This window comes from Phaethon aethereus, assembly GCF_964289735.1.
Source record: "Phaethon aethereus genome assembly, chromosome: 7".
Classification (NCBI taxonomy): domain Eukaryota; kingdom Metazoa; phylum Chordata; class Aves; order Phaethontiformes; family Phaethontidae; genus Phaethon; species Phaethon aethereus.
In genome coordinates, this window is record NC_138583.1 from 30,056,101 (window position 1) to 30,200,279 (window position 144,179).

The 144,179-nt window shown below is 42.5% G+C and overlaps 2 protein-coding genes across 2 annotated transcripts in view; both read left to right on the top strand.

The window, feature by feature from the left end:
* Positions 1-8,103: 8,103 nt before the first annotated feature.
* Positions 8,104-113,483, top strand: RBM20 (RNA binding motif protein 20; the record flags this gene model as incomplete). The annotated part of the gene is made up of 14 exons (XM_082002262.1): positions 8,104-8,246; positions 88,713-89,895; positions 91,550-91,611; positions 91,768-91,859; positions 92,206-92,297; positions 96,538-96,681; positions 98,086-98,217; positions 100,076-100,155; positions 100,987-101,674; positions 103,314-103,412; positions 104,856-105,525; positions 107,958-108,077; positions 108,831-108,952; positions 112,926-113,483. 14 exons carry the CDS (start codon positions 8,104-8,106, stop codon positions 113,034-113,036), a joined length of 3,738 nt encoding a protein of 1,245 aa, XP_081858388.1. The 3' UTR covers positions 113,037-113,483.
* Positions 113,484-133,641: 20,158 nt separating this feature from the next.
* PDCD4 (programmed cell death 4) overlaps positions 133,642-144,179 on the top strand; it is a gene marked incomplete at both ends in the record, with an annotated part of 13,700 nt that continues 3,162 nt past the window's right edge. The window contains 8 exons of the mRNA XM_082002418.1: positions 133,642-133,681; positions 137,025-137,324; positions 137,873-137,967; positions 139,708-139,821; positions 140,101-140,322; positions 140,595-140,692; positions 142,199-142,313; positions 143,135-143,242. Coding sequence (XP_081858544.1) covers positions 133,642-133,681; positions 137,025-137,324; positions 137,873-137,967; positions 139,708-139,821; positions 140,101-140,322; positions 140,595-140,692; positions 142,199-142,313; positions 143,135-143,242 — 1,092 coding nt within the window. The remainder of the gene's footprint in view (positions 133,682-137,024; positions 137,325-137,872; positions 137,968-139,707; positions 139,822-140,100; positions 140,323-140,594; positions 140,693-142,198; positions 142,314-143,134; positions 143,243-144,179) is intronic.

Sequence of the window (144,179 nt, forward strand, 5' to 3'; positions counted from 1 at the left end):
CCCAGACTGTCGAATAACAATATAGGAGAAGAACTTAACCCTTATAGATTTCCAGATTATATGCCTTTCTAGTTTGACAGCAAAATACTCATACCAGCTGTGAGTGAAGTTTTCCAAGAAGCTGTACATGCATCTTCTTGTAGCTTCATCTACAGTGTGTCACTACTTTTCTTTTACGAATATTTTCTGAGATGGTGAAGCTTTTGCTGTGTTTACCTGTGACCACGAGTTATTGCTCTTCGATTCATGTTTCTTTTTATCCCAGTATTTGTTCTTGCTGTTCCTTTTCTATGCCCTTTCTCACAAGATGCTGATAAAGAAAGAGGTAAACTTGCTCCTAAAGTGGGAAGTAAAAAAGGAGAAGCCCTCTAGAGTTGAAGTAAAGCTTTTTTTTATTCTTATTATTTCATTATCCTAGATGTCAGATGTTTCAATAAACTAATCTGTTGTCACAGATAATAGTGGTTACTTTTTTCCTCTGTGGTTACAATAATGTTTTTTTTCCCCCCTCCATATTTGTCTCTCTCTCAAGACTGCTTTGTCATTTTTCAGTCCTTATAATAACTTTTTCCAAAATCTATTTCTGCAATCTGATGGAGATTATTCAGATTCCCAGTAGGAGTATGACTTTAGAAGCCTTTTTAACTTTTCTAAAGGGGAAGGACCTGGCAAAAAAGGCTAGAAGCTGTGGTAGTTCAGTGAAACACAGAAGAACTGTAGGTTCTGAACTGAAAGGCTAATTTTAGAAAATTACCTCAACAGGTGAGCAGATCATTTCAGGTAACTTCAGAGTCCTTTGCTTCTCTGCATTAAATGTCAATGTGAATTTGTCTGTTGACTCTTACTCCGAATATATAGGTTGCAGAAGCTGAGTTAGATTCCAGGTCAGCAAGATCATGTTTTCCACTGGAAGCATTCCAGATGATGATAAACATCATCAAATAACTTCAGGCTCACCACAAATGCTAGTGAAAGCATACCTCAGACTTCAGGGACATACAGTCTCACCTATATTATCTAAATGCCATGCGAGTTGCTTGAAATCAGTGTAGTATCTATGCAGCAAGTGCTGCATGGATTTAGCACGTTTTTGCAAGACATCTTCCCTTTCAACTGTAGAGCTGGCCTCCTTGCAGTAGGCTGCCTCTCGTTACATGGCTGCGGGTCAGAACGTCAGTGGATTCCCCAGTCGTCTTGTTCACTCAGGGCCCACGGTTCCCTCAAGAAGGTTGTCTCAATGTAATGGCTCAGCGCCACTGTCTGGCATGCAGAACATTCCTGGTTTGTCTCTGGAGATCCGCAATGCAAGTGCTGACATGTAACACCACAGCTGTGCAATTTGTCAGCAGGCAAGGGGGAAGGAGCTTTCCCTCAGTGCGTTGGGAGGTAGTGCGGCTCTGGCGCTCGCGCTGCATGAGCTTTGCACCTTCCCTGAGTCAGAGCACCTCGGCAGGTCACGCCAGCAGACGGGCCTCAGACAAGTGGCCTGTCAAAAACTCAGTCCTGCAGAACATCTTTCACAAGTGAGAGGTCCCAGGAATAGATCCGTTTGCCACAGACAAGATCAGTGTGTGTCAGTCATTTTAGTCCAGACTAGCCTTCCTGACAGGGATAGGTCTCCCATCCCTAGCTACTCTCAGTGATATTTATCTTTTCCTATTGCCCGTTCTATTGCTATTTCCTACTGCTGGGCTTTGAGGACCCCAAAGCAGAACTTGGGTATGCTAACTCCATCAGTCGCCAGATGTTTCCAATATGTGGTTCTGAGAAAATTTTCATCAGAAAAATAATAATAAAAAAATGAATCTGATTTTGTGTTGGAGACAGCATGCCAAGCCCCAGACTCCCATGGACTGTACTTCTAAAGGAAATACAAAGTTTTCTTGATGGCTACCCACTCTTCTTTCTTGTTTTAAAACCCAGGTGCTTTAAATGCTCAGCTTAGTGTCTGCTGGTGTTCAGCATCAGCAGCAGTGTACAAGAACTATCAATAAAGAAGTGCATCTTTAAGTGAAGAGGGGTTTGGTTTGATACTAAAATGACTTGCAGTGAAATTCATGCGGGACTTTTACGATGTCATTGATATTTTTCTTCGTTAATAAGGGCCTAACTCTTCAAGATGATAAAATCACCACGGCCAAGTATCAGTTACAGGCGCATAAGATGTGCGGTGCTTGGTACTGAGCTACTTAGGCATACTTTTAGAAATCAGTTGTCTTCATACAAAATTTAAAAATGCCCTACTTTGCATTCCAAATTATGTTCAGTTTGTCCTTCCACATCAAAAGTAGTCATCCCTATCAAATAGTACTCAGCAGTTTTGCAAAAATCAGTGGTTTTCCATGGGGAAAGAAAATATTAAGGTTTAGACTTTGCCTCCAGCTATACATATATCCATAGAACTTGCATGCACATAAGTATTTAAAGGTTTGCCAAATTAAGATGTTTAAGGGCTGGATATTATTTCTAACCTAATATGCTTAAAAATTAAAAATGACTGAAGTAAAATCTGTGCTAAATATATTATTTAGGGCGATATTCACTAATGGTAAAGCGGTACTAGGTGTCACCCACAACTTTGGGGATGAGAGGAAAAAGTCCCCGATACAAGAAAACGTGCATTAGAAAGGGGTGGGCTAAACAAATAAATAAGCAATTATTGTAAATTCTCTTGTGCTTCTGGGGTCATGAAGGATGAGAACCAGAAGTGAGGATGACTGGAAACAGACCAGTTATGCCACGATATGAATTGAAGTATGTAATAGTGAAGGCATGGAAAGATAAGTTGGGTTATTAACATGCATGGTTTGGTTATCTCAAGAGCCAAAAGTAACATCAAGGATTTTTTTAAAAGCACAGTTGTTCCTCAGAGTAATTTAACATTCACTTTTTACTGTGCCATTATGCTTTCTTTGATTCCTTTCTGCTTTTCGTTAAGCAGTTGGCTAATGTAGTTAAAATGGTAAACATTTGCCATTTCTGAAGCTAGAAAGGAGCGTGACACAAGCCATTAATGACATAAGCCAGTATTTTGGGATCAAACAGCATGTGTAAACATCCTAGGTATGATCAGTTGCACATTCCAATCTTTTCTAAATTTACAATATGTGAATTGAGGATTATACTGTCACCGGCTTGAAGTGCTGAGGGGGTGTACAGCTTTTCACAGTAAATGCAAAAGGACAACATTAATTTATTCCACATTGTTCTGCATCAGGACTAAAATTCTGCAGTATTTGCCTTTCGTTAGCTGGCAGTCCTGGCATATTTGAAAGTCTCAACTATCCATGGTTGAGTGTCTGCTAGCTTGTCTCCAAAGGTCACCCTTTTGCATCTTAATCTGCTTGAATCTTGAAGGTACGTGACCAACACTGCAGCGGTCATCCAGCTCCTGAGTTTTGTCTTTCTCATTTCGCAAATCTGGAACAAGGTTGTCTTTCTCGGTGTGTCATTCATAAGCTTCGTTTTCTGATTGTTCGTGGGGTGATTATTCTGCTTCCAATCTGTTTAGTCAAATCCTTCAGGTGATGCTGTTCCCCTAATAAAAACATCAGCTCTGTAGCCAAATACTTTTAAAGCACCAGATCTCCCCTGTATTTTCCTTTCAAACCATTAGGAAACTTTCTGGTCCTTTCAAATGTCAGACAATCTTTTTTGTTGGCTCATAAAGCAACCTGCGGCCCTGAGCTAAATTTTACCTGGTCCTTTGTAAATGTACCCAGAGTGTTTGTGAACATCACCACTCCACTGACATGCGGTCATGGGCAGCAGAGCCCATGCAGGTGCAGGAAAAAGCAAAGCAAGAGTAACTGCAAAAGAACCTACCAGTTGTGGCCACCAGTTTCCATTCACATCCAGTGAAAAGAAAATCACCAAAAAGGGAACAAGTGAAAAGTGGTGCTGACTGAAATATTTTCCATGAGAAGCTGACAGCAAAAGTTCAAAGAAGCAAATAGAGACTTACCCAGAAGGCAGCTTTCATATACCCAGGCACTGGAAATTTCTGCTTCAGTCTTCAGCTTCTCTATCCAAATGATCGGAGAGAACAACAAGCAAGCATGCTTAGCAAGCTTCAGAAACAGGGTTCAGCGTAACGTGGGAAAACCTAATGTGTTTTTAATGATAATCTGCCAGGATTGAAGTGTTTTTCTTCCTTTTTTTCTGGAATTTGTAAGTATTTTTCTTCTTTCCTTTCGGAAGACTGGTAAGAAAGTGCTTTCCTGCCTGCCTCCACAGTGTATTAAGGAGTACGATGTTGCCATTCTTCCTAGATGAAGTCTTTTATTCCTGCAACTGGATACTTATGTTACTTCAATCCTATTTAAGAGCTGACATCTTATTCTTCATGAAATAATTTTTGTATTTTAATGACTATTTTATTGCTGCTTGCCGAACCACCACAACACTGTCTAGATCACTATCTGGATCACACTTTATAAATATGAATTAAAATTCTTGTGCCCTATAGTAACAGTAAAAAACAGAGTTTATTCTCCATTATTTCTGGGTGCCTTACCCAGTTTTAGAATAAGCCATGTTACACATGCAGTGGTACCTAAACTGGTTCTGCACTCTGCAGTTTAACCGAGCAGGACATTTACGCTGGGGCACAATGCTTATGAACCCAGGCCCAGAAGTACTTGTATTATCTAGGTTTTCTGTCTTTCAGCTTTTTCAACCCCCTGTTTCCCCTGATGATGGAAGGTTGATTATATATTAATTTCACAGAGGATTACATTTAGGGTATTGAATTCACAAAAGATTAAATTTCAGGTCACAGAGAAACAGACAAGTTCAGGCACGAACCAAAGAAAGGTCTTAGTCGGACTAATAAGCATACTGACTTGATAGAATCTTTTATTCTTAGATGCGTTTCCTTGCTACTGTGTAGCTCTATGGTTAATTGAGCTCTTAAAGCAATGAAGTTACAGCTATTTTTGTTATTTGACACTGAACTATTTGGGGACACAGTATCCTGTGTGTGCCTGGCTCCATCACTTTTCTGCTTTAGGGTCCCTTTCTTTTTCCTGGGTTCTGCCTGTGCCTTTGTTAATCTACCCTCCTAAAAATTAAATACTCCGGCTGTGAGTTCATGTACACTAGGGAGCTGGTTCTGATTTATACTCATGCAAGTTAGAACAGCAGTTAGATCAGGATTTCAGTTTTAGCACACAACTGGAAAACCAAAAAAGGCATTGTAAAAGGTGGGGTTTGTTTTTAATTGTATTTGGAGATGCAGTAAGCATATTAATCTCAGCTGAAATTATTAGCTAGAAGTGTTTTTTTGCATGAGTGCTCATTAACACTCATGGCATGAATACTCTGAAAAAATTAACAGTTTATATGTAAAATTATAGATATTTTATAAATTTGACATCAGCAACAAGAAAGTCCATGTTTTGCCAAGTTCATTGCCAAAATCATCATTTGCTGACAGTTACACTAACACAGAATGTGACTCTAGCCAAGGGAAAAAACCTACAGATACAATTTCTCCACATACATAAATACCCATGTTGCATAGTGGGAGAGTAGGAATCCCTTGAACAGTAGTTTGCACTTGTTCAGTTCCACTGTAAAATCCAGACCCTAAAACTATGTTGTTTGGCCAAGCTACTGTTCTTCCTCTCTCTTATGGCAGCGCTCCAGAAATACTGTAAGGCTTGGACAGAAATCTGTCTATGTTGATTTCTTTAATAAGAGAGTCCATGAGCCTTACTCAGCCTGTGCTTGTTCAGAAGCAGTAATACACCCCCCCCCCCTTTATTTCCCTGTAAGAAAACCGGTAAAACACCTCGGCACCCGAGCCAGCCGTGTGCTAGTGCGTTCTGGTAAGGCAGGGACCAGCTCGAGGTGGGGGCAAGGGAGCAGCGCTCCTGCCAAGCCAAACACTGTGGTAGGACAGAAAAAGAGAGAACACCTTGATCAAAAGCAGACATGGGGGTGAGGACTGTGGCTTTAAAGAGAGTGAACGGAAAAAATCTTCGCAGAGTTTTAAGACCCCGTGCTCAGTCTGAGTGCCGAGTTGTACACCCGATGTATTAAATGCAGAAATAGTAATGCCTAGTAAAACACACTTCATCCATTTTTACAAGTGATGTAATATAACTGTCTGTGAAGTAACACATTCTTGTGACTATCCACCTTCTAATCCGGGGCCATGCCTTAGTGTCATAGCTGTGCCCTAGCTGCCCTCTGAGCCATGAGTCACCATCTTTCACTTCCTCAAATAATTACAGGCAGCAGAAAGCGGCTGTCGCTCCATCTCCCAAGGGCTTTCTCTGCTGCTGTAACAAGAAGGAAATTCACGCAAAGCCAGTTTTTCTGTGGATGATCAGTGGATGCCTGAGACTTGCTTTAAACCTCAGGCAAAGACAGCGCTGTGTACTGAACTTTTTGTTTCCGTGCGTTGCCTCACCTGTCTGCCAGATCTTACCTTTCTTTTGCTGGAAGATCAGCCATCTATTAGCTACGCAGCGCTGACCACCCCTTGGCCCTCGCTGAACCAGATACCAAGTGATACTGCAAAATTTTATTCCTTGGGGGAGAGGATGTGAAGCTTTTTTCTTTGCATTTCTCAGAATACTGTGTGTGTAAGTCAACGTGTATAAACAAGTACTGATTGCCATTCATTTTATAGAAGGTGCATTTGGTGTTATGTTACTACTAAGAAACTGTGCAACTAAAATATGGCCTGATTCTCTGCTGCCCTGCACCTGGTCCGTGCTCTCCATCTGCAAAGTGCGTGATAAATGCAAATAACTTAAAATTTTCCAGTCACTGGTGGTAGTCTTTTGTACCCATTTACAAGGCTACATACTTGTAAATGACTATGCCAGGTGCAGAAGGGAGGAGAACCTGACCCCTTCCAAAATTAATCTTTCCCCTGAATTAGGATTAATTTTTCAAAGCAGCAAGGATGTTTCTGCTTTCCTCGGTGCGTAAGTGCGTGTGTGTGCATGCTGGGGGAGGGTGCATGGCATACAGAGGCATCACGGGGGCAAGTGGTGAAATGGGCTTTGACTCAGCCCTCTCTACTAGACAGAGCACGTTACAAAGGATGCAAGAACACCTGGAAGGAATGTTTTCAGTGCTACTTGTGTGGTAGGAGCAGTGCAATTTCTGCTCCACCGGTCATCTGAAATGTCCTTCCCAAAATACGTGCACGTAAAACCTTTTTGTCACACCGCATCATCGTGCTGCAGTTCCAGTCCTTAATCCTGTGTTATTCCAGCAGTGGGTAAAGCCTTGCCGGGTAGGTCTTGATCCCGGTAACGCGTGTATTTGAAAGGGGAGAGCCCAAGACTGACGATCCTTTATTAAAAGCAGGTTCTCTGGTTGGGCTCAGAGCGGGGATTTGCGTTAGGGATGACTCGGTTACTCGGGAAGGTTTACATTGCCGGCTGGGGCACACTCTCCTCTCCTGTTCCGTGTCAGCTGCAGAGCCTGTGTCTGATAAATAAATGACTAAAAATATTTCTGCAGCGGTGTTGCTTGGTGAGGGATTAAAACAATATGCACACTTTTCCCCCCTGCCCTTGGGAGGGGGAAAGATTTGGTGTTTGTAAACCGCTGCCGGAGCGTCAACAGGCCGGCGGTGCCGCTTGCTCCCTACCCTACCGCCCTCTCTTTCCCGGGCGAGCCCCCGGCACGGCCAGGTACGCCCCGGCCCCCCTGCCCGCCCGGGACACCGGGAAAAATGGCGTGTCGCAGCCGCCGCTGGGGTCCCTCCCGCCGGGCAGGTGCCGGCGGAGGGCGGGCGCAGGCCCGGCGCCCAGGTGGGGCTGGCGGGAGCGGTCGGGGGCCGGGCCGGGCCGCCCGCCCCTCCGGCCCCGCCAGCGCGGCTGAGGCTCTCGGGCGGCAGCCGCAGCCCTCGGCGGGGCTGTGCCCTCCGCAGGGCGGGCTCAGCCGCAGGCGCTGCCTGTCCCGGCGTCGCCAGCCCGGCCGCAGCCCGGCGCGGGGGGGCGGCGGGGGAGCGCGGTTGCCTCCAGGGCCGGTCCTCTGCCCCCTCCCTCCCGCCTTCCCTCCCTCCCTCCCGCCGGCCGGCCGCCGCGGCGGAGGGCTGCGCGCCACCCGCGCTTGCCGCCGCAGGGGCCTCCCCGCATGGTCCCCGCCGCTGCCATGAGCCAGGCCCCGGCCCCCCGAGGCGCTGACCCGCCGGAGAGCGATGCCCGCAGCGGGGCCCCCAGCCGGGGCCCCGGCCGAGGGATGCCGCCGCCGCCCAGCCTGCCCCAGCTCCTCCACAAGTAAGAGCCGCCCCGCGTTCCGCCGGGCCGGGAGGGCGGGCGGGCGGGCTCGGGTCTCTCTCCCGCCCCGGCGGCGGTGCCCCCCTTCCTCCCCCGCGCCCAGACTGACAGCCGGGCGGGCGGGGGCTCAGCCCGGCCCCGGCCGAGCGGTGCCCCGCGGGGCTGAGCCTCGCCGCCGCCCGGGGCACGCATCTCCCTAAAGACCGGCACCGGTCCCGCTTCCCAGCGGAAGTTTTCTGCCCGAAAAGCCGCTCGTGTCGGTTTTCCGAGGGCTCGGCCCGGCACCGCGTCCACGAAGTTTTTCTTCGCCTTTGCGCGGCCGCTGCCCCGTGCCCTGTGCCGTGGCCTGCGCCGTGCCCTGCAGCCGGCCCTCTGCTTGCGGGCTGAGGCGTCCCCTCGTCAGGCCTGGAGCGAGGGGCTCGTCTTGTGGCAGCAGCGATCGCATCTCTGCAAAACTGTCACAGAAAAAGTAGCCCGTACACGCGTGGAAGGCTGATGAATGAGGGCAACGACGTGAAGGGCGTTTTGCTGTTTCGTTTGCCATTCGGAAAGAGAGGGAAAAAGTACTTTTGCCGTGCAGATGCGGTGGTGTGAGCAATACTCTTTTGGCTGAATGAGAAGCTTGAAGACAAACTGAACGCTCCGTTAGTTAGTACGCGAGGCATGAGTAACGCATAAGTTGGTCCGTGCTGATTCAAGACAGTTGCATGCGCTGTATCTGACATTTCCCAAGTTGTAACGTGTTAAAAAGAGGTGGGGGCTTTTAACAGAGCAGTAAATCTACTAACGAATTAGATTTACGGCCCAGTTGTGGAGCCGTTAGAATTGCCTTCTATTACTTTAAGATTTGCTGCTGGAGTGGGCGAGCGGGACGCTGGGCGCAGCGCTGTAGGTTGAGAAGCGCTTCTGGCAGTATGTCCCAGGCCACCAACCGGACGGAGCCTGTGTTCGGCTGTCAAGCAAAGCGCCGGTATGACAAAGCACTGTCGAGCGGCGGCGGCCTCGCCGCTGGCCTTGCGCCGCTTCCCCGCAGCAACCCCTTTACGAACGGCGCTGGCTAAGGCTTCTCCTGTACCCGGTTGTCAACAAAAGCCAACAATGTAACTCGCGGAGGAAACAATTTCCATCCTCTCGCTTGTTTTTACAACATACATATGTAAATGTACACATATATAAATATATATGGGCATGTGTGCTTTCACGTTACAGCAAACTTAAGAGTATGAACGTTATTTTAAGTTGAGAATCGTTATCTTTTAAGATATGTATGAAACTGGACTTCTGAAGTTGCTGTGGAGTTGTGGCCTGTGAATTTCTTGATGCTTGGTTTCCCTTTCATCTGTTTGCTTTTAAATGATGTTTTGTAACTCAGTCGTGAAAACGTAAATGGTTCTTGTTACCCACATTTTTATTCCTAATTGGAAATATAGACTTGGGAGTTTGGGTTGAAACTGAAATGTTAATGGTTGCTTCCTAAGCCTGCTGGGGCAGAGCTACATATGAATTATGGTGCAACCAGAAGGTGATTTACACCTACTCAAAATCAGTTTTAAATTTTAAAGTATGGCCTTTAAAGATGGCCCTTATTTTTTTGCGTTTATCAAACTTTATGTGGATGCATATTGCAAGTCAGCTAGGTGAAGCTGTTGAGACTGCTTCATGAGTAAGGCATCACATTTTTGCTGGTCGTGCCTGCTAGCAAATTATAGGTAGGAAAACTTGAAATTTTGAGCTTATCTTTAATGGAAAGATTTGAGAGAGGTGCCATGTTCTGACTGTTCTTTGTCATGGTAACGTGACACAGAATGGCAAATGTCAAACGTCTCCATCTAAGGTCCTGCAACATGATCACACAGTTCTGTAACCGTGCGGCATAATTTGGTGTGCGCCTCTGTGTTTACCTGATAATTAGTATATCTCCACCCTGCATTTAATTGGAAGTGCAGGCAAATTATATTTTGCTTTAGTGATAAAAACTAGGTGTTTTATAACCTGAATTCAATATTCAGTGATGTTAGGAAGGGAGATGTTAGGAAATATCTTAAATTGCTCTTCTGAATTTATTTCTAATATGGTAGAACAGGTATTAGGGCTGGCAAAATCGGATGAAAAGGAAAGCAGTGATTCTTCTACAAAATGAAGTCGTGGTTTCATTACTAGGAAAACATTGACCTCTTTTCCTGAGAATTTGGATTTTCTTGACTGGGTTTGTTTGGTTTTTTTTTTTTACCAATTGTCCCCTTTTTGCTTTGTGAGCTGCAGTAAACAAGTGCAGTCACAGAATGCTAATTCAGAGCCGTGTAGGTCAGGATATTGCATGGTGTTTAACTGGATCTCCCTGTTTTAACACTTCTGTTTTTCATTATACCATTTAAACTTAAAAATCTCTCTGGATTCCTTCTTTCTTCCCCCCAGTACTTTTATTAGAAGTTTTTACAGATGTTAGGTGAAGACTAATGTAATTTAAAAAAAATTACTTCCTACATGGGCAGCTGGTAAACTTTCACTGTGAACACTGAGCACTGAACAAGGATTAAAAATCAGTGAAATTGGAGATCTGAAATGTTTTTGGTAGCAGCTACATCGGCTGAGCTTGTACAACGCAGGTAGCATGTACCGTATTCTTTAAATGCCTCTCTGCTTTAGTATTTGTAATGTAATTTTAATATTAAAATGTAACAGAATTCCTAGTTTGAAATTCCTTGCTGATAGCACCTGAACACAGCAAGATATAAATCGAAGTATGCGGTCTACATGTTGTGTTTTTCGCCCTAGTGACAGCGTCATTTCAGTTGATAATAAAGGTCCAATCATAAGATTTACAGAGCAGTTAAAGCTTTCTATCTATGCAGGTTGCTGTGATGTTTGATGGGAAAGTACTTCTTATTTTCCAAAAGTATAATGCCTTATTGCAGTCAAAGCCCTGAAGTTGCAGAGCTGAGAATGAAAAGCCGGTGGGGAAGGGAAGCCTGAATTTACACACTACGGAGGATGACTTACAAAAACATACGCTTGCATGTGAGATAAGTGGAAGACTGAGAAGAAGGAGAGGGACAGTTGTAATGGTGTTGCTTAGTGTTCATAACCAGTTTCCACTGCACTTGCGTGGAAGGAGTGGAAATGCAGGGTAGGGTCTGTAGTACCACCAGGTGAAACACGTGTGGGAAATCCTGAAAAAACTTCAAATACCTGTTCTGCACAGAAAGGCTTTAATGCGTTTGTGGAACTGTTCATTCAGGGTTTTTTCTCCCCCTCTTTCGGTAAGTCTGCTCTTAGGAGAAAATTTTTGTTTATAATTTGGAGGTTTTGTTTATAATGTGCAATTCCATTGCAAAATGTAATTTTTAGATGACAGCTCAGTGTGTGACAAATTTTAGCACCTGCTGTTAGATTGACTGGAGTGCCTAAGCAACATGAGAGAGTGGAGACTCCTATTAATAATTCCAGGTGTGTGATTCATTGCAGTCTGATGGAGCAAGTAGCTGGAAATAACTGAGAGAAAGGATCGAGGGGTGGCTGTAGGCTAACTATAAAGATGTTGCATGAGGAGTGCTTTCTGTGAAAGTTCTTGTTTAAAATACGCCGCAAGTAAACTCCATAATTGTAGGAGACCTAATTGTATTGAAATGCAATCTCTTTGTATGTTTTAATGGCTGGTTACATGCTTTCAGTTCTAATGATTTGTCATGGGTAATACCTGTCCAGTGGAAATGGAGCAGTTTGTAACTCCCTGTTTTGATACAGGAGTATACGTTTGTTTTACAAACTGAATGAAGATGTCTTGAAACAATGGGGGAAAAACCAAAGTTAATATTTTTTTTCCTAAGGGTTTGTGCCCTGGAGATTTTGAGCTCCTTTGGAAGGAAGATGGAATTTCCAACATCTGTGCCCGAGTCGTCATCAGTTTGTGCCAGTTCTGGGGGCAGACAGGAGTAAGCAGGCTGGTGCTGAATGCTTCAAGTCCTTTATTTCCTATAGTGGCGAGGAGGAAATTTGTTGGGAAAAATAACCTCCAACTTAGTTTTTTTTTGTAAACTTAAACCTGTTATGTTAAGCATGTGCTTTTTGATTTGCTTCCTTGTGTGTTTATTTGTGTAAAGTGTGGGATTTTCTTTTTCTTTTTTCTTTCTTTTTTTTTTCCCAACTCAAGGTCTCTCAGGAGAGATAAAATATGAAATGTACTCCCATTATATACATTAGTCATGGCAAATAGTTTGGCATAAATGGCAAAGGCTAAACTGATACTTAACAAGGGGATATTAGGAAAAACAGTGGTTTTACTGTTTCTCTTCTTACTGTTACTGATCCAGGCTTTCCATATTTATTTGCCTTTTAAAGTACATCTCCAAAATATGGGTTGCTTCCCTACCCGACAGAGCCTTGAAAACTGATGGAGTTTGTGTTGTAACAACTGTAGCAGCCCTGAATGGAGATGAGAACAAAGCAGAAAGCGCTGTAGCTGTCTTAGCTGAGAAGCTTTACAAAAACAAGGGCCAGGAGCTGAAAAAGCAGACTGCGTGGGGTGGGACTCACCAGAGAACGTGGGAACTAAACCTGTGTTATTAAACTCTCTCCTTGTGTTTGCCATTCGTCGTCTCTGGAACGAATGACAGAGGGACATTCGTATGGAACACAGAGTGAGGGAACCTCAGTTTTCTCGGAATTGTCTGGCTTCTTGCTGTGTAATTACTGAGACTCTTCTTAGACCTCACCAAACATTAAAATCGGGACTTAAAATGTGTGTACCAAATGTGTCTGTGCAGCGAGGGGAGCAGGGACACCTGTGGGTGCGTCACTTTTAAGTTTAGTTGCTTACAAAAAGTAGCATCAGTGATGATAACTGCCTTCGAGTCAGGTAACTAAAATTTCTCTTTTCTGTTAGTGTTTCCTTTTCTTAACATTTCTCATTTAAAATACTTCTAAAAAATTTCATTTTCTTTTTTGATGGAAACCAACGAGCCCTCCAGGATATCAGGTGTGACCCGAAGCTTAAAGATTAATTAATCATTTTAAACAAAAATGACTGGAAGTGTGGGTTTCTTTGTCTTGAAATCTTTTGTGTTTGTTTGGGTTTTTTCTGGGTTTGGTTTGGTTTTTTTACTCTCATTTAAAAGCTTATTGGGAGAAAAGCACAATAAAATTGAATTTAAGGCTTGAAGAGAGAACACAGAGGTACAAAGTGGAAAGTGGTCAGAAAAAGAATTTAGAAGAAATGCCTTGCATGCAAACATCTCCACGTAATCTGGCTTGTATTATCAGTTATCAGTCAATTCTTAGTTGCCCAGAAATGCCAAAATTCTTTGACATATTTTAGTGGAGAGGTAACAGCAGTGGTACCGACTTCCAGTAAAAAGTTAAATAATACATACTTTATAAGAAGCAATGTAATAAGTGGGTTTTGGATCAGAACACATGGCAGTGGAGTCCTCTTTGCTGTAACTATATTGCCTGGATGTTGCTGTTTTATTGGAAATTTAATACTACTGTTCCCATCAATGGGAAGACTGGGAAATGCATTCTTTTGGTTTTCCTCTTAATTCAGCCCTTGTCCATTCAAAACTGCCTGCACCTAACAGTGAGTAGTTACGTGTGACCTGCTGAGCTACTGCTGCGCTGTGGTGATGATGCTAAAATATTTCTGACCCCACTTGAAAGGAAGGAGAATGAAGATGGGTAAAAACCTCAGTACCTTTTAGTTCTGATACTCTCCGGGAATTGTCAAAACGGGAGGAACTAGATCTTCAAGGTTGTATTTATACTTCATAGAGGACTGCATAAATTTATTTAGGAGGGTAAAAAATTGATTGCATAAAATAATTTTAGTCACTTTAAAATACTCCTTCAAATAGAATCTGCTTTTTCTGAAGAGTAAGCTGTCTTGAATATGTTTTTTATTTAAATGAACTCCTTTGATCTGATTTGCAGCTAGATACTTCATCAGACTGACTTTATTCTCCCGAATATACTCCCCTCTTTTCTCCCCCTCTTCACCCTCTTCATCCTCTGTAAGATTTTATAGTTGATTTAAGGATGTAATCACTCTGTTAGCCTCTGCCCCTCTATGTCAGCTGCTTTCTCTTTGTCACACTAATGACCCGTCACAGTGAAGCTGTCACTTGATGCAGCGGGTAAAAACAGAAAACCTGCCCCTTTGGGTTTTAGAAACGTTTAATATCTGTCCTGTTCTGACAACTCAAGCCTGGTCTGTTTTACAAATGCCTCTTGCCTATTTAGAAAATATGCCAAATAAAAGCATTGGGTGTTCTGTTGCAGGAAGGGGGCAAAGGCTTGTTTTCTTAAAGGATCAGTATTTATGAGTGCACAGGCGGTTATTTTGTTGCAGGCTTACTGCATTTTTTCTGTGTATGTAAACTCGTGAAATGTGAGTTTAACTGATATTAATTGTACCACAAGCCACATATTTATCTCGTACATCTGAGGGACTACAAAGAAGATGGATTTGTTGTTAGTGTTCTGCATGTCCGTGCTGGGGGATGAGTTGAAGGGGCAGTGAGCGGGACCAGGGTGGAGTTGCGCCGTGTGGCTGTTGCGCTAAATGATGCTGTTGGGATTTGTCCTCCATCATCTCCGTAGTTGAAATACATGCAGGTGTCTCGCCAGCCTTTGCAGAACGTTCCAAAGATGCCATGAGCCCTGCTTGACTCTGGGGGTGATACGGGGTAGCTATACTGGTTGCGAAGTGTAGTCCATCTCTTGCACGTCTAAAGCCTGTGTTACGTGAAATGTTAGTGATGGTGACTGCTTTAAGAGGGATAGGTATACTCTGCTTCATCACTTCTGGATAACTTCTTTCTAGGAAAAGACAGCGACAGGATGAGGAAGTGTTTAACTCCTGGTCCCTTGAGTAATGTCTTCTGCCGGCCAGGATGGATAGGGAAAATGGTTTTGTGGGCAGGTTATGAGCAAGCTTCCCGGCTGACTTCTGATCACCTGGCCCCTTCTCTGCCTTACTGGCTTAACATACCAAACGCATCTGATGTTATCTAGTCTTAGCTTTCCTCAACTTGCCATAAATCTTGTGATTTTCTGTACAGTAGGCTGCAGAGTATTAGAATTCAGGCAATGTAAAACGTCTGAATTTGGTAGTGTCAAAAGGTACAGTTTTACACGTTGTGGGTTTTTCCCTGGAGAGGGGAAGATGTGTGTGTCGATCATGTCTGTGAGCTAGGCCACTTCTTTGGAAATGTGCAGGAGCTGCTCTTGCATTTTCACTTGCATTTGAGTTTTTGTTTTAAGAAGTAGACTTTAAGTACCTCTGCAACAACTGACTTGATGGCTGACGTTTCCTTTACCGAGGTAACAAATACTCTCCTGTGGGCTTTTGCATATTGTGTACAGAAAAGCTGCAGTAAACTGACCACAGTCTGTTTCTCCAGTAGAAATACTATTTCTGTCTCTACTGATTAACATGGTCTCTTAGGGGAAGATGTGCTAAGTATTTTTCTTAGGTTGATGACACACACAGTTCATTACACTGACCAAGTTTTACTCTACTCTTTTTGGCCTCAGTTTTTAAAACAACTGTAAAATAAAATTGCAAAATACTTATTGAGAACAAAATGCTGTATAAATCTTTAATAAAGTCTTTTTCACCCTGCTTTCTGCTCTGCCTGGAACTAGAGTGGGAGCAGATTAACTTCTAGTACAGAGAAGTTTGCTCCAGTCCCTGCAGAGCTGCGCACAGCGATGTGTGTTTGCGCAGTTTGCAGTCTGGATGCCACTCCGGAGACTGTCAGAGATTTCCTCTGCTCCCCCCTGGACGATTCTTTGACAGAGGTTATGCACAATTCAGACGGAGGATGGGATTTGGAGAAAAGATGACTCTTGTCTCCTAAAACCGTAGAGAGAAATTTTAGCAAACTAGGGTGAGATGTTTTTTTCAGCCCTACATTCCTCTTATCTTGCAAACTCTTCCATTAACACATCTTAACATTCACACCCTTGCTATCCATGTGCTCTGCGCCATCCATTTGTGCCCCACTCATGGCACATTCTTGTAAGGTCACCTACAGCTTTCCACCATCCTGCCAACCAACAACCAAACATTGGGCTCTTTTCTGTATTTGCTGCTTCATTCAAGGTCACTGTTCTATCCTGTAGCAACACCCGTCTCCTCACTGCACAGGCAGGGCTTACCCTTTTGCTGGCATCTTTCTGTTGACTCTTTGAGATGGCCCAAGAGGTTTGCCTCAGGTTACTCTGCGCTACACTTAGGCAAGTGTCATTGATGTGCCTAGAGGTGAACATATTCGTAAGTAATGCAGAAGAATAGCTGTTGACAGGGATGGTGTTTACAGACTGCTGTTGGCAGCACAGGCAAACAGGTTCGTAGGTAAAGTGGCACCAACAAAAGTTCTGTATAACTTGAAGCCAAGTCAGCTTTTCTATTTTCTGCCCTGTTTTGGGTATTATTTGAACATGCCTTTGTTTTCCAGCTGCTGGAGAAGTAAAAAGTGCTAACTAACTACTTCAAATTTGACAAAATTTAGGTGAGTCATGTATCAGTATATCTTTGGTAGATTTCTAAAAGACAAGAGATCATTACTGTTCAACCTAGGTTTTGTAGTTTTTTTGCATTGCAGATTATTAAAGGATTGAATTTCCTTCAAAAAAAAAAGTAAAATGGAAATTTGCAAGGGCTAGAAGTGACTTAGTAATTTTGTTTGGGTGGTTAATGTATATCTACGCAAAGTAAAGCAACACACCTTATATATTACATAAATTTGTTAGGTGGCCAAGCCAACTTGCTTGTCAGTGGTAAATAACACTTGAATTCCTCTTTGCATATAGTGTATATATTGTAAGACTGATCTTGCAAAGCCTTATTCATACACGTGAGGATTATTTATGTGTGTGAGACTTTAGAGGATCAGATCCTATCACCTAAGTCTGCAAGGCTTCTTGACTACTTACTACCTTTTTTTTTTTTTTTTTTTTGGCCAGGTCACCAGGAATCCTGCACAGAAATGTTAAGAAAAGTAATTGCTGATAGGAGAGCCCTAATACAGTAGAAGCCAAAAAAAATAATAGAAAGTTATCTTGTGTTCCAGCATTGAAACTTCTTTGTTAAAAAAGAGCATGGAGCTGTGAAGGGAGTAGTATGGTTCCATGCTCCTTTGTACTTCTTAATAGCATATTAATGGTCTGACATGTTTTAAAACCAATGATCTGGCGTGTTAAAGCCTCACTAGCTATAGGGATTTGTAGAGTTGGAGGTGGAGAGGGTACAAAGAGCCCGTCAGCTTCTCTGCAGAGCGCTGCACTTACAGGTGGCTGTCACCGCTGTCTTCCAAGTTGTGCTGAGCATTGGGGAGAAAAAAGGCACTGTCTTGTATCTCTCATCTAAGTTGGCTACTTGCTTTGTTTTCTGTGTAAATTCTCAGGATATTTTTTTTTTGTTACCTTTGCTGCAGTTTTTTTTATGTAATAACATGAAAATGACAGATAAAATTTTGTGGTGTTTCCCCCTATATATTCAAAGGAGCTTTTATAAATTTTATGAAGATCCAATTTTATCCTCATCTGTATGGCAAGGACATAAAATACCAGCAACTAAGATTACTTTCTGGATTGCTGGCATAATTTACAGGGCGGAATCTGCTCTAAACTGCCAGACAGCCGTTTGTAGCCTTTTCTGTACAACATTTACTGTGCATTTTAGCAGTACTTGGCACTTGTCTGTTTGTAATCTCTTCCCGCTCTGTAGACTATAAGACCCTTTTACACAAAGATACAAACACACAGAGGAGAGACTCCCCACACATTTCTGACTGATCTGTTTAGTATGGTAGATTTTTCTTTTGTGTCCTTCTTTGAAGCACTAAAACCTACTGTCTTGCTTTGGCACTTCTATAATTTCAAGCTGTGTTATATGAAGGTTGGTAGCCGTGTTCCAAAGCCGAGGACGTGATTGGCAAGTTTTAGCTGTGAGTAAATTTTCACAGCTGATCCATAAATCCCCGACAGACCATTAGGAGCTTCAGAGTGGCTCTGGCAAGCTCCCCTACAATAATTGTAGTTTTGAGTTTGTTATATTTAGTTTTCTCACCTCTTAGCTGGATGCCGGGGGGGACCTCACTAGAAGCAAACCAGCTCTGTATCTACTTTTTCCTCCAAGTTGGCAGTTTGTACAAATAGCACAGCATGGGAGGAGGGCTTGCTGGTTGACTCCCAGCAGAGGAGGCAGAGACCATTGAAGGATGTCACTTATGACAAATGGACCCCAGATCTGCGGTTAGACATTTCAGGAATTTGAGGAGACTTGGAGTGCATCATTTCTTGCCCCCCACCCCCAGCCTCTGCTCTTAAGAAATAACAGAATCATCAAGGGAGGCAGAAAAAATGCTTCTTCAGACTGAAACATGACAGAGTCGTCTGTAACTCTGTGAAACAGAGAGAGGGCTCTTAAATTAAATTCCCTGAGGTAATTGTACTTATTTATCTGTAGCGAAGCTGGCAGTGACCAGCTTTTAGGATTGACCACTACTCTAAGAACAGAACTGCATGGGTGGCAGCAGAAAGAACAGCAGGCGTTTCTTTCGGGTGACGGGGTTTGATGGTAGCGATGTTGCTGGTGCCGCTGGAGCCTGGCTTCAAGACCACATCCCCTTTAGGCTCGTTGCTCTATAAACATGCAGTAAAACCAGTGCTATAGCGACTATATTGCATCTTTGATAAGCCCTGAAGAATGCTTCTTATATACTAGGGCCCTACCTGGCACCCTAATAAAGGCAGAGGAGAGGTTCCCTTTGTTTTCCTGGATTTGGATCCTGCTGGGTGGGCTCTGACAGCAAACTCAGACTTGGCTGCTTGTTTGAGCAATCAATGAGTATTTTGTATGTTTCCTTTTGAAATCTGAACTGCTTTGCCAAGGATGTACTTGCCACTTGGTGGAGTCTGTTGCATTACCTTGCTGAAGGGACAAGGGTAGAAGGAAGGGGTGTGTCTGCATGCTAAACTCTTCCAAAAGGCTATTTTTTCCCTTTCCAGAAGAGGCAAAGATAAATTGAATCTCTATATCCTCTTTTACATAAAACCAGCCTCTCATACCTATAACCCATGAATGATTTCTTCTCACAGGAGAGTGATAGAGAAGTTTTATCTGAACTATTTATGAAAGGAAAAGAAGAATTGGTGGTGGTCTTTTAATTGAATTTTCAATTTTTTTTTTTCAAGCAAGAAAAGCAGAAATTTCATTCACATTAAAAGCTACTTCAAAGAAAAATTCCTTCATGTTAAAATTTTAATTTAGGAGGACCGGAACCTTTGTTGATTAGGGTCTTGTTAGGATAAGGATAGAGTAAGTCACTATAAATAGCGATACAGTGAGTGATGATCTCGCTCTACAAACTTTGTGTTGAATGTAAGCAGGAGAAGGTAAAAATATCAGCTGACAACCTTCTTGCAAGGAGGCATCTCTGATTAAAATAGAGGGATCTTCAGTAAAAGACACGGAATTGGTCATCTCTTTAATCCTTAGTTTCAAGAGTTTTAACTGCATTTGATGCAAGAAGTCAAGTGGAAGATGTCATTCCTGTGGTGGGGACAGAGTGTGGTTGATGCCTGGGCCAGTTTTGGTATCGGACACTTAAACTAGAAATGCTAGGAGTGATAAGAGTAAATGAGCTAATTGCATGTATACAAATTAAATACAGAGCATGCTTCAGCTGTAAGAAAAGATGATGCCCTTCATCTGTATATCATAATGGAAAAAAGTTTTCAGAACAATATGGAATTTCTAACGTGAATTGGGGTTGGGGTAAGATTGTGGAAAAAATACAGTAATTAAAAATGCAAAACAGTTTTAAGATTAAAACCAAAATATATCAGATACGTAAGTGTAAGCAAACCACATACATCTTCCTAGGTTCACCTGCATAAGTGTTGTGCTTTGTTTTATTTCCTCAAGAGCTGAATGGATGGGAAGCAGGCCACTAAGAGGACAGCATGGACCTCCTAACTAGATAGTGGGCTACAGATAAGAATGGCTGGGCATCCTCACCTGGTAATTGTTGACCAGCAGGATATTAATGCAAAGTTGCACTAACTCACATCTCATCTCCCTGGCAAATAAAATTTGCAAATGCTCATTCACAGAAGTAGCTGAGTGAATCAGTGACCAGTATTTACATGTGTAAGAAGTTTACAGGTGGAGCCTGAGATGAATCCATAATTAAAGGCTAAATGGGATGGATGAATCTGGAGTATTACTGGTGACTGTTGCTCTAAAATACAAGCAAGGGAATGCAACTGTGGAAGACGAGGGGAGTTTAGCAAGCGAGTTTTCACTGCAGGGTTAAGTCCGTCTCCTGCCTAGGTTTTAACCGCTACCATCTATCAAGCAAAATTAATCTCAGTTAAAAAGGTGTTTTTGAGGTGAGGATTTTGGGGACAATCTGATCCTCACTTGGGTAGCTGTCACTTTGGGAAGAATATGTTGGAAAAACATTCTGCATGCTTGAAGGATAGAAAAGTTCTCCATGGGATACTGTTGACCAGGAAGGGTTTCAGCCCTGTCTCGCTGCAAGAATTTGCCAGACTGAGGCAGTGTTGGGTGGGCTGGGACCTGCTATGGGGAAGCTTGTGTTTGGGCTAGGTTAACCAGAGGTGTATCAGGAAGGTGAAGTGTGTGAGGGAGGCGTACCCAGAAGAAAAACCAATCTTTCTTTATGCGGGGGCGAAAGCCTACGTACTTCTCCCCACCTTCTTCGGGAGAGCCTAGGCAGGATGCCAGCTTTACATCAAACAACTTTTCTTTTTATTTTTTTTTTCCCCTTTCTGCAATGTAGTCTTGGTGTAGCTGGTACCAACATGTTCTTTTCCAGCTATGAATTAAAATGAGAATGAAGTTAAACTTAAGGTGCAAACCGAGTCGTTTGCTTTTTCCTCTTAACGAGAGGAAAAAGTTGCATACTTACAGCTTCTGTAGTTGCGAGAGGTGACCGATGGGAAAACTGAGTAAGTGTCTTTACCTGCGTGGATGTTATTTACCTGTGAAGTGGCCGGGGCAGTCGGGACGTTCTCCAGCGTGTGTGTATGTCTTTGAGAGTACAAGTGATTTGAAGAAACAAACCAGCGCTTTTTCCTGATTGAAAGGGTGCCTAGACTTATCTAGGGCTATAGCAGGATATTAATAGAACCTACTGCATTTCCTTCACATAAAAATACGAAGGGCACTTTGCTGAGAAAAAATCCTGCTGTGCCTTTCTGTCTTTGGGACCAGCTCATCACACAGCTAAAATTAAAAGGTGAAGTCAGGCAGTTCTTGCTCTCTATTTTTAAACTGCTTCGGCATATGAATGTGAGTGTGAAATCTTTCTTTAGGCTTCTCTTAATTTAATTACCTACTTATTCAAAATATTCTCTTCTCAGATTGCTGAGCTATAGTTATATTCATCTTTTCTGTGGACACACTTTAGCTACTTGATGTTTATTTAATTAGTTTTATGCTTAATTTTTAGTTCTATAGTTATTTACAGTGATGGAAGCCTTGTGATAAGTGTTTAAAATCTATTTTGATCTGTTAAAAAATTAGCAAGTAGACAATGTTTTTGTACATCTGTTCCATGTTTTCCTTCTAGAAAATATTGCAAAGAACCACAGTTTAAAAAAAAAACAATAAAGAGGAGTCAAATAAATAATTTTCATTTGACCTTAGTAACAGAAAATTGTGTAATAACTGAAAAAGTTTTGTTACGCTTTTTTTCATCAGATCTTTTGTTCTCTGCAAGCTTATTCCTATTTTATTTTGTTTGTAAGTCTTTTCTTTTGTTTGGGTGGAAGGGATGATGTGGCCCCAGCACAGGAGGTGCAGTGGAACTGCTTATAAACCATAGATACGTCCTTTTCTACTGATTTGGATATACTGAATTCTTCTTCCTGCATCTCAGTGAGTCTATGAAAAATCCCTGTTTAACCACCTTTGAAATTACGTTGAATCCTCTTTGCTTGCATAGCAAAATAATGTTCTCCAGTCTATTAGTTACAGCCTGCAGAGGGTGTGCTTCCCTCTTTCAAACCACCATCTCCCAGCGCAGAGCCCATAACACACCGTCCCGTTAGCACCGTTCTGAGAATCCGGCGTTGCACCCAGAGGCCCGGAGGGAAAAGGGCGTCTGTCCGTCTGTGTCCCCTGTGACATCTGTCCCTTCATTTCTTTGACTATCAGCTGTTTGAGGCACAGGCTGTGGGACCTCTCCCCAGCTGACCCCTTTCACAGTGAAAAGGACACTCCTGAGAGCACACGGTGTTTCTCTGCATCCTCTCGTGGGACTGGCTATGGATCGTAAACATAGCACGAAATGGAGATGCGTGTCCTTTTCTTCTCAGTGTTCTCCTGGTTCCTTTGCTATTGTCGGTGGGAGCAGCCGTGCTGTTGGAGCCCTTGGGAGAGTCTTCCCTGCAGTTTCCCATGTCTGGTCAAGCAGTGATCAGGCTCCGCTGTGCTGGGTCGTTTGTGTCTTGTCAGGTGCCTGAAGCTGGGTGAGGTGATAAGTTTGAAAGGCATCTCCTTCAGCCTCCACATACTCCTGGAGCATGCGTATCGGAGTCTGTATGTAGTCCTACCTTTGGCAGCCAAATGAGTAAAACGCCTGCTGCAAACTTTCTTTAGGGTGGCTGGTACCTGGGGATGGCAGTAAGTGTGGTCACACCTCCCCAGGCAAATCCCACATGCTGTTGATCTGACTGGTATACTTCCACATACGTCCCTCTCCCGCTTACCAGAAATACCGGATATTTCATAGGCTTGGGTGCTAGGTGACAGCGCATATGTATTGCTGGTGAGAAACGTGTTGCTATTCAGAGTGTTTAGTGGCTGTATAGTTGGGTAGCTAGGCGGTAATGTTAAGTAACACAAACCTGGAGCCGTAGTCTTTTGGACACATCTTCCCATGCCAATCTTGGTGCTAGGAACAGTTTGCCCATTAATTTGTTCCAAGCTTCCACCCCCTCCCCTCCTTCTCCAGAAAACCCTTGGCAAACCATCTCTTCTGTAAATCCTCCTGCCTCGGCTGGCCACTGCCTCTGTTCATGCGGTCCTGTCCTGTTGCCCATTTTTGACTTCAGATTGAAAATTTGTCAGCACAGAGATTTATGTGAGCGTTTTACGTCATGTAAAGAAATACACAGACCCCTTATTCTTTCAGAAATGAAAAGCTGCGCTTTAAGACTGAAATATGGGCACGATGTTCACCTAGACAATGGGCTTTTTATAAGGCTAGTTATATTCATAGATTTTCTTTTCTCCAACTGGGGACTGTAGTCCAATATTAGAAATGTTACACTAACAGTACCTGCAGAACTTCTGCTGCTGTCATCTTTGCATCTTCTGCTGCTGTTTAGCTTTCAAAACTGATTTTTTTTTTGGTGTTTGTTTTTGTAAATGTACATAGCTATTCTGCATTAGTGAAACGTGCGCTTGAAAAAAGCATCTAGACAAAATCAGTGGGTTTTAATGGTGTTCACATACTTGAAATGGAGCCTGAAGAATTTGTCCGCTGGAATCTTACATTATGTTTTGGCCATTGGAAATGAAGCACCTGACAGCATTAAGCTATCAGAAGGATTTCTAGTCATGGGCAAGCAGCCATTATGTGTATGTTAGTCCACAGTATGAGATTTGGACAGCTTTTGATTTACTAGCGCTCATCTGTTCAATATAAGCTGGAGATCAGCACAGCAGTTACCTTTAAAATTGATTGAGCAGTACTGAAAGGGAAAGGAGAATTTTATGGGTATGATGCAAATCTGGTGGAATTGCTAGAATCTAGAAGTACAATTTACTTCTAGATAATCTTAAAAGTGCACTTCACAAGGTGGCCAAAGGAACTATTTTGTAATAGCTATGCCTGTTTAAAAATATCTTACCAGCTTTGTCTCATTTTGAAGCAGACACTTTAAATTCTCTAATGTTCTTTTCAATAGATTGGACTAAATAACTAGAGAACTAGAAACTGTATCTGTTTTTTAGCAGCTTGAGCATTTATACACTTGTTTGAATGCTGCAGAGTTTACATGAACACATTTATTAACTGAGCTAAATATAGGGTTTTAAAACTAGACTACAAAAATTTCCATGTTTTCTTCATATTGTGGCTTTAAATAGTTTTAATAGTAGACTTCATTTGAAGGATTTGAAGCAGCCTTGTTTTTCTTTCAAAAAATGGTACATGAAACGTATTTATTTAAGTGGGTAATAAAACTAAAGAGCCAGGTCATAAAGCGATGTTCACTAAAATGTACAAAAATAATACAAAGATTCCTGTCATGAGGTCTGGTATTGAAACTAGAGGAAATAACTTTGCTGTGAATAAAAAATATCTATCACAACATTAGTAATAAGAATGTGTGTAATATATCAACATTTTTATGTGCACTTGTGTTTTTTGGTATGCGTGTGTTTGTGCACTTACATTTTTATTTATTTAAGGAACTCCTATTTTAGAGATCATTCACAATTTTAGCTATTAATATTGCTAGCCTTTCCCAGCATATAAATACTCCGTTGTGGTCTCCTGCGCAACTGTTGTGTCCTCCAAAAAGACCTGTGCTCCTTTAACCAGGGAATTGTGTAAAAGTGGTGTTAGAACGACGTTTGTGATAAACCGTATTGTCCAAAAGGTCCATTCATTTCTTGCCATGTTTCTGGGGCAGTCTGGGTCAAAGCATTGATATGATGGAAACTGTCTTTGTATTTTCAGGGCATGATTTTAAAAACAAACAGACCTGAACTGTTCCAAATCCCCCACAATGCTTTGGCTTTTCTGCCAGTTGAGATTTCATATTACTGCCATGGCCCATGCCACTACCTAACTTTTACAGCGACTTCTATAAGGTACTTCTCCTGTAGGTTTTAACACATTTATAATAAATTGTGAAACTAAACTGTTGCATGTTGTTGACCCTTGTTGGCTTTCAGCCATGGAGCAAGTTTCACAGAAGTGGATCTAAGCGCTAACTTTGCTTTGCATGTCAGAAGGGGTGCGTGGCCGGCTTCTCCTGCGGCGAGAGCAAGCCCTGCAGCATGCGCATCACGGGCCAGGGCTTCCTGAGGGGAAAAGTGGGTGATACTAAAGGCGACTGTGACTATAGAAAACACAATGTTTGGCTGCTGAGTTGCTCTATGGTGCATTCTTCGGGCAGCGTTACTCTTTAGCAGCTGACCATGAGCGTTTTTTTCTGCCCCTACCAGCACAGGAGTAACGTATAGCACAGGAATAACCTATAGCCCCCGTGACTGCAGTGGCTCTGTCCCCTGCCGGCTTGTCCCACCCACTCACTGAGCCGTGTGGGGCAGTGACCTTAAATTGCAGTGCTGCTATCAAATGCCATCACACTTTGGACTCTCACTGCACGCCCAACAGAAGTCGCTCACCAGTCACTGGGGAATCTTCAAATCACCTAGCTGGTCCTGGAGAGCTGTCCCAGTACGGTTCCCCTGAGCTAACTAATCCACCGCAAGAATGGATTTAGCAAGACAATTTATCAGTGGACATTTGTATTGGTATATAATTGGTTAAGGATATAAGCTGAAATTCAAATTTGTACTTAGACATGGTTTTTATTTAAAACAATATCCTACTTAGGATTTCAGTAACATATTTTGCAAATCACTCTTCAGATGCTCTTTCTGGAGCTCAAACAGTTACGTTATAAATGAAGAACGGATTCAGGAGGCTTCACAGTATTAGTGATTACCTTGTAATGTTTTCCAGATGGCAGAACATGATGTAATCCATACTGCCCAGTTTGTTTCACTGCACTGTATACTCTCTCATACCCAGTAAGTAACCAAGAGAGTTTAAGAAGCTCATCAGGCTGTTATGACGATTGCTGGTTAATCCAAATGTTCTTTATTACGTTATGAAAACTGCAGATTAACAAATCACTTGTTGGTGAATGCAGGAAGATTGATTGCTACTCAAAGCTCTGCGAGAACTAGATACGCAACTCGGATTAGCTTAGCTCAAGCTACACTTCGGTGAATGAATTCCATTTTCCTCAGGACTATGAAGTAGTTTACATCTGTTCAATTGGCAATTTCTCTTGCAGCAATGGGTAGTTTCAATTCCTCTTCTTTGGACAAGTGATGAGAATGTTTATTGTTGTCTGCATTGATCTGAGAGAAAGCCACAGCACTTGCATCACTGGTCGTGTGGGCATGGTGGCTAAGGTCCAATGAATTGCAGCTTCCATATTGCTCATAATTCTGCCAGTGTTCGTGCAATAATGTTGTTTACTAACTGGTGCTTTTATTAGGCTGACAGACCATCATTTGAATGGCAAACCCATCAAATCTAAGTAGGCACTTAGCTCAGGATTTTCTCAGCATTAATTGAAGGCACCGGGGTGCTGCGTTGGGACAGGTGCAGTCTTGCTGCACAAGGGCAGGATTTGAGGAATACACGGGGAATGAAAGCTCCCTGTGCATCCTGACATAGAGCTGTGTAGGGCTTCTCACTTGAACCCACATCCAAGAAGTCTTCAAGGGAGATTAGGGCTGGGGTAGGAGGTTTCAATCTACTGGCAGTTATCCTGTAGAGTGGCTTTTGCAGGCACTTTAGGCTATCCGACCCTTTGGTTAATCCCAGAAAAATGGGATGGAGAGAAGAGTAACACAAAAGACCTAAATACATGGTATTAACTAGCTTCTGGAAAGGAGGAGGAAATTTCCTGAAGTGGGTTTAGAATCTTGTGATTGTCTCACCATCCATGGAGCAGGTGCCTGTAGGTTGCCATTGGTAGGACACAGATCGCTGGGCTGCTTGATCTGACCTGGCATGGCACTCTCTACCCCGTCTGTATGCGTTGGCAAGGAGGACTAGAAGAGGAGCTGAGGAACGCTGGAAAGAAGAGCAGTTTCTAACACAATCCTAGTTTTGATGGTTATGCCGTGTTTACTTGTCTTACTGTTTTACACAGTGACTTCCTCATCTGGTTTTTATCATGCATGGCATTGCTTGGCTGGTGGCTGTTTTTATTTTTCCTTTCTCATGTCTCTGGGGAATTCCATAGTTCAGTGTCAAAACATCCCCTCGGAGGAGGGAAAGAGGAGAGGTTTACAATGATGCACATGTCTCATTTTACAGTTTCCTGATGATCTTCAGTTTGGCTGCTTGTAATTTGTTGTTCATAGTCACTCAGTCCAGGCTTGTTTATTGACTCAAGCTGTCTTTGCGGTATTGCTGGTGATTAATGTGCTTTGCTGTTCTGATTTCTATGGCTCGTCCTGTGAAACAAAATTAACGATAATGGCTTTTGTAAATTGCAGAGTAGCAGAGAGCTAATTACATTTTTCATTAAATATTCCTCCGAGTCAAGAGGAAGGGCTGCGATGCTCAGTTTTACGCAGCCTCTTTGCCTCTTTCTCTGCGTCTTTTGAAAGAGTATGTGGAAAATGGGCTCACCAGTGAAATGAGAGCTAGGGGAGGGGAAAGAGACCCGAAAGGATGGCATTTTAATGCCCTTCTTCCTTTCCTCCCCTACTCCTCAGCACCTTTTCCTTCAGATTTTCTCCCATGCAAAAATCTTTCAAGTCTTCCTGATGCCCCTTCATGTCCTGATCTGCCAGGTCTTTCTCTACCAAACTTCCTTTGGCTTTAACTTTTTTATGTAAGAATTGGCTGCTTCTTCCTCAACAGTTAGACCTTTTGTATAAAGCACAAAGAAGAAATACCCGTCGTTTTTTCCCGTTGCAAGAAATGCCATGGAGAATCACAGCAGATTTGACACCCGGAGAGGTTTCTGCTCAGAAATCCAGCCCACTGACTTGGTTTAAGGTAGTGGGAGTGGAAATTCAGCATTTGTTTGTCTGAGAGAGGCCAGAGGTTTTCAGAGTTGATAGAAAGAGAAAATTTTATGTTCTGGAAATGCAACATTTACCAAAGGCCTGAAAATGCTCTGTTAACAGCGGCTTTATTGCACTACATGCTCTCTACTCCAAAAAAATTTGACTTAGTTGATGAAGGAGGGAGCGACTGTAAGCGACATTACCTCACTGAGGAGGAGTAGGGAGCCTTTTCCTGTATTGTAAAGAGATTGTATAAAACAAGTTGAAATCCTGCCTTGAAGGATTTTTGGCGTGCAGAGCACTGCTGTAAGCGTAGATTTTGTGTTGGCTCGGTGCACAGACTGCAGGTCTCGTAGCCGTAAGCGCAGAAGGTCAGGATTGCATTTAGCCTATAACTGTCAAGTCTGTGACACACTATTAGTCACAAAAACTTGAGTAATTTGTTAAGATATTCTGAGTTTGATTTTGATATATTGGGATAGCTTTTAAAATTCCATCACAGTTTAAAGTGGCACTGCCAGTAGGAAAGTCAGTTGATCGAAATACAGGTTTTTTAAAAGATTTTACTCCTCTTATGCCTTTTGTGATTTTACAGTCACTTTCTAATTTTACGAGAAAAAGGTTATCTTTAAGTGTAAAAGCTGTCTGTTTAGAAGTAAATTCTATATGCATAATATGGTTAAAATACTTTAATGTAACTTCTCAGTTGCCGGAGTAGTACAAGATCATTTTAGCAACAATAGGTTAAAAAATGATTCAGATACAAGTAAGATTTTTTTAATGTTGCAAATGTACCTTTAAAATTCATAATTACATTTTTCGTCCCACCTCAGCCCCCAATTTCTAATTAATCCCAATTAAGCCATTTTTGTGTAATCAGTAGTGCAGTACCGTATTTTGCTGTTGTTTTCTAGGAGCTGTGTTTATCTAAATTAGCAATGTCAAACTGTAACTTTTATAGGAAAGCTACAGAGCAAACCATAAACCACTTCTGCATAGATCACTTATTTTAGTCTTTAAATGTCAGGTTGTCTGTATTAACCTTGCCCTTTTTCTGCTTAAAGGTGGAGGGTTTTATGAAGCTGTCATGTGACACGGTCTGTTCAGTCTTTTGTTCTCCTTACAGAAAAAAGAACAATTTTTGCAGAAATCATAGAAAAGGTTCTCAAACTGTATTGCTCGTTTTTTCCCCATTGATAAGAGATAAGATCAAACTGATAAGCATACAGAAGTCGTGTTCTATGCAGAGACCCTTTTGAGTAGGTTGGGGGGAGCGATGGGACACTGCAACATGGATGGGACAAGCAACATGGATAATCACTTGTATTTATCCATCGGTCAACAGTAACGTGCTGTGGCATGTCTTGACAAATTTACTGCAATTACATATTTTCTATTTAGATACATCAAACAAAATAGTGTCTCACATTCGTTCATATTATAGCTCCTTCTTGCTTACCATATCAGTGTATTTCTGCTCTGGAAGGCAATTGCAAAAATGTCCCGTTTTTTGTGTTTATTCTCTAGATATGTTAAGCACAGAAATTTAAACCGTTAGCTGAAGAAGCTATTACTTTCCGAGAGATACTGGCTTATTCTTATTTTAAATTGTTTCACATTCATGTATATATATGTAGTGCAGAAGGAAAATACGTGTTTTCATCTGTATCCCATCAAGAGGATTGTGTGTCATTGAAAAAACACTCTTCCAAAAGCAGGAGTTTATTTTTCTGGCAAAGGAAGCCCCTTTGGGGTTAGAATCCCAGATTGGAGACTGGCAGGTCAAATTCTTTATCACTTCTAAACCAAACATACACAATGTGAAAGCTATTTAGGCATGTCTGAATCTCCATGGTGCTATTGTGAATTATTTTTCAGAGCACATACTGTAAAAACATTGAACATTTTTTTACATTCCATGATTTTTGGTTTTTTAATTAATCAGGCTTGGAAATAAGTCATTTATTTAAATTTGTGAATACAAATCTCTTAAATAAGAGGGATTGCACATTCAGGACCAAATTTAATGGAATAATGCTAACCTCATCTTATTTAGTGGGGATTTTTGTCCTGTTCTGTATGCTGATACTTTGTCAAATGTGACTAGTTCAGTGCTACCAAATAATACTTGTCCTTTCAGTTACTGTATACAGATGATTTTCCCCCTTGATTTAACGAAATTTTTGTTCTCTCTGCAACTGTTCAATACCTTAGAATCAATACCCGAAGCTTTTGAAAGCCAAATATTAATTATTTTCTAAAGCTTTCTGTTAAATATTAAGGTTGTTGGTAGAATTTTCTTTTAGTAAAAATTTGGAGTAAAATGCAAATGGAAGATTTTTTCTTGTACAATTTTAAAAATCATCCTTCAATACTTCTTATAGTGAAAATGTCTTTATGCAACAATGTGATCTAGTCACGATGCAGAATTCCTAAACTATTACAACTTCGGAAGGTGTTTTTAAAACTTGGTTTCTGAACCTAAATTTAAAAAACATTATAGAAATTTATGTTATTGTATAGTCTTGAAAAGATCTATCAGTACTCAGTTTATAGAATCTAGAATACACTATTTTTAAATAAAAGCAAAGATTTTCCTTAAAAAAAAAAAGAAAAAGATTTCTCAGGCAAGAGAGCCTTGCAATGGAAAAAGCTTTGTTCTGCTGTTTGGCAAAGAAATCTGCACGTCTCAGCTAAAAAGCACACCACCTTTTTATTAATTCAATTGTGTACCTCAGAAACTGGTTTATTTAATTTTGTTATGAAATTATAAAACTCTGCGGTGGAGAAAGTGTGGGTCCAATACCTGCCTATTCAAAACAGATCAAAGGGATTCATTAGTAATTGGTAGCATTTAGTGGAACCTGGCAGATGATCTTCTTGTCGATGCATTTACTTGATTGTTAATCTACAAGCTATAAGATAACATTAATTTACAGACTGTGCTGGCCTCAGATTCACTTTCAAGCACCCTGTTCCCTTTCAGAAGATAAAATTTCCATAGGCCAGTGCTTATCTGCCTGGCTTCCCGGCTGACTGAGATTTAAGCTATACTGGCTTGGACGACACATGCAGTTGAACCTTTGCTAACTTATGTGAGTGCTCAGCAAGAACATGGGGAATTACTGAATTTTTTATCAGTTAAGAGGAAAAGCTCAAAAGCAAAGATAATGAATCAGAAAAGGTAGTGTATTCATTTAACTTTATATTGGTTTGTTATAATTACTTAGAAAAACATTTAATAGGTAATGATATTTCTTTCCTAGGTCCATAAAGAGGAGGAGAACATAGGGTATCTTACTGCTGTGTGAGGTTATTTGATCTTTTCTTAGAAGCATTTGTGCCTCCAATGTGTTGATTAGCAAAGGCAGATGAGGTCTATGTGGTTTGGGTTTAATTCTTATCGTGAATGGGATGGCGGTAGTGTTTGTAAAGACATCTACTTCTATTGAAAGCATAATGCACAGGCACAAGAGAAGGGACTTCAAGGTAGGATTTATTTTTCTTAATTGTTCCTAATTGCCCTTGACAAACATCCTTCTTCTCAAACGTGACTCGGGGTTGTCATTCCCAGATGGTTACAGCAGGTACGGATGCCATTATACGAAGTGCTTAATGTGGTTTGCAAAACAACTAACGATGAGATAACTGTGGAAATATTCTCTGCTGCTGTCCGATGCAGGCAGTCTATTTTTGACCTGGAGACCCATATCAAGCCCTAGATTTTGTCAGGTCAGGGGTTGGGCACCGAAGACCTTATCTCTTTTTTTCCTTTGTTGACAACATATCCTTATCCTTCCTGGGTCCTGGGCTGACTGCTTGATACTGCTGGTATTTAAAAAACCTAGATAGGAGAAGTCACGAACTTCTTTTTTCTATTTTTAAGGATGCACATTGAAGTTGCTAGCAAGGCTCGGTGAGCCACAGGGGCGCGGGACGAGACTGGGGGAGAACACTGCTAGGGAGGCCAGGAAGCCATGGAAAAGCATGCCTGGTGCTTTTCCATGTTAACCATTTTAACTGGTGCTTTGTTAAACAGAGATGTATTAAAAGCATAAATTAGTGTTACATAAGCATAAACAATTTGCAAATATTAAATATTTTATACACTATTTATTGATTTTATTTAATGGGGTACTTTCAGGAAAAATATTTTTTCTGGTGCCTTTGGGAAATTTTAAATTAAGCAGTTAATTTTTTTGTTTGTCTGTAAGGAGGACCACTGCAATCACGTAGTGTTTTATTTAAGGAAGAGTTATTTATGTGCTTTTTTTTAAGATTTACTGTTAGATAAGCACTATGTAGTGGTAAGAAATTGAAGGAGGCTTCAAAATAGTGGATAGAAGGAGCACATCAAATTCTGTGCAAACTGTTAGAATGCGTAAATGAGTGCTTGGTCTGTGTTGGAGCCTGGTAGTAGCCTGAATCACTCACGTTATGTTAAATTAATTTTTTTGTTTAACCATTTAGTGTCTTGGCTCGACATTGCCCCCCCCCCCAGATTCTTGGACCTTGCAGTGTTGAAAGAGCAAAGCAGTTTAACCGCAGAGTTACTACCCTGTCTCTGTTCGGTGGTTAATGATAAAGAGTGACATAACTAACAAACTATAAGTTTTAATTGGCTTTATTTATATTGGGATTTAAAGCTAGAGCAAAATAATGTAAACAAACTGTAACTCTGAAAATGTAAGAAATCTGCAGCTATAAATAATGCACAAATTTCCAGAAGAAATGATGACTATCGACTCAAATGAAAAAAATCTCGTAAGAAGTTGTGTGTAGCTTTTTATTGTTACAATATCACTATGGATAAATATTGGTGATTTTGGCAAAATGGTAGTTTTTCCTCTGTTTTCAGTCTCTTTCATACCTAGCAACTCTTCCTTTACTAGAGGAGAAGAGGCAAAGGGAACGAGAAGAAACAAGTTATTCGATATAGGCATTTAACTGATACATGGTTCCCTATCTAAAAACACATTTGCAAAATTTAAGCAGGACTTTGAAGGAGTTAACTGTGTTAACAGGACTGTGTATTAACAGTGTTAACAGAAAAATGAATGCTCTTTAGTGTATTCAGGCTGTATAAAATATAATTATTAATAATCGTTTAGTTGCCTCTGTCTCTTCAACTTAATCATGTCATAGAAAATCTACTACAGGAATGTTTTCCTCATGTAGCAACATCTTATGTCATTTGTTGGCATGCCTACCAACATGAACAATCATTGTGTAATCAGCAATAGTGGTGAATTAAACCTGAAAAACAAAGTTAAGGTGAAAAATAATATGTATTTGAACTGGCGTTCGTGAAGCCTGGCAGAAGCTAGTATTTAACACCTACATCTATATAATCTTATTAGGCAATGGATGCAAATCTCTGTATGAGGGGGAAGTACCGCTTTGAACAAAGGAAAACTGAAATTTTTGTCTTTCAAAATAAATTCCTAATCAGAGAAAGCATGGTCATCACAGTGGCAGTTCACACAGTCGAGTAGCTCATTTATGAGGTCTTTCCTGGACGTCTTCAGTGTGTTCACTGCTATACGTCTAAATTTTTGTTATCTGCAGTATTAGTCTCATGGAGGTTTGTGTGAACTGGTTTAAAATGGTTGGAAAGGGTTTTATGAAATCTGACTACGATAATCTGACTCAGAGTATTTCTGTAGTGAATGAAAACAAGTGGTACATGTTGGTATTGAGTAAGATTAAAAAGTAGTTAGAAGAGCTGAACAGAAATTCCTTGATACTGTACTGCTTATTTGTATACATATAGGTAATTCCTCAGTTACAGTCTCAGGTGAAAAACAGCAACTAAGTTAAAACCACAGAATACATCATAGTTTAATTATGCCCCTGTTCTTTCTGCAGTGACAAAGTTCTCCATATCCTTTAGGAAAATGTTGACAGTGTATCTGATTAATTACTATTATGATAAATTGTCCGTGTTGCAGCCATCCCCATGAGTGCCACTCCTGTATTAAGTACATGCAGTCCTAATTGTTGTGTTAACTAAGAAATTAAAATCACACAACTCAGTCACTCCTTGTCCTGGGAGTTTGTAATTCTGGCTACATAAGTTTGTTAAATGCTCTTACAAAAATAATAAATTTAGCAGCATAGACTGCTCTGAAGCACCCTTTAATTCTATGGATTTTAAGTGTAGATTAATCCCCAGTGACTCCTAGGACTAGATAAGTGCATACAAAAACACTTACCTGTTAAAAAGTGTACAATCTGTTATTCAGTGGATTGTATGTGGTTTCTGATTAGAGATCTGTACAGTTGCCATATGGAAATGTTTATCTTTTCTTAGTGTCATTCACCTGTTTTGAAACTGTCAGAAAAAAAGGAAAAAATCTTAGAGGGGAAAAAGAGAAGAAAAAACCCCAGTATTAAAGAATGAGCTGCTTTGGTCCCAGCCAGATGCTCTCCACCTCTGCAGTTAGACAGTTGGGATTTCTTCTTTAAGCCACCTACCTTCAAGGATTTAAGCAGCCAAAATGTTCTATCTGGGTAGTAGAAATGGCTTACCATCTGCACCATATTGGTGTTTTCTGTGTTAATATTTGTCATGGTGACTTTTTAAATTTCCCAAACCCCAGCTTTCAGGCTCTTCATGTATCATACAGGTAATACAAGCCAGCAGAGTATTAGAACTGCGCTGAACATAACAGATTCCGTCAGTGGTATTTTGCTGTCCTTTCGCTTGGAGTTTGTTTTCTAAAGCAATGACCTGTGTTTTTCTCCTTTTATTTTTAGCTGGAGTGAAAGCTATAGAAGTTTCTTTTTAGCGGATTTTACCGCTGATTTTCAATATGGTTTGAGTATAATGTTTCCAAGTAAATGGAGTGGCAAAGAAAATCTGATAATCTCGTTGCTGATGCAGCGTTGTATGTCCGAAGACTGGAGTTGCTAAACCATGAGGTAAACTTCTCAGTGCTGGCAGCGACCTGCTGCATACCGCACTGCAAGCAAACCTGCGACAGAGTCTAAGCTGCAAATTAATAATTTGCACAATGTATCAAATATCACCGTGATGGGACATGAGGTTTATTTCTCTGAAGCCATTGATAAGGTACACTAATAAAATCAGGAAGGAATTCTATTCCTTAGGAATAGTTAGCTCTGGAACAGTTCTTTACGTGTACCTTTTTACTCAGTGTGTGTATTTTGTAGGCATATAACTAAGAAAATTATGCAGTTTTACAAATCCTATTATAGCAGTAAATATATTCCATCTTATTACCCACAAAGAGCAGCAGGGTGCATGAACTCTTCCTTTCCAGGAACATGTGAATACATACTCCTTTCTGTCTCTTTATCATATATCACAGTGAGCTTATACCAAAAATTAATATTTTGGAGACTCCTGTTCAACTCTCAGAATTGTACTTGCATGCAGAGTTGCCAAGGCAGTTGGTTTGGGGTTTTTGTTCGTTATTCGTTAGTCCTGCTGGACCTTAAAAATGTCCTTTTTAGAATTAGCGGTTCTTTTTCTGAATCTTCGCTTGAGGAAACAAGCCAGGGAATCCTCCACACACTCTCTGGTATCTAAGCAAAATACATGTTAATGTCCAGTATTAAGCTTTGTTAAGCAGCCCACAGAATGAATAAACACTGGATTTCTCAATAAAATGACTAAAGAAAGAATGGGAATCTTGGCTTTGTTCATCAGGAAAATAGTCTCATTGCGTTCAGTTAGCGATTTCAAATACTCCTTTATGACTAACTGACGTGGGACAATTTGAAGCCCAAGCCCAGTTAATTCCCATTGATGGATCTTAAATCTTAGAGCCGTTACATTAATGGAAATTTGTTCACTTGTATTTTTGGGCTTGAGAGAAAAACAAAACAAAAATGACCTTAAAATAAACCAACCAACAAGCCAGTGGAGGTGTTGGTAACCTTGGCCACTCTCATCGAAAACTGCCCCCTAAAGAGCCCGTGGAAATAGTGATTTCCCCCCCCCCCCCCCTTGTAGCACAACTGGGACACAGAAACCCCATTTTCTTTAGTGAGAATACTTGGACGCCCTCCAATCAAGTTCCCTCCAAGGGAACAAAGAGTTGTCTGTCAGGGTCTCAGGAGCCCCCACATCTGCTTTTAAAACAGGATATGGGGAAGGGTAAAAATCCTCTCCATCTGTGACGCTAACAGGGCTTTGAGAACACCTGGAATTAGTACACCCGGCATTTGAAGCTTATCGCTGGAGCTCATTTCTGATAGACTAAATGCCTTTAGGGGCTGAGTTTCTGTGTTGTGTGGGAGCTTAGTGCTAGGGCAGACTTTCCACTGGAGGGTCTGGACCCTAAAATCTGAAGCCAGTCGTCCTTTGGAAAACTGTAAAATAATTTCAACAAATAACTTCTGGGATTCTGTTTAGCCTGTTTTCAGCTTTTACTTGAAAGTAAAAATCCTTTGAGTGATTTTTAGTGCATTTCACTATCCACTCAGAATTTTGTAAGCAAACACATCAAATTTATGCCTTTATTTTTGTTAATTGCATTCTGTTTAAGTTGGTTTCACTTGTGTGAATGTCCAACAAAGCAGAGAACATTAAGCGCACAACCAAGTTGTTAAGGGGAGTTCCTTCTGTGCTCGAAAGAGTATTAAGGAATACCTGTGTATTTTCAGTAGAGCCTGAAAGTGTTTCCTCTGATCAGTGTGCAGTGAAAATGGCCCAAGTACGTCATATTATCAGTCAGCTTTTAACAGAATTTAATTGAACAGTTACTCAGATCATTGGCTAGCTAACAAAAAGAAGAAGAAATATTTTGGTGGACAGTTTGTGAAAGGAAAATTGTTTCTAGACTTCTTCATATTAATTACTCATCTGTCTCCATTTTCAACTAAGGATGCTGTTGGTGAATTCTGTCAACAATTTCAAATAAGTAGAGATGCTTAATTTGATTAAAACTTAGGTCTCTCTGTATCATGTCACAATGATTTGTTGGGTTTCTATTATTTTGTTTGTTTCATTTGCAATGGGGAAACAATAATGGGCTACCATGTCCTGGCTCTTGCACGGCTAGATTTCAGGAATAGCAATAATAAAACTTGTCTGGGCAACTTATAAAAGCTCTGCTTCAATTTCAAAGACTGTACATGTAAATCAGTGGCCTAATTAGCTGCATATTCATAAGTGTAGAACTTCTTAATATAAAAATAAAGAATCTGGTTCAGAATACATGTTACAATATATTTTAGAAAGTAGTCATAATAAAAAATACTGTTACAGTCATTTTTATTTCTGGAATTTTAAAGCTTGCAGGAAAACTCTGAAATGGAAAGGTTGACAGCCATAATTGTAATTATGTGTTCTTGAAACTAGGAGGTGAGTGTGTTAATGACTGCTTATTGTATTCACTAATCATCATTTATGATAGCACATAATCTTAAAAGTTCATCAACTTGTGTTTGATGTTTTTAATATTGAAAAAACCTGCCTATTAAGGAGGATATGCAGTAGGAATTGAGAGGTGACTGACTGTGTTAGTTCTTGTTGTTTCATTTTTATAGTAAATCCCAAATGTTAAGGATGCTCACGGCTTTTTTGGTCAGCTGAGTTTCTGCTGTTTTTCTCGAGTACAAGTCTGAATGATGTGCTCATGCTTTTAAAATGTTATCACTTTGGAAGTCAGCTTTGGTTACTAAGAATGAACATTCAATTTAATCTCTTGTATAATTGTCATCTTTCTTAAAAGAAAATCTTTAAATTGCCACAAACTACAATAGAGTTAATGTGTCAGCTGGGTTGGTTACATCCTTCTTAACAGAGAAGTCTGAGAAATACTGAAACTGTAGCACTGGACATATCTATTTCACAAGTTCAATAAAGATAACAATAAGATTGTTTGAAAGATTAATTTTAAATTTAAGAAATACAGAGTATTTTAAATGGAAAAAAACTGTGAAAGTAGGTGGTGGGAGGAAAAACCTGGTGACAGAGCATTTGTGTTAATCTGGCTCACAGTTTGCCTTCACTCTTTCTTCTGACAGTCTTAACGCTGTGTAATCCTCCATAATCTAAAACTGGGTATGCACTGCTTTTTCTGTGAAATAAAATATCAGCCAGGGGAGGAAAAAAAAAGAAAGAGTAACAGTTAAAAACAAAAAACACTGTATATAACAGAGGTTTTTCTAATTACTTGGGAGACAGTATCACAGTTGCTGTAACTTTTTAGAAGAATTTTCCATTACTTTACTGCTGGCAATCTATCCAACATGTAAGAAACTTGTGTTTCTGTACTGCTCTTCTGAGAGGTTTGAGTTGCACATACAGCTAGAAGCTGCCGCGCTGTTGGCTTGTTAGAAAAAAGTACAACGAAAATTTTCCTAGACATTGGCTGTTATATGAGAAAGATCTTATTTAAAAGCGCTCTCATTCTTTGTGAGTGCTCTAAAAGTAAATTGTTTATCTTACAAACATGTTTTAAAAAATAGTAACACCTGGCTTGAATTGACACTTTTTTTTTATCCTTTTCAGTCAAATATTTTCAAAGTAATTTTTAAGTATATTTCGGTATATTTCGAAGAGGCGCAGCGTAACAAAAGTATAGCAAAGATGAAGGACCGTTGAATGGTGGTAAGGAAAAACAATGAATCTCTTGAACAAGGCATTTCATCAATATATGAGAGTAGTGAAAAAGTTACATAATTTCTGTTTCTTTGAAGTTAATTTATTCATATTAATGCTGGCAGTGAAGTAGATTTTCTTGAAATCCTCGCTGAGCTCAGTAAGGAGTGCTCTGTGCTGTCCAAGGGTACAGGGAACGAACGCAAAAGCGTTTTGATGCTATAAATAAATGTCAGTGTACTGCAACGGTTGAACAATATGAGCTTTTCGTGTCAGCCAGACAATTCTTTGATCTGTTTGGCATTAGATTTTTGGGGGCATATATAAAAGGTAAATTACATAAATATTGCTAATTACCATTAATCCACATATTTTAATACAGAAGTCAACTAATGGTTATGTTTAACTATTTTAATGTTGCATTTTAAAATTGTAAAGGGTAGAAACTTTGTTTTCCTTTATGTGCATTTAAATACCTTGAAAGGAGTTTAATTTTCTTTCAATCGTATAGCTGTAGTTTTCTTTTATGGAGCCAGTTTTGTTCTTCTGGCTTAGGGGGAAAGTGTTCGCCATACAGAAATACTGCAGTGTGTTACCTGTGCCCTTTAAAATGGACTGGAAACACAGAGGCACTGCACGTGTCATTAATTCCCTGTCTAGACACACACATATCATAAAATCTCTTCTTTCTTCTGATTATAGTGAATTTTTTTTTTTTTTTTTTGAGATGAGTGTAGGCTGGCTTTTTTGAAAAGTAGTTTGTATTGGATTCCTTTTGATTTTTATATCCAAACCAATTATCAATGCTTTCTTTTCAAGCACTTTTAAGGGATATGCAAAACAAAAATACCTGTAAGGTCTGTGAAAAGCAATGACTGGAATATAGAGAGGATGGAATTACAGACAATGCAATAACCTACTGTTAGACTGCAATAACTAATTAAAAATGTAATAACTGAGTAAAAGGGCGAGGACATTATCCTTCCCATGGTGTTTAGGGCAGGAGGAGCCTGTCGGCGCTAGGAAGAGAGCGGGCAGTTGCAGTAAGGCTGCTGTATCACCCACCTGGCCGTAGGACTCCAGGCGTGAGCACTGCTCGCCCCTCGCTCCGTGGTGGCACCGCCGGCGGGGCGGACGGGCGGGCGTCCCTCGGCGCGCGGGGCTGCGCCCACAGCCTCGTAGCCAGACCTCTCGCCCGCTGTATCGCTACGGCTGCGATCGCGTCGGGGCTGGGAGGTCTCTGTGCCATTCCCATAGGCGCTGTGCACATCCAGCAGGAGTGGTTGCCTCTACCTCAAAGACTTTGCGAAGGATTAGAGGGCTTTAGCAAGGATTGTGCGGTTTTGTTGCTCTAAGTGTTGGAAAATGCCGTTGTGGCTTACACGGGTAGAAGTTACAGTGTGGTTTGAAAGATGAGCTACAGGAGGTTACCGTAATACCGTGAACTAAATAATTCAAGTTGAAGCACAAAAGAGAAGATAATAAACATGGAGAGGACAGAGAAGAAGAATAACTCTGACGAGTGAACTGGGCACACAGACTAGTTCTGGGAGTACTTGGGTTGCCTTGAGACAATAGTAAATAACTTAATAGTAATTTGCCAATATGTATTTGGCTATTGGTGAGGCTTTACAATATCTTGCATCCTTTTTTGTTTACATATTGATTAAAAATAGAACATACTGCTCTCTCTCAAGGGAATGAACTGAGATATTCCCTGAGTGCAGTTTAAAAGATCAGTATTATAATTTAAACCACAGAGAACACAGGTGCAGAGAACATAAATAAGATTGCACATGCTTTAGCCATTCCATATCATGAACTGCTTAATTATCCTTCTTTGCTTGTAATTGAATATACCAAACCAGGCTTGTGTTTCTAGAATCATAGAATTGTTTAGGTTGTAAAAGACCTTTAAGATCATCAAGTCCACCACTAAACCATGTCCCTATATGCCATGCCTACACATCTTTTAAATACCTCCAGGGATGGTGACTCAGCTGCCTCCCTGGGCAGCCTGTTCCAGTGCTTGATAACCCTTTCGGTGAAGAAATTTTTCCTAATATCCAATCTAAACCTCCCTTGGTGCAACTTGAGGCCGTTTCCTCTTGTCCTGTGGATTGTTACTTGGGAGAAGAGACCAACCCCCACCTCTCTACAACCTCCTTTAAGGTAGTCGTAGAGAGCAATGACATCTCCCCTAAGCCTCCTCTATTTCAGCTTTCTAGACAACCGGGATTTACGTGAGGGTTTTCAGCCTTCTCAAGTTGCTAAAATGGCCGCATTTTGTTCTGAGGTTGCCCATCTTGGCTAGTTGCAATTGGGGGTTCTCCATAACTCATGTAGAAAGTGCTAGAGAGACAGGAAATGTGAGGGGGATGAAACCCCTGCTGAAACCAGTAGACTTCTGAAGTCAGTGTCAGAACTGTGGTCAACTTGCTTCTTAGTAATTAAGAATGACATTTGAGAAATAACGTCCCCCAAAACCAGACCTGCCATCCCAAACAAAAAGAGAAACATCATCTTTCCTGGAAGTTCACTATGTGGAAGCAACTTACAGGCTTTTACATACTACTTGCAGTTTGAGAAGCTAGGTTTATTCAGGCCAGTGTTAGGCTGGAGAGAGGTTTGCAAAGAGGTCACCAAGCTGTTGGGAGAATTACTGTGACATTGCTGCAGTTAGTAGGTTTGTCACTTTGGGGCACTGCAGTGACAATGTGGCCGGTTGATCTCTTCCAGAAACCTCTGGACTCTAAGTTTAAAGGTGATTATAGTATGTCGTATCATTTACATAACTTATCTATCAGTAACACTTCCCATGTTGTCAAATGCGTGTGTGTTTGTATATATGCCTGCTGAAAGGATCGGGTTCAAAGGATGAACTCTAACAGTGATGTGGACTCAGTTTGACCTTGGAAAAAGGTAAGTATCTCCTCTTTGGTTTTACTGCTTTTCATAAAAGAAAAAGCAAACACCCGCATTAGCCGTTTCTTCTTCCACTACACAGGCTGTGCAGGACGTCTTGTAAGAAAAAGGAGCAAATCTGATTATAACCTTCGACAAGCTTTTGACAACAATCTGTTTTGGTTTTTGTCCGTAAGCATCTTCTGTTGTTAAAGACTTGACTCACGATTAGGATAAACGGCTGGAATAACAAGGATTTGGGTCACTGTTGATAGTCAGCGATGTCCGTAAGTGTGGCTTTTCACCAGGCTTCGTGCCGTGTTACTCACAAAGCCTGAGAGCAGTGGTGGGACCTGTCTCCTCCCTGTCAGTCCCCGCAGCCTGTGTGCTGGATGTGTCAGCACAATGCCACTGGCAGATGGAAGAGTTGCAGTAAATATGCACAGTTATGGTTTAAGTGAAAAAGCTGTGGGAAAGGAAATACATTAATCCATTGCGGCTGTTTTTTCTTTTAAGTAAGCCTCTGTAATAAATTGCGAGTTTTTCCTGGACTTACCCTTTATATTTCTAAATTCCTTTCTTGATTGGGGGCGGGAGTGGAATAGAAATTGAACTGAAACGTAAAAAAATATTAAAATGCAGAAGCAACTGAAAATTAAATTAGGTAGTGCATGTGGAAAGAAATCCTCTTCCATTCGGTCTCTTTGGGAACAGACTTCAGGAAATCCTGGTCTGGCAGATCATAAAATATGCACTATGCATACGAGTGCATTGTTTGTTTAGGTGGTGTTGCGGGTGCGATGTTTAGGAAGTGCTTTAAAGCCAGAAAAAAATGGATCCCAGAATCTGGGAAGAGCTAAACTTGATGAACGAGTGAGGACGGGCTTGCTCTTTGAAAGTTACTAAATGTTTGGTCTTTTTAACTCTTTGCGGTTTAGATACTTTCTTCCCACATAATCAGGAATTTAATGTCTGATCCTCTTTGATTTTTGCAGTTTTAAGAACATTTAGTGTATATTTACTCTGGCCAAAAAGGAGAGGATGTTGAATATTTTACACAACATTTTTTAAAATTCAAAACTATCAGTATAATTTTGAAAATACTTTTTTTTCTCAGAGGTCTAATTTTAATTTTGATTCTTATGTCATCATTTTGCTATTTTTCCAGTTGTTACAATTTTTATGTCATGGAAGGACCAGATATCCTAAGAAGGCAATGTCCTGTGCCATACAGATGTGGACAAAAATCCCATTTCCCCTTCTCCCTTAGTTGTAAATCACCTTTGAGGTCCATGAAAACTTTAGTCCTTACTTTTAAAGATACTGTGACCGCTGCCCGGTGCGGCAGCGATGCAGGATGCCTGCTGTCCCAGCACAGCGTCTCCATACAGCTCCGCAGCGTCTCCATAGGGTCACGAGGGAGGGGTTCGGGCTCCCGCTCTCCGCGGATGCCACCGCCGCTGTCGCGGTACGTGGCGCGGCTCATCCGCCTGTTTGATGTTGATGTGGGTGTTGCTGCAAGGGCTGGTGACAAATGGCTGTGCACTGCGGACGTGGGTAGCAGGAGTCTAAACTTTCTCTGCAGAATTAAAATTGAATAAAACGCCAGCTCAAAGGAGCAACGGAGCCTGCAGACAAAGCTGAGCTGGGCGGTGGGCGCTGATCCAAGCCTGACGTATCTGCAGGCTGTGCTGCTTTGCTTTTGGTCCTTCTTGGGATAGATGAAGCCATGTCAGAGCTCTGTATTGTTACATCTAGACCCGTTTCTTGCGCTCAAGCGAGTTTATTTTAAGCTAGCTTGAAATACCTCTATGCTGCACCATAGTGGGCAATGTATGCGAAGTCATGTATTTCAGTGGCATCGGTTGCAAATCACTCTTCTGTCACATGGAAACCTTACAGGAAAAACAAGATAAATAGAAGTAAATAGCGTAGAACCCTGGCTAAGTTGTTGCTGACTTTTAAATATTGGTCTCTTGCTTTCCAGAAATGTCCTGGAAGCTAGAAATACTCTAGGAAAAGATGGCCACTTGGCTGTATTAAGTCATGGCTTGTGTGGGTTCTGTTGTGCCAGTAATTTCACATCCTCCTAAGAGCTTGTTGATCTTCTTACAAGGGCTTGATGTGAACAACGTCGGGGCAGAAGCTGATGCAAAATATGTATTACACAGCCAAGTCACGCACAGCGAATGGGTAAACCCACATGCATTTGTCCTGCGGGCGCCTGCTCATTGGTTAAGTGTTATTTTTGTCAGGTCTGTCGTGGGACTTATATTTGCACGATCGGTTTTGTTCAGCTTCTGGTGGCTCTCCACCATTGAAACTACATTGAAAAAGTACAAATACTGCCTTAATAATCTAACACTCAGAAAAAACTGTAGCAGAGCTGATTTTTTAGATCTTTTCTCCCCCCCCCCTTTTTAAAATTTTATTTTAATGTCACTGAAGTACATTGTGAGCAGAATAGCTTCAAGTTGAACGCTCAAAGCAGCTTTTGTCCTTAGAGAAAAATGCCTTCCAGAGGGAAACTGCGCTGGCTCGTGCTGGCTCTAACGCGGGTGGGGCACCCAGTTCCCTCCTGAAGGAGAAATTGTAGCCATGTAAACAGGAGGAAATGCAGGTGTTTTCCTTGTTCAGATCTGCTGGTCAGATAATGCTGTACTGTGCACCATGTGCGCACCGTGCCATGTGGATCCTGCAATTCTCAGAGGGGCTTTCTTTAAACATACGCTGCCGCATTCCAGAGCTGAGGCGACACGGACGCCCATCACAACCTTCATGTCTCTTCTCTAGTGCTTTACCCGCGCCAGATACATAAGTATCTTAGGAATGAAGCTTTTACAGACTGATTTCCTCTGTTGCTTATTTTCTCATGTAGATTTTATTCCTTTCTCTTGCGTGAGTTGTACTTGTTCATCGTTCGAGAAGATGTGCCATTTCTCGTTAGCAGCCGAGGGACTGCAAGTTTCATTGAGGTTTGTGCAACTTGCTGCCCCTGTGCATTTTGAGATACAAAATGTGAAGCTCTTCTACTCCACAAGCTGGTGGGTTACTTTTCTTCTTAAATGATTAATTGTTCTATTGCTCGTCAAAGGGAGACGGCCCAGGTGTCTCCCCCCGACCAGAGTAGGGGAGATGTTTCCTTGACCTCAAGAAAACAGATTCCTGTTTCAAGAAAAAGCCTAATGTTTGGGGGGGGGCAGAAAACATTGATGGTGGCCTTTTGGCAGAATGCTTTGTGAGCAGCATACCTCATGGACATGTCTGCTGGCATACATGGAGATGGAGAGGAAAGGTAATACTACGTTTCTGAGGCTATTTCAGCATAAAGGGAACAACAACATCAACTGGGGGAAAGAAGTCCTCCTTCGGCTGGATTTTGGAAAATTAGCTTCAACTTAAAACATTTTTAAAGTACCTTTTGTTGCATCAGGGGAAGAGAATATAGCAATCTTCTACCAGCTGTCTGTTTGGTAAATGCCCCTACATAGACCAGCAGAGGCTGTGACATTCCTGTTACCCACTCTTGATAATCTGAAAATCTTCTGTGCTGAAGCATCTGCTCCAGGGCAGTAACGTAGGCATGTCAGATAAATTCTGTGTTTCATTCCCTGGTGGATATGTTAGCCAGCAAGTTATACAACAAGCCTGTGTTGGGAAAAAGGGGTTACACCAAAACCTTATGGGATGTCTCCCCTAGGAATCAGAAAATTAGGAATTTACTAATGGCAATGCAGAAAGATATTGATGACTAGAAGAAATGGGACTGACTCATGACATGATTACATCTGAGAAGGAATTCTTATACTAATCTTCAGAAAGGGTGTTGTAAGCCCACTGCTTAATCCCTGTATATTATATCAGAGCCCTAGCTCTGCTGCACTTGAACTGGAGAACTCCATTCCACTGGGTGTTGCATTTTCTGAGGACTCTAAAATCAGTAGCTTTCCTTGGGCTGTCCTGAAATCTGGGGCCTCACTGCATGAGAGGATTAGCCCTTCTAAGTTTAGGGTTCTCATGCTGTCATGTTTCCCAAAATACAGCATCCCTCCACCATAGAACCTTTTATTTCAGCAGATTTTACTGCTTTTTTTATATGAACATGTGGAAATAACACCGTCGTTCTGATCACACCCCAAAAGCAGCAGGAGCTCTGCATGTTCACTGGCATAGCATGAGACTCCCTTCATCTTTACCAGGGCAAAAATGAAAGCCTGAAAATGAGTTTGGGGGACAACAGAGGCAGGAATCTGATGTACAGGAGGTACAGATTACCCTACATGTGCAAAGATGATACTGCCAAAAGGGCTTTTAGCCTCTCAGACATCATGAAAGATGGATAGTCCAAGGAGACGTACAGCGGCCAGTTGAACATCATTTTTAACCAGCCAATTTCTGTTCTTTACTATTGGTCTTCTTGATGTGTTTTAGCATGTTCATCAGAGAGCTGCGAAGCTTTTAGCCTCCCTCCGAAGACCTGATCACTGTTGACAAATATGACAGGAGGTTTGTTCATCAGTAAGTGAATGTTCGTTGTAATGAATGAAATTCATTATGCTGATTAAGTAGTAGTTGCACTGATCAGTAAATTCTAACAAAATTAGCACAACGTGCCTTATTTTTTCCCTTGATGAATCTGATCTCTGAAAGCCTGTTAGCACTCAATCTCTTTCTTGCAAGTTACCTCTGCCTTTTTGTAAAGACGTAGCTCAAGGCATCTTGTCCTCGTTCACCTCTCCCATGCTGTTAGTGGTCAGAAGCTCTCCAGAGCCCATGGCATTGGTCTTCAGCTGGTTGTTCAAGCGTGCTGGAATGCAAAGTGACCTTTGCTCATAACTAATGCTATGGAGATCAGTGGAAATGCAGCAGCATGTCCCAGCAGTAAATCTGGCATCCTTAATATCAATTACATGTATTTTTCTAAATCGCTTGCGCGAAAGGCTGAAGTTTGGGCTCCACGTGGTTCATAGTATAAGTTAATTCTAGAATTATGAACAAGTCTTATTTTTCAAAGTTTCCTTCAGTTCAGGCTGGGTTGACAGGAACGCAGATTTTGAAGATAGTTAGCTGTATCAATAAGCAATTGAATGCAACAGCCAAAAACTTAATTAACTTGAAAGATTTTTTTAACAAACTTGAGACCTGGCACAAGAACTCCATAGCACAAAAGTGTGTGAGAATGATGCCTAATTATGTTGTTGCACAAGCCAAAGTGCTTGCCAAGGAGTAGAGAACTGTAATCTTCATAGAAGAGGGAGACAGTAAGCTGTTAATGTGTTTATTGTCCCAGCTACCAATATGTGCAAACATCAGGTTATTTTGAGAGGTACATCCGTATGTGAATATATGTAATAAATAATTCCTCCCACGTTCCATTCCAGGACAAGATTATTATAATATGCTGGATTTGGCACAGAACATGAAATCATTTAGAAGATAAAGCCAGCGCAGAATGTATCAGCTTGCTTTTTTAAGCAGTGTCCCATTATGAAAAAAACCACAGTCTGTATTGTGCCGTCTGAGCTAATGGGCTTTTTGCTTACAGTCTTTTCAGATATAAAATTTTTGACTGGTAGTTTTTTCCTCTCAAACAGTCCAAGGGGAAGCTCCCTTCTTGAAAGAGGCACTGCCTCTCCGTCCGTCGCTGCACTGCAGCTGAGATCGTCGAGTTGCTCTGGCCCTTTTGCTCAGGAGGCTGAGGGTGGAGGAGCTCTCTGCACAGAAGCTGCGGTTCCCGGTGGCTTCAGCAGCACGTGCCGTGCCTGGGTTCCCAGGGTATCCAGGCTCCAGCTGCAGAGCCAGGAGCTGAGCCAGTGCTTCAGGTTCCTGCCTCCACAAATGCGAGACCCGGTCATGCGTTGCCCACCCTTTTGCTGAAGAGTAGCAGATGAGCCCCAATAGTCCTACCTGCAGCCAGCTCTCCCAGAGCTTGCCGGGTTTGGTGCTTGGTGGTAGAGAACCAGAAGCCTAACCTTGGAGAACGAAGACTGCAGTAGTCTGGCAGGAAGCCCCAGGAGACCTGCCGGTGTTGTCATGCCCAGTACTTTTGCACAGAATATTTTGATTGCAAATGAATTAAGGACTTGGAGGTCACAGACAGCACTTTTAAAGGCATGAATATACCATTAAAAGACCTGATTATTTTCCATGGAAATAAATAGGAATCTTTCTCTTGGCTTCAGCAACTTTTGGAATAGCCTCAGGATAGTTGTTTTTAATTGCCCTGAGTATCCTAAGGAATGAAGTTGAGGAAGTCATGGTAATTATTTACACAGTAGATGTTAGTTCACTGTGTAAAATTATTTACCTTAGTATTCATCTAAGCGTGACAAGTGACACAGACTAAGCTTGGGTTCTCCGGACGTTAACTGCTGAAGAATTGTGTCCACCCAAATAACAAATAAGAATTCATCAAGAGTAATTATATGGTGAACTGAAGTTGGTGAGGACCAAGGTGATTGTTCTGTTTTGGAAGTCTGGTTTCAGATTTGTTTTCTGTGCTTAGAGAATGGATTCCAGGTGAAGCTGTGTACCTGGTTTAGATGCAAGATGATCTATGCTTTATTTAACGTGAATTCATTATGAAGAGAAGAAAAACAGGAATCTAACTGTTTTGTCTTCAGAAGCTCAAATTCTGTTCATAAGGCTTACGAAGAAACGACCAAACTTGTTTTTCTTCCTTGTGGTAATTAGTCATAGAGAAATGTTACATTGTTCCCAATCTAGGCAATCCAAAATCTAAATTATAACCTTCACATGTCTTCATTTGTTGACCGTCAACTTTATCTACTGACTATAAAGGAAACAAAGGGTGACTATGAATCTCAGCGTATCATATTTGTAGCGTGGTGGGCAATATAATAATGCAGTATTCCCAGAGAGAATTACATTGATTTGAAAAAACATGCAATTCTGTCCTCCATCCTTTGTATTATTAGTAGATTGAACCTTAGAGCAGTTCTTCTGGGCAGAAGTGCAGTCACCGTTTAATAGAGCAGAAAAGACCCACCATAGAGCAATTGAGCCCTGATTCTGTAAGCCACTACCTATGATCAAATTCTTGTGTTTGCCCAAACCTTTTGAATTAAGATCTTGTTGCCCTTTACAGCTTCCCTTAGCCTTCTACCCAAAGCAGTCAGCAAGGGAGAGGTGGGCCAGGAGACTTCTTTAGGAAGTTCTTTGTGAATTTGCAGTAGGGACATTGGGAGATGGTGATGGACAGCAGGAAACTAATGCAGACATAAAGGGTAATAAATGCAGTAGAAGAGATACTTGAAAATACTGTGCAAAATAAATGGCTTTGCATTTCATATCTGACTGTTTCACAGGGATTTACAATTATCTGCAGGGTTCATTTGAGATGAAATTGATAAAACACGAAGTGGCGGCTATTCAGTAATGTATTCAGTTCTTGGGTCTGGGTTCTGACTTCTTTCCACTCTCTCTGCAGATGGGCTTGCTTAGTTTGCTGGATATTTTATCTGCTGTCTCTGGGAGGTTTCCTGGGGGGTTTTGGCTCTGCGTGTCTAATTGGCACTTCCCGCCTGAAGACCGGCGCAGCATGGAAAGCCTGCGAGTCCGAGGTCAGCAATGCCCCTGTACGTTTCTGTAGGCACAAGGATTAAAAGGCATAACTTGAGAGACACCACAAAGGTCACTGCTGTAGTGTCCGCTCAGGAGCTTTGTGACTGATAGAGAAGGGTTAAATTTATTTGCCTGTTGGAGAGTAATAAACAGTTGTCACTGATAAATTATCTAAACTGCAGGTGGTCTTTGGTAATGACAAATGCAGACTTTATGACCTATGTTCAAGCTAGTAAACACTTCAGTGCATCTCCATGCTAGCTGGGCTAAAAATAGCACCTAACCCCAGTGAAATCTACTTTAGGGATTTCTGTACTTAAATAACATTTGTGTTTTACTGTCTGCACTGCAAGAGAGAATCAGTAAGAGAGGAAGATCAAAATAGGTAAAATCATGATGGGAAATAGAGGAGTGATTGCAGCAGCCGTGTGCGAAGGCTCATGGGTAACACTATAAAGATTTGTTTATATTTGTGTCTTAAAATTATGGCAGTGCTAGAAGCAAGGAAGCACTTTCCCCGTAACATCTGTAAAATCTCAGTCAGCAAGACTGCCATTTGCTTTAAATTGTTTCTCAGGGTTTAGATTATTTTTATGTGATCATGATTCCAATTAACTATTAGAAATCTTAGAACTTCTGCATATGGCTATTAATTGCAGCTGCAAGACAAAGAAATGCGACAAGCCTTAGAATAGGCGAGCAGTCCTCATCTCCTGGGGTGTTTCTAGAAGTTGCTGTTACCTGTCTTCTGCATTGTTTCAATTGTACTTAGATAAGCTTGAATGAGCAATGAACGCCTTTGCTTCAGAGCACTATTTAACTTGTGGAAGGCTTACTGAAGGCGTGTGGGTACACGTCCTGCTAGTTAAGCACGTGTGGTAACCCGATTTGTTTAAGAAAATGCCAGTGTCGTGGTCCTGCTTGCGGTGGATTCACTTGGTTTCTGTGCTTTCCCTCTCTTTGCTGACCTGTACATTACACTCAATAGTCGACAATCCAAAACTGTAAAACATAATTAAGCAAAATTACTAAAGCACCTTGGAGTTCTTGCATAAAGAAAAGACACTGCAGATGATTGAAACTCCAAAGGTTGATTTTGGGGAGGCCAGACCAGCAATACTGCAGGGAATACCAGTGGGAAATCCAGATTGAAGTGATTACTTACCCTCTTACGGTGTTGCAAGACAGAGAGGAGCCGGACAGCAAGAAGTTAGTTCTGTGTATGTTTGCATAGTACCTACCAAAACCTCTGTGTTTTGCCGTGGCTGCTAGGCACTAAGGGAGGATGAAGTATTTTTGCCTGGAATCTGTTTTATTATTTCACTGGTAAGTACTGTCCCCATGCAAGCAAGGTTGGTTGGGGAAGGTGTGGGATTCAGCTGCATCTTTTCAGCAACATGCTGAGGCTTTTGCTCATCCCCTGGTGGGAAGGGGAAGGAAGAAGGAAAGTTTCTAAAACTGATCACGGGGAAGTGCTGAGAGTATTTCCAAACAGTGTTTCATTTACATTCTCTGTTATGAATTAAAGTTTACCAAAGCGTTTGGCCTAACAGGCAGGTTTGTCTACTCGCAACTCCTTATTCTGAAGACTCTCTAGCCGCTGGATTGACGCCGTGCTTATTCTAGGAGAAGCGCGTCCATGCAGTCCCTTTTAGTGGATGTATAGGATGCCAATAGTTGTTGGCAGGTATAGGATCCAATGCCCTGTGGATTTCAGTAATCCACGCCTGCCTTACTCTGTGGGTAACACAGAGCTAAGTCATTATACTATAAAAGCAGAAGACACAATAAATATTAGTTTGTATAGAGTTAATTTAATTTAATTTGGGTCACATATGCTTCACTATGCCCTGTTCTGAAAGCATGTACGCACATCTGCTCCAACAAGGACCTGTAAGACGGGTTGTGGGAATAAAATTATTCATGTGCTTTTATGTCTGTAGGATCAGGCTCTAGGTGTTGAACTACTCACAAATGGGTTTAAAATAACCCAAAGGGAAGAGGGGAGGTACACTCTCTCTGTTGTAAAGTTGGCTACAGAGAATTTTTGATAAGGGTTGCTTATACTAAATTATAGCGCTCAGAATAATTTGTCTTCCTGTAACTACTTTGAATAGGGGAATGGAGAGAAAGAAAAAGGTTTCTTACATTCGTTCTTGGATTTATGATTTTTCAGTGTACCGACTTAACTTCTCTGCTATGCTCTGCAGCTTGTAACAGTCCCCTGCTGCCCTTCTTCTGGGAATGTGCAGTCCAGTTCTGCTAGGTCTGTCTTGGCTCCTGGGAAGCTAAAAACAGCTTGCCCGTCCACACGTAAATGTTACACACTGTGAATTGCCCAGGGGCAAGTGAATCCCTTTTTGCATCTGTTTTTGTGAAAGGTTTGATGTTCCAGGTTATTTATATCCCACGGTTATTGCCAAATAGATGATGTAATTTCCTAACTTGCGGCCTCATGACTACTTGCTGATGTTATTCCATTTCACAAATAGCATGAATGAAATACAAACTTCATACACCTAAAAGAAAACTCGTCTGTCTGCTTCTCCCACCTGTCGTCTCTCTGTACCCATAGATGCTGCTGCTGCCGCTGCTGGCTTTAGAGATCACGTGGTGAACTGCTCCTCCAAGGGCAGTTCTTGTATATATCGGGCTGTAAGAAATACAAAATACCTTTTCTATTCTCTGTTTATCTATGTTGTAGGTTCAGGGTCCGGTTGCATCCCACGACGCTGGCGCACATCATTTTATCCGATTCCGTATGTATTTCTCTCTGCCCAATGGCCTTGCATTTCTTGAATTGGCGGGGTCGGGCAATTTTAAATCCACTGCCCTTGTAAAAACAATCATTTTAAGGTTTATAGCTGTGTGGCGTGTGCACAGTAGGCTAAGCTGATTGGTAACACCAGGGTTTCCCGTGAAGCCGGTGGGATTGACAGCCACAGCTTGATGATGAAGACAGATGGAAATCTGCTGTGTCTGCAGGCGGTCATGCCCAGCAGGTTTTAAGGCTGCAGCTATGTGAATGCCAGTCGCACAGTGAAGTCAAGGCCCCAAACTCCTGGTCCCTGGAACTGGTGGGATACGGAGGAATGAAAACAGCTTTCCCTAAATGCCTCTTATTGTTAGGCTTCTTGGCTTGCTGCTCTGGAGAGCTAATGCAAAGATGCTGATGTTAAGACAAGCTGCAATTAGCGCAGCCATGGCATTGAAGTGAGGAGTGGAGTCTCCTCCTTTCCCCAGTGAAGATCTAACCTACATCTACTTCGCTTCTGTTGTTGACTCATTTAGTGAGAACCCATCAGGAAAAACTGCTGCCACTTGACGTTGCTTGTCCAGGACGACGGTTACCTCCTCCCAGGAGTGGGGCTGGGACAGGCGGCAGCCGGGGCTAGTCAGTGATTGTGTTTGGTGGTGTATTGTGGTTCTCTTTTCCGAGGCACTGGGACCTGAACGCCAGTTTTAATCAACATGAAGAAAGTTCCCTTATTGCTCTGTGTCTTTTAAGACACATAACCAGAAGTGACACTTTTTTCCAGCCAAGAGTAGGAAAAAATTGTGTTTCATACCCATTCTCATCTGTAAGAACGTTTTAAAAAATACATTATTCTCATCTTCCTTTACATTTCACGTATTTTGTTTGATTTTTCCTTTCCACCAATTTTAAATCAAAATATGGACCATGTCAATACGCAAATGTATGTTTTATTTATTTATATTTGCTTCCTTTTTTTAACATACAGATGCAGTCACTCTAAGTATGTGACACTGTGATACAATTAAGTTATTAATTTTACACATTAACATCCATCCTGTAGTTCTGGTTGCTGGCTTTAGTGTCTCCATCATCATCATCATCTAATTTTAGGTTTGCAGATTGGACCTTCTTACCTTTCTACTCCTATGTACACAAGATGACTGCAGGGATAGCTAAGAAAAAAATCCTGTTGTTCTTTTTGGTTCTGATCTATAAGCAAAAGATAATTGTCAGGAGAAAGGAATTCAAATATGCAGCAGCTTATAAACTGTTTCCTTGTAAGTCAAAGAAATTAATCCTGATAGTAGAGCCCAAATACAACTTTGGGCCACGTTCCAGGGAGATGCAGATCTCTCTGCACGTGGCACCTTGTACCTCAGACACTGGAAGGCAAAGCCTGTCTGGACATTACCAGAAGCAAATATGAATTAACATTTAATTTCCAAGATTGTGTGCTATCGCTAAGTCAAATGTACAAATTAAGCTCAGCTTGTGGTGAACAAGCTGATCCCCTATTACAAAATATGTGAGGGAGAAATTGCTCACATGGCACTGATGGGCTGTGGAAGACCAGCAGGAAGGAACTAATATTTTCAGTGATTTTAAGAAATGTGGATTCCTGAAACCTTGGGGAACTATTTGTGTGTCTAGGGTCGTAGAACTCATGGGATATTTCAGCTGAACCAGTACCAAGTTGAGTTATTGTGACTGAATGGTGGCATTGAGCACTAAATGCAACTCTTGCAAGGAAGCTTACCCACCCCTGATGGAAGCAAATTTACATCTGCCAAGGCTAGGGCTCTCTCATCATGCTTTCTGGTCCTTGCCTTGCTATATGGTGCCCATTAATTTCTCATACTTTCAGTTGCACTGCTTGTTCATCTGTGTCTGGTGCAATGCAGTTTGCTACGGGGTGTACTCTGCAACTTCCCTCTCTGCTCATGTGGTCATCCATAATCTTAGAAAGGATGAACATAATGAAAGAAACAATGCTATATGTTATAGTATGAAAGAATTAATGAGTAACTCATATCCAGTGAGTTTTGACTGCATAAGGATTAATTTGATAACCAAGTTCTGGAAAAGAATCCATTAAATAAAACCAGAGACCGGTGGGAACTAGTCTGATGCATGGCAATGTGGGAGGAAAAGGAAAACGGATATGCAATATTTAAAAATGGGCCATTCAATATACCCGACATCTGATGCAACCAACACTAGCATGCTTAGCGTTGCTAAAAACAGACAATAATCTTTTAGTAGAAAAAACACAGTACACAATACCAGTTGAGTCCTTTTGAGATGTCATGAACAGGGATGCAGATGAGTTGATCAAGTGAGTGAGATTTGGCGGTTGCCTAGGGACCAGTGAACACGACCTACTTCCCATCGAAGAGGCATATGCTCCTTTGTATGGGTAACGTGCTGATTTGGTGTTTTGGAAGGCTGAATTTCATCACTGCAGAAAATCTTAGAGCAAAGTTGGTCAAGAAGAAAAAATTAGAAGTGTATAAGGATTTTGTTAAGAAGCACTTGCAAAATATCTATTGCATTCCTCCCACTCAATAACCAAAAAATGAACAGGGGCATCCTGGCTAGGAAGTTAAAAACAAAAGAAGAAAATCCATGATTAATGAAAGAATATAAATGTTTCAGGAGAATGACGCTAGAAAGGAAGGAGACCCAGTAACAGATAGACTGTAAAGGGGCCAGAATTGACGTAAAAAAGTCAGAACTGTTCAATAAATACCTCACTTTCTAATAAATACTTCATTTTCTATTTGGAAAAGAGCAGGATAACCTAGTGGTATTGAATGAGGCGGATAAAATTCTCTGAAGTCAACTATTTAATGAGGATATGGTAATGTTTATCCTAGTAGAACTGCACTAAAAATCAGCCCATCTGGTTAGCTGCACTGAAGAACAGAAGTTCGCTGAGATTATTGTCCCGAGAGTTTAAAAAATCATGGAATATGGGAATAAATCCAGACTGGTGAAGAAGGACTAACCATTGAAAAATTATGACTGGGGTGGTCTGTGTAGCGGTAGTGTGGTTAGTGCGATACAGGTAATGGACAATATTACAGGAATTTTTTAAGGTCAGTACAACTGACAAAAACTAAAACAACAAAACCTTAGAGGGTAGAAGTATAATTATTTCAGTCAGCATAATCTTCTGTTAAAAGGAGTTTGCTGCATATTTTTTTATTTAAGATTTTTAGTTTTGTTTGATAAAGGTAGATAAATAGATAATAAGATTTCATGTTTGCAAGGTATTTTTCTTCATACCTCCCAGTCTTGATTTTTAGGAAAAAAAACACATTATCAGTACAACAACTCCTAACTGGATTAAAACTTAAAGAAATGCCTGAGAACCATTGGCAGTAGTGAATTTCCTTCAAACAGGGCTCTTTTCAGTGTGATACCATAGAGATGTGGAAACAGCCTTATTCAGCATTTTCACCAACAGTTTGGAGTAAATCTAGATGCTGTTCACTAGAGGCATAAAGATTGCTGCAGTTTTTAATAACAACAGGACTGTAACCTCAGGTTGTGTAGCAAGCTGGGTTCTTGTTAACATGTTTTAATGCCAAATCCAAAGTAGCAAGTTCAGAAACAGATATTTAAGTTGCAATAAAATTCCATTTTAATAGTAAGGGCAATTAGCCAGTGCAACATATCAAAAGTAGACAAACCCAATCAATTCTCCCTCTCTTGACTAACCCAGATCAAGACGGTGGTGTTTTGCGGGAAGTCTTGCTTTCAGGCAGATGCATGTTACCGGGATGGCTGGGTGAAGCATCCCAGGCTGTGGCACACAGGGTAATGCAGAGCGACCCAATGGCGTGTCCAGCCCTGAACTTTACAAAACTGTGATTTTGTGCGGCATTATGAGAGAAGGAGTGGAAAAGGCAGAGGGTCAGGATTGACCCAACGCTTGCAAATGGATGAAGAGCTTGAACAAGCAGTTTCCAGGTGGAGAGAGGAAACTTGAATTGCGTTTATCCAGCAGGGAGGCAGTGAAAGGATTAAAAAGGGAGAAGTACTAAAAAGTGATATAAATCTCTCATCGTCCCCAACTGCTTTGCTTCTTCTTTGCATGAGCAAAGATTTTCACTAAAATCCCGTTTCTGTTCCTTTTGGAGTCATGGGAACAGCTTGATCACCAGTGGCCAGCACTGAGTACTGGCTCCTCATGCTGTGGCATTGTATCCTTTTGTGTTGCCCATACCCGTGTCAGAATTAAAACCAACACAGGCTGGGGTTGACCCTGATTTGTCTGTCTGGACTAGAGCAAAACTAGCACCAGGTGAGGAATGCTGAGATATTTGATGGTTCAGGTATGCCAGTCCCCAGGCTCCGAGACAGCGGCTAACTTGTAATGATTTGTTGTTGCCATAAATAGGGTTGTCCACACACTAGCGAGCTGCCCACGATGGGGTGTAATTACAAAGGTCACAAGTCTGTGAGTCTGTCTGGATCTTGTCTGTTCACTGTCGCAGTATCAGAGACTTGTCCATAGTTTCCTCTCGGGCTGAAGTTCTTCAGGTTCTGTAAGGGCATTTGTATTGGACAAGTGGATGTCACATAAATACCATGTACGACTCAGCTGTTGTATGTTGTCTGTGATATGGAGGAGGCTCATAACTCAATGGAGTGTGGAGAGATGCTTATCTAGCTCATTTTGCTCATACTGGAAGATTAGCTCCTCTAAAGTGAGAGTGTGTACATGTCACCGCTAGGATTTTTGCTTTCTTTTCCTGAACACTTTATCCTACAGTAAGGGTGGAGCAAATGCTGCTCTGGAGTAAATGTGTAAATATAATACCATACTACAGAGCTTCATGGACTTGTAGTGACCAGGGCCTAAATCCACCAAAGAATTTCAGTATTGCTTATACTGGAAGCAACAGAAGTGGTTATTTGAGTTCCTCCACAGGCTTAAACCCAACAGTAGCCCACTGAACATTAAACACATGCTTCAGTGGCCTGGAAGAATTAGTGGGTAAGCGAATAACCACACGACTTTTAAAATTTTTTAATTAAAGTGTATTTCAGTCTTTTTCTTTGGTAAGTTTTCAGCTCTAAACATGAGTGGTAATGCCGCTTTGAAGATACTGGAATGTCTTTTGAGGGGTTTTTATAAAAATTTGACAATGAAATCTTAAGTCTGTGGGCCTGTTAGGGTGTTCAATTCACCATTTGGGAAGGGAGATACAGAATCATAGAATAGTTCGGGTTGGAAGGGACCTTTAAAGGTCATCTAGTCCAATCCCTCTGTAGTGATCAGGGACATCTTCAACCAGATCAGGTTGCTCAGAGCCCCGTCCAACCTGACCTTGAATGTTTCCAGGGGTGGGGCATCTACCACCTCTCTGGGCAACCTGTGCCAGTGTTTCACCACCCTCACTGTGAATTTTTTTTTCCTTATATCTAGTCTAAATCTGCCCTCTTTTAGTTTAAAACCGTTATCCCTTGTCCTATCGCTACAGGCCCTGCTAAAAACCCTGTCCCCATCTTCCTTAGAAGCCCGCTTTAAGTTGTGGAAGGCTGCAAGAAGGCCTCCCTGGACCCTTCTGTTCTCCAGGCCGAACAACATCAACTCTCTCAGCCTTTCTTCATAGGAGAGGTGTCCCATCCCGCTGATCATTTTTGTGGCCTCCTCTGGACCCTCTCCAACAGGTCCATGTCTTTCCTGTGCTGAGGGCTCCAGAGCTGGACGCAGCACTGCAGGTGGGGTCTCACCAGAGCAGAGAGGCAGAATCACCTCCCTCAACCTGCTAGCCACACTGCTTTGGGTGCAGCCCAGGACACGGTTGGCCTTCTGGGCTGTGAGCACACATTGCTGGCTCATGTCCAGCTTTTCATCCACCAGTACCCCCAAGTACTTATTGGCTTGGGGGTTGCTCTCAATCCCTTCACCCCCCAGCCTGTACTTATACCGGGGTTGCTCTGACCCAGGGTGCAAGACCCTGCACTTGGCCTTGCTGAACCTCACGAGGTTCACACAGGCCCATTTCTCAAGCTTGTCCAGGTCCCTCTGGATGGCACCCCATCTATCAGGTATGTCAACCGCACTGCTCAGCTTGGTGTCATCTGCAGACTTGCTGAGGGTGCACTTGATCCGTCCCAATATGGACCCCTGACAGACACCATTTGTCACTGATCTCCATCAAGCTGTTGACCACTACCCTCTGGATGTGACCATCCAACCAATTCCTCATCCACCCAACAGTCCACCCATCAAATCCATATCTCTCCAATTTAGAGGGAAGGTTGTTGTGGGGGACCTTGTCAAAGGCCTTACAGAAGTCCAGATACATGACATTGGTAGCTCTTCCCTTGTCCACTGATGTAGTCACTCCATCATAGAAGGCCACCAGGTTGGTCAGGCAGGACTTGCCCTTGGTAAAGCCATGCTGGCTGTCTTTAATCACCTCCCTGTCCTCCATGTGCCTTGGCATAGCTTCCAGGAGGATCTGTTCCATGATTTTCCCAGGCACAGAGGTGAGGCTGACAGGTTGGTAGTTCCCAGGGTCCTCCTTTCTACCCTTTTTAAAAATGGGTGCAATGTTTCCCTTTTTCCAGTCACCAGGGACTTCACCTGCCTGCCATGATGTTTCAGATATCATGGAGAGTGGCTTGGCAACTACATCAGCCAGTTCCCTCAGGACTCTGGGATGCATCTCATCAGGTCCCACAGACTTGTGCATTCCAGGTTCCTCAGGTGGTCACAAACCTGATCTTCTCTTACAGTGGGAGGGACTTTGCTCCTGTAGTCCCCATCTTGTGGTCCATTCACTCAAGAGGTTTGGGAAGAGAGATTGCCAATCAAGACTGAGGCAAAGAAGTCATTGAGTAATTCAGCCTTCTCCTCATTTGTTGTTACCAGTTTGCCAGTCGTGTTCACTGGGAGGGGTACCCTTTCTTTGACCTTACTTTTCTGGCTGACATACCTGTAGAAGACCTTTTTATTATTCTTCTTTGCGTCCTTGCCAACTTCAGCTCCAGCTGCACCTTGGCCTTCCTGACCCCATCCCTACACAACCGGGCAGTGTCCCTGTGCTCTTCTCAGGATACCTGTCCTTGCTTCCACTGCCTGTGCATTTCCTTCTTGCCCTTTAGTTTGACCAGCAGGTCTCCACTCAGCCATGCTGGTCTCTTGCCTTCCTTTCCTAATTTCTTACACCTGGGCATCGAGAGCTCTTGTGCTCTATGGAAAGTGTCCTTAAAGATCTGCCAGCTCTGTTCTGCTCCCTTGTCCCTGAGAGCAGTTTCCCAGGGGGTCTTATTGACTAACCTCTGAAGAGCTGTAAGCTTGCTTTTCTAAAATTCAGGGTCCTGACTTTACTCTTTGCCTGCCCCGTATCCCTCAGGACTGCGAACTCCAGCAGAGCATGCATCCCTGCAGCCCAGGCTGCCTCAAATCTTGATGTAACCAATTAGCTCACTTGCACTGGTGACCAACAGGTCCAGTCTCATATTCCGCTTGGTAGGGCTGTCTATTACCTGGCTTAAGAAGTTATCCTCCATGCATTCCAGGAGTCTTCTGAATTGCCTATAACTCGCCATGCTACTTTTCCAGCAGATGTCTGGGTGGTTGAAGTCCCTCAGCAGGATGAGAGCCTGCGAGCATAGTGCCTCCTGTAGCTGGAGCAAGGCGGCTTCATCAGTAGGCTCCCCTTGATAGGGTGACCTATAATAGTTGCCAACCACAAGGTTCCCTCTGTTGCCTCAGTCTCTGATTCTTACCCTTAATGAACATAACGGACACATACCCTTATGTGTTCATAAGCTGTGAAACATCAGAGCACAGTTAGCAAGGTTCATCTGTGCTTCACCTAAAGCAAGTTACATTCAGCTGAATGGGAGTCTTCCGCTGAAATTGCTCCAATGGTGTAGAGGAGCTTGTGCTTTTGTTGAGTATGTAGATGTTGTGAATCGGTGTGAAGCCAGTGGGCTTTGCCCAGGGACTGGGAGGTGACACATTTGCTATTGGTAGACCAAACAAGTAAGCTTTATTTCAGAGCTCTGAGACCTTTCACAGGTACAACCTCCATGTTCTTGTTAGGCTTCTTGAAAACATTGAGATCTTTTGCACATCCCACTTCTTAATAAGGACTTAATTTGTAGGCTTCAAGCAAGCTCTTCCTCTTTCTTCTTTTGACAATGCTACGAACATCTAAAGGAAGAAAAGAAGGCATGAGTATCTATCTACCACAGTGGTAATGAGTGGCTTAGATGGTAAGTTGGGCAGGATTAGATGGTGAAAGTGCAAGTCCCCTGACCTTCAGAGAACATCACAGTTTTACAAAGCGTTGCCCCTCAAAATGGATGAAGTTATCTAGGAGGACCACGGTAGCCAGTGCTGTGTGGCCTGAAGCTACACCAAGTCAAAAAGATTATTTTGGGAATGTAGTCTCCTTAATGTTTTCTGTGTATGTGTGTCTTAATGTGTGTATTACATCTGTAGTTGCTTATAGTTACATAAAGACGTCCATGTATCTGTGTATATTTCATCACAGGGATTTTTCATTTGTATTCCATTTCTACAGTTTCTAAGAGGTATTTGTCCTAATTTCAGTTGCTTATTTTTGTGTACATTGAAAAGTATTAATAACACCCCCACCCATAAAAAAACTTCCAGTATTTAAAACTTTGTCTATATAGAACATTTCTAGAGCTCACTTTATCTGCACGCCTACTACTGATACCATCTTTAAGGGGCCCCAGCCCTTCCACTGCACCAAAGATAGACTTCTTGTAACAAGAACTTCAGCAGTTGTTGCCCTGGCTGATGTCAGGTGGGTTGTCAAAATGTTCAGATTTTCCCTGTCACTGAATAATTTCCTCTTAGCTTTTTTCCTAGGTTCAAGCAAATCAGACTTGACCAGATACTACATTGCAACCAGCTCATCTGCGTGGCATCTGATATTCTAGGGTTAATATATAACTTTTTCTTTCCCTTCTGTTTCTGCAGTAAATGGCTGCTAGGCCTCCCTTCATGGGTCTTCTAAAAAGTAGAAAAGGTCAAATACGTATACAGAGTACTTCAAAATTACAAGATAAATGAATCTACAACATTTTTCAGTTGAAAAGAAGTTGTATTGTTTGTAAGCACTTTCGCTCACTGCATGCAAGTCCCACGCTGGAACAGAGAGGGCACAAGGGCAGTGTTGTTTGCCAGACGCGGTGTAAATCTCTGTCTTTGCTGCCCCAACACCCTGGAGCGATGCAGAGGCAATTGCAGTGCTGCAGGCAGATTGCTTTTTGCAAGCAATTCAACTGCTGCTCATGAGAAACAGAACTGCAGTAGCGGTTTGACTGACTTTCATATAAATGAAGCGTGGTCAGAGACATTTCTGGGGGGGGTTTGCGTCCCGAGGATTTCACACTTCCGCACTGCCCTGTGCAGATGCCAGGGTACTGATCTTGAATGCTAGCCCAAAATTCCCAGAGGGCCAGTGCTCAAGTGCTGGATGCAAGTTATGAGACTTCTACAGATGGTTGCAAGGTGGTTTTTAAGGCACTTTTGGGAATGTGAGAGCTGGCACAAAAATTATTTTGGAATGCAGTCCGTCAGAAAGACGTGATATAAAACAGATTTCTGTGTGCTGTTACAAGTTACTACAATATTAATCTGGTTTAATTAGTATCATCCAATGTAAAGAGAGATTGTTTTGTGGTTGCTCACCGCTTTTTATGAAAGTCTCTGAAACACAACCAGGCGTAACAGTATGTTTGGAGATGAACTTCATTCATACGCTGGGTAGTGTGTGAAGAGAAGGCACTTAAAGGGCTGCCCTTCTCACTGGTGTGAATGGTACAATTTCACTGGAATTATGGCCACTTAACCAACAGTAAACTTGATCAAAAAGCTGGTCTAGCAAAACTTTGTTCATTTTGGGCCTGATCCAAGGAGCAGGCAGGGAACTGGAAATACTTCTACCAGTTGGTGTTCTTGGTGAAACCCTCTATGAAAACCATTTTCTTAGCTCAATTTTTATGGCTTTATGTGTCTTGTAAATTACTAGGAGCTGAAAGCCATAGGTGTAAAATGATTTAGAAAATGTACCTTTTGAGAACTGGGACATGGAACGTTTTATGGTTTGAAATGGCATCTTTGGTAGAAGAGATTAAATGATGAGCATTTGAGAACTTAAGTGAGATTCAGAGCTTTTCAAAGGCTTGGCAGGAAAAGGATGCTTTTCTGCAGCGGAAAATCTAAATCGAGATAATATTCTGTGTCCCAAAGTGTCATCCAAGTCACATGCTGCAGCTTGTTTCTCTTTCTGGTAATGCTCTTTGACATGCTGTCAGCAACACCAAGTATGTTTTTTCCCTTCATCACCCTGTATATGTCAACACATTTACAGCTGGAATTAAGAATCCTCTGTTTTACGTTTCATATGTTTTTGGATTGTATTACACAGAAATAAGCCAGTCTTCATCTGATAGTGCTAAACTGTGTGTACATCCCATAGCTTTTCCATAATGAAAGAGCTCTGAGAATGAACCATGTGTGAAATAATAGACTCATATATGTGCACACCTAGGGAAAAGGTTGCTGAGAAAGCTGAAGGCGAGTGTAGCTGAGCAGGTGTTTACTCTGAGAGTATGTTGAAAAATGCCATGAATGTATTCAGAAATTCTTTCAATTCTGGAGGGCGGCGGGAGGATCTCTAATGGGACGAGTGAAGATTTAGTGCCATCTACCGTGCAGCTGAACACTGGTTATGCATAACATATTAAAAAAAAAAAATCAGGTTAGTGTGTGTTGTTTTGAAGGGGGATATGAGTTAGGATTTAAGTTATTATCCCAAACAGTCAGTGGGCTTTGATGTTCTGCTTCAGCAATGGCAGGGCAGAAGCTGGTGCATTAACTTTTGGACCGTGTGCGTGACCAAGCGGCTGGGTACAACTCTGGGCTCTCCCACACGGGGTTACAGCTACAGATGCCAGGGGTTTCTTTAAAGATGTCATCCTTCAAGTGCCAGAAGAAACCACAGCTGCTTGTAATGGATCCGGCTTTTATTATGTTCATAAGGTAGGTAACTAAACTTAAAAAAACTACTGCGGGTGGTTTCTCTTAGCAGATTTGTTATTAAATAGAGTCTTTCCCAGAAGTAGGGATTCCTTAAAATTTCTGCATGTTTGTTAAGGTAAAAGGCAAAAAACCACTGAGTGGGAAATAGTTAAAAAGTGTCTCAATGCCGTGGCAGGGAGGGGAAACCTAGAAAGTAGATTCTTGTTAGTTACTGCCCTCCTACGTGTAGTGAGGAGCCTTTTGAACTCCTCTCACACACATTTTGCCATGATATGTGACTTGTTACTGCGACATAAATCTCTACTTAGTACATAACTGAACGGGCTTCTGAGCACTTGCATCTTCCAGCTGGGGCCACAGGTCCCTTCACGCTGGCCAGGAACACATCCCTTCGGATTACCGAATTCCTGTGCTGCTCCCAAGTCAGCTGTCTCCCTCCTTAAACCTGCTTCAGGCTCTGCCCTGCCTCCTGTTGATGCAGTCTCGTTCCAAAATTTGGAAGATGCAGCGGCAGGTTAGGGTGCCTGTGCCAACTGCTGAGCCCATACCAGCTCGCTGCAGTGGCCAGCCAGTGCAGAAGCAAGTGGGTGTCCGGATGCCGGTGCTGCTGTTCAGACTTTCCTTTTGGGATCTTCATTGTGCTTCAAACTGCTGTTAGGTCTTTGTAATCTAATAATGGTCCTCCAGTATTAATGCACCTTTTCTTTACATTAAAACCATGCATTTCTTTTAAGAATTAATGGAGAATGCAATGGGGAAGTTGCAGTGAAATGATCAAGGAACTTCGGCAGTGGTGAAACCCTTTTGTCTCCCAAGCACAGAAGCCCCCAGTCGTCTTTTCACATGTTTTCACCTGTTTAGGTGCAATACTATTTAGGATCAAAACTTAAAACCTAGTTTAATAATACAGAAAAAAACCCTATAGGTTTATATTCTTGCAGTGGAAGGGCAAGAATCATTTAGGGAGGAATCAGGTGGGGTTCTTCTACCTTTTGCTTCTTGTAAGATTCCAATTTCTTCTGAAAAATTCTTCTATATAGGCTCGCAAATGGCTTGGCACGGTGCCTTGCAGTGTTTTGGCAGAGTGAGGAGTTTTAATTTTCTGCTGGTTTAATTTCTTCTGCTGTGTAGGGTCTGTGGTGCTGGTCATATTACAACTGTGTAACACTACAGCTCTGTTGCATTTAGTTTTATGTCTTTTACTGCAAAGGTGCAGTAAACTCTGATAGTAATAATGCTAATTATATCAGGAAGGAAAACAAACAGTTCTGGCATTAGAGAGGATCCTTTTTCACACTTCCAAGACACCATTACAGAGAGGTGAAATATCTTATTAAATTGTCTGGAAAAAAATGCACCTCTCTCCTCTTACTCTTTCTACCATGTTGTGTAATCATCTATTTATCATAATTTATCTAGCAGTTTGCTAAAATTAGAGAAGATTTCCACAAGGATAAAAATGTTTGGTTTCTATCCTGAGGCTGTTCCCATCTTCTCTGGAGTCTGGGAAAAATCAGTTGCTGAAACTCTGACGGATACTTGTGTATATGTGTCAGTTGTTAGTTTAATTTCTCCTAATTCGTTATCAAATTTCTTGATAGATCATTCCTGAGGCCTCTATATAAAGCATGTTAAAAAAATCCCACTGTTTTTAGAAAACAGGTCCTGGGAGACTAATGAAGTGTTCAGATCATCATGAAGGATGGTACGGAAAGATAGATTTTCTAGCTTGCTTTTAAGAGTTCTGCTCAGCTTTATCATACTTAAGGCTTTTTGCTGCGGTATTGGAGTTCAGTGTGAAACTATACAGTAACTATTGTGTTATTTATACAGTTTGCTCCTAGTCTGTCAAAGGAACATCTCAGGGTGCCTGCTGTAAATGAGATAATAGTAGGGCTTGTGGATTTTCAGGTTAGAAGTAAACAAGATGTACTAGAAATACCACTGTGCTACTTAAAATAGTGCTACTTAAAACTGACAGATATTTTTAATGGCTGTTTGGGTTTTCACATTCAAAACACAGTAGTGTGGAATTTATTAATTTGGGGGGAGGGATCTTACAGCATCTGCTCATCTTTTCTCCCTAGTTGTGCACCCTGCTGCTCTAGATCTTGCGGTTCCCCGGAGCATATTGGGGTTGCGAGATCCAGATGTAGAAGAGGGACAAGGATTCTTTCCCCAGTGGAATCTGGCTTTTTGGCAGGCGCTATAGGCAGACAGGTGTGGGCAACTTTGGAGCTGGCTTTAGGTCTGTCACTCGATAGGGCTGCTAATGAGCTGTTTTATGCTTCCTTGCTGTAGTGGATGATGTTGTAATTCCGAGGATGGTCTCAGGTTTCCTTTTGGGAGTATTGTCCACAGCTCCTCAAGAGGTCTCTGCACAGGGTCTTTCATGGAGCTGTAGTTAAAGTCTTTTCTGATGCTTACATATAGTTACTCTTTTAATAAATCGGAGTGCCCACCCAGATACTGGTATGCTCAAGCATAATGCGATGAATTATTTTCTTCATGCCTGATGAGAGGGAATTCCACAGTGTAATTGGCTGCGCAGAGCAGTGAGCAGGACCAGAGCGCAGGGCAACGCTGTGCCTTGCAAATGCTGAAATGCCCCTTTACAGTCAGATGCACAGCGTGTGAGAGTCTGTAATGAGCCTGTCTAAACGTTTACAAGTGTGAATGTATGGAACTTTTAGAATTGCAGTCGGTCCCTGTAGTTGATAACAAGCTGGGGAAGCAATTTAAGGTGTCCCAGCTGGGTCTTGATCTGTTTATACAGTGACCTAGTCCTGCAGTTTATTTTTAATATGTGTTTGAGAAGCAGATTAAAATACGGTCTTTCTTTATGTAAATATATTTTTAATTATATTGAACAATTTTATCTGTCACTGTGGTGTGACATGTTGATGTGCAAATTTTGGACTAAATCTGGTGGTGTAAGTGCACTGAGGCTCCCCTGTGAACCCTAACAGCATTTTCTCAGATCTCAGATATGTCACAGCAAATGCCCAGTGGAGGCTGAGTCTGTACTGCTGAGATCAATAAATACTTTCTCTTTGGCCAAGATGAATAGTAGATCGAGAATACAGCCTGCAGTGTTTTCTGTATCTACCTTTACTTTCCAGTAAGCTGAAAGCCATGACAAAACACATTGGACATTAGCCATTTCTTTTTTTTTTGTTTTCTCAGAGTTTGAAAACCCGACCAAATATGTGTGATCTTTGAAATGCGACTTTAGAAATAAACCCAAGATTTCACACATGCAGTTGACAGAAACTTTTTTTAATAACATTTTTCTTAGTTTTTTTCCATTTTTCACTCTTATACAATGGTATTTTAAAAAGAGATGCCCAGCTACTTTCAAAGAAATAAGCAGTGGTGTTTTGTTTGTAATCTTTTACCTTGGGACAAAGAAAAAGAATCAGTGAAAAGTTTAAAAAGATTTTGTCTTTTTTAGTGCGTACAAATACTGGTTAGAAAGTTTTTATATGAGTAAATAGTTTTCATCTGGGAAAAAGGAAGATCCAGTTTATTTGAAATACCCCCAAATCTGTCAGTATTTCTAACAGGCTTCCCCAGGTGATTCTGTGTGTTTGTTCTGAACAAAGTGTTCAAAAAGCTGTTATGAACTTCTCACGTGCTCTTTGAAAGAAAGTAATTATGTGCAGATATGTATCGTTCTTGCATATGATTGTCTGCATCTACAGGAAGGTGTAATCAGATTCCTTTGCAATTACAAGCAATATGTCAAGGTGAGCACCCAGGGGTTTGATTTCGGTGTGCATCCCTCTCTTTTTAAATGTCGTATGAAATATTTTAAGTATCTCTCAGTAATTCCTCACTGCTCTACTTCTCTGTGCTTATTTGGCCACTTGTTTTTAGGCACTGGGGAGAAGGGAAATAGTAGAAGAAAGGGTTGAAGATGGAGGGAAAAGGGGCCTTAGATTTCAATGCAGAGGGCATTGCACTCATGAGGAGGAAGAGGGACAAGTGAGCAAGTGGGCCCCAAAGCTGATAAAAGTGGGAAGGAAAAAAGCATTGCCAGTGCTGTGAAGAGCTTGAAGGTGAGGACTAAGAACATAGCGTTTATGCCCCAGGACCTACAGAACTATTTGAAGAGGGGCAACACATGTGCAGGAGCTCTGTCGTGGGTTGAAGGGGTGGGGGCCATGCAAATGTTATGAAGGGGTGGGTGTCCCATTGAGACAGGAGATGCACGTTGAAGTTCTAGCTGTAACCTAAAAAGAAAAAGACTTGCATAGAGAAGCAGGAAAATTTGACCACCAGATGCAGGAGGGGAGAGGAGGGGACCTCTAAGGTGGGGATGGGAAAGAGGACAAGCAGACAAGAGGAAGACCAAGAGCAGGTGAAGCCACAAAAGATACCTTGTCAGAGAAGAGAGATGGTCAGAAGTGTGCGAACCTGCCAGGAGGTCAGGGGAGATGCACCAGCAGTTTGGTCTTGTCTGGGTGTTTGTTGAAACTATTTTCAGGTCAGTTTGGGAATAAGCACCGTATTGACCTGATGCCATTTTCTACTTGTTTTCTCTCGTACCATTTATCTGTCCCATGCACAATATGAATCAATTCATTGGTCTTTCAACTCAATCCAGAGAAAGACAAGGAGAAGGCAAGTGCATGGGCTTTCGCCTCTTTCTCCCTCTTTTCCCTTCTTTTTCCCTCTTTTCCTTGTTCCCCTCGTTCCCCTCTTTTTCCTCTTTCCTTTTTCTTAATAGTCTGGAAAAGCTTTATCGCAGAGGATGACTGAGGCTCCCCTCGGGTTCGTTAGCGTTCTGAAGCCAGACATCCCCATCTAGTGGTTGTTCCACCTTGGCTCATCCAGTACCAGTTTGGGAAGAAGGACGCCTTGCACCCACATAGAGCAGTAAGACCAGTTGTAGCCCCCCTGTTATCTCAGTGTTTTCCTTGAGGATATCTTAAACCGCTGGGAGTACAGAATAAAGTACTTATTAACTTAAAATTTTTTTGGAAAAATTTTTACTAGTTACAATTTGCATGTGGAAAATAATTTTCTGCTATATTGATGGAAAAGATGACCTTAAAAGGTCCCTCCCAACCCAAGGATTCTATGAAGGGAATTACTTTACTACTGCTTCTGGCACATGAAAATGTTTGTCATCGTAACTGTATGTAGAGTGAGTAAATAAAGAAGGATCAGGTTTGTTTGTTAACAACAAAATGACAAAAAGAATTGATTACTAGACAGTACTTTGTGAATTAAATTACTACATTAAAGTAAAATCATTGGGACCTTGTAGCATGTATAATAATGCAGAATCATATTTCTGTTACACGTAGCCCTTTGTGGCCTTTCGGAGAAAAGCATAATCACTTGTTTTTCTTGTTGGAGTCCTGTTCCCTGCGTGTTTCACCATAACTCACTGGGTTATGTCCCATGTTGGTGTTTGGCTGTGAGTCAGGAGCAGGTCAAGGCTGGTGTCTGCCTGAGATTTGTCCTGGTGAGGGCCGTAGTGCAGTCGTACGGCCCTCCCTGGCTGCGAGGGAAATAGTGCCGACAAACGCAGTCAGGCTGTCATGACCTAAGATGGAGAGACATTTTTCAGACCGCTTGGGACTGGGGGGATAAAAGAAGGGAACCTCCCTGTTACACAAAGGCAAACTCAAGGCGTGCGCTGAGCTGGCGATGGCAACCCCCGGCTCCTTGCAGGAAGCTTTATAGTGCTTTCTCCACCGTGGGGTCCCCTCCACCTGTGGGCAAAGAAATCTCTCGTGGACTTGACTGCAGGAATGGAGCCAAGAGTTTTCTATTTCTTCTCAATCTTGGCCTTTTAATTCCTTTTGCTTCTCTTCTTGAATGCCCTTTTGGTTTCTCTACATAGATAAATATTCAGAGATCAGAAAAGATATAATGGGTTGCAACAGGTTTGGAGTTGCAGGTAAGGCTTTTGAACCTGAAGTTCTTCTTTTCTGTGTGTAAGTTCAACCAACTTCTTGGATCCTTCTCCCTCCCCTGAATTAAAAACTCTTGAGGGCCAGTCGGCATTTGCTTTATGTCGGGTGGGGCTACAGTATAGCCAGGCTTACAGCTGCCTGCAGAATTTTCAGGGGTACTATCCACACAGCTTCCCCCATCCAATACCCCGCGCCTGGGAATAAGTATTTTCCTCCTGTGTAAACTGAGTGCTGAGTTTCTCCCTCTGAAAATCTGGGTTGGTTCTTAAATGTCTGGGAAAAAAAACTGCCCAGAGTCAGCTCCTGTTACTGATCAGGGACTGGGGTACAAGGGGAAGGAGAAAGCGGCTGCTTATCCCTTCTTCTGCAGTGGGGGAACATCTTCAGAAGTGCTTGGCTGAGTTCTGGGTGCAGGAGCTGGTGTCCACATGACTTGAATTGCTTGCCCATGTTTGTTGCTGGAGATGACTGTAAGAATATTCAGCTGAAAATCTGTGAACTTCGTCCATTTCCACCTTCCTCAAATGAGTATTTTTAATGTGCATTTTATATAGTCATTTTTCATAAGATCTCTTTAGTGGAAGTGTCCTACCCAGGCACTTTCTGCTCCCACAGCAGAAGCCAAACTGGCTCCACATTACAGCTGCTTTTTGGGGTTTTTTTGTTTTTTTGTTTTTTTTAAAGCTGTTAATGACTAAAAAGCCATTGGGTGGCAGTATCAGCCAGCGGGCATCTCAATTAGCTGCTGAGGTAAATGCAAGTGTCTAGGAAGGAAAGATTAAAAATGTCAAATTTCTTTAGGTGGAAAAAATGGAAAAAATGTATCGGTTTGTATTTGAAGAGACTGTGTTTAACTCCGCACCAGATATGTGTTGAAAATCTTTTTAAAAACTATTATAACGAATGAAAAGATGTAATACATTGCAACAGGTTTGTAGTTGCAAGTAAGACTTTTGAACGTTTGAAGTTGATCTTTTTTGTGCATAAGTTCAACCAAAAAACAAGAGGGGTCCATCTGATTTTATGGTCTAAATGCACTGAAATGCCAAAAAACCCCCACCCCAAACAAAAAACCCACCAATAAGAAAAATAATGAACTTTCTGATTATATCAGATTTAGTAAGGTAGTTACTACCTCTGCAATTGCTGTCAAGATAGGTGAGTTTTTTTGAAGGACTTGGCAATAAAGGGTCAGCTTGTGTCATTGCTTTGTTGTTGCTGAAGGAATTATTCTGACGCCTGGAGCTCAGACCTGGCCTTCTGTTTTTAACCAGGATGGTGACTTTTTTGCTCTAATTTCTTCAAAAACAGAAGTCTTCATTTGTAATCTCAGGAGATTTAAAAAAAATTTTAAGTCCCTATGAATGTAGAACAAAATTAATCCAATGCTAAGGATAAAAGAAACTGCTCTGCAGGAGTTCTGGGCAGTGCACTGTGAGCCTTTAGGGTGTGTTTGCATAGGGGCTTAGGTGGTGTTGGAGCTTGGTGTTCCCGAGCTGTGCACACACATCAGGGTAACAGCATCTGGGCTTCACATCACACATTTATTTTCATTTTCCTTTTATTCACTTTTCAGTTAATACAAAGCTGTTATGTGTTCAGCTTCATGATTGGAAAATAGTATTTGTGATGATCCACTATTTAATTCTACATTTGGAAGCAGCAGACTTTAAATATCAATGTATTTGTAATGATGTAAAACTTGTAAAACTGACTAAGAGTGCCCACTTCAGGCTCTATTTCTGGATAAGGTTGTATTTTCTGTAATAGGAATCGAAGTTATTTTTGTTGTGGTATATAGTGTCAGCTCAGTTATAGGCATTTACACAGAACTACTATTCTTTACATTCATGTTGTTAACTCTCAGCGTTCTCTTCTAAGTTCAGGCTGGCAAGACTATGAAAGCCAGAAGCAAATTTTAACTTGTTCGTAATATGCTTCACTTCACAAACCCCATCCAAATGGGAACATTTTGTGTGGTACCAAAAAAAGCCCCACGATCATGTTGGTCACATCTTGCTTTCAAATGCACCAGATAATGCCACTTGTTTAAGCTTAGTCACGTCTGGGGGAATGTCAGAAGTCTGCATCACATGAGCTGCTCCTCAGATTTCCCAGCCTGTATCAGCATGTTTTCCTGGGGAGAAGCAGAGTGGAGATGTTATTAAAACGGCTCATCCTACATGTTAGTATTGTTATTTAAATCTCAGGCTTATTCCTGTGATTTTCATGCAGCATTTCACATTTACATTCAGCTGCTTTATGTGCAAATACTTGAATATCTTTCTTTTCTTAAGGTCAATGCATCAGATGGAAGAACATACATTCTAACTAACCACCTGCTTGCGTTCTTGTTGACATTTTCATTTGCTGCTCAGCCCCCAGACTTACCACCTTAGGGCAGCTTTGAGCCTGCCTTTAGCTTAATTTTAAACACTTATATCCTCTCCACTGCATGGAGGTCTGTTTATAGACCTGCTGTCGCTTGCCTATAGAGGGCCATTGGCACATCCTCGCTCATGCTCCGGGTCAGCAGCCTTCTCCAGAGCAAACACAGCATGTGGCGGACAGGCTTTGTTCCCTACTGTCTCCTGCCTTCGTGGTGCTGGTGATAAATTCACCACATACAGACCCTGGAGATGCTCCAAACTGGGCAGATTGTTGAGCCTTTCCACCTCAGCATCACTTTCAGATGCTCAAGTGCCACCGTACTCACCATGCCAGCTGTGCAAACCCTCGAGAGAATGAGAGAGAAGAACCAAAAGGCTGGCAGCACTGAAGTGCTGGGCTGTCTTACACCTTGCTGTCGGGAGACTTTTATTCAGGACAAAAGCTGCTCAGCATGTCTGACTCTGCCCTGGGGGAAGGTGCTGGCTCTGTTCCCAGGGTCTCCGATCCTGTTTCAAGAGTCAGAAATTGATTGGCGTTGCTTCCCAAGGCCTCGAACGTATGCTCGCTCTGTCCCGTCCCCCCGTCCCTCCCTGGTGGTGCGTATGGAGTTGGACACCCCACATGTGCCCATATAGGGAGGGGTGTAACTATCTTGTTGACACCGGCTCATCCAGCCAGGCATGCAAAGGGGCAGCAGAGTGTGATGCTCACATGTAGCTTGGCAGATGGCACTTGGGACTGGCTGTCTCCATCACACCCTCCAAGACCGACATCCAAGACAGGGAAAGAGCTTTTTCGCGTACCTCTGCACGCTCCTGACAAAGCTGCTGAAGAGCTGGGCTGTGGTAGCCCCATGTATTGAGCCACACTCATTCCTAGAGGACAAAATTAATGAATCTTTCCTGTGCTGCAAATTAATGGCAGCTCTGCAATACTTTTAATTTGTACAAAATCTGTGCATTGTATTAAATGAAAATAGCTAAGCAGGACAAGAAGTCTTGCAGTAAACACCATCTGCATTGGTGAAAGCCTACTTGACCAAGTCCTTCTTTTCCAGATGTATGGCTAAATGGGACAAAATCCAACTATAAATGTTTCATTACTGAGCTTTCATCAATGACATCTAGGTAGCCCTCTTTAAGTTATCCATATGCTAACGCTGGAGTGGGCAGCAGAGCTTATTGTGTTTATTAATTCTCTTTCAAACTCCAGTGATTAACAGAGGTGTTGCCTTCTGTAGACAAATCAGGGGGCAAAAGCATCTGAAAGTATTATTGACACAGAGACCACAGGCCAGATCACAGTCAGAAGACCCAACTGAAGGCTTACTAAATCTGATGAGAGAGAGAGACTTCAAGACTGATCTGCTGTGCTGGAGGATTTTAGGTAATCCAATTAGGTAATTCAAAACCAAGGCTATAGAAACTGCTCAAGATCTCTTTATAATTGAGCTTAACGCTTACACTATCTTCAGCGGCTGTCCCATCTACCAGGTTGTTTCCCTTGTGTGATAATGAACCACTGCATTCACTGTGGACTACAATACAAAACGCAGTAGAAATGACAGAGAAGTATGAAAAACATCATTAAAGCAAGTGACTGTTCTCTGCCTGTTAGCTGGGACCCGGACAGCAGCACTGCAGAAGGCCAGTGTTTCTCTGCCGTGAAAGGTCTTCAGCCCACATTGTACATATGGGCAATTGGGGATTTACTGGTCCTGTTGAACATCTAACTATTTTCCCTGCTACATATTTTCTATGGAGCTAAAATACTTGTGTTGAAGTATTTGATTGGCACAGTAGTTGAACCAGCTACAGAACAGATGTGGATGGTGGACACACGAGCAAATCTGCACACTTCCTTCTGGTCATTTGGATGTTCACGCTTGCTTGTCATCTTAGCTTGGTAGAGGTTTTCTTGACTAGAAAGGACGATTAAACAATCAAGTCTGACCGTAGGTGTAACACAGATGCCTCACCCAATGACACTCAGAGGGTGCTTTGACCCTCCCCAAACCAGCTTTTAGAGCTCATCCCAGCAGGTCTGATGCCAGGGAGCAGGAGCGACCCTGACCCTGGCAGCAACACTACACTGTAGTCTGGGTATTTTATATTGCCAGTTAGATTTGATGCTGCCAGTCTCTGAAACCTTACTCTCTACAGACACTTGAGCAACTAAAACCAAAAGTTAGACATGCTGATATGGGCCTGTTGTAATATCTTACAGCAGTTGCACCCATAATCCTAGGAGAATATGATAAGGTTTGTCACTGTTTCTTCATGTCATGTTAAAAAGTATTTATGAACTTTGAATGGATTTGCTAGTGGTCCACCAAAAATGTCGATGTCCAGGCACCCAAAAATTTTGGAATCACAGTTTTGAGGAGTATTTCTGGTCTTTAATTTATTAGTTGAGATATAGACATGTAAGGCAGATGCTCAGTTTTCCCATCTGTCATAAAGAAGCTACAGATGAAGTCTGATTCCAGTCCCAGTAAGGAAGCTGGTTTGCTGTCCTGGCCAAATCAGGCTGTAATGTTGGCTGCAGAAAGAACTGTAGCTGGATTTTTTTTTTTTAATCATTTGTTTGAGTATTACTATACGGAGCAGGATGAGAGTTCAGGAGGAGTGACTGTGGGTAAAAGCAGAAAAAATACATGTGATGTTTTCTGCATGAACTGTGAAGACAGCTTCTTTATCTCTTCTTTCTTGAGGGAAGAAAACACTGCTCGGTTTTACTGCATATGTCATTATAAATGTTGAGATGGATGTAGCAAACTCCTTTAAAAGAATTTATTTGATTGTTATAGAAATATGGAAATTCTTACAGCAGATCCAAACATAATTCTGTCTGTCTGCCAGCATTTCATTTCTTATGGTATTATAGAAAGCATGACTATAAAGCTCATTTTTGTGGAATATGGAGATAAGCTTTTTCCAACTCCCACCCTGTACATGGTAGTTTATGCCAGGAAATTTTCAGGCTCATGTTCCATCCAGACATCAGGATGTGTCGTTTATTCAGTAATCTTCTCTGAGTGGGGATGCTTCCATATCTGGAGATCTCTGCCCATTTTTTTTTAATTCTGCTGTTTAAATATTCAAATTGATCCGTCACATCCCTTCTTGGCTTGCATTGATGCATCTGGCTTTTCAGGATGTTTTTCAAATGACATACTGATGTTGTTTGTAACAGTAATGCTATGATCCAGAAGCTCCAGAGATAGGGGCAGAATCTGAATTTCTCTGTGCTTGCTGTAATAAAAAGAGATTTTTAAATACATTAAGAGATAGCAGAGTCCAGAGATTATGCTAGGCAATTTATATGAAAAGATTGACCTCTGAATTAGAAAGTCATGCCTAAACAATCCCCAGCTAGAGTGTTAGGTAGCAAAATTTCCTGAAAAGCTGCACCACAGGACTTAGAGCTCCTCATCAGATATAGTATCGCCTTTGACTTAATGGTTTCTCTCCACGTGTGCCAACTGCTTGGTTAAAATTTGTTCTCAGCTGCATTACTTCATCTCTGCTTTTTTTTCCCCATGATACAAGTGGCCTGAATGATTTTTTTTTTTTTTTCTTGTCCCCACTAATACTCAAAGACTGCCAGCAAGCCTTTCTAGTTTCACCAGCCCCTGGAAGCATTATATTACGTTAGCAGAGGGTAAGGTGGTGGGGAGACCTTGCATGTGCCTACAAGGTGGGTAGCGAGACTAGCACATCGTTCCTACCTGAAAACAATGGAGAGGCTCCCAGCTGAAATTTAATCAGGCTTCACCGTTGCTCTCTGAAGTGGATTCACTTTCAAAAGTAACATTTATTTTTGATCACTTTTAATTAAGGTAGCAAAAAAGACAGGAAAGGCACATTATAGCGAATGTTAACTGATTTCTTCTGAATGGCAGGTCTTTCCTTGGGGGGGGGGGCCAAGGAAAGGACTAGCTGCTGGTTACTTTTTTTTCCTTTTTTTTCCCCTCAGCTCAGCAGAGAGATGAGGCGAGGACATGCCACAGGGATGAGATTTGCCAAATTGCCTGGAACGCTGTTGTTTTGGGGCAAGTTCTTTCCCTCAGTGTGAAGCGAAACATGAGTATCCGATGACAGATGAAAATGCAGGTTAGGGAAAACCGTAGAGCTGAAAGAGTGAATCTTTTCCCTGTCGGGAGAGATCAGCGAGCATGCAGCCTGCACGCTAGGTAGCGTTTTCTGAAATCAAATCGCCCGTCTTACTTGCTTCGCTTTCCTTCGTCATTGGCCCGCTCCGACTCGGTGGAAAAAATGCAAGTCCATCTGCTGACACAGTCCAGTTGGCCGGCCCTGCCCGTGCCGCCGATTGGGCCGGCAGCTGCGGGCAGGGAGGAACCCGCAGCCTTCAGTCACAAGCCATATGCGGGCAGCGGTGAGGATTAGCTCTGCTCCTGGCCGGAAAGGTCCCAGCGCGGTTCCCAGGCTGAACTCGCCATATGTGTTTCACGTGATTGTCTTGAGGGTGACATGAAATGGAGATTCAAGTGAAAGTTGGTTTGTGTTTCTTCATCCTGTCTAACGTAATGCAGATGCAGAGGAGAGCGTGAGGGTGTCTGTGCCGGGGGGGAGATGCAACAGGCTGTAGAAAAGCTCCGTAGGTTTTACTAATTCCTTCTCCTTCCCCTGAATTTTCTGCTATTTCCTGATGGGAGTTGCATGTGTGAAGGAACACTCTTGGACCACCTGTTAGGCGCCTTTCCCTTTCAGTCACAGTCTTTGCCGTCTCTTAAAGATACGGGTTTTTTTATTTGGAGAAAAGCCAGAAACTTGAACAGTAGTTTTCTCCTTTGGAGAGGTGGGGAGAGCACTCTGATGTGGCACGGGAAGGAAGAAAGAGGGCAAGAAAGAAATCAGAAAACACGGATGGAGACCCCACCGGGCTCCACTTTGAATGAGTGTGAAGTATTGCAGAATTACAATTTTTTTTTTTTAAGGTAAGAGGTGCATATTCACAGGCTGATTATTTCCCTTACTGCAAAGTAATTTTGGAAACGGCATCTTCCATAGAAGGATCATGTCATATACAGAATGCCACTGCTACGCAAAAGGTTTCCAGATGAATGCTGTTAATTGCAAAAAGAAAGTTTCACAAGCCTTTGCTGTGTGCCAGGAGGTTCGTAGAATGGCCAGCTAAACAGCTGTAAGGAGAGTGGTCCGATGGGCTGAAAGGACTAGCGTATCCTAGGCAAAAATAGGAATATTTGGTTAATTTTGATCTTTGGATATGGGAGAACAGCTCATTTATTTCTTAATTGATGTATATACTGTGGTATGTTGGAAGCGGGGACATGAAAATAGGATTTTTTATGTCTATGTTAATTTTTGAATAATGTGAGATACAGGAAAGATCAATAATTTTGCCACCCAGATGTAAAGCATAAAATATTTTGGTTTAGGAAGGTCCAAAACTTGCCCTTGAAAACCTTTGGTTTAACAAGGACGGATCAGCAACGAGAAGAGACCTGCTGAGATAACTCATCAAATACTGCAGTAAGGATGTGCAGGTTTTGCATTGCCTCTTGCCCTTGCTTTAGAGTCCCAGCAGAGCCTGTGGTGCAGGTCAGAGCTTGTATGCATTGGGGCAGTGGATTAGTGCTGGATGATGAATTTCCTTTCTGTTGACTATTTCTGAGCAGGCAGATAGCTGACTTAAGCAATAACGTTAGCCCAAATAACAGTGCCTTTTCTCAAAACCTCAACTGTCCCTAGGAGGCAGCCAGGCTGAACATGGACAAATTGCTCAGGGGTTAAAACACGATATATTTGAGTGCGCGTTTTAAGAAATTGTTAAAACTTCAGCTGGGTAATTCTTCTTGCCTTCCAGAGCAAGGGCTCGCTTTGTAAAAAGTCAGTCCTTCTCGGTCTTCGTAAGCGTGCCGTGTTTTTTCCACAGTTTGCCTAATTAGACTGCGACTCTCTCCCTGGTAGGATTCTGTGGTGTTACACTGTGCAGAAACCAGATTTTGGTGCTGATATGTGAAGAGATCGAGAACATATGGCATAAATATCAACCGATATTGTTTGCCATCCACACTTGCTGCGTGTAATGCAACAAGACCGGCTCCTGGTGGCCACGTGATCCGCCTTCCAGTCCTCCATTTGGGGTGGGGTGGGTTTTTTTCATTCCTAAAGTTGTGACTTTCTGGAAGGAAGCTTGTAAATAGTCAGGGCACAGAGAGCAGGTAGAATGTCAGCGGGATGTTACCGGGAGGCATGTGCGCAACGCTGACATCGGCTCCTGGCCGCGCTTCCTCCTCACCAGCTCACTGCTCCCGGCAGCCCTATATGTTGCAAGAAGGTAAGATCACGTCCTCCCACCGCCGCGCCGAAACGCCTGTCTCCCCTGTCTCCAGCAAGGAGGGACACTAATCTGCCAAGTGCAGTATCTTAGTGATCTTTAAAATTTAATTTTAAAGTACAGCTCGTTCTGTAGCGAAGGGAAAAGGCAGGCATGTGCAGCTCCGGCGGTAACAGCTAACTGGGATTTCAAATTAATGATACAATCTGGTTTGTGCAGTAGCTTCTTATAGTGCTTAGCTTTTTGTAATACCAGGGCTTTTATACTTTAAAAGACATTCCACACCAAATTGTATCCTATTGATTTGCCATGGTTAGCCACCCTGTAATAAGCCTCATAGTCTGTGTGAGTAGACACAAAGCAGAATTATATTAATGTCGTTTACAACCAGTGGACAAAGAATTATTTGCAAAACGTGAAAGAAGTCAAAATACCAAAATATTTCAAAGATGGGCAAATTTGGAAATACTGTCATTAGACTATGAATAGAGTTCCTTGGAATAAAAAAAGAAGAAAGAATCAGAGCAACATTATTTATGGGTTTTTTTGTTTTGTCTTTTTTGCCCTTTTTTTTTTTTTAATAACTGATACTTTATACTTCAAGACAGCTTTTTATTTTCAGAAGTAAAGCCTGGGAAGTAAATAAGATAATTCTAAAGAAAATAATTATATATTTAAAAGAAAAAAACAATAGCAGTCACAACTTTCTTAGGTATCTTTTCACACAAAAACTGAATCTGAGTCCCAGAGTGGTTTGCAATTAAACGTGCATCAGTAACACAAGGCGTAACATCTACTATGTAGGCCAGCAGAATGAATTAAAACCTATTTTTCTGTAGTCATATAAGCTACTTAGACATATAGACTACAGCTCCAGAGTAGAGCATGTGCATTATAGTAAAAATGGACAAATCCAGCAAGCAAAATGAAGAGGAAGTAACACACTGCTTAACCAAAAGTAGTGGCCGGCCGTCTGCATTGACTGTTGTCAGCAGGACTGGGCAAATGCCCAGCTGAGTGTTGTGGATGGGTTAATATCTTCACACTTTTTCCTTCCTCACAGCTGCCACATGCAGTGCTCTGAAACCTGATATTTTTCATCAAAAACTGATTCTTATTTTCCATCTTAGTATACTAATCAATTTTACCGTGCAGAGCTTGGAGCATATTAACTGTCAGTTACTCCTAATTAATACTGAAGGCAGACAAAAAGGGAGAATAAAATAATTGACGTTATTTAATATAAAATGCCTCTCACAATTTTGTTTCCTTTGTGGAAAACTCTTTTGGTCCCTGTTCAAGATTTAAGCACCGGCCCGTTTTATGTTTTTTTTCACAAGGTTGATTGAATTGCAGTTTATTATTCAAGACAATAAATTAAACTTCTCAAAGGCAAAGAGTTCCAGCAGTTCTGGCACAGGCTGTTTTCTGCCAGAAGGAACATGCTCAGGTCTGATTCATACCAACTGTTGCCCTTTAACATAAGAAAAATAAATAAAAGCTCCTATATATCTTTCAAGATGCACATTAAAATTTCTTTAGCATAGAAATTGGGGTGCATTAAAGAAAACTGAGCAACATTCATTGCAAAATAGATAATGAAAGCTTCTAGGCTAAAATACACTGCATATAACTTCCATGTAACAGTATGGATATTATGACCTAGTATTAAAGGCTGATTTCAAAGAGGTCATGAAAAGAGAGCAATCTGCTTTGATGTTTTATGTTTAAATTAAATATAAGCAAAAAGGGATACAGGAGCATTGCTCTTGCTACAGTGAAATAAGGAAAGGCTTCGCAGCATGCTTCAGTAACAGCTGAATTAGATCTGGGCTTCATAAGATTCATGTATAATTTATGTATACCAGTAATGTGTGTAGGTATGTAAACAATAGGAATTTATAACGTTTATGTGCTTTTAAAATATACATAAAAGGAAAACTGAAAACTAGGCCTAAGTATGTAGTTATGTAATGTATATTTTAGGAAATCTGCAGAGGTTCTGGTTTTCTAATCAGAAATCTGATTAAAAAATACATGAAGCTTTGTTTTATTTTTTTTTAATTTATTACTTTAAATGGCCTACTTTTAAATATTAGTGGTAAAGAGAAAATAAATCGTATTGGCCACTTTAGATAGGAGCTATTCCAGCGTTTCTCCTTGTGCACTCTTGTGCTATGGAGGTTAGTAACATGTAGCATTTAAACAGCTTTTAGAGGAGGTGGTGATACTAGATTAATTGTGAAATGATTGTGATGCTCCTGGGTGACTTTTAGTCGCAAGCTGTCGCGTTTCGGCTGACCTAGGGAACAAGAGCTCAGGTTTGCGTGTGATTTCTGTAGCCTGTGCCATTACCATTACAAATGCTGACTAGTGTTCCAGAGACTTAATTTACCACTAGGCTCTTTCATTAAATTTTCCAAATATATCATCGGGACTAATATTTAAAAATGAAAGTATAAAAAAGGTGAGTTTAACATTTTTTGGTTTTTACAGAAATGGCAATCCTTTCTTTGGGCACAAATGAAGCTACTTAGAAATAAAAATCCTTCTTAGTACTTTACCCTTTGCACAGTTATATGTAATTTTCCTGTCTACAAACTGAAGATATTACCTTTGTAAAAGGGCTTTTATATTGTCTTATATTACTGTGAAATAGAAATAGTTTATTCAGATGAGGAATTATCTGCCTACCACATTATGCTTCCTACTTTCAACACACAAATGAAAGCGGCTGTGCCTCTAGGCAGTGCGAGATATTGATACACTCAAACTTATTATTTTTGTAGTGGTTAACAGTATCATGCAGAAAACACATTAGCAGAAGATGCGGTGAGATATTACTGTAATATCTTTTCTAGTAAGTACTCTATGCCGAGGATTATTTTTCAGTTGGGCATTTGTCTATGTGTTCATGTAAAAAGCCTTTGAAGAATTGCTGACTTTTTTTTCTTTTGAAGGCTGTGTTTTCTTTTTTGCCTTAAGTTATAATAAGCTTTCCAGATAATTTCTCCCCAGATTTCTTTTATTTTCGAGGAGAGGCTGGGAGCAGTGCTGCGAGCACCGAGCCATGCGGCAGAGCAGCAGACACGGTCCCCGAAGCAGGGGTGCATTTGCTGGAGCTGCTCTCCCCGTTCCTGCTGGGGTTACTTAGCTCCACCAACCCTATTCCCTGTCTCGGCCTCTTCACTCACCCTATGGGTTTATATTACCATCCACACCAACTTTTCCTCTGCTCTTCCCATTCCAAAAGGCTTCCCGTGCGCCTCGGCCTCCAGGCAAGCCCCCGGGGCTGTGCCGTTCGGCGCCTGGGGCAGGAGCGGGAGGGGGCTTGGGGCACAGCGGTGCTGTCATCTGCACAGGATCCGCGGCTGTCAGGGCGGTGAGGTTATTGGGGAGCCCCAACACCCCTTCTTACAGGAACCCTGCTGGGATGCTGGTTGGCAGGGACTATCTGGCCTGGGGACTTTGCACCCTAAAGGATATTTGAAGCCTAGATAAGAGCTGTTGCAGGATGGGGGCTGGGGAGGCAGGCGCGGGCAGCGTGGCACTGCCAGACCATCGCAGCATGCCCTGGAAGCTCCATAAAACTGTGACACCATTTCTTGCTAATTTAGATCTTTGCAATATGTTACAGAGGGCACTGGTCTGGTGCTATAGCTATTTCTGACAGTTTTTAGCATACATTTAAAATACATTTTTTTAAGTACATTTCTTTAACTTCAGTAAATAAAGAATTACATTTCCGTGGGAAGTAGTTGCAGGTGGTTCCAGAATAGCTAAAGGAATTAGTATGGCTGCCTATTGAAATTTAAAAAGTAGACCGGCGTCTACATTTTGTGGATGTGTGCACACTAATCCTCAGAGACATCCTTGACATACTGTCACACATCATCAAAACCAAACAACATTTAAAAGTCACAGAACAAAACGGTAACTTTCGCAGCTTCTGACAATTGGTACCTATAACTGTGGTTTTAGGTGGTACATTCGCTAGACTGTCTCTTCCTCAGAAGGAGTTGAACTTCACCTATTTAAATATTTATGCAGAGATGTGTTGCATGAGGGAAAGCAGGAATAAGCCAAATATACAATCCGGAGTTCCACGCAATGTAAGAAACAGATTTCCAGGGTAGGATATATACTGAATAACAGGGGGAGGAAGTGTGATGGTCAGTGCAGGCTTTGCCTGGTTTTGTTCTCGCGCTGTAAGTGTGGACTATTGTCTATGGCTCTGGATTCAGCATTTGAAAGCAGCTAAATCAAATAGAAGCAAACGTTGCTGTAAACAACAATCCAAAACAACTTTCCCAGAACGGTAGAGCAAGAGTTGTTAATAAGAAATCGGTCTCACCGTAGATGATCCACCCTTTTATTCTTGCAATTGCAAATAGAACAGTTGTTTTTTTTTAGCAGTGACTGTCAGGGAGGAAAGAGCGTGGTTTCTTCAACATGGTAAGCAGAGCTGCCAGGTGGATAAGATGTCCTTGAATTACTCGTATTTGGAGAGAAAATGGAAAGGTGCGTCGCGGTTCCTTTCTTGGGAACAGTCTATTTGACACTTTCATTGATGACTTGGGTGAACAAGGCATCCATTAAATCTGCAGCTAGTGCCAAGAGGAGAGGATTTACAAGTGCTCTGGAGGCAGCACGGGAATCCAGAGTAATCCTGACAAACCAGATCTGACATAACCTGGATGCACTATTGATGAGGACAATATGAAATGATGATATGGTAAATCCATTGGTCAGTCAGAAGCAGAAAGGACTGAGCTAGCCTTTCCTGTGTGGGAAGTCAGACCAGCTGAGCTCCAGGGATCCCTCCCAACCAGTGTCTCTGGGCAATAGCTCTTCAGGAAAGGGGCTGGGTGTAACAGGGGACCGCGGGGCTGTGCTGTATTGAAGGAAAGCTATCACACTGGGCATTAGGAACAAATGCAACACACAACATGTGCAGAAAAAGGAGCTGGGATGGTTGTAGAGAAGATTTGATAGCAGCTGTAGGAAGGTAAGAGAAATCTTCTCAGTGTGCACTGGAAGACTGGTTTATGCTGTCAGCAGAGAGCCACCATAGGCTTTAAGAGGCGCTTTATAAGACTAAGGGGAATTGAACAATTGATTGTCCCTGCAGGCCATGAAATCTCCACCAAGGAAGGTTCCTAAGAGCAGATTAAATAAATGTGATAGAGTGCTTGAGTTCAGCTTGATCCCACCTCAGGAGCTGGTCTAACCATCCTCCTAACATCACTTCCAATTTTATTTCTGTGGTCACAGGCTTATCCAAGATGTTGCCGCTGTGTTTGCCTCTTTATCTCTTCGCTTCCCCGGTGGAAACTGCCAGACTTCTCTGCATATAAACAAAGGCAGAGAACATTTTGGCTGAAAGTTTCAAATGAGCAAAAAGGACTCTTGGTGGGAGGCAGACACTTAACTCCTATCAGCTTTGTAAACCTCGAGTTTAGCAGCTCTGTGATAACATTTTACATTTCATGTTCCAGCTAACTGTTGGGTTGGAGGATTGTCCAGATAATAGAGTTTACCATTGCCAAGCATATGCAAAATTCACTTGACAAAGCACATGTATACATTGGCTGACGTTTTATTTTACTCCCTCAATAGTATAATGGCGGGCTTTAGAAATCATTATTTGGGATAAAAAGGGTTTTACTTGCTGCTTATAAACGTATTGAAGTAGCTTAAGGTTTTTAGCGCTCCCCATCATTAGCTGAACTTACTGTGAAACATGATCTCTTTTTTTTTTTGTAGTTTCTAACCAGAACTCAGGAAAACAACAAAAAGTTCAGCAGCAGATGATTTCAGAGCTTAAATTATACAGGTTTTTCTCCTTTCAGCAGACTTTCCAAGCTTTTCTGACTGAGAAAGTAATTTTACTAAAACCCAAAGAAAATACTTCGTGTGGAGCTGAAGATAAAGTAAACAGTCATTTTGTATTGGCATTTAGATGCAGTCTAGAGTATAGGAAAAAGTTCCTGTGTCCATTTTTAACCAATGATCTGGTCTTTATTGACAGAAGTGCTAGGTTTATTTAACAAGCCAAAATGAACGTAAACCCTGTATTCGTAATGGGATCAGCGAGACAGCATAACATAAAATATCATTATAATAATTAATTATTCTAGTAATTAATATATGTTGTTGAAATTGCTGAACTTTGTCTTTACTTCAACCAGTGTTTGAAATACAACTTGCAATTCCTGTGAATTCAAGAGGCTGAATTCTGTCCTCGCATACAAACATGTAATGTCACTGAAGTACTGTCAAATGGTGCATTTTTATCTGAAGTCTAGGTTTACCCCTAATATCTTATAAACTTCATCTATACAACAATTGATTTGTTTATTCTTAAGGGTATTTTATTTGCTCTTTTAGTACAGCAACAATTGTTTTGGAGGAGTTTAGAGAAGGCAGCCCTTTGTGTTTTGAATAAATGATTCAAAAGGGAAGGAATGTTCACACTTTTGCATAACAATATAATTGATTTTGTGCTTGGATAATTAGGAAATGGTTCTCTCTGATGTATTCAGGAGACCTAAATAAAAAATTTAAAGTTTGCTAACTGTTAGAAAAATTGATTCAGAAACAGCTTTAATGGATGAAAAACCAGCATGCTATTGCAAATATGGTCTTAAATCTAATACTGAGTAGTTACACATCTAGGATACTTAGATATCTTAGATACTAGGTATCTTAACATCCTTGCCCATTTTAATTCTAGAATCAACACAGTAATACAGACAGCTTGGGGAAAAAGTGCACATTTTGGAACAAAAAATATTATAAGTTTATCTTTCAAAGATTTTGACAGGTAGATGTAATTATATGTAAAGGCAAATGTGTCGTAGGGGAGGGAATGCAAAACTCTTACAAAGATGTGCAAGATTCATGGAAAATGCAAAAAACCCCAAATTCTGCACTGCTATGAATTAGTCTTTTTTTAAAAAAGTATTCAAATTCACACCCTATGCAGCATTTCAAGTATTTGTGAATATAAATACTTCCTAAAAATAGTTGCAGCTAAGATTGTAACTTTATTGGTTCATATTTTTTAATTTCTTTCTTAGTTTTGAGAGGTGCTGGGCACCACTTTAAAATCCTTAATTTTGTCATTTGAAAATCAAGCTCCAGGTTGTCGGTCTGTTCTTATAGACATGTTTTGTGTTCAGCCTTTTTGCCGCGCTTGTAGATGGGATTACTCAAATAATCCAGCCATCTAGATACTTTACCTCTGTCACTCTGTGTTGCTCACTGTTCTTGGATGCTAAAAGCATAATAAGGATTACAGGGGTAGCAGATGGGCTGAAGTGATTTATAGCAGTATAGCCTTGCCAGTGTTTGCAGTCTCATTGTGAGTGTTGCAACAGTTGATGCACGTTTTCAACTCCTGTCTCCAAGAGCTGTGCGAAAACTTGCCTGGTTTATGGTTTTCTTCATGGAAACTGTACAGCAGTGTTCCTGCCTGTCATTATTTTGGTAAAGAAAGACCATTTCTGGCTTTCCTCGTTGTGCAGAGGCTACTGGTGTAGCCCATCTGTACAACTAGTGTTAAAGAAATAAATAAAGAGGACAACTTCAGTTTACTTTTTACATCACTGATCTTGTAATCGGGAATATTTTGCGCAGGATAGAGCTAACTTTGCCTGACGCAGGCTAATTCCCTAGGTGCTCAGTGGAGAACAAGAGCTTCATTCAGCTGCTTGGAATCATCTTGCAGCAGAGACCCTCCATGAGCAGGCGTGGGCTGTGCTTTGGTAACTTGAGGATGAGCTGGGTTGGGAGGTGTGTGTGTACCAGTGGTGAACAGCCCCCACAAAATGTCTTAGCTGAGTGCTCTCCTCACTTGGTGTTTGCAGTTTCCAGTAGTTTAGTAAACCTGTAGCAAGATTATTTACAAAATGATGTTAGCAAACACGTAAATGTTATGCTTGTAGCACAGAAAGAGGGAAGGAAATTTTCAAAGCTGTGCACACCAGTCCCACATATCTCTTACGTCCTGTATTTTATAACTGAACAGAAATCATATAATCATAAAACCTTTGGGTAGAAAGGCACATTTTAAGGTCATCTAGTCCAACCCCCCAATCCTCAAATTTGGGTGTCTCTCTGAAAGATGCTTTATATACAGCTCTTCTCCCAACCTCCCATCTGTATATCTGCTTTTCCCAGTGATGCATGAACATGCCCTTCCTTCTTTGCCTTGATTAGATGATAAAATGCTCTGTTTCTGCTGTGGGAGGATAAAGTGTGCAACCTGAAGCACCTTGAAATCTGGAAATTCATAACAGACAGCTGGAGTTTGAAGCCGTGGCCATTCCCAAACCTGTCAGTGCATGGGAGCGAACCTCCTCACTAATTCTGTCCCTCCACAAGTGGCTTGGAAGCTGCAGGTTCTCCCTACAGCATTTGGTTTTCTGCAGGTAAGGCGGCTCCCTGCAGCCCCCCAGCCCTCCCTGCAGCAGGCTTGCAGCTCAGGGATGAAGCGGGTAGGTGCAGGGAGCAGGGTGCTGCCCCACTCCGCAGCAGGGCCCAAAAGCTGTTGGCCTGAGCTGGCCGGAGGCAGACTACTGCACAGCTGTGCAGGACACTCCTGCCCTTGCCTTCCCCATGGCCAGCTGCAGAGCCCAGAATTGCAGAGCTGGGGAGCAGCAAGTGCCCCGGGCATGCCCGGCTGTGGAGAGCTCTGGCAGGGCACTACTTACGTGATGAGGGGTTTCTTAGAGAGCGTGCTCCAAAGTTGGTCAAAATATGAGGCGGCTGAGGGAGCTTCAGGGCTTGCGGCAGTGTCAAGTGAGATGGTTTCACTGGAGCGAGGAGCCTGTGACTGCGTCCAGCAGGTAGCCGCCAGAGTTGGGAAGCGGCTGCAGCTTCCGGGATGTGCGCGCTGCTGTGTAGGCTTGCAGCACGGTGGGGTTAGATTGCTGGGAACTGGAGTCATCTGCGGCTCCTGAGCTTGAAAACATTGTATGCTGGCTGCTGGCTCTTCTTTTTAAGACCACCAGGCAGTTCTTACTAGTGTGCTCTGTAAAACTTTTAAAATGAGTTTTACAGCTTATTTAGCATACAAAAGGTATAACCTGGGATCCTCTGCTTGCTGAGCCCCTCACACCCCACGGGGCTCCTTGGTAGCTTCTGTGTCCTCTCAGCATCTCACGGGCTGAGATTTCTGAGAGCCTCCATGTACTTGTGACTGTACTTGTGCCCTGACTCTCATCTTTAACCAAATTTACAGCAAACTGCTCTGTAAGCGCAAGTCAGAGAGTAAGCGATGGAAACCACACGGGAAAACAAAAGGCACCTCAGCTCTGAAGCGCACTGGTGTCAGCTTGTGCTGGCAGGGAGTCTCGTCATTACATAATGATGCACTTATCCAAACGGCGATTTGTATTTTGGGAGACAGATGTGCCTTGCAGTTGCTAGTGGAAGTTAAACGCTAAATATGAAACCCATTCATTTTCTCTTAGTCATACTTTGGATTTAAGCAGATGTTTTGCTAATTTGTGGTTTTCAAATGTAGCATGCTGACAAGACATTTATCATTAACTACAACTTCATCCATGCAGTTTAGCAAATTGGTCAATTATTAACAGTGAGGGTTGCGTGGCAGTTGATGCATAGCTCTGCTGCTTTGAAAGGCCTAAATTGAAACTCAATACATTTTTACAATATAAATTAATTGAGCTTTGGACCACATCCCTGTTATTTGAGTGCTCATTTTCAGAATGAACAGCCATTTGTAATGCGCTGAGTAGCTGTGCCGTCTGTGAGCAGAGGCTCCTGGTGGTGCAAAAAGTGATGGCTAACGTTTTTCTGGTGGGGGCATGAAAATGGCTGCTGCCAAGTGTAGGCAGCATGACATATGGAGGTAGCATGGCCACGGGACGCTGTATGTACACGCGGACCAGGCTGGCTCTGCCACAGCTGATGCAAGAGGCATCCTGGAAGGGTGCAGGGCAGGCAGTAAAAGCAGGATGGGTACAGCTGCCTGGAAGCAAACACTGCCTAATATTTTCCATTATAACATTTCTCTTGCTTTTAACTTTTCTAGGCTTTACCCATTTTGACTTACTTTTTCCTGGTTCATGTTTGCAGGGTTTGACAAGGTGGGAGGAGGAAGGGTTGGTGGTGGCGATGCTGTGAACTGGTGAGATGTCCCAAAGGTGCTTCCCAAAGCCAGGAACCACCATATGCCTGAAAATATCATCTCCTATTTTCGCAGCTCTGGAATTCAAGCAGGGAATTTAGTCATCATTTATTCATCCCATGTACGAGACTTGAAGGAGAACATTCAGTGCACCTCTAATTTCTAGAAAGTATAAAGATCTTGATTTTCACCAGCTGGCACTGCAGAATTTTTGCCTTATGTTCCAGCTGAACTGGGAAAACTCTTCAGGATGGTTTGTGTTCATAGTTGCTTCAGCTTCTGGCAAATCATTCACTTTTTTTCCTCCTCTATATTTGCGTCTGCACAACTGGGAAACTATATATTTTGGTACAGAAAAGACTGCCATGCAGACTAATTAAATGAAAACTGCAAACAATTAAAATAAATACATGTGGTATATTTCATCTTGATTTATGCAGCCACACGTGCTGGGTGTGAAGTACCTATGGGACTGGTGTTACAGTCCCATCTGATGTCGTTTTCTTCACATCTCCCTGCTCTGTGGAAAAGTGAGTAATGGTAGCGTCACAAAATGAGTCAGGAGCAGCGACAACTCAGCAGGGAAGCCGGAGGTTGCATGAGGTGCAGAAAAGAGAAAAAACCATAGATGTGGGAAGGAGGGGGGGACTTGTGTTTCTGCATTAGAGGTGTGAGTCCTGTGGGTACTTCAAATGAGCTGAAGGCCCGACCCAGAGTGTTGGTGAGGGATGCAATGGGGGTTTTGAAGCGAGATCTTTGGCGTAGTTGTCTCCCTAGTAACTTTTTGATTGGAAGGGATGTGGCAGTGGATGTTGAGGGGAAGAGGACGGGTTATGGCTGCATTGTCAATCGCCACCTTGGTTTCCGTGGGTTTACACAAGCTGTATCTCCAGCAGCTGTGTATCTCATGCCAGGCTTTAGCGGAGGTGAGCACAGGTAGATGTCAGGCAAATTCAGCTAATCCAGATCCTGATCCTTCGCAGCGCTGCCAAGCTCCTGGAGAAGACTCCGTTCTCCGTCGGCACCCCGAGCCCCTTGCTCCCCTCGCCGGCGAGCCTGCAGCTGGCGCAGCTCCAGGCGCAGCTCACGCTCCACAGGCTGAAGTTGGCTCAGACTGCCGTCACCAACAACCCAGCCGCCGCCGCCACCGTCCTCAACCAGGTGCTCTCCAAAGTGGCCATGTCCCAGCCGCTCTTCAACCAGCTGAGGCACCCCACCGTGATGAACGCCCCACAGGGCCATGCCACAGGGCCGCCGCAGGGGCCCAGCATCGCTGGCACGAGGTTCCCCTCCGGTGGCATTGCCTTTCCCGCCCAGAGCCCGGCCTTAGCCGCAGCGGGGGGCAGCCTGGGGCCCGTCCAGGCCCAGGCCCCCAACGCCATCGTCATGAGTCCCTTCGGAGGTGTCATGGCTCCGACCTCCAGCCAGCAGCCCGTGGTAGTGGGTCTCAACAAGGCGGGCGCCTCCACCTCCGCTGCCGCAGGGGGCTTTTACGAGTACAACAAGCAAAATGCCACCACCGCCACCCCTCAGGCGTACGCCTCGGAGGGGGACCAGCCCAGCCAGCATGGCTTCCTTGCCAGCGGGGCCCACGCCACCGCCTCAGTGTCGGGGCCATGCTACGAGGGTCACTTTGGGGCTCCCAGTCAGCTGCAGCACGAGGCGGCGGCCGCCTTTCCCAAGGAGGCCTACGGGGCGGCAGCCCAGCACGGGGCAGCACGGGCCTTCCCCAGCGACCCGCACACGGGCTCCCATCCGAAAGGAGATGCCGGCCCCGTCTTGCATGGCAGTGGTACAAGCAACCAGTGGGAAAATATCCCTAATTTCCCCAGCCAAAACAAGCCTGACCTCGTGCCCGGCGACAGCCTGTGGCCGTCAGCAAGTCAGCAGCAGTATGAAATAAGAAACGAGCTCTACAACCCTGAGGAGCCGACACCTGACACAAAATTCAGTGCAGCTGGCACCCCCGCCTTCGGCCGCCTCAACCACAGCAAGCAGAGCTTCGGCAGCCCTCGCATGCGGCAGAAGGAGGAGCGGAGCAGCGGCGCGCCTGACCTGCCCGCCCGCTCCCTGCCACCACATCAGCTGGGCGACCTCCGTGGCGCAGCCCCTCTCCACTTCCCCCATGTCTGCGCCCTGTGTGACAAGAAGATCTTTGATCTGAAGGTGAGTGGTTTTAGGGCACCCCCGGGGCACGGTTTGGACCCTTGAAGGGGCTGCCTGGTGATTCATCTGGCCATCACCTCTTGCCAGCCCTTGCTGCCAACGTCCATTGCCACAGAGGTGCCCTGAGAGAAGCACAGACAAAGGGCCATAGTTTCGCACAGGGCGTTGTACATCTGTTTTGTGGTGATTACTGGGGTTTGGAGATATGGTTTTGTTCCGCATCTCACTGTGAAAAGCGGTGATATATGGCATGAGAAACACAAGGTCCGGGCTGGGGTCGCGGCTCATCTCATGGGCCCAAAGCGAGGGGAGGAGGATCTTGAAGCCGATCCCCCGCTTCTCAGGCCGGTATTGTAACCGCACATCTGTGGTTTCACCTGCCTCTCCCTTTCTTTTTGGGTTTCTGATCCCAAAGGCTTCCCCCTAGTAGCCATGTGGAAGCAGCTTGCATAAAAAAAATGGTGCATTTTGATAAAATCATTTTAACAATTCCTCTATTGGGATCTCTTTCTCCTTCTAGTAGCTCTAAGGAAAATTTAGGACACGGGGTCCCCGGCGACTTTGGCCTGGAAGCAAGAAACTGCTCAGCACATGTGGTGCAGATCACGCTCCCGCTTCTCTGTTCATACTGCCAAGAGAGCTGCAAATTCAACCTCATCCTCGAGAAGCAGCTTCCCACTTGTCCAGAGAGCCTGTGTGCTAGGTCACATTATATAGGTCATGTCTGGTGAAGGCCACTTATGTGGCCTTCTGAGCCCCACAGACATTTGTGGGCTCTGGCTGGGGTTGTTCTAGACTCCTGGTGAGCCCTGCTCAGCAAGTCCTCGTGGTCTTTTCCATCGCATTGCAGGACCAGCACCTAAAGCATGTGTTTTCACGCTGATGATGGCCTGACAAAAATATTTATATAAAATGTTTATGTAAAAACAGCGTTTATATAGGAAGAAGATGGGCAGCAAATGAAATAGTACCTGATACTTCCACACCCTGGGGCTTTGAAATATGTGAATATATTTGTTCTTTCATGTTTCCCTTTTACTCTTTGAGCAGCTGCTTGCAAAAGGGTTTGCTGTGTTAGCTGCAGCTACTCCTGGCTGAAGTAGCCCTCGTCTAGGGCAATGCTGGGCATTTTGTTTTTTCATTAAACATTTTAAAAGGGCAGGGAAAATGTCATTACAGTGCGTTTTGGTTGACCTGTTTGTTGGTGTTTAATACACTGCCTCATTTGGATCACAAAAGTGTAAATAGCTAAAAGTACTTTGACAAATTTTGCTAATCTACTGAAATGAATAAGCACTGTCCTGGCTGCCCTGTGTGCTGAGCACCTTCTTTATGGACATTGCAGGAGTTGAGGGTGCTCAGTGCCTTGCAGAATGAGCTCTCCAGCTAAAGTAACTGAATGAGTAGAAATATACTGGATTTAAAAATTAATACAGAGAAGCTCTCCTTTTGTAAAGTAACTGATAATTTAACCTACAAATAATGAATCAGTAAACACATTGGATGAAGGTGCACTTGGCTCCAGCATCACACAGTTTGATCTTCAGCATCTCCGTATTGTTTTTAGAATAAGCTAAACTGAATGGAGAAGCAATGTCTTGTAAATTTGTCTCAGGGTTTTTCCTGTGCTCATAATCTCTTTGTTTCAACGTAGGACTGGGATCAGCACATTAAGGGAAGTCTTCACATCCAAAAATGTATGGCTTTTTCAGATAAGTAAGTATTCTTTTAGAGACACTCTTCCAACTGAATTTCTAACAGAGCATCCCTTACTTCAGTGGCTTTACACCGGGAATTTACTGTATAATAATTATGCTTTAATATTTATGGGACGTTACGCATGCTCCTAAAGTTCTTTTCTTTCTTTTCCAGCACTGGTATCCGGTGTGTGTTAAGCTCAGCAGATGGAACACTGCATTTATCACCAAATAATGCAGCAGTTTTCAATCCATCTAGTATTGAAGGTGAATGTTTGTATGTGCAATACTTAAAGACACTTTTTTTTTTTAATTGAAAGGGAAGTTGGTCTCTGGGGAAAAGTGGACATTTTAAATGAAATGTGATACATGTTTCCGAGGAAAACTTTTTAGAGGTTGTGCACAGAAAGGCTAAAAGCCAATACTGTGCCTTTCAAAGTATGAATTTCTTTTTCTTTCAAACCATGACTTTACAGTACAATGAAACAGTGTATAATTTGGTGTAGAGACTATGAAATTAATTATTATGTAAATGGGGCATTGCTTACTGAGCACACTAATGCAATTAATATGAGTTAAGATTTTCATTAAATGTGTTTAATCCATTATTTAGATTATCCACCAAATGTTGGTTCATCTTTTATCACTACGTCAGCAAGATCCTTTGGCCAGCCAGGTTCTACATTTTCTTCTCCTCCATCAGCGGTAAGAGTGAGTACTTAAGCAAACTGATCTCTGTGTCGAGATTCTTGTAGAAGCAACTTCTACTTACTGGAGTTAAAACTGTGAAGGCTTCCTTTTTGACAATAATCTGAAGATTCACTCTATTGTTTCAACTTCCCTGCAGCTCTTTTATGCTTTTGACTTCTTCCGAATCAGAGCTTGATTGTAATTTTTTTTTCCAGTGCTAAAAGTTGTTTGCTTGTTAGAGGGGTCTGGGGAGGGGAGTGAATTGGTTTGTGTGTATCACCCCATTGACTTTTTCCCCCCATTTTCTGAGTCTTTTCAACCCAGGAAGGTCAGCTTCAGCTTGGAATGAAGATTTGGATTAGTTTTTGCTTACTCTGAGTATTGATCCCAGCAAGCAGCTTGCCATCTCTCCAGTTATTTATTTGTAGCAATTGGTCTCTGCCGTTCCCATGCTGAGGTCCTTCTCCCAGGTAGCAAAAGTGGCAAAGATAGTGGCTGCAGCTTCGCTAACTGTTACTCACCTGGGGGTCCCAGATCAATTCATTGCACTGGACTAACTTTTTCTTATTTATTTTAGTGTGCTATTTATATGATCTGCTGCCATTGGTAACCTTTCAGGAAGTTTGCTTTGGTGTACAGCCTTCCATGGTTTAGGTTTATTAGCACCCCACTGCCTTCAATTGAACTTGAATTCCTAGCCCAATCATCAGAAAATGTCAGAAAAAAAGGATAACATTAGAAGTGTTTTTTTCACAGACAAAGCAGAAAGATTTTAAAAGGAAAAAGAAAAAAATAAAAACAAGGGGAAAAAAGACAAATAAAAGCAAATCATATACATAATGGAAATATGAAGTTGTTAGGGTTAAAATGAAGCTCAACATATATCAGAAAGCTACGATTAAAGCTGGAGACATGAGTTAGGGCATTCATGGAATAGCAACAGTAATCCACGGGTTCAAGTTTTCACCTTGTTAGCTTTTGTGTATGTATCCTGATGTGGTCTCAAACACTCTGGAAAGCCAGGCTGAGTTGTGTCCCTCTGCCACTCCAGTTTGCCTCAGGCATTGCTTACAGAAACGTCACCCAGATTTGTTTAATCCAACCAATTTTCTACTGAGTGGTTTTGCTGTGACAGAGGTTATTTGAAGGGGTTTTAGCTCCTGCCTGTCACAGACACTCTGTGTGCAGGGAGCAAAGCAGAGCTGCTCATGACGGCTGCCTCCAAGGTCAGAGGTGGAGTAGCAGTGGGTGCGGAGGAATGTTCCTTTTCATCATGTCTGTCAACCTTGCAACAAATGAAATTACTGCTAATACCAGTATCATTTCTCCTTAGAATCTGTCACTATTTATCATTTAAGCTGCCTGCAGAAGTCCTCCTTCTGAACGACCTGCAGTACTCTGAGAGATAAAAGAAACAATAACTTTGATTTTCCTGGGCACTATAAATTCTCTTTTTCTTCAGCAGCTCATCAGGTGGACAGGGAACTATATTAGAGGTGTTAAGATCGTGTTTGTCAGCTGTTATTCACCCCACAACCCAGGTGGCTTATAATTTATTACGCCTTTGCGCAGTAGTATTCACTTTCAGCTAAGCTGCTGCCATTTAACTGAGCAGTGGGAGATTATACTTGACCCTGCATGTAATCATAAACAAAGTGTTCAGATTTCTGGAAGAGCTTGCTCTGTGCTATCCATCTGCAAATAACTCTATCGCTCTTCAAAAGGCAAATACAATGCTACAAGTCTTCACTCAGGCATGAAGAGCTGTTAGCACGGGAGGGATGGGAGTGTCAGTTTCTTATTATATTCGTGCAAAGCTCGAGAAAGGGATAAAGAATTTGAAAAGCAAGAAACAAAAAAAAAGTAATAAAAAATCACCAAATTTGATTGGTGAAATAATATGGCAAATGTTATGAGATACCTTTCACCACTGTGCATCAAATTATTTGTCCAACTGTACTGGTAAACCCGCATAGACACCGGCTGTAAAGAAAGTTAACTTACAGTCTTACTGAAAACTGCATTCAACACTTGTCACACTCCTCTAACTTCCTGACTGTGGATATGGAAGGTGTGTATTTTTTTTCTGGCTGTGATTTACAGCTCTATTTAATGAATGGATCCAATTTAACTTCCATCAGCTGACAAGATTATTGGTTGGTACAGTCCATCGACTTCTGGTATGAGTATGTGAGCACTTCTTAACCATGAATTACAGCAGATTTGTGGTGTAGCATTTTAATTTAAGCCATTGCCAATTGTGGGGAGGTGGTAACATCTTACAGTTGTTTGATTTAATGTACTGCTGAGCACGTGTCTGAACACGGGCTCTGGAGCCTACGTAGGGAACAGCTAAGTCTTTCTAGTTCCATAGACTCTTAACATACCATCTCTTAACAGATCTAACAAAACAAACAGAAGGTGCCGGGTGACCTGGGGTGTTCCTACACTGGGACTGCATTTGCTGTCAGGAAAGTTTCCTATTCCTCTGCTAGCTGTAGTTGTATTCTTCTCTTTGTGCGCTACATGCTGCCGTGCCAGATGCATGCAGGCATCATTTCCTTTTCTATTCAAGTGGAGTTGAGTTGCTTCATCTTTTTCAGGATCAGGTCTTTGTTATTTTTCTGCTAGAGAACATGTCTTACTTCTGGACTTACAGAAGGCACTTTGTTGATTTGCCTTGTGCACCTGGGCAGGCTCCGATGCAAGCTAAATAGCAGACAACTGTATAATACAGGGTCTTGCTGCAGCAAAAATACACAAATGATTAGTGGTGAAGCCTGGAGGGAAGGTAATGGGATGAAGGTGTAAATAAGATAACATTAACTCTGTAACTTGTGAACTTGCTGACAAGCTAAACATTTGTGATGGCTCTGGTGAACTTGATCCCACAAGATTACGTGATTTGTATCTTCCCTTGAATGGTACAATTTTAACTGAAGGTAGAGTTACTTCTTGAGTAAAATCCTAACAGCAGAGGTCATAAGCAGGGAAACAGTCTGAGAGGACTTAATCCTGTGTGAGCGATGTTTTGTGTGTCATTAGCTGGGGTAAATTATGTTCCTCTCTGAGTATAGCCTGGTGCCTCTTTGCACAAGGAGTGTAGAGCCTGCTCTCCATATCAGGGAGATAGGCGGCTCTTTGGGAACTGCCCCAGCACTCCAAAATAGACTTCCACCCTTGGGAAGCAATTACCGCACCGGCACCATGCGCCTGTGCCAGCCCAATTTGGGAGCTCTGCCTCTCTGCGTGTCTACTGGTCACTATGCCACCCGGGGAAGAGTCCCTCCTACCGTGTGGTGCTGTAATGAGAGAGGAAAGTAGTAGGTTTTCCAACCTGAGGTACAGCTGTGTGTCCTCTCACAAGTTAAATGGGGCCATTTTTACCCCCTGCCTGTCTGTTCCACCAGGGCAGAAGGAGGATTTAAATTTAGCCCCTACTGTCCTGACCGCCTCTGTAGTCACCTAAACTGTTTTCTAACATCCATAAATTCAGCAGGGACTGCAGTGAGTATATGTCCAGGCACCACCAGCACCACATAAATGGGTGTTTATGGCATACTTGAAAATACTTTTTTTTGTGCATTGGTTGCATATTGCCTGCTAAAGGCCTTTTATTCAGCAATAGTGCATGGTGCCTTCACGTACAGGGAAGGCACAGAGCCCCCAGGGGGACAGACAGATGCAGACGGGTTGAGGAAGGCTGTCTGACTTGGCACAGGAGCCACAGGGGTTGTGCTGGCATACCAGGTGGGTACTGGCCCCACAGGGAGCTCGTCAGGAGGGGGGGCTGAGACCTCCCTATGGCAGGGGCACCCTCTATCTCCAAACACTGAGGGGCCTCCAAACCCTTGCTGGTGCTGAGTACGGTGCAGTGGCCTGAGCCCGTGGCAGCCCAGCCCTCTGCTGTGACATGCCAGGGAGCTGAAGCTCTGGAGTCCGTAAGGTTTGAGGTGGCAAGTTAGCTTTTGCAGCAATATCATTAATCCTGTTTGAACAAGAGCATCTCTTCTAGATATCCTCTCTGGACTTTGTAATGTCCAGGGATGGAGACTCCATTGCAAGCTGCACTGCAGTTAAACAATTCCCTTCCCATTTGTATTTCTAAACCAGGATGTTAAAATACAAGATTTTAAAGAAGAATATTTGTCCATAATAACAGAATTGTTTCATTTTTTTGCAGAAATGTAAGGTCTTATCTAGTGGGTGGAATATCTAAGATAAAAACATCGTTTTGAGTTGTTTTTTCCCCCAGTTTCCCCAGAGGAAATCTACACTGGGTCGAGTTGTTCACATCTGCAACCTCCCCGAGGGAAGCTGCACAGAGAATGATGTCATTAACCTGGGCCTCCCATTTGGGAAGGTTACCAACTATATCCTCATGAAATCCACGAATCAGGTACTGTGCATTTGGGGTCACCGGTATTGACATCTATTGGCATAAAGACATATTGACATGAAGACAGAGTTTTTGAGGAAACTCTCTTTTTTTGTAATAGAAACTTAAATATATGAAGTCTGCTCTTAAAGTAAAAAAAAATTGGTGTTCGCAGAATGAGATGATGGCATACACATGACCACTGCCTCATAGTTAAAAGAACTCATAGTTAATAGACCTCTGCCTCTTGTTAGAAAAAACAATAACTCTCAGTGTTGTAAAACTGTAATAATAATGATAATAATTTTTTTTTTTTAAGTTAATAACTTGGCCTTCTCTCAACTGTTTGTTAGGGTTACTTTCAGACTTCTCTTGTTCTGTTTGGAAGGTTTTTATTTATTCTTACCCATGCTTGTAGAGCTGAACTGGCCATTGAAGAATGACTTGCGCTCTAGCCTGGTTTGGCCATCCTACACTGTTTGCTGAGCTGTTGTTACAGCAGCGGCAGATCTGGTGTAACTACAGTCACAGGCTGGTGGCAGAGCCCCAGACCACGGCTGCGCTGGGTGATCTGGCACACACATGCTAAAGGACAGCTGTGCCTTTACAGGGGGCACTGACACCTCACTCACTCCCTTTTAATCTGCACCGGATCGTAGTAGAGCTCTTTCTTCAAGGTAGCTTAGGTCTACCTTAAAGTAGCTTAAGTCTATCAGTGGTGGCAGGCTGGGAAGAGTAGAAAATCTTCTCTCACATACCTGCAGCAGACAGTACAGATGGATGTAGAATCCATGCCAGGGGGCAATGTTTGAGATCGTAAAGTTTCAAAATGAAGTCATTACACAGCTGGGAGTATATTCTTCGACCAGTTAAACTGCAGTCACATGAAGTGCAATTTTCCTGTAAATAAAAGTGCTAGTTAACATCGTTCAGGTTTTTTAAACTCCTTTTTGGCTTTGTTCTGTCTGCTCATGCTCTGGTGTTCTGCTTTTATCTGGATCCCTTGCAATTCTGCAAGACACAGCTGACAATCTTGGGAGCAGTACATGCTGCAGCATTGCAGTTCTGCATCCTGTCAGCAGCTGACCATGGTATAGAAGCACCAGTGAGGAAGTGAAGGAAAAGTGATGTTTTCGTATATCAAGACAGATCAGATTCCAGTCATTTCGTTTTTAACTAAACTGGCTTCTAAAGTTGCATATTGGCTTTAATGGCTGGGTTGAAACCATTATTTGCAGTTAAAAGGCAGTTGAGCAATGGACTGAGTGTTACTATTTCAGCTCCAGGGCTGGAAAGCTACCCAGTTCTATCAAGACATTTTGCATGAGAAGAATCCAAATGAAAATTATCGTGCTTCCTTTTCTCTCTTATACTTTGTATTTTTAATTATGTAGTAGATTTTAAAGCTCTCCCCATTTGTCCTAGGCTTTTCTGGAAATGGCTTACAGTGAAGCCGCACAAGCCATGGTGCAGTACTACAAAGAAAAACCTGCTATGATAAATGATGACAAGTTGCTTATTAGGATGTCTAAAAGATACAAGGAATTGCAGCTGAAGGTAAGACAGTCATTCCTGATCAGATTTCCTGAGCTTCCATGGCATGTCCTGGAGAACACATCTAAAAATCTTTGCCGATTACTGATTTCTAATTAATGCTTTATTATTATGGAAAAAGAAATTAAGAAAGAAAATGAATGTATGTTAATGATTTTTTTATACCTACTTGCTTGCTCTTGTTCTAAATTTTAACTCTTGGAAGAGATCCCGTTTTCGCTGGTCCTCTCATACCATTATTTCAAAAGTCCCTTCTGAGCTCCCCTCTGAGCAGGCTTCCCACGTTGCTTGGTCTAACAAAGGACTAAAATACAGCCCTGTGTAAGATACGACATGTCAGCAAGAATAAGACGGTCCTATGCTTTTAGTCAGGCATTAAGCCTGAAGCAATGCTTTTCACTGCTTGCACGCTTGAGCCATAGTACAAGCTCTGTGCCAAGCAGTGATGGCAGGACTAAACATCACACAGATTTCTTTTTCTTTCTTTCTTGTGAATGACCTAAATTAAAAAGCAAGATTTTTTTATTTTTTACATAGAGTCAGGACAGAGCAATAGTCTTTGGACTTTTCTGTAGAGTCTGTGACACTTCTGATGTAGACACCTGGCTGATGTCCAAAAATCTCTTGTGAGCATATTTATGGAAGCTTAAGTACTGCCATGTGTAATGCTAAGAGAGTGTTTTTTTTTCATGGAGACCTGGACTGGAACTGGCAATGGAGAGCTGAAAAGCTTCATATTATATTATCTACCACAGCACAAAGTTATTTTGTAAAATAACTGTAATATTCCAAGTTAAGAGGTTAAGGGGCCTGTTATCAGCCTTGAGGATAAACAAGGAACTCAGATGGTTTGGTTTGACCTTTGGAAAAGTCTCTTTCTCTCCTGTACATGTATAATAGTTTAAGGAGACTTAAGGGAGTTGCCAAAAGTCCATAAACCAGGGCAGTCTTTCTTAGTGTGGTACGATGAGGAGTTCAGATGTAAGGTGGCAGAGACCATGCATCTTAACATAGAGGCGGAACAGGAATTACCCAGGAGAGTGTGGGAATTTGTCTAGATTTCGGGAGGATTTTCTGCTTTTCCAATGGCAGTTTTTTAGGTCATGGAATTATTTTTCTCTGCATGAGCAAAAGCCCTTTCTCTTTGTTAAAAGCAAACAAACAAACAAAAGTGCAACGTGGAAGGGGAATATGCATGAGCTATTTACCACTACAAACTGCACTGAGCTCCTGCATGATTATGTTGCTTAGCTGTGCATGCTCCAAGTGTTTGATGAAGTGCGTGCACTCCAGCCTGGAGTAGTGCTTCTTTTGTAAATGATCCTGAATCTCAAGTAATCAGCACTTCCTGTACGCATCTTTCTTGCACTTAGCTTTGCACAAGAAGCTCTTGTGTCTAAACATAGTCTCTTAGTACTGCAGAATGAGCTAAACTCTGAGATGAAGAGAAGGCAGTTCATTCCTGGAGAGCCAGAGAAAGGCTACTATACATATTTAATTCAGATATTAGAAAAATTATCTGTTTTGTTTCCTCTTACATCCAATTCCTAGAAAATACTCTGTAGTGAATGTGTATCAGGGAAGGACAAGCTGGTTTCCAAAGCCTGTTACAGCAGCCAAGTATGAGGAGACAGTGCTACAACATAATGGAACAAATTTTCCATTTGTATCATTTTACTGGTTTGATCATGTTATTGAGATACCAGCTACAGAAAAGACTGTAACCACAACACTGAAACCAAATATTTCTCAGTAGTAGTATAATTAAATGATGCATGAATGCTGTTTCTTGAAGGAGAAATCACCTGTATTAGCTTGGAGAGTAGTGCAGCATGCTAAACAGTGTCTTTGTCTCATTTAGAAACCAGGTAAGAACGTGGCTGCTATCATCCAGGACATTCACTCGCAGAGGGAGAGGGACCTGCTGCGTGAAGTGGACAGGTAAAGTTTCTCTATAATTTGGAATTGGGACCTGTAAGTCCTTTAAGTCTGTAAACCTGCAGGTAGAAAAAGCATTATCGATGTGCTTCCCTCTCTTACCTCATTTGCTTTCTTAATTTGGATTTCACTTCAAATCACTGTAAAAATGTAAGTAAGTGGTACAACAGTAGGTGCAGGGCCTATATAATGAGATCAGATTGAAACTATGCATGTTATGAAAATAAATGAACTCTTTCCTATTGATGATGATGACTCAGAAAATACACCTGGCATGTGAAGAACACACGAATGAAGCTGTTCCCCTCTTCTCCCCCTTGAGTGAAAAGTGTAAAGGCTGGGAGTGCTGCGAGACCTAGAGGGAAGGAGCCAGTTCACATTGTAATGTGTTTGGGTGTATTTTGGATCTGCCTGGCTTCTGGACCTTCCAGCAAAAATGGAGAGGAATCACAGTCCTAAAACATCTCTTTTAAACAGATGACCTTTGTCACTTTTGTCTCAGAGATGCCCAAGATGAGTATTAAGAATACAGACACTAAAGTCATTGTAAAGGTATTAACATATTATAAGCTTTTAATGCTAAATGCCTATGAGATGCTTTTAAGAATGAATGAAAATATTCTTGACAGATGTGTGGGGATTTAGTTAAGCTCTGAGGATACGACATTGCCTTTTCTCCTGTTCACTGTGTTTGCAGCTGTGCAGTGCGTCTCTGTGAAAGGCCTGGGGTCTCAGGTTAACAGGCACCAGGGCAGTCCCCGTGTGTTTCCAGTGTACAAGAACTTGGTAGACCATGGTGAGTCAGACAGTTACAGCTGCCTTTTCCCTCTGCAGCAGGTATGGCACGGAGAGGCCCCGCTCTCGCAGCCCCATAAGCCGCTCCCTGTCGCCCCGATCCCACACTCCCAGCTTTACTTCCTGCAGTTCACCCCACAGCCCGATGGGGACCAGCAGGACTGACTGGGGAAATGGGAGAGAGTCATGGGATCAGTCCCCGTATTCTCGACGGGAAGAGGAAAGAGACAGCAGAGAATGGCGAGAGAATGGGGATGAGAAGAGGGACAGGACTGACACGTGGGTACATGAGAGGAAACATTATTCCCGACAGCTGGACAAGTTTGATTTGGATGAACGGATTGAAGGAGGCAGAGGGCACAGAGAAAAATACTTAAGGAGTGGTTCCCCTGGCTCCCTTCACCCTTTATCTGGCTACAAGAGCAGGGAAGATGACTATTACCGAAAAACCTCTAAGTCAAAATCTGACAAGTTTCAGAGGCAGCTGCAGGATTTACCTGGGAGATCTAAGAGAAAGGAAGAGACAAAATTAAGGGAACGCAGGCATTCTTACAGTGAGGACGCTGCCAGGGAGGAGGCAGCTGAACAGAAGCACAGCAAAGCATCTGAGGGCTCCAGGCAAAAACAAAGTGATAAGAATAAGGTGAAGAAAGCTGAAAAAGACCAAGAGGAAGATGCTGCTGCTGAAGGCAGTGATGTGAAGGAAACCAAGGCTCCTGAGAATGAGGTAAATAGAAATCCGAAACTGTATGTAAGAAGAAGGTGAATGCTGAAGTAATATATTTTCTGAAATATTTTAAATCAGGTGTTGTGAGTGTGGTTCTGGTGACATGCAGTGTTTTGCCATGATAAAATCTGGGAGTGTAGTCCTAGAAGAGATCTGAGTGGTTATCTTGTCTATGTTTTTGCCCAGATCATGCAGATCTATTACACTGTTAGGGGTATTTTACAGGGATGCGCAATATTTGTAGGACAACATAGGGAACTGGTTCTTAAACTGCTAAAATGGGGAATGAACTTTTAATGAGGAACATTTTCTTTTTGGTCAACTCAGCAGAGCAATTTCTTTCTGTTAATCATATGTCCCTACCCTCAGCTGTTGGCAGGGATAATTCACACCACTCCCTTCAATGTGCTGGCAGGAATCAATTCCCATGGCAGAATCACTGAATCAGTTCATCTGTAAAATTATGGGATCTCTGGAGAAATATTCCCGTTCGGTAAAGTGGCAGCATTTGTGGGTTTGATTCTCCACTGGGAAAAAGTGGAGAGGGAACAGACCAAGATGCCTTATTCGCTCAGTCCCAGTAGAGCCCATGCTCATGTCCTCACCCTATGGGGATCTTGTTACTGGCTCTTGGCCACCTTATCTCCCCCAGTGCCCCTGGTGATGCACTGCTGCCATCCCACCCCGGGGATGCTGGCACATGAGGCTGCGGAGCTGCTTTGCTGACCAGGGTTCCATCTCTAGCTTGTGACTTTGTGCTGCCAGGGCCATCTTTGGTTGTTTTAGTTGACCTTGTGTTTGTTATTCTCATGTGGGGGCAAGGTCGGTGGAAATCTGTAGATCTTGTAACTCAGATAGTCTCTGTAACAAGCAGCAGCACTACCTCATGCCATAGATATGTGTGTCTGTACCACCTTTTGTCATCTTTCTCCTTTGGCTGGTATTTCACTGTGATGGATGGTTCCTTGGGAGGAGATGTCAGAGGGAAATGTCAGACAGCATCCTAAATCACCAGTGTTGCACATTCCTCTGCATGTTTTTCAAGTTAAAGTGGCTTTGTTAAAGGCATACCTCTGCAGGGACTACTGCTAATAATTTATTTTAAAAGGAAGAAATAGATTTGAATGTCTTGAACTCACACTTTTGCTTTGCCCCTCTTGTACCAAGTGCCAGGTGGTGTGTTTTTTCTCCTCCAATGTATGAACTGTGCAAACAGTTGCATTCTCTACTGATCCTACATCAATAAACAGAACAGTTGATGTCTTTTGCAGAGTTTTAACACTACTGCTCTCCTTACCATGCCTGAGCCAACATAACAAATGTGGATAGAGAACAGAGGAGTGGAGGCTGGAAATTTTAACGAACTCACATTCTCCCCCACCTGTCTTCTAGCCAATTCTATGATAAAAATTACGTCTCTCTAATTTTGTTGAAATGTCTTTTTCTTAATTCTTATTTGTGCAGCTTTGCTAATGGAATCCAATTCTTGGGTCTTTTCCCACAGCCTAGTTGACTTACACAAACTTTAGAAATAAAGAATGTGACCTTGTGAGTGACTTTGCTTCCCTACACCCAGAATAGAAACCTATTAGAGCACCACTGTGTGTTGCTATACGTGTATATGTTGTATTTATTTTAGCTTGGAAAAGAGGAGCAAGTTCCAGAGAAGAGCTCACCTTCAGCTAATAAACAAGGAAAAGAATCTGGAGAGATTCTGGAAAACACCAGAAAAGAGAAGGTTGGTGACATGTTGTTGGAGCTATTTCCATGACAAACCCAGGTTTGATAGCACATTCTCCCAGCTGAAATATTAAACCCACATAGAAAGGCTTGTAAAGGGGTTATAGAAGGGGGTTGTCTAAATTAACTTGCCTTATCTTGACCTCTGCTTTAAGAGATATCTTTTCCTGAAGTCTCCAGGACTCTTTTTTTAGTTGCTCTTTGCCCATGTACATTGCTTCACATGCATAGCCCTTGGCACTGGCAACCGTAAGTAACGTATGCCCAAGTGAACTGTGTAACTTTGTGAAGCATGCCCAAAAATAGATGTGGTCCTATGGAAAAGGAGGGGACTAATGATGAAAACTTTTCAGAACATTGGCCTTAGGTGGACTAGATGATAGTAGCCTCTTCTGATTGTTTCAGTTTTTAATTAAATAATGTCTTTACAGCACCCCTACTGCAGCATCACAGTCGGGGACAGCAATGTCCTTGGAATTCCTCCAGCTTCATATCTGTAGGGTCATGGGTTGATGGTCAGATATGGAAGCTATTGATATCTGTTGCTGTAGAAAACTGATCTCCTGGCAAGAACAGTGTCAACTCCCAGAGTTTTCGTGCTGTTTTAGGATTCTAGGAGGGGAAGTGTGGCAATGGCCAAACAGGAGGAGAATACAGATTATTAATAGATTATGTGTACACGATGAGTCTAGGAGTTGAAATCTAAGCTGCAAGAGTGTCTTAAAAGTAACATATACCTTATAATTCTAATAATTCTGAAGTCCAGTATTAGTATCTGAGTCCTGTAAGTCTGTAAGTGCATGTATGAGGTATTTCAGATTATGTACCTTGGAGTATAACTGTAAAACTGATTTTTCTTAAGGTCTAAGCCAATCTCTACCAACACAATCCCTGGCAGAGGGCTCTTGTTGGTGGAAGGAAATGACTGCAGAAGGTAGCCACGTTTTCTCAGTCACCGTAGGAATGTAAAGGACCTAGTCTAGCAAAGTGAAAGCCACAGTGGCTAGACTGGGAATCAGTATATTCTCATTGTGCTGCCTATTTCTCGCCACCCTGTGATGGAGGTAGAGGAACGGGAGAGCTTCATTTCCTTGGAGGTCACATAGGAGCATCAGTTGCATAATAAAGTATAGCAGGTTGTGCCTTGTTCTACTGCTTATGGAAAAGTAAGGAGGAGACTGGAGAGACTGTAGTCCCCAAGGCAGTTACAGAATCTCCACGAAGTGACATTTATGTGATAATTAGAAGGAGCTTGCTTGTCCTTGTGCATAAGGTTTAAAACCACAACACCAAGGCGTATTGTTCTTTGAAACTAAAATACAAAAGGAGTTAGCCATGGCCAGATCAAAGTTATTCCTGGTTACTGATGTTCAGAGCCCACTTTTTAACAGTGATGATCTATAATCACTGATCTTTCAAATGTTTTACATCTTTGTGACAGGACCGAGACTGGGAGAGTGGAAGTGAGATAGAAGGTGAGACCTGGTATCCTGCTAGCATGGAGGAATTAGTGACAGTAGATGAAGTGGGAGAAGATGATCTAATTATGGAGCCTGATATAACTGAGCTTGAAGAAATTGTACCAGTTGATCAAAAAAATAAAACTGCTTCAGAAATGTGTACCTGTATGTCAGCCATGTTAGAACTGAAAAATGATCACAGCCACTTAACCAGGAGTGAAGACAAATTTGCCCATAAAGCTTTAGAAACTAACTTCAGATCAGTAAAGGGCAGTGTAGCTTCTAGTGGCTGTCAGGATGATGACGAGGATGATGATAATGACGATGCTGTAACTGAAGCATCAAGCCTAAGTCTGGACCCTGAGCAGAAGCCAGAGGAATTGCAAGAAGACCAATCTGCTAAGGAGTCTGACCCCCAGCAGAAGGAAGGAAAAATTGATAAGAGCTCTGACACTCATTTAGAGCCCGAAGATCACCATATACCTTCTGTTCATCTGAAAGAAGAGACTCTCCAGCTCCCTGATACATTTATAGATGATTACAAACAGATGGGATCACAAGGAGCTGAGAGCAGAGAAGTTATGGAAATGCTTGTTAAAAATGCTAGTGAAGAAACAAGACATGGAAGCCAAGAGTGTCCAGAGGCCAAGGGTAACTACTGTTTTTTTTCTTTTCAGCCTGCAGAGAGCCTTGCATGTTTTCTCTGACAGTAGACTGAAATTTATTGCTAACAAGAATAAATGTTGCTAATAGTATCAAGACTTGTCCTTGGAGCAGCTCAGTAAAAGAACCCTAGTGCCTTTCGCCAAGCTAAACCATTAGAGGCTCTTAGCTGAATAGTGTAAAGGAAATATGATAAGCAGCTTGCAAGCTTTCTGAAAGGCATAAGCTGCTATAATTGTCATGTCAAGGTTCACATGAGTTTAGATGAACTCTTTCAGTGCCCTGCTAAATTTATTTTGAATAGTCAATGAAATGAGTGACAGTCTCTGAAGGTCAACAGAAGAGTATCTGTAATGTCTGGCTGGCTCCTGGACAAGGTGGGTATTCTCACACACACACTGTACTAAAGCGTTAGTAACATGGAAATCATCCATAGATTGTTACTTCTCAGTCCCTGTTCACGCAAATACGTCCCTTTTGTTAGGACTCGCCTTATCCTCTCCTGTTACTTACCGCCTGCTGCCTTTAATATAACTGATAGGGGATGCTGTGAGATAATGCCAATAAGTGTAATCATAGCTGTCTATTAATATTTTAGCTGTTGGGGGAAAAAAGGATCTTGAGTGTCTGAAAGTGAGTTCAGTTCCTCGTCACACTTTCAAATGAAACTTGAGTGAATGGACTGTGTATAATGAGGTGAAGTAGAAAACAACATAGACCTTGCTGGCCAGGAATGCCCTTTTTTATTGCTTCCAGAGCCTGTGTGATGGAGAAGGGATTGTGAACAGAAGTTGATGGAAGGTTTTTGAGGGTGCAATTTTCCACCAGAAAATGCTGGAACACATAATGTGAATGTCTGGTTTTGAACTAACTTCCTCCTCCAGGAAGGGGGGAAACTCGCTCAGTTTTCAATACTTACCTGTTTGGCCTGAAGGCACCTTGCCAGGCTTTGCATATTTGGAGATAATACTGCCACACAAACTCCCTGGGACTGGGAATGGCAAGGCTGGCTCCCCTGGGCTGCCCACTTAAAGAGCAGCCAGCTGACGAAAGAGTTGGGTATCCCAAAGCATAGTTACTTCAGTGTTTTCAGCATCTCAGCTTCCAACTTGCCAGCAGCGAGCCTGGAAGCTCCAGGGCAGCTTGTGCTTCCCAGGTTTCTGCCATGGACTTGATATGTGGGATCTGCAGTGCAAGGCTCTAGGCTCTCTGCAAATGCAGCTGCCAGCTGAGAAGCCCAGAAATCAACTTAAGTTGCTACAAAGGCCCTGGGTGTGTTAAGAAGAGCTAACTGAAGCTTGCAGGTTTTCCAGGATCCCTGCTGCAGATTTGGAAACATGGAATGGGCTTCAAGTTAACTTGAAAGCCGACTAGTTAGGATTTTATATTATTTTCTTTTAAATCATGTAATAGACATGTTTAAAACAATGAAGAAAAATTCATTCTCCTAGCCAGAAATTGCAGATCTTTGAACTACAGACTTGAAAGGCAGGAAGGGTTTGGTTTGGGAAAAAAATATATTTGTTTTGTGAGAAAATATGTCCCTTATCAAGGTGAAATTTGCAATGCAATAGACATTTTGTCAGGGTAAGGGAACCAGTTCTTTGATGTAAGAACTGAAGAATAGGAATCAGACCAGTTTATCTGTAATTCTGTTGTTCTGTGATAACAAATTTCTCATTTTTTAAATTAAAGCAATTCACACGTTGGGAAGTTCTTTTGACTGGCTTTATCTGCCTCAGCAAATCAATTCACTGTTTTCCACACCTTGAATCTCCTGCTTATGTCCATTAATGTTGGTAAGCAGGGACCAACCATGCCATGCCTACTGGCCAAGAACCAAAATCTTCAGGTGGCCAAGAGCCATAAAGCACAAACTATCCCTTGGAGAGCTGAGGATGGGAGAAGAGTGGGTCCAGGGGGAAGATGACAGTGATGCCTGCAGGGGTCCTAGAAGAGGAAGGTTTGCTCTGCCCACACAGCTCCTTAGGCAGTTTGGAGATTTGCTCTCAGCAGGTTCTGCTGGCTCCCCCTTTCCCAGCAGCCCCTGTGTTAGCCCAGTTCCATCACTGGTCGTGCAGTACCATACGTGGTTTCGGAGCTGCAGCTGGACCATGCTTGTGCCAGAGGCATGTATAATGTTAGAGACGTATTTAGCGATCAAAATATGAAAAGAAAAAACAACATGAACATGACATTAGAAATAGACAAATGCGCTACTGGGAGAAATAGGGGTGACTGCACAGCGTAGTACAGCTGTTGGAGTTGCACTGAGTAGGCCTCTGATTTGAATGGAAAAGCATTTTTTCCAGATTTTACTTCATTTATAGGTCCACCCAGAAAGTGTTCCCAAGAAGTTTACAAATGCCTCTTTAAACTAATAAACTGTTTTCATTCAATACATTTATTCATTTGTTAAGCAAATTCTAGGTACCTCGAAATGAGACCTCTGGAATACCCAGAGGTAGAAACTAAAAGAAGGCACTCTCCGTCAGGCTGGGAACAAGAGGACGTCTTCACCGAACTCAGCATTCCCCTGGGTACGTTCGGACACCCGGGCTGCCCTCGGCCTGCGATGCCGCCCACTGCAATACCTAGAGCTTACAACAAGATGTCACTTTAAGGCTACTTGCTGTATTTATTTTTCAGAACAGATGTGAGGAGAGTGAAGGAATAGGGTATATAACAGAGGGGTAGCTGTTGAAAGAAACAGGCTTTTGATTATAGATTGTTGCTAATTTCATTCCAGATGAATGGCAAAAGATAGCTGCTAATATCGCTGATGAGATGAAATAAGTTCCCTTGGACTATATATGGAATAGATATGAAAAATACTTGGTAATTTAAAAGGTTTTGTCATAAAAGTATTGATTATACTTTCAGTGTATGCAAAAGTATTGGTTTTAATGTGTAAATGCTGACCATGAGTAAACCATCTGGAAGAGGTACATCCTAAAGAGCAATAGGTGTAACTTAAGCATGAATTTACTGCTAATAAGTACTGTTCTTGAGGTTACACAGTGAAGTTTCCAGTCAATATTATGCATGAGAAGGTACATTTTAAAATATGTATAATATCTAAGAGAGAAGTGGAAGGTGTATTTGCAATGCACAGGATTTTAAACTGCAGCTCAGTATTGCAAAATTAGGGATATCACAGAAGTGAATCCAGGATTCAGTCTTCATATCTGTGTCATTTAACTAAACAGCAATTTTTTGCTTTGAAAACAAGTTTATTGTGGAGGGGAAGGATTTCAACTGACACTTTAATGTAATTCAGAATTTCTTAATAGGTGTGGAATTTGTGGTGCCTAGAACTGGGTTTTACTGCAAGCTCTGCGGACTCTTCTACACAAATGAAGAGACAGCAAAGACAAGTCACTGCAGAAGTACTGTTCACTACAAAAATCTTCAGGTAAAAACACAATTGAAACTAGCTAACAACTAGCTTATGGTGTGGAATGTGCGTAAGAAAGATGATGCTACAAAAAATTAGTTATTATTCTGTGGGCAGAACCCAGACAACGTGAAATTTAGATAAGCAAAACATTTCAGTAGGTCCAAATGTTAGCACACTAGTTTCTCACTCCCAGATCCTTGAATTCAACTTCTGGATCATAAATAAAATGGGGCCAGGTGATAATTTTATTGTCTCTTCTATATTTGGTCCTTGTCACTAGCACAGCATGCAACTCAGATCTTCAATACTCTGTTCTTGAGGGTCCCAGATGTTTCTATCACTGGGAATGGGCCCAGCAACAGCCTTTCTTATTTCTTAAGTTCAGGAGCATTAAACATGCCACTTGTTTAATAATGTTGCCAGACTTATTTTTGCATTAGTGCGAACTTCTGCAGCGTGTTTCAGCACGCAGTACTTTGTGACGCACAGGCTCTCCGAGGCATTTCCTGTGACCCGCTGAAATCACCTCCCGGTGCTATAGAACAGCACGGCAGTTCAGCCACGCAGAACACCACTATTAAATAATTTCTATAAGGATATGCAGAAGCGTGTAATTACTTGTATGGTTTCATAAGAATAATATACTATAAGCATATCAACACTTAATAACAGCACACAGAGAGCACGGGTGCTTGCAGTTCAATCAAAACTCTACTTTTATCACTTTTCAGATGCACAGTTCATAGTAACAGATATGATAGCAGGAGCATTAACTGCCCAGTGCTGAGGACATCTCAGAGGAGATAGCCTTGCCTCTCAACTCCTTGAGTGCCTGCATGCCTGTGTGCAGGGTGTGTACACTGCAGAAGACACTTTTGTTAGCAATTCTTGGCATTCTCCCACCCTTAGCAAGAGGCATGAAAGAGCAAGGCTGCTCCTTCTTTCTGTTCCTTCCCTCTGCCTGTAGTAAATGCTGGAGTTCTGCTTCTCTTCAAGTAATAGCTGTCTTTCCCTAGCTGGCTAGTAGGCATTGGCTTTTTTAGTGACACTCAGTCATATCATTTCTCTGGGAGAATGTTCTTCTTGACTTTCCTGAAGTTACATAGCTGTAATCATACAAATGCCTCTGGCTTTCGAGGACTGTGCCCACAGAGCTGTGATGCTTGTTAATAATGGATCTTCCAAGTGTAAGCTTGGAAAACAGGTGCCCAGTTTGCAAGTCTTTTTTTTGCTTCATACAATAAAGTCCAGAGGGATTCACCAAAGGTGACACCACTGGGTGCAGGCTGGGTACCCCACGTGAGTCTGTCCCAAAGAAACTCGTGCTAAAGCAGAGATTGTATACTGCAGTCCCTGTCCGTGGCATCTGGTCCCATGGGAAGAAGAGGAATTTTTTCCATTTTCTATGTTCTTTTGTCGAAGTCATACAAAAATGGTCCAGCTAAAACTGAGTCAGTGAAAAAAACCTTCTTTTTCTCCCCGCTAAGACATTTCCTATGAGTGCTGCAGTAGATAGCTAACACTGACTTGAGATAAAAGAACAAAGACCACAAAAGTTGTTAAAATTAAATATATCAAATATGGTAATGAAACAGACTGTTCTGTCGAGCTGTACTCTTACCTTACTAAATAGAAGAAGTAAAAGTCTCATCCAACTTTTGCCCAACTCAAGTGGAAACTTAGCAAATTTTAAATAATTGTTCTGTATTACTAGTACCATTTTAGTTGCAATAATTCTTATTTATGAACTCTGCAAGAAATGTCAGTCTCCACCTTTGATGATGCAGTTTAATGAGTATATCCACCAACATAAGAACTATGGACTCTGAGTTTTACTGTATGTGAAGCTATGGGACTGCTGCTGCAGACTGTCTTCCTGTTGTCTTGCCTACATGACAAATACCATTGTCCAATGACGATAACATTGTCCCAGATGCTCTCATGGCTATAAGTCTTTTATAGTTGATTTGCTGCATGTTGTCTTTTGTGTGATCTTCTTGGAGCCACATCCAAATTATATGTTCAGTGTTTGGATTTGAACGCAAAACTACACAGCTTATTTACCAGTTTTCTTCCAAAATCCTTGCTTAGACGATGAGGATTTTGTCTTGAAGTAACTAGTCAACTTCATCTGAGTATGGTGTCCCTTGAAGAACAGCAATACTGAATAACATTCAACTGTTTCTTTGTCAGCCTTGCAGACTTTTTGTAATTTTCCATTCTCTTCAGCTTAATACATTATTTTCCCAGGTGGTATTTATATTTACAGATGCACTGCATGTTCCATGTCCAAAAAATCCATCATTTGGCCATTCCTCCCACCACAGCCACAAAAAGCTGTCAGACTCATCTGGTGTAAGCTACCTTGGCAACTCGGTGCAGCATTTTACCCTGTTTTTCACTGGCTTTATGAGGGATTCATCAAAACTTGTATTTAAATGAAAAAATATTTTTTCCTTGACTGTCATTTGGCTATAAATTAGTCTGGTTATCTGGTCTGTGAGCTTCAAAACTGGTGTTTGTGGTACTCAGCTGACAACATCAGCTGAAGGTGATGGATAAACCTCAGTCTTTTTTTGGTGGGTAATCATTAAAAAACAAAAATGCATGGGTTATCTGATCCAATGGCAAGCGTTAGTGATTTATTACAGTTCATGGTGTACAGATCACTTCTCCCAGCCTGTATGGACCCTATATCTCTGTATACTACTGTAATGTTTACTCTGGCTTTCTGCCACATGGAATTTTGTACCCAGGGATCAAGACTGAGAGTTGTGTAATTTCCACAGCCACATCTCTATAGTCAGACTAACAGAGGTGCAGTCGTCATTTTGTCACAGGTATCATTACTATTATTTAAGTCCCTTTCAGATGTACCTCTTACATCCAAAACTTGTATTTACGTGAGACAACCTGGCAGTCCTAACACAGCCCTTAGTTTTTTTACATCCATTTCTCATTTCACCTCTTCCCCATGGATGCCAGAGTAAACTACTCTGGGGGAATCCTGCAAATAGATAAAATTTTGCAGTGATCTGAGATGGTCTTTTTGAAATAAATCAAAATGAATAATCAGCTAGAAATGAGTTTTATGATCCTAATAATGTGCAGTTCAGTTATTCTTGAATGTGATATATGTACAAGTCATTAATAAGAACATCTCTACATTATTATGTGGGAATTTCCCATGTGTCTCTCTAGACTAGCTGCTGCAGAAGAAGCTATTTTCCATCCATTTCTAGGTCTATTGACCTTAAATAAATACTTTGAGCACCACTTGCAGACCCATAGCAGTTCATCGTCAGTTTTGTGTGCAGGTCTGCCGACTAAGAGCACTGCCAAAAGGCTGAGAGCCCCATTGGCCATGTCTGCATTTTTAAATCGCACTGAGTACTTAAAGCACCGAAAGACTTTATCTTAGAGAAACACAATAAATGTAAATACTCTAACCAGATGGCTAAATTGTGTTAATTATTACTGAGTTTGATTATTCCCTTAAAACAAATGTTCTTGTGCAAAAGGTGTATCTCTGAACTGGACATGCTGAAAATGTAGTATATATGTTTTAAATTGTAACTCAGAAACTGCATCTATTTTCTGACACACCAGTCTTACACTAGCGTAATTCACTTGACTCAATGGAGTTAGTTCCTGCCCTATAGCACATGGGAGTAGAGAGTTTGCAAGGAGGAAAGGTGAGGTCTAGTTACACAGGCTGATGGGGGGTCATGGTCCTCCTGGTTCTGTCACCAGTTCCCCTTGTGGCACAGAATAAATCACTGAACTTTTCAGGCTCTCCATGTATTAAGGTAGTTAGCCTGACACAGCTATGTTTCCCGGCTTGAATTTTCACCAAACTGGGTCTTCTCTGTGTTTTCTTCCCTTTTGAGATGCTGGGAGAGTGTGAGAGCTCTGAAAAGGCATAAAGCATCCCATGCTGCATATTTTCAGTTTTGGTAATGAGGCTTTGTTTTCGATATGATTGCAGAAGTATCTATCCCAGCTTGCAGAAGAGAGTCTGAAAATGAAGGAGGAAGGCAGCCATCTGCCTCAGGATGACACTGGCATTGTTCCTCACTTTGCGAAGAAAAAACTATGATGCGGATGAACTGGAAGAGCTATAATGAGTGAATGCTGATACTTTTTTTTTTTTTTAATTTCTGTGATATAACTGTCAATTTGCACTGTACAGAGGAGGGGAAATAAAGAGCATGTTCCATGCATCTATGCCCAGAGTGCCATTAAAAACCAAAATGCCTGAAACTGTTTCCCACGGTGAAGCAATGCTGGCATATCTGTAAGAAGTGGAGCAATTCTTTCTCACACTGTGCGTGCTGGGAGTGGTTTCCTAGATTAAATCAGAATTCTCAGGGATTCTTAAAGTTTTAATTCTGATGTGACATATCAGGTCAGGCAGAGTATTTAGAAGCACTCAGCATCCTCCAGTGGACGCTGGAAGGAAAGGAGATGTGACTATAAATAGGCTTTAATGTTGCTTAACGTATCATTTCGCTTTTTTCACTCATTGCCCCAGTGAAAAGTAGGATTTGCATAGGACATTTAAAGCCATTGTGTTAAAACTAGTCAGTAGATGGCACGATATAAACCCCATCAGCACCCACCTCCACGTGTCTTAGAGCTCGGTGAAATGATAAGTGTTTGTGTTGTTAAGCACTGACCGTACACTGGCTGTGTTGTACGAATGCAGAGGGAGCCACAGTCTGTCCGAGGGACCTTCTAGCCTGAACCCAGCACAGCGAGAGCAATTTGAATAGCTAACCTGCTCTGGTTTTCAACATTTCCCATGGTGTGATCAGGGTGTCCTCCAGGTACTGTTGTGTTTGAAACTCTTCTTTTTGATAATTCTAAAGGGTGCCAACTTTGAGTCTTACAGACTTGAAACTCTTACAAGAGGCTTTCTAAAGTGCCACATGTTTGGACCATGTCTCTTTTAGACGTTTTATCCAAGATCCTTGGTTTTGGTGTCTTTTTGTTTTCTTTCAACCTTGCTTTTCCTCGGCTTGGCAATGCTGACTTTTCCTGGTTTTCATGGAAAGATGCCAGACTTTTAATATTGTTTTTGTATTATATTTCCCTGAATTTTTTAAGGCGAATACAACAACTGGTGGCTCACAGAGTGCTGCACTGAGAACACAGGATGCACCAGCAGCTCTGGCATTATTATGAGCTATTGTTTCTGCGCAGTTGTTGCTTAGTATTTTGCAGAGTCCCTTTGAAATGCACTGTACAAGTTTCTGGTTCATTTCAATAGGGCTTTGTGTAGTAAAGTGAATACATACACAAACCATTGCCAGAATTGATCCTGGAGTTATGCTTTTATAAAATGTCCCATGCAACGTAGACAGATGGGGATTTGCAGGTGTATTTCCATTCTTTGCCTGACTCTAATATTCACCACGGTATGTTCTGTAAAAATTGCTGGTGCTGGATGTCCTGTTCAGATGTTGTCTGGAGGAAATAGTTTCCCAGAAGGTTCTAGCCATCCCTAAGAAAAACATGGATGTCACAAAATATCGCAGAGTGGCTAAATTGCCAAAACTGCTTCCACCAAAGTATTTGTTCCATTATGTCTTGTGCCAGCAGCCATGCTTGTTCTCTGAAGCAGCCTGTAGCCAGGCAGGGAGTCTCAGAAGTGCCTGGTGTTGTTGCCTGAAGCCCTGTTCCATTTCATGGCCTGTGCTTCCCACTCGTTTTCACCAGAGGTGGGTTCAGATTTCATATTTGGAATTCCTGCTTCTTGCAAGTTGACGGATTCTTTGCATCCCAGATTCAGACACGGCCTATCCAAAAGACAAGGGGAAATGAAAAACATTACAGCCTAAATCCTCCTTTGTCCAGACTTGAATTATGTTAAGACTCGGGTCCATCTGTCATTTAAAACAGCTTTTTTTTGTTTGTTTGTTTTTCCCTATGGAAAAGAAATAGTAATATTGCAAACCAGGTATTTTTCCTTCGAGGGTTGGGTTTTGATTTGACTCTTTGTTTTTCACATTGCAGTGAAATTTGAGCACAGGGCTGTTAGGGCAAGAGCTTGTATTGCAGGCTGTAAGATTACGAAAATTGCAGTAAGGATTGTGCAATTGTCTTCTAAAGCACAGCTCTCAAGCTGGTCATGTATCATCTGAATATGAAGTTTCCTTCATGCCCTTCAGCACAATCTGAGCACAAGGGAAGGAAATCGCTACAAATGCAAGCATCAAATCTTTGAAGCTAACCCTGCTATCAAACTGGGGCTCTCACCGGCCTAATAGGAGCTTGTTAGACCATGTGGTTAGGCTTAATTGGATGTGAGACATAGCTGACTGTATATCAAAGTCATGTGCCTCCAGCAACTTTATCCCCAGGTAACCTCAAATGAGAAAAGTATCACTGTTATTATTCTTTATTTGTATTGCAGTAGAAGCTATGGGTCCACTGCCTTTATTACAGGCACGGCACAAATCCACAACAAAGACTTTCCCAGGCCAAAGAGCTTTAAATCAGACTTTCCGAAAACAGACAACAGGTGGATACAGGCAGGCAGGGAAAGCAGTAGGTAACCATGAGATTTTGACTGGCAGCAGAGGAATAATTAAAATGAGTGTTTACCCAGGGGCTTATTTTTAGATTTACGGGAGATGATTCAAACTACTTTCCCCCTCCTCTGGTTCTGAACCAGGTTCACTCCCATTATTCCCAGCTTGCATATTTAACCTCTTTTGTTTTCCTGGCCAGCTGCTTTAGACACGCAAAAGCCCTTCTTGAGAGAGTGGGCCTTGGTATACTTCAGTCCCCGATTGCTTAGGTTTCAGTCTTCATCCAGGACTCTAAAAGTTGGAGTCTTGACCGAGGCTCACCAGGAACTATCCTGGCTCCAGATACCTTGTTTGGGTCATGGATACAGGCCCTTGCTTGCCACTGAGGAAGGAGGAGGCTCCAGATGGCATCTCTGCCCTATGTAGTTTCCTCTTCTGGAGGTAGATGACTCAGGTGAGTGATGCAGGTGCAGTGCCCAGCCCTGCAGATGTGATCAGACGCAGACATTTGTAGAAGTGGTTTGGACACCCCGTCCCTTTGGGCTCTGTCCTGACATGACAGCAATCTGCAAAATCCTGGGTACAGCCAAACAGGCAATTCCCCTTCTGAGAAAGTCCTTTCTCCCCCTAAAACTCAACATTTGAAAGCAGTTAAAAGCAATCCCAAGTCTCAGCTAGCTCCTAATCATTTTCAGCCTGATGCACTTTGAGAACTCAGAGATAAACTCCTTCCCTCTCCAAGTGACCATCATGCAATGCTGACAGGCACTCAACTCCTCAACATCTCTCTCCTACCTGTTCTGTTGAGGAAGAAGGCCACTGTAGGCAGCCACTTACCTTTCTCAGCTTGTGTAAAAATGTGTTGTTTCTTTTGGTTTATTATATTTAAAATCTTGACTTTTTTTTTTAGTTGGCATAATTCATCATCACTATAATCCACGCTGTTTATTAATACATATAAATATATACATATAGCACAAAGCAGGCTCAGGTCTAGCCAAACAAATATTGGTATTTAAAAAGGAGCTTCCTTAATATATACAAACCATTTCAACATAACTCAACCAAAGATTGCACTTTTTGAATAGGGACTATGTTTTTCATCTTTGTGAAATCTGTATTGATCTCAAATAGTCTTTAATGTCAATCTGCAACTTTTTCTTTCTTTCAAGTAAAAAATAAAAGAACTAAACATTTGCCCCATAAGATTAGACAAAGTTTCATATTGGCTTTAACACTAAATTAGTGTTAGGCTGGTTATATTCAGGGTTTTTCTATTCTCTAAGGATTAAGGCTGTGATTTGTTGAATTATACTTGAACTGGACCAGATGTACTATTTATTGAGCTTATATAATCTTGTTAATTTAAGTTTTGGCTTGTAAACAGTTGGAATTTGTTAGTATTTGTTTAATTATTTAGGAACTGTCACCAATATTAACTGATCTGTGTAACTGATTGCAAAGTGTTTCAATTTGTGTTTCTTAAAAAGAAAGACTTTAATAAAGAGAACTATAAAGCATATACATTGGTGGGAAATTGTCCCAGCAACAACGTACTTCTAGCTTCCCACAGGATCTATTAAAACAAAAATGAATAAAAGATAGTTTGGGGGGTAAGAAAGAGGCAGGAGGCCAAAATGTTTGCTTTTAAATATAGTTTCTAGAAGTTGTGATTCTTACCAGGTAGCTCCTGCTGTACAGGTCACAAGCCATTGTTGTCATCTGGTGCTCAAGTTGAAGCGAACACATCTCCATGGTTCACTCTGTAATTATTATTAATTGCTATTACCTACTCCTGTCCCTCTAGATATGTCCTCACTTCCCTTTTTCTCTTTATTTCTGAATGAACTGGGCAAGCTGTCTGTCCCCACTGGCTTTTCTCTGTCTCCATCCAGGTTGTCTTCTCATCCTTCTGAAAGCACCATATAAAATCATCCCCAGCCAAGCACCTTCTCCACCTCATCTCAACCTAAGTCCCCCTATTTGCCCATTTACCCTGTTTCCCCTGTGCTCTCCCTCTGCCTTTGCTGATTTTTCTTCTTTTCAGCAGACTGTCCTCCCCAGTGCCCTCCCAGCTCCACAGGGACCTTTCCCACTCCCTGTCCTTCTCCCTGGCTCACCTCCATCATGAGCAACCAGAGCTCCTGGGAGGAAATACTCAACCTCAGGCAGGGTGATGTAAAGACGTGCTTGTACTGAATACTTAAAGAATCCAATGAGGACAAAAGCCGAGGGGAAACTTCACCACCAGCTTTGATGAATTCACTCAGCAGAAAACACTAGGAGGAAAACTGAGACAAGGCCATGTCCAGTCCATGTGCAAGGCAGGGCACAGGGCACCATCAAAGCATGGGCTATCCCTCCCACCACCCACTGAGGGAAATGGGTCTGTCTGCCACACTGAATGGCCAGGGAAATGGGTCATGGGCAAAAAGACTGGCACTTGGGTTTTCTGACTACCCAGTTCATTAAATCAGTGCTTTAGCATCTTTTAAGGAACTGTTTTGCATCCGAGGCACACATGTAATGTATTTTAAGCAGAAATGGTTTCGGTTCTTCTGTCCTGGATGTACTGAAACCTTTGTACGTGTGATTTTGATACCATCTCATCGCAGCTATGAATCTGTCTTGCTCTAGAAATCAGGCAAATCAATTTTGTGTTAACTTGTCATCATTTAACGGTAACAAAAAAAAAATCAAAACTGTGGTGTTCAAAACATTATGAGTTTCCAGTCCAGATTTCATCACACTTGATCACTTGGTTTTCTTGGTGGAAAGGGGAACTCAGGTGTGAGAGACTTCACAAGTAAGCACCAGCCTGCACCCAAATACCAGCTTGGCCTTTTGGCACAAGGCTGTGACCAGTCCCACTTGGACAGCCAGGCTGTAACCCAGCCGTCCTGCCTGACCGGCAGAGCAGACCGGGTCAAGGCTGTCCAAAAACACGATCCCTCCCTGGGAAGCGGACCGGGAGGGAGGGCAGGGGTGTGCGGGGAGCCGGGGACGGTGCTGCCTGCTCTGGATCAGGCCGCTGTGGGGCTCAGCCGGTGGGCACGCTGCCCTGACACAAGCAGGGCCGGGCTGATGGGCAGCTCGCCGCAGCACGTGCCGGCGTCGTGCGAAGCAGCCGCCCTCCGCCTGCTTTTCAGCGCTGATGCAGCCTGGGACTCTGCCGTGTTTGTGCAGGTGGCAGCGAGGGCAGCCCGAGAGAACAGGTTTGCCTCTGCTTACTTCTCTACATCCGACTCCGCCAATCTCCACTTACCTATGTCAATACGTTGAGCACTCCGCGCGTGCTTGGCTTGCCTGATGCAGTGCCGCGAGGTGAAGCCATGGGAGCAGGCGGTACGTATTCCCGCAGGAAACGTTCCCCCCTGTTGTGGAGAAGAGGGGGACTGGACAAGGACCAGGGATTCTCCCTACAACATCTTAGTGGAACTGGGTAATGCAGCGGTGAAACGGAAAAAATGGCCTTTTCCCTTGCACAAAAGAAATATCCACAAGGATCAGCCTTCTCGTTGCAGAGCCCGAGCTGGCCTGACTGACCAGGTGGCCAGGAACGCCCTCCACCTCCCCTGGCATGTCACACCTTCCCTTTGCTTGCCCACAGCAGAGCTACGGTGCGTTACAGCGCCGGCAACCTGTCCCCAAGCTTTATGAAACGCACTGTCTTGTACTAACCTAATATATTCACAGGACCACGGAAACACGACTCCCCAGATGCTGAAGTGAAAGAAGCAGAGGTAGTTTCCATCTCTTCCTTCCTAGCTATCCCCTTTTACGGCCAACATGAGGCTCAGAGGGCCCTGCTGGGTGTCCCAGGGGCTTGGGAGAGGGCAGGGGAGCGTTGGGGCCACCAGGATCCATCTTCCACGCTGTGAAGATGGTTTTCTTAGGGCTCATCTGCACACAATTGCATCAGCCTACTGCAGGGTGAGATTTCTAATCAGATACCCACGGTGATTAAAGCCAGTGAGCTCTCTCCTTTCAGTTCACATCAGGCTTATTCTGGTTCAACTGCCATCTATCAGGAACAGCTACCTGAAGTAGCTTCATTTAAATTAAAATAGGAGCATATGTCAATTTTTAATTAACTGGGTCAGATCTGAATGAGTGGGCATGTCCAAAAGCTTTTTGTGAACTAGAAAGCTGCGGAGGGCAGGCTGAATCCAGCCTATTAAATGTTTAAATGATTGCCAGGCGGAGTCTTGGCCAATCTTCCTCAAGGTAAGACAGTAAGTATCAGCAGCACAGCCCTGGGTCAGGAGGCAACATTTCCAGCCTGATTTCTTCCCGGTGCCTTAGAAGGTTCCTGTTTATAAGCTGTCCTCTCCTTATTCCCGAGACTTGTTTGAGGACATGCATATTAGTTGCACCTTCCTTAAACAGAGTCTTGGTGTCTTTAGAGGACACAGGAAGCCTGTTTTGTTTGTGGGTTTCTTCTCCGGCTGGGCTGTGTTTGCATTGCAGCTAGTTTATCTTTGGCAGATAGCAACGTGTTCTTGGCAGCAAACTTTCACCTTGAGCTCAGGGGGTGTAGCCACACTGTGTTTTGCACACCTGCGGTGGGGAACTAGGAAAAATTTACCTGTTTGTAGCACTGAGATGTTAAAACCAGTTTCACAGCAGTGCTATTAGCACTTTGCAGAGGTGCCGACTCCCAAGTCGTGGGCACAGAGGGCAGCGTGAGCGTCCACCTGTGCGTACGTGTGCATGGGCAAGACTGGTGCTGCCTTGCATGGACTTTAGCATGAAGCAGCTGGCAAACAGATGTACTCTGCTGACGTTACAATCACAAGTAATAGTGTTTTGGTGTGTGCCCAAGCCGAGTTTCTACCCCCCTTATTTACCCTGTTCACTATTACTTCCCGTAACGCGCTCTCTGTAGGTATGAGCTGTGGCGGCGAGCTTGCCGAGCCACTGGCTGCATGGAGAGGTACACAGGGACTGGTCTCGGTGTTCCCCGAGGTACCCTTGCCACAAAGGGCAGGGTCTCTGGAAACAAGGCAGACCTTAAACCGGCCTGCTCATAGCAGATTTGGCTGAGTAAAAAGAAGGTACACTGCGACCAAAAGGAAGAGCAGCCCAAGTCCGTCCTGATGCTAATGGGGATCAGCACCGCCCCGGCTGGGCTATTCCAGTGCCTATTTCCATGTGATTGCAATTGGGAAAGATTAACTCAGGCAGGACATGCTAGACACGAGTCTGCCAAGAGATCAGCAAGGCAGCCAGGATGCTGCAAATGATCCCAGAAGCCTTCTCCTCCCTTTTCTCTCATAAATTAGCCTGGTTGGGGGTGAGGGTAGGGGACGAGGGTTGTTTGAGTGAGGCAGGGTAGGGATTTGCCGTTGGACGTCCCTCTCCTGCGCCAGGCACAGAAGGAAGCCCAGCTGCTGCAGGGGTGCACGGAGACCTGGCAGTGCCAGGTGTGACCGATGCCAGGCTGGGTATGAAATGGACCCAAGAGGTCTGAAGTAAATTGGCAGGACTGTGTTCATGGGTAACTCCCACCAGCAAGCTGATGTCCCTGTGGCTGCACGTTCGTAGAGTGTGTGCTACCTGCTCCTCTGCTTTTGTCTTCCTGCAAAGGCAGATGCTGATTCTCAAGCTGCTGCTCTTCAGCCATTGGCATCCCAAACCCCCTCTGTGGGGTCTGATCCCAAAACCAGCTCTGCCAGCCCAGTGAAATGAGAAAAAAAGAAGTGAAGTGTGAGAAACCCATCAGAAATACGGTTTTGCCCTAGGAGCCGCTCCATCTCTTTGCACTCAGGGCATGTTCACACCATAGCAAGGAATGGCATGAACTCACTTTCATAAATTACTTCTTGCTAGCCAAGCAAAGCGGGAATTACATTTGCTTAAGCCACCATGCAGGTGGTCTAAGGAGCAGGGGAGGTGTGGGCACCGGGAGTTAGTGTGGGTCAGCTGACACACGATAACCAGCGCCGCTGTGGTATCTTGATTGCTTGTGATCGTGTGAACATGCCTGAAGATGCAGACGGTATAAAGCAGAGCAGCGCTTATGAGGTTTTTGAAGCTCACATCTGCTCTTATTTGGTCCTGGAGGCTTTCAGCAAAGACCACCAAGGAAGAGTCATTTTCCTGAAACGCAAGGGACCAAGACGTGTATTCAACCTCATTCAGTGCCTTTCTATGATCTGTGGAGCCTCTGAATTCCTCTTCACACACAAGAGGATTACTGCAGTGCAAAATGAGTTCCTGGGGCAAAAAGACACTCCTTTCTAAGGGGATATGGGTTGTTGAGGCTCCAGGTCTTCCGTCTTTAAAGATTAATGCTTCAAGGTGAGTTGTCACAGGTTGCTAAAATAATCTTTTCCCACTGCTTTCCTCATGTCAGCATTTCTAGAGCTCTGGTGCATTGCGGCTGCTGTTGTTAATGTAAGGATTTATGAATGGCTGCAAAGTTCAAAGGCATATTGGCAACCCCAAGACCCGAAAAGTCAGGAGTCAGCCCAAGCCCTGCCCCGTTTCCCAAGAAGAAAGTTTTTGCCAACTATTTCTTTTCCCAACATTTTTTATTATTAGCCAGCAAACTTTAGGATGTCTTTATTCACCTCCCAGTTTTTTGAGCATTTAGGTTGCACTAATTTCATATTTTCAAACCTTTCATCCACAACCTTGAGGGCTAGGGACATACTTTGTTTATAAATGAAAGGTACAATTCTCTTGTTTTAAGGAGCTGGGATTTTAGGATATATTCCCCAAAGCATAAAAGTTGTGATAAAATCACTGGAGTTGCCAGCAGCGCACAGAGTCTCCTCTGTTTGGAAGAGGAGGCGTTTGGACTGCAGCAAGCTGCAGGCATCACTAGCTACTGTCGTGTTAGTGAGTCAAATAAAAATAACACTGTGGTTAAACATCAGCTCTGCAGGCCTAACTAAAGAAGATAGCCTCATCTCTTTCACAAAAGCGCTGCCTTTGTAATCCTTTGGATTAACGTTCACACTCAAGCTCTCTGCCCCAGAAGGCCCCTGCACCCCTGACAGGGTGAATTTAAAAGCATAAAGCCCTCCCTGGGACGCAGAGGCGGCTGGTGCCAGCCAGGCACCTCCTGGGACACGTGGCTGCGGCTGCTTCCAAAGCGGGAGCATTTCAGCCCAAGTGATCTTCCTTTCTTCCCTTTCATTCCTCTTCACTGTTGTTTTAATTTCAGCTTCGTGCTGCCTTTCACGTAGCCCCCCTCAGCTTGAATCAGATCCCTATTATCTGTGGTGTCAACACAGCTGTTTAAATCCCTTCCCCCAAATACACCCTCTTTCCAGAAAGCTCCTGCCTGCAAGGGCCCGGCGCTGTTCTGAGTTTGTAGCTTTTTGTCAGGTCCTGGGCTGAGCTCAGATTCCTGTTTGGACCAGCATGAGGTCAAAATGGAGATGAACTCAGGAAAATCCTCCCTGATGCTCGCTGACTGCATGCTGGTGACTGCTGCAGCGCTCCAGCCTGAGACCGACGGGCAATGCAGAGCAAAGCGAATGATTAGCATTATTAAAAACGCTTTGCAATTATACAGTGCCTTTTCATCTAGAGATTTCAAAGCTTCAGAGCACTCACACAAAGTTACTTATTATCCCTGGCGTTTAGCAGAGTCAGGAAATGAAGGAAAGCAGCTAAGTGACTTGCCTTAGGTCATGCAGTAAGTCGGCGTCAGAGGTGGGAACTCGGCCCCGAAGTGCTGACTCCACGGCTCATGCCCCAACGCGAGGACACACCTCACCTTCCCCTCTGCCAGGCCAGCTCCTTGGGCGTGCGGAGACGGGGGAACTGCTCGGCCCACCCGGAGGGTCAGCACAGCCCGGGCAGCGCTCAGGAAGCGCCGGGCTGGGAGCAGCACCCACCATTCCGAAGCCCCGCTCCTTCCCCCAGGAGCCCCATGCACACGGCCAAGGGGCTGTTGTGGGACCTGTTGTGCCCGAGGAAGCAGTCCAGCTCGCCGCAGCACGGTGTGGCCAAGTCCACGGCAACCAGCGACCTGGAGGGCCTGGCGGGCAAGGTGTGGTGTGCCCCTGGGCTGAGCGTCGCCGCTGCAGCCCCCGCCTCCAGCACGGTCCCTCCAGCCCGCTGGCCGTACACACACGGGAAGACTGCAAGGACCTTCCTTGACAGGGGACATCTCTAGACACGCTTCAGCCTTGATACCCCAGCACACGGCATGCAGGAGCTGGTGAGGACCAGAGGTGGTTTTGCTCGTATCAGCACTGCAGCCAGGCTGCACCCTCCCGCTAGCCGAGCCCCGGCTGCAGCGAAGGTGCGGCAGCACTGACTCCCTCCAGCCCCGCTGGTGCAAGCCTGCCCAGGAGCCCAGATACACGTGCAGACACCCGCCAGGAGATCAGAAATAAATTTCTAAGTTACGCTCTTTGGCTGGCCCAGCCGGCTGTGCTGCGGGATGCACTGGGTGCCAAACCTCTGTGCCTTGCAGCCAGAGAGCTGAAAACGTCAAGCCCTTGTACACCGACACTTCTCTGACTTCGGCCCAGTGGTGGGACTTTGGGACAGTGTGTCCAGAAGGAGGGACTGAAGGGGAAGAGTGAGAGGAGAGAGACAGAGAAAGAAGCAGACGTGAGACAGGGTGAAGAGAGGCAGGCAGACCTCTAGACCTCGCTGGCCAGGAGAAGGCCTTGGCTGAATCTCCTGGCCCTGCTGAGGTAAAACACCTTTTTGGTGTTTACCACAAAAGGTGACTTGCACAGTTATATTTTCAAGGTTAAAAAATTATATCTAAAAAGAGCAACTAATCTAATTCTGCTATACCATTGTGTTGCTTATTTTGACCTTAGAAACATCAGGAAAACTACTGTGGTCAAGTTTTTTTCTGGGAGACTTGAGATGCTTCAGGTTTTTTAACGATAAAGAGTACCCCACTTAAAATACTACATCCCTGTGATCAAGGCAGGCATGACTGATACAGCTTCAGACTTACAAGGGGCGTATTTAAATAAATAACAGGAACTAATCCATATAGCCAGCTTTCCTTAGGAGCTCAGGGATTTACATGTCTAAACTTCACTGGGATGAGCCTCCAGGACTGGGGATAAAATTCCAGTTAATTAAGCATAACTTCAGTGGGGATAAAACCCAGGCAAGGGGAAAAACTTGAAGGCAGAGACTGCAGCTGAATGCATTTCAACCTCAGAAATGATACTGAGAAGAAGCAATCATTACAAGGAATTATTTTATAACCAATTGGTTATAAAAGCTATGTCTCAAAAGCGAGTCAGACTTTTGTCTTTTACAGGGTATTAATAAAAATGGGAAGATGTTTTTCCTGGTTGCACACAGCTGAAGAAAACAGGGAAGGAGCAAGAGAGATTACGTAGGATAGAGGTTGAAGTATAGCAGGTATGTGCAAAATCCAAACTCATACTTTGCCTTAACTTTCACTGAGGATGAGGATGTTAATCATGTGGCTGCAGATGAGAAGGATAATGGGATGGGGGTATGGAAATGTTCACAGCCAGGATAGAAGCAAATCTCAGGGCTCCTTCCTGCACTGAAGGTAGAGGAACGAGCTAATCCGCATGCCAGAGCTCCGGAAGAACTGGCCCGATGTCTTTCACAGGTGCCTCAGTCAGGGACAGGAGCAGAGTGAGTCTGTACAGAATCATAGAATCATAGAATCTTTGGGTTGGAAGGGACCTTTAAAGGCCATCTAGTCCAACCCCCTGCAGTGAGCAGGGACATCCCCAACTCGATCAGGTTGCTCAGAGCCCCATCCAACCTGACCTGGAATGTTCAGGGATGGGGCATCTACCACCTCTCTGGGCCACCTGTGCCAGGGTTTCACCACCCTCATTGTGAAAAATGTCTTCCTTCTATCTAGTCTAAACCTACCCTCATTTAGTTTAAAACCATTACCCCTTGTTCTACCGCAACAGCCCCTGCTAAAAAGTCTGTCACCGTCTTTCTTATAAGCCCCCTTTCAGTCCTGGAAGGCTGCAATAAGGTCTCCCTGGAGCCAGAAGTGAACTGATCTGGACAAGAACAGGCATGAAGGTTTCAGCTTAATAGTATATAGAAAGCTTCAGAACAAATAGTGAAGGAAAGGCTAGCAAAAGAGAGGGAGGTAAATGGCATGAGATTAAATGGGTTTATCACACCCATTTATCTTTCTTGGGTAAAGTAAGCTGCAAGCCATTTGCTTAGTGAAGGAAATGAAGTGGATCTCACTTATCTGGACTTAAATTGCACATTTCATATGGTGCCATGTGGAAAGTTCTTAAGAAAAGGGAGAAGTGATTTAGCACAAGGTATAAACCCTGAAAAGACCTGCTGTGAGAGCAGCACACGGCTGTCAGGCTGGAGGGCAGTTACCACGGGAATGTGGAACATCACTCCTGGAGATCTGGCAAAGTGCTTTTGTAAATGAACTTGGCACTACTCTTAGAAGAGAACTGGTGAAATTGCTGATGACAGAAAATATGAAGAAACCTCAGGAATAAGGAGTCTTGAAATACTACACAGAAAAAAGTAATCAGCAGCAAAAAGTGGTGGTCACAAGCGCAAATGACCAAACCCTTTCCTACAAGCTAGCTGGCATTCGCGCTTCGGTCACTGAATAACTGACTTGCCAACAGAGTGGAAACACAAAGCGAGAAATGCAGTCCTGGGTGGCAGCAGGAAAGGTGCAGCCCAGGCTGCAGTGAAGGCTGGTGGTGTGCTCGAGGAGAGGCCATCTCGCTTCCTTTTGCAACGTGAATGCCGAGAGCAGGAGGATTTTTCTATGTAAATACTCCAAGGAAGGGAGAGGGAAGAGCTGATGGTGCTAAGGGCCAGTGCTGGTACAGAACAGACGATCAGAAAGAGGCATCAGGCATTTTGGTTAGAAGATTGTTACTAACGATTTGACAATGTGGTTCTGGAACAGCCTCCTCATTGCAGCCATGCCTGCAAAATATTAAATCACTTTGAGGACGGAACTTGGTAAGTTTATGAAAAGGATTATATCACGTGGTGCCGGTGATAGGAGACGTGGTAGCACGGAAGTTCCTGCCAGTCCTATGCACAAAGGTAAATATTCTGTAACCCTCTGTCAATATAAATATGGAGCATGTGATTATACACACACAAAAAGCAGGCACATGATTCATTAATCACAGGACCTCATCTTGTCAAATAATAATTACAAGGCAATAACACACCTTGTTTTAATAAATGGGTCCCTAAGATTTTCTCCCACAGTAAACCAGTAAAAAACGATAATTATTCCAAGGTAAAGGTGGTATTTGGTGTTTCTGGTTCTTAGCTTTTAAGTGAACTCACTGTCTGGAACTCTTAAATCAAGTACCCCCATTTTTCTTCTGCACATTTCACAAGTTCAGCCCTTTCCAGTACAGCATCTTTTCAGATGCGTGATTGCCTTTTGTTAAGGCAAAAATGAACAGATGACGACAACTGCAGCACAGAGGAGACATGCCTGAAACAGTTTTACAAAGCAAACCCAATTCTAACGCTTCTGCCAGGAGGATGTACTCAGAAATGTGAAGAGGGAAGGCTTTTTCAGCAATGTGAGGGGCAAGTCCTGGAAAGCCACGATAGAGGCAGGTGAGCTGTGGTTCGGGAAGGTGTTTATCCAAAGCCACCGTAGTGGGTGACTCTTCGGTTTCCACGGTCGGGCAAGCGTGAGCTGATCCCCCTCCACCTCCCAAGGCTGCCCAGCCTCGACAAGGCACTGCACACCCAGGTCTGCAGCACAGCCCCATTCCCAGCTCACCGACGGAGCTGCAGGAGGATGTTCAAAAGCAACTCTAATTACTGAGCATTAAAAAAAGCAAAGGCATGTTTTAGTATCCTTTCAACCTGGAGCTGACGCTGCCTGATGAAGAATGGGATTGCTGTGCTTGCAGTTCATTTTATGAAGGCACCTTTGCAGAAGATGCAAAAATAAAAGGAGGCTGAAGGAAAAGAAAGCAGAAGGCCAGGAGATAGGCAACTGAACAGAGCAGATTGATTTAACAGATAGGATACGTTTTTACTGTCTGCATTATGTGTGGAAATTCATGTTCCAAGTGACACAGTAACAGACACGATTGTAATCAAACAGAACTGCTGAGGTGTCAGGAGCACAGATGCTGCCTATCGAAAATATTTAAAACAGAAAGTAAAACTTTGAAAAATCCACAGCGGGGAGCGCAACGAAAATGCTCTGTGATGTTTCTAACCCAATGCAACTTCTCTCTGCTTTTCACTGCTCGCTCTGGTGCTGGAGGTCGGACGACCTGCCGGAGTCAGCCCAGCTACAGCTCAGATAAACCTTGATGAAAAGCGAAGGCTGGCAGCAAGCTGGCCAGGGCAGCCTGGAGACACGCGGTGTCCATTGTGCACTCGACATCGGACGGGGGGAAGGGCTGCTCCACGCGTTTTGGGGAACTTCAGCCAATGGATTCCTCCCCTGGGTGTTACGGGAGGGCTTGGCCAGCATGCAAGAAAGGGAGGGGAGAGTTTGAAAACAACCCAGCAGGCTCTAAGGAAGGAAGGCAGCTAGAAAGTGACCTGCTTGCCTCCGTGCGAACATTTTGCTCCAGGTGACCGGTGGCGTTAGGTGTGGAAGCGCAGGAGGGGCCTGGTAGCTGCCAGCGGGTCCCCAGTTGGCGCAGGTCGGCGTGGCGGAGGTCTGGGCGCAGGTAACCCCGCGACGCAGGTGTCGGGGAGCGGGCGTTGAGCTGCGCAGCCTGCACAGGTTGCCTGGTGCTGCAAACTAGCCAGAAACGGTCGAAAGAGTTTGGGTGGTTTGGGTTTTTTTTCTGTGGGGGGAGGTATTCTGTGCTTTTGTTTTGATGGGGATTTTGGTGGTATGTTTGCTGTTAATACGGCTGGGGGAGGGAGGCTGGGAGAGAGCAAGCAAGCACGTCTCTGCAGCTCAGAGGTTAGCATGAGATCAACTGTCTTTTAAATATTGCAGGTGGTTTTGAGGTTAGAAAGGCAAAAAGAGGCGATATCTTTTAGCAGACTCGTTGATACAATGGAAAAATACAAATAATCTTTTATCAGCCCTTTTTCAGGTCACAGTGTTTTATGATTCAGAAAGTATGTGCAGTCAAATCTAGATGAGATTTTCACTGATTGATAACCCAGCTGCTAATAGAGACATTCAGCAGAAGAAAGAAAAAACAGACCATTTTCTTGTCTGGAGATGTGCTGGATGGTTCAGGGGTTTTAATCTTCCTTTGATTACTGACCCAGTTTTTGGGCCTCTGGAAGTGATCCAGTCCTAAATTTTACCAGAAAATCCTCTAGCAATTTTCCAAGGTGCTTTAAAATGTGTAATTGGCATGATGCACTGATGTGCTGTTTTGTGGCACCTTCTCTCCTGCAGGTTCTGGTTAACTGTTTCAGTTTCTCTGCCACTTCCTTCATCCTCACTGCAAAATCTCTTTAAAGCCCCTCTTCTGTCTTGCAGGGGAAGCTGAATTCCATGATCTATGTTAATAGCTAGGATTTATTTTCCAAAATAAATGATGATGATGTAGTGGTTTGCCTGGTACGTGCTAGTCAGTGGCGGTGCAAAGAGCAAACCAGAATTATTTTTTGATTGATGGGGGAACAACATCTTTTGAGGCTGCCTCTAGGTAGCATGTGAAAAAAGTCTTGTGTGAGCATGCTGAACTGTCCTGACTTGAAAATTTCTGCAACTTAGTGTCTTCATGAACAAGAAACATTTTCTTTCTGTCATTTGTCTGATGCGGAAAGTATTTATCATTAAAAATATAGCAATTGTGCTGCACAGTCTTTTAACAGATTACTGTTGTTTTAATTCTTAAACTTACTTTTGATGATTCATGCAGAGCTGGGCCAGTAAATTAATTCAGAGGCTTTTATACAAGGAAAGTTTGGCTCTTACTTCACTCAGAAGTACACTGATTCGGAGTAGAATTACACTGGAAAAATATGTAAAAATACTAGAAAAGTCAAGTCGTAACCTATTAACTGAGGAGGATTCTCTTGCTGGCAGCTGAAAAATCCTGCAATGCAAATGTACTAAAGCAGAAGGGATCTCCATTTTCTTCCCTCACAGCACTGGACTGCTATTGCTTGGGCTCTCCGGACTGACAAATTACAGACAGAAGACAAAGGGTTAGCTTGAGTTTTTAGGAGAAATTGTGAATGGAGGCAAAATACATGACAATGAAAGGGACTATAATCTCCAATTAGGTGTCTGACCTCCAGCAGCCTGTAGAGAATAAACAGGGTAAGTGGAAACTCAAATAAGGTAGAAAGTTTGGAAGGTTGTGGATGGATATGCTGTCAATCCTAAACGTGCACAGTGCTAAGAGTTACAGCAGTGGAGGTGGCAGCAGCATCTTTTACCTGTCGAATTGCCTGAACAGTTGGAATCCTGTCTGCCAACTCTGGGGCAATTGTGGTGTTTCCCAGTCCTGCCAGAATCTCTAAACTCCTGCCCTGTAACACCCAATGCTGAGAAGAGGGTAGAGGGGTCTTGTGAAGAGGGATCAAAAGGTCTGAAATCCCCATGTTAGCCTACAGCAACACAACGAAGAGGCAATACATTATTTTTCTGATGGTTTTGCCTCAGAACAAAGCACACTGATTTCTAACTAGAGGACAACACGATGTTGAAGAGGAGCCAGGCACAGCTGTCAACGTTTCCACGGCTGCCTGTGCTGCTAGTCCATGCAGGCTTCTCATCTTGCCCGTCAGGTTCTGTCCTGGACCTGCAAACACCCATCCAGCCCCTCACAGGGTCTCTGGGGGCAACCCTTCTCCATATCCTGGGTTTTGTCACTTCAGAGCGAACCTGAAACGTGTCAAAGGTTGACAGTAACGAGCCTCCTAACCGTTAAGAAGTCAGGAAATGACGGCATCACTACACTGATAGCATAAACCGGCTTTATTTTAACCACCAGGTCAGACATCCCGAGTAGGCCGGTACATGCCAGAGGGCCTGCAGGACAGGGCTTGAGCAGGAGGGAGCCAAGCTGCTGCCGGCAGCAGCAGCATGCAGCGCCGCATTGGAGAAGTCTCTCCGACTCCCACATAGAGCCACTTCCTTCACCTCCCGCCGTGAACGCTGCCCTGGCCGCTGTGCGCAGCCGGCCGGGCCGCTGCCACCAGCCGCCGCACAATCGGACGTCCCCTCACGGGCCGCGCCGCCGGGAGCCACGGGCCCCACTCCCCCTCCCCGCACGAATGGTTCCTTCCCGCTCCCTCCCCGCCGAGATGGTTTCGCCCTTTCCCCTCGTTCCTTTTCCTGCGGTCTGAATACCGTCCCCACTACCGGCATTCCCGCCTGCCGATTGGCTGCGGCGGCGGGCGGGAGCCAGCCAATCCGCGGCACCGCTGGCGGCCGTGTCGCTGGGGGGAAAAAACCAAAAACAAGCAGGCTGGGGCGCGCGCGGCCGAGGGGGCGGGGCCGAGCGGCGGGAGCGGCGGGAGCGGATCGGCCGGGTGCGCGAGCCGCCGCCGCCGCTGTCGGTAACGGTCGCGGGGGCGGCCTGTGAGGGGAGACGGCCCGGCCCGGCGCGGGCGGCCGTGTCTCCTCCCTGAGGGCGCGGCGGCCCTGCTGGGTGCGTGAGGGTGGCCAGGCCGCGGGGCGATCGCTGAGGGGCGGTTGGCGCTGTGAGGAGCTGCTCCCTCTGACTGATCCCCGGCCCCCCCGCCGCGCTCTCGCTGCCCCGCCGCCTCCGGTCCCTCGACGGTGGCAGCCCGGCTCGGCTGTCCTCTGGCCGTGGCAGCGTTGCTGAGGGCACGTCCCGTGAGGTGCGGGTGCTCCTCGGCCGCAGCCGGGCCTGGGCGATGGGTGCCAGGGCCGTGCGCCCGCCGGCCGTCAGCCCCCAGTCACGCCTTTTCCTACGGGCCGGAGTTGTTCCGCCATTGATTTCTTCAGCAGCCCGGGTTTTGTAGGGGTAGTTAAATGTTACCTGGCGATTTTTGCGCGCGGCTGCGAAATAACAGCTGGCGTTTGCAGGTCTCCGAAGCGTTGGTGACGGGGAGCCTGTGTTTAAAGTTAGGGAGAAGAGAAAAATCGCCTGAGCTGCGTGGAAGTTCCTCAGGGATGTTTTGCATAGACGTAAGGTCTTGAGAAGTTTTGGAAGTTTTCTTCTGCAGCGTGTGTTGTTCCTAAACGTTAATTTGTCTCTATTTAGCTGCCGGGGCAGAGTTGCTTATTTAGAAAAAGTAAATGCGGTGGTGGTGAGTAGAGAGAGCTGAGTGTATTTTAGTTTTCAGTGACTTAGGAAATGCCCTTATCTGCCGAACTACTTTAAAAGTACTTTTTGTATCACTGATTAGTCTCAAGATCTCTTGCAGCATTCTTGTTTTGCAGATGCTTACATTTACTTCTGTCCATTTTCTTTACGTATAATCTCTAATGTAAAATTTTGGGGTTGTTTCTTCTGATGTTCTTAACGCAGGTTTTCAAATTATGTTCTGCAGTTGATTGGTAATACTGTAAGGTATAATTCTGCAAAATATAAAGGAATTTTTTTGATACAGTAATAAATACTAGCATCGTGAAGCCCAAGCAAACCTGTTGGCTTGAGTTAATGAGAGGGTGCATTGCTAAATTGGGAATATGTCTCCTGATCGATATGACAGCATGAATTTTAAAGCTCAGTTACTCCATCATCCTCGTTGCAAACAAAGGGTGCTGAATCTCAACAAGACAGCATATGGAATATGGTTATTACGTTGCCATAGGCGGAGAATTTCAACTAGGGTCTTACATGGAATAAGTATTTCCTCACTTGAAATTTAGGACTTGATTACAAATGATGAAAGTTATGATTGTTATTTAATACAGGTTTTCTCCATTGTCTTGTTTTTGAAGAGGTAGACAACTGATGGAATATTCCACGAGGAGGAATAAAACTGTTCTTTCAAGGTAGTTTGCTCAGATTAGACTGAGGTCCATACAAGAAAGTTCTCAACCAACAGTGACACTTGGGAACTCCTGAATGATTCATTGAGGTAACTCAGAAAAAACCTTTCTCAAAAAAAAGGTGTCGGGCAGGGACGACTTCTTATTATGCAAAGCTTTTAAGTGTTTGGGTTGACATTAGGAAATGCAAGATCAGCTTGACAGCTTGATACTGTGCCCTAAACCAGAGTTTCTTTATTGCCAACGGTTTGTGATGAATCATTTGCAGCTAATAGGTCTGTGGTAGGCAAGTGGGCATAAGGGGAGGAAAGAGAAGGAGAAGAAAAGGGGAAGGGAGTGCTGTCGTTTGGTGTCATAATCTTGCAACGCAACGGTAGGCTGTTTTTGGGGCAGCAAAGGATGAGAAAGTGGTAAAGAGCCACTGAATTCTTATGGGGCAGACACAAATACCAGTAATATTCACAGGACTACAAAATGATTTGTGAACATCTTGCAGGTGAAAAAGTCTGTGGGGAATTCTGGAGCTGCTTAATTTTTTTGTGTACGTAAAGGAACGATGAATGATCCCACCTCTTTCACAGCGATAGGGGGTGGTTTGTACAATAGCAGCTGCTAGGAAGAGGGAGTAAGAGAGTAACAGAAAAAGAGAAGCGGTCAACGTTATCCTTTGCAGATTGAATGGTGGTTGTAAGGGGTGTTTGAAGGGTGCCAAAGCAGAGATGTGAAAGCTTGACAGCTCTATGTACGCATACAGTAAAAGATAAAGACAATGGCCTTGAGGAGAGGAACAAAAAATAGCTTGTCTTCTAGGGCTGGTCTGAACTTGATAAATTGGTACCATTTTATCAGTATAGTTCACCTGAAGAATATTTCTCTTGTGGATGAAATTACATTGATATTGTATACTCATACAGATAACCACTTTGCAGACTAGAACAGTCTAAGTTGATGTGGCTTTTATCAACTAAAAAAAGCTGCACACAGAGGGCTTTTACCCTTAAAATAACGGCTTTTATCCTGGTGCATCCTCTATAAGCAACAGAACTGACAACTGCTAAGACATCAACGCTTAGATAGATATGTTTGAGGGTGGTGCTGTCTCATTTTACAAAGTTTACCTTCTCAGGAAATTTTCAGTGGTTACTGATAGTTTTTTTAAGTTATAATTAACTATTTTTTTGCATTGTATTTTGTGAGTGAAAGCCTTTGCTTCTTTAGGATTTCATTAGGTGCTTTTCTTCCCCTAAGCTTCTCCATTTCTGTTTAGGCCTTGGAGGGAAAACGTTACATTTCACAGTCAGTTCTGTTAAGCAACTATGGAAATAGAAAAGGAGCACATTTATGTTACCCCAACAGGTAAGTAATATAGGCAATATTTTTTTTACTAAAATTGCTTAGCTGACCTGAAGTGTTCTCTATGGAAAAATTGTATTACCTGTTAATTTTTTAACAGTAATGTTTTTTAAAAAAAAAAAAGTTTCATAAAAAATTTATAGACTAGTTCTTTCAAGTATCTGTCATAGTATCCTGCTTGATTACATATATTTCAAAATTTGTTAAAATCGTAAAGTTAATATTTCTTTAACTTGCTAAATAATAGTGACTCTGGACTCCTTATCGTCTGACTTCCAGTAGCGCTGGTGTGACGAAAAGAGTAAGTTCAAAAGTAAAATGTCTAGGTGCATTTGAGAGGTACAGATTCTGATTTTATGTGGCTGTTTAGCTAAAATTAGAGGAAACAAATGATGAAAGGCTTGGCTGGAAGTGGGCTGGCATGAGAAAACTTTACTGAATATATGTTAGAGACTGCAATGAAATTGACTTGTTTTGTCGATCTCACAAACATGTTTTGTGATGTCAACAGGGTTTAATGTTGTTTCCTGTGTCTTCCAAAGGCTGTGATGATTTGCACTGACCTTTTTATACCAGTTTTCATAGGTTTTAAATGTTTTTCAGAAAAAAATCATATATATTAAGATGGTATGTAATGCACTTGAAGTGGCAACATGCTCCATATGAGCTCTTATTTTAAACCCAAATTAGTTTAATGTAGAAGGTACATTGCTTCTCAGCATTTTAGAATTTTATTTGGATAATAGGTGGGAAACTGCTAGGTATCTAAATAGACCTAATTTGGTGAAATGAAATTTGTTTGTAGGTAAGTGCTTTCTGAATGCCTTGTTAATTAAGGTAGCACCATAAAACCACAGATTTTAAGTGTGCCTGCTAGGCTTAATAGCAGGGTAATAAGATCGATGTGGATAACTCTTTAATATATAGTAAGCAAAGTCGTAAAGTTTACAGAACACTGTTACTGCTTATATATGTGTATGCATATCATGGCAAAATGAGAAACTGAAGGGAAGATCTGCATAATTTTATATGTACTTTTCATAAAACTATTCTATTTTAGAAAAATTATTCAAAATTAATGTATCTCTCTAATCTGTTTTTTTCAGCCTAACTAGGTAACTAATAGTGGAGGGCCAGTTGGTCATAGTATTATGGAGAAAGAGGTTGCAGCTGGAAGTGATAGTGTTATATTAAAAAATAGCTTAGTAATGCAGTGAGAAATACTAACTCTTATGGGTCGGACGTTTCCTGTGGAGGATTTCCTTTAGTCTCAAACCTGAGATCAGTATTGTGTAAGGAGGTTGGACTGCAGCCTCCCATTTTATCCTTAGTTGTCAGATTCAGGACTGACTTGTGTTAATTGTTGGCCATTTTCTTTGGAAACTGAGAAAGAATTAAGTGGTCATTGAATAGTGTAGTTCCTGGACAGACAGATTGCAGGTCTAGACTGCAGAAATTCATGGGAGAGTGAGCATGAAGAAGAATAATTTAAATTCAGTTGTCTGAGATGAGCTGGTTGTGCTGATGGGGTCTCCCTGGGGAATGAGAGGAAGGAAACCTGTTTGGTTTTGCTTTTTTCCCCCCCCTCTGCTAGCGTTACGCAAATCTCTCATTGTTTTATTAAAATATTAGACAAACTGAGAAAGCGTGTTGTGGGAATCTTTTCCTGAATGTGATGCATGGTTTTCTTTCTTAGCTTGCTGCAAGCATAAAAGGAATGTTTTTGTGGGAGTAATGAGTGGAAAGATGAAGCTTAGACTGGAATGGCCACATTACTGTTCAGCTATAGCATTCACATCTGTGAACACTAGTATCTAAATGTTATTTCTTTGATCATGAAGGAGGCAGTTGCATCAAACTCTCTTCATTTTGTAGTGTAGAATTCTCTTTGATATGGGTAAATACTCTGAGTTTGGAAATATTTTATTAGTGCACTTTGCTTTCAAAATAATTTTTCATGAACCTGTTTTGAATTGAAAAAATACAGTTCTGAGAAGTATTGCCAAATGAATGTTGCTAATTAGAATGTATTGGGATAGTGAAGTAATACATTCAGCTAAGTTCAAATATAAATTTAAAATACTCTTCATATTCTGGGTTGATGGCAGTGAACTTCTCCATAAAGTAGTTTTGGCATAGCTGGAAAACCAGCTGCTTCTGTGTGCCTCATCATTGCACTTTCTAGGGTTTGGGCTATAGGTTGTATGTTTTGAGACTCTACTGAATCCTCAAGAAAAGCAGGTCTGTGTAACAGAACTGAGCCTTTTCCCTTTGCATGTGTTTTTTCCAATTTGCAAGGACTCCCAGGGTACTAACTGGAATGTAAAACAGGTCCCCAGACATTTTTTTTCATCTTAATGGCTTAAGAAGGGGAAGAAGAAATGATGAAGGCTTTTTGCGCTTAATGCTCTCAGTAAGATGTGCTGCAGAACCATATAGCTCAGGTGAGGGACAGCCTGACTTTGTGAAATAAAAGACTTTAGATCCAAATTTTAAATGTGCATTAACTTCCCAAAAGAGTGAAATTATTGCACTTCTCCGTGCTCACACATTTACATCCTTAAGTTGTGAGAGGGTTTTTTGTTGGGTATGGAAAAAAGCTAGTCAGCTATTATATATGATTGTGCTGGGGAATAAATCATGGCCATTTTAGAAACAGTCTTGATGGAAGTCACAGTGAGGGGCAATCCATAGAGAAGAGAGATCATACTGTTTCAAAAGACTTTATTCTATGAGTCTTCGTTACCAAACTGCCCAGACTTTGTGTTAAGTGATTCCCCCCTGTAAGAGTTGTGATGTTTTTGTGTTCTTGTAAGTCTAAATCATTGCTTTTTTAGCTGGTGAGCTGTTTGAGATTCCTTGAATGAGGGGAATGTTGGTTGATGATTTAGGGAACTAATTTCACTTTGGTGACTGGTCTGTTAACATTAGTGAGTTGTTACAGAATTTACTGTACTGATAGTTTTGTTTCTAGATCGAGAGTTGAGTGGGTGGAGCAAGAACTAGGCACGTAGATCTTATGCACTGAGGAGTTCTGATAGTTTTTGTTTAACAAGGGTGGGGTTTTCTGTGGTTTACCTTTTTATAAATGGTTTATTCATTTGCTTTCCAACCCTTGACATACACTCTGTTTAGATTGTGGATAATTTGTGCAGGGGAATAAGGAACTCCTTATTACTGTAATGTGTAGACATATTCTAAAGCCAACACCATTTGCCTTAACACTGTTGGAAATAAGAGTTCTATTTAATGTTGTAATCCTTTTTAAATGGAATGTGTTTTGGTATTTTAACATAAAAACTGTTTAAAACTATAACAGATTTTTTTGGTCTGTCTCCTTTTTAAGAACTTGAGAATCTAAGTGATGCTCCATTTTCCGGTGATGAAGAAAATGGTGGATCTGAGGAGCGAAAGACTGAAATCAATGGAAACTGGATTCCTGCAACTTCAATTACTGAAGCCAAAATAAATGCTAAAGCAAAGAGACGGTTGAGGAAAAATTCTTCTAGAGATTCTGGGAGAGGAGACTCCGTTAGTGACAATGGAGAGACACTGAAGATTGGAGTTGTCGTACCAACGAGCCCTAAGGGGAAACTCCTGGACAGGCGATCCCGATCTGGAAAGGGAAGGGGTCTACCCAAGAAAGGTTGGTGTAGCATAAGAGAGTAGTGTCAGGAAGAGTCTGTCCAAAACAGTAAATTTTTTTCCTCTGGGAATCATTTTCATAAGCAACAGTCGCTGTGCTGGCATTTGGTTCTTTGCTAGACAGTAGGTGGCAATAGGAGCTAATGGTAGGTGGCATTCTTATCAGAAAATTCTGTATGTGTATCATCAACTTCTGTCTTTAAGGTAAGTACCTTTTCTTAGCAAATTTAATAGACAAATTCGAACTGTTGGTGGTTCACAGGACTGTTATTAATACAAACTTAAAGTATTGTTATATTCGAAAGTACAGTTTCAACCTTCAGTAGTTCTTGTGCAGTTTCATGCTGCTTCTAGTATCGTACTGGAAAGTGATGAAAAGACTGGTTGCTGAAGTGGGAACGTGTCATACAAACACACCCTTTTCAGCATATCTTGTTAGTCAGGAGGTGGGCACAAGCAGTGATACATCACTTTTAAGAATGTTGGGTTGAACTCAGAAGTATTCTTCGTAAACTGGTGATCCTTGCTTACTCTCCCATATTTTGCCAGGTGGAGCAGGCGGTAAAGGAGTTTGGGGAACACCAGGTCAAGTGTATGATGTGGAAGAAGTAGATATTAAGGATCCTAACTATGATGATGACCAGGTAGGCAAATAATTTCTTTGCAGTGTTGGTTTTTATTCCCTTTATTGATTTCAATTGCTGTGATGCTTATATTAATGAAAGTTTGACCTTGTGAGTTACGTGAATGTCAGCCTGACTGTACTAAATGCTCATTTTTATGTTCATGAACGGATTATTGCCTAGTTAAAGACAACTGGTGTAGATGTGTCGTACTGTAACACTCACAAATCTTACCCCACAAGCTCTCTTTCTGCGCCTGGCTAGGCAGCACCCTTTTCCCAGGCGTGTTCTTTCGCTGCTGGTTCTCATAGAATATCACAACGCTGCTCTGTATTGCAAACAGGCACCATATGAAAAATTCCACACAGACTTTCACAAGTTAGGACTTTAGTCTGGGACAGTATCCTTTATGGATTTTTCTCTTCCCTGTATTCCCAGCATTCACAGTATCTTGAATCTGCTTGGTAGAAACACTTCAAACTACTGCAAAGTTGATATTTTGTTTGCATGTATTTATTTAGGATATGTTGTGGAAGATTGTACCTTACAGCCATCTTATTGGGGGGATGGGGTGGGGTGAGGAGTAAAGCTTATTGCGCAAAGGGTGCTTTATAACATTAAATTACCGAGGAAAGGAAACACTGATTACAAACACAGTTACTAAAGTTTCTGAGATCAATACAATTATGAGACTGCAAGTAAATTCTGTATAACATAAGCAGAGCAATGGTGGTGTCCTTTGAGCAGAGGCTGTTTGTTGTAGCCATAGCTGCTGAGAGGATGGTATGTGGGAATACCAAAACTTTCTTCCAGTATAATTTTTTTCCCTGCAATTCAACACTTCCATTAGTAGAGACAGCTATTAAAGATGAAGCTGACGAGTGCTTAAAAGCAAGTATAATGAAGAATGAATATTCCATGGAACTTCTGTATGCTTAGCTTTTCTAAGGTTGAAAATGAAGACTGATGTGATGGAAGGACAGGCTTTTGGACTTCTGCTATTCTACTTGATCATGGAAAGCTTCTTTCCAATAAGCATTAGTTGGAAAACTTCTTTGTTCAGATTTCTGTAATTTGTAGTATTGCTCTGAATGTTACTTCTGTAGTCTGTGAGGAGTAGGGAGCTGAATTGCAGTGGGGAGATCTGGTTGTGCTGGAATTCTGCAGGACCAGGTTATACAGGAGGCAGTTGCTATGTGATTCTTTTTTCCCCTTAGGGAATGTCTTTGCTCACAAATACTCTGAAAATACCTTTTCTCTGTGTACATGCTGTCGTCATGCAGTCACTAAGGAAGAGGGAACACAGGCGGGCTTGCTGTCAGGAACTGGGAGTGCCACTTCCAGGGAAAGATGCTGAAAGTTAAACCTTGTGCTGTGGCACAGCTAGTTGCTGGGCTGGGACAAGATTTTCTATTGCTCTCCCTTCAGTTCATACGCACTTGATCTCTGTGTTCATATGGGGTCAGCAGAATCCTAGGAACAGAGTTTGGAGTGTTTACCATTGTTTAACAGTAAATTCAGCCTTTCAGTTGAATTCAGCTAACAGTAAATTCAAAATACAAGAAAGCATGACATTCAGCCAGCATTGTCCAGAGTTTAATGGTAGAGACATCTCATGTTTTCTGGCAGAATACTGACTACCAAGACTAAAGCATTAAGGATTCAGAAGATACATTTTGATGCTATTAGCACTGCCTAAGATGTAAGAGGAGACAGTATTGTGTACAAAAGGGTATATGGTTTTGTTGTGTTTTTAAATAGGAGAACTGCATCTATGAAACAGTAGTTTTACCTCTGGATGAAAGAGCATTTGAAAAAACTTTAACACCAATCATACAGGAATATTTTGAACATGGAGATACTAACGAAGTTTCGGTATGTCGCGTACCTTTTTACTTATTTATTTTAGGGGGCAAACCTGTAGAATACAAGAGAATCCAACTGCTAGCTATAAATGAGTGTATAAATGAGATGTTGGCAAGAAATGTGCAATAACAATACCTAAGCAGTTATATTCATTACATGAACAGAAGCTTGTATGTAAATATATAAATACAAGTGCATAAATATTTATTTATTAATAATATATTTATATTATGTATACAATAAGAATTATGAAATCTTAATCTGTTTTGTTTTTTAACTCTTATTTAGGAGATGCTGAAGGATTTAAACCTTGGTGAAATGAAATACAGTGTGCCAGTGCTGGCTGTTTCCTTGGCATTAGAGGGCAAGGCTAGTCACAGGGAAATGACATCTAAGCTTATCTCTGACCTTTGTGGGACAGTAGTAAGCAAAACTGATGTGGAAAAATCATTTGATAGACTGCTTAAAGAACTACCTGAATTGGTGTTGGATTCTCCCAGAGCACCACAGGTATATTTGTAAAGTTTTATGCTAGTAGTCAAAAGCTTTTTCTTTTAAATTGTGGCTAACATTGATTAAGTAAACTGAAAGAGACTCTGTATTTTGAAAAATATCTATGGATTGTCTTACTGTCTGTAATCCCCTACCAATTTCCCAGGCTGTATTTTTACTTTGAGATGGCTAGTTTAAATAAAATCTGAAAACCAAAGACGTTATAATTGTCTACCTAAAACTACTTTTAAATTCAAAATTTAATGAAAAATGCTTCTGTTCTGTTGCAGTTGGTGGGCCAGTTTATTGCTAGAGCTGTTGGAGATGGGATTCTAAGCAGTACCTACATCGATGGTTACAAAGGCACTGTGGATTGCGTCCAAGCTCGGTAACTTTTCTTGCTTTCTATATAGCTGCAGTCTTCTATTCCAAATGCCAAAGATAATGATCAGGAATTTAGGACTTCAGGATAAATAATTGGTTCTCTATAACTTCTTATTTTTTCATTTAAAATTATAAAAAAGAAACCCCCAAAGCCTGCAACGATTACAACAACAAAATCCAGAATAAGTTGGGTCAGAGGATAAATATTGCAAGGACCTGAAAAATTTATTGAGTTCAGTTTGTCAGGTTTGTTGTCCAGCTTCTGTTTGAGGGTGGGAAAAGAGCTGAAACAAGAAGTGATTATAGAAGGTTTTGTCTTTAGAAAAAGCTTTAATGTGATTAATGAGTAAATATAGCATCAGGACAGCTGCTGTAAATATGCTGTGAAATACACAAGGGATTAACTGTTTTGCCTTATAAAGGTTTGAAGCTCATGCAGTGCTTTCCCAGACTTTCTTTGTAATGCTTTATTTATCAAGAAGTGTAATTGTTTTCCATGTCAGGGCGAGAAGTTTGAAGAAGCAATCTCTGACAAAGAGGGACATTTTAATAACTAGTCATGTTTTATTATTTCTCCCCCGTAAGTGTATGTTTCAGGCTTGAAATGCAGGTGCTGAACTCTTGCAGCTTCTGAAATTTCCATTTGTAGTGATTATATTTGAGTACTTTTAGAAGGAAGGGAAATGCTTAGCTGCCTAACTTGAGGGTTCGAATTGTGGACATTGTCAGTTATACAAATGTCTCCTGTGATTTGAAGGATTGTAGCCTGCATATTGCACATCTGGGATGCTTTGCTGCCTTTGCTATTTCTTGACCTGTATTTTCTGCTTGTTAAGTCTTGGTGAATAGAGTTATTGTTATTGGCTAGCCCGCAGTATGAGGCTTGGGAAAACTGTTCCTTCTTTAGCTGTATGGTGCTTAACTGGATCTCAGATTTCCTTTTTCCACTTTACTTCCTTTTTCATTCTTTTCTCAACGAAATAGCAAGCTTCCTTAGTTCACGCCATCTTTTTGCAACTACATACTTGACTTCTGAAGTGCTGTTTTGGCTTAAATTCACAAGGTTTCATAATTCTTCAGACCCCATTAGAAAATAATATTTCAGTAGAAAGCTGTTCTTCAGTGTGGAAGCAATTTTTGTTTGAGGTATACATGCCAAGTTGCATTCTTGGAGGAGCCTGGATATAATCCATCTCTGCATAAGAACATACTAAGTTCTTTCTCATGAGGATGTTTCAGGTTCTGCATTGATGATTCAGATCTGCAGCCACCACAGGATTGTTACCTGTCCTTAGCATGGTATAACCGAAAGTGTAAAGGTGGTGAAAGACAATGTGGGGAGCTAGCTTGCTGGCTTCTTGATCCAGATGTCCCTATGGAGTTGCTAACCCTGACCTCTTCCCAGGGATCTGGTTGCTTTGCCCAAAGAGGAATGGCAGCAGGGGAAGTTACAGATGCCTTTTAATGAAGTTCTGTAATAACTTTTTAAAATGCTAACTTTGCTTTCTAGAGCTGCGCTGGACCGAGCTACTGTGTTGCTGAGTATGACAAAGGGTGGAAAGCGTATTGACAATGTGTGGGGGTCAGGAGGTGGCCAGCAGTCTGTGAAACACCTTGTTAAAGAGGTAACTGACTTCTGCAGAACTCTTCTCGCTAGAGTTTACTGTTTGTCTGAGTTTATCTTGTTTGGGATGGAGTGAAGAGATACATACATCGTGTAGCAAAATTATGTTCTGAATGTTGTTTTTATTTTTGGAGTTTTTAAATAATTTATTTATACAAAGTAGTCTTTAAAAATTTATGTAGTGTAGATCATTTTGTTGATTCTGTAGTATTTGTCAATGGTGGGAACATGCTAGTACGGTATTCTGTGTTTGCAAGTACACATTTGTTTTTGCTTTAAGCAAAACTTTTAAGCACTTTTTAAGAGCTTACAATATAAAATGGTGAAGTAATTAGAAGAGCCAAGATGAAACTGTCTAAACTAGATAAACTATTATTATTATCTGGCATCACTGATTAAAAGCACAGTAATAACTTAAAAAAAAGAGAGGAAGAAACAGGAATGTTTAGTGATCCATGCTATGAAGTGTGCAGGTTTAAAGGAAAAGGTCATGTTATAATTTCTAGGTTGAATGTAACGATAGGAGTTCAGGGGAGAAGATAAACTTAATCGTACCCATATTAGCCTTTTATGGGGCTACACATCTTAGAAAGCAATGTTTTTGGTGCTTGTGTGTCTGTATTAATGCTATGGACAGGTGTCTGGCCTACACTGTGCTTCAGGTTGCTGATAATGTCTCAATTTAATTACATTATAAAAACACTAGCAGCAAGTTTCAGGAACTTGCAGCTGGGTTGATTGCAGGCTATCAAAACAGTTGACAGCTTTTAAATTTTATACCTAATTAGTGTTGGGCTTTTTGTTTGTTTTAAAATTCAACAGATTGATATGTTGCTGAAAGAGTATTTGCTTTCTGGAGATGTACTGGAAGCTGAACGTTGTCTTCAGGAACTGGAAGTACCCCATTTTCACCATGAACTTGTATATGAAGTAAGGAGTAATCAGAGTCCCTTTAATGATTGTCAGTAATACCAACAGGTTTTGTTTTGTTGTGGGCATGCAAATAATATAACTGGAATCTGAAGCTCAGGTTGCGAGTTCTGATATTATTTGAATAGCTAAATTGTTTCATGTAAAGTTAATAGTTTGTGTGCTTGTTTGTGTGCACACTGTGCAGCAAATAAGCTGCTAACTCTGGGAAGATCCAGAACTAATTTTTGTTTGTTGTGTAAATAGTTGAATTCAGATTATTACAGATTCCTGAAAAAGAGCTTGGTTTATTTTCAGCTGAGGAATAGCAGCAAGAAACACGCTTTGTTTTGGTGTTTGTTTCTTTTCAGTTTCAGATATTTGGGTATTCTAATAGGTGTTACCTGTTTTAAGTTATAGAACTTCCTTTTCAGGGTGGGATTGTTCCATATAGCATATTTGTAAAAGCTCTGAGATGTTTCAGAACCAGACTACATGAAGGAAAGATCTCCTCTGCTGCATCTGGGAGACTGTTCCCATTTGTACTCCTTTATCTGCCAAATTGGGAAATGGCTGTTTACCGATAAAGCTGAACACCCACAATCAAAAAAATTTTCTTATCTGTAAATTGACTCCTTTTAGAAAATTCCTTCATGATAGAAAACCAGAATCCTTTCAGCTGATGGGGGTTGTAGAGATCTGTAGATTTTAAACTTTGAAGTTCTTCTGAAATCACAAATACAAAAAAAATAAAATCATAGATACAAAATTAATTTCACAAAATGAATTAACTGCCATCTGTACTGTAGCAGCCATATGGATATCATAGAATCTTTGGGTTGGAAGGGACCTTTAAAGGCCATCTAGTCCAACCCCCCTGCAGTGAGCAGGGACATCCCTAACTAGATCAGGTTGCTCAGAGCCCCGTCCAACCTGACCTTGAATGTTTCCAGGAATG